Source organism: Sus scrofa, chromosome 9, assembly GCF_054392235.1.
Source record: "Sus scrofa isolate SSC_HxYL_T2T_F1_AM1 chromosome 9, Sscrofa_HxYL_maternal_Yorkshire_Landrace_v2.0, whole genome shotgun sequence".
Taxonomy (NCBI): Eukaryota; Metazoa; Chordata; class Mammalia; order Artiodactyla; family Suidae; genus Sus; species Sus scrofa.
This window is the reverse complement of record NC_139391.1, coordinates 8,962,677-9,063,845: the sequence shown is the minus strand read 5'-3', so window position 1 is coordinate 9,063,845 and position 101,169 is coordinate 8,962,677. Positions and strand designations below refer to the sequence as shown.

Below are 101,169 nucleotides of genomic sequence, written 5' to 3'. Positions count from 1 at the left end.
AAATGTACACCCCCCCCCACTTGCAGGGCCCCTTACCCAGTGACAGAGGAGTATGAAGGGGTCAGTCCTCCAGCCACCCTGCCCTGACCTGCGCAGCTCTGAGGAGTGATCTGTTCTATTGCTAGAGCTTCTCTGCAGGATGGAGCCAAAGTTCCCCTTGTGGGACTTGGCTTGATCTCACACTGGTTCTCCTGGTCCCGCTTCTGGACTTTCCTACTTCTGGATTGTCTTGGAAATAATTCCTAATACATCACGTTTACATGACGCTACTCTCAAGTTCTGCTTCTAGAAATTCCAACCTAAGCCAGCCACCATCGGTCAGGTTTCTGCATGTGCAGCCTAAACAGCATCCTAACAACATAACCCAGCAAGGCGAAGGTCTCATAGCAAGTTTGCTCAAACACAGCTTTCCTGTTTGCAAATGTTCCTCCTTTTTTTTTTTTTAAACACACCGATAAGCTGATGATTAAAAACTTAACATTCGGAGTTCCCCTCCTGGTGCAGTGGTTAACGAATCCGACTAGGAACCATGAGGTTGCGGGTTCGATCCTTGCCCTTGCTCAGTGGGTTAACGATCTGGCGTTGCTGTGAGCTGTGGTGTAGGTTGTAGATGCAGCTCGGATCCCGCATTGCTGTGGCTCTGGTGTAGGCCGGTGGCTACAGCTCCGATTAGACCCCTAGCCTGGGAAACTCCATACGCCGCGGGAGCGGCCCAAGAAATGGCAAAAAGACAAAAAAAATAATAATAAAAAATAAAAGTAAAAACTTAACATTGTAAAGTGCTATAGTCTCAACACAACAATGGCAGCTAATCACACCCATTTACTGAGCATCTCCCACGAACCTGGCACCTGGCTCAGGCTTTACCTTAGTGACCTCATTTAATCTTTATCAGAGCCTATAAAGTGGATACTATTTGTATCAGTTTCCTAGGCTGAGTAACAAACCACCATGAACCCAGCAGCTTAAAATACATTTATTACGGGCAGGGTGTTGGGCAAAATAGATGAAAAATAGGTGAGAGGGATCAAGAGATACAACCTTCCAGTTATAAATAAGTTGTAGCACACGCAATATAGTCAATAATACCCCATAATCTACAGCATACGCAATATAGTCAATAACACTGCAGTAATTTTGTATGGTGGCAGATGGTTACTGGACTTGTCATCGTGACCATTTTGTGATGTATTTGACTGTTGGATCACTATGGTGTACCCCGAAACTAACATAATACTGCACATCAATTATTCTTAAAAATACATTTATTATCTCACAGTTTATATAGGTCAGAAGCCTGAACACAGCTTAGGTGGGTTCTGTGCTCTGTGGTCTCATCAGAGACTCGACTGGGGAAAGGTTCACTACTAAGCACTCTCAAGGTACTGGCAAAACTCATGTCCTTGTGGCTGTAGGACTGAGGTCCCTGTGTTCCTGCTGGCTGTCAGCCAGGGGCGACTCAGTGCCAGGCCATCTTCCCCGGCCCGCCCACAACCAAACAACTTACTTCTCAAAAGTCAGGAAGAGCATCTCCGACTCCAGGGAGGGTCTGGCTCCTATCTTAGGATATTTTACGTAATGACATCAGGCCCAGGCAGGATAATCTTCCTTTTGACTCACCCAAAAATCAACTGATTTGGGACCTTTATCACATCGGCAAAATCCCTTCACCTCTGCCATTCTCCACTGGCCAGAAGCAAATCACAAGTTCTCTTCACAAAGAGAGGGATTATACAGGGTGCAAAAATCATAGGGGCCATCCTGGGGTTTGCTGCCACACTAATATTATCCAAATTGTATAGTTGGGGAAATTGGAGCAAAGAGGGCATTTTTTTTTTTTTTTAGGAATTGTACTAAAAAAAGTCATACTGCCCATCAGTGGAGGTGGAATGCGGTTTCAAATCCATGCACTCTACTTCAGAGCGTGCAGTCTCAACCATGACACAGCAGTGACGGCCCCAGGTACTTTCCCATTTCCTCATGTCACCGAGTCCCTTCAATAATCACAAGGAGGAAACAGAAGCTCAGAGAGGTTAAGAGACTTGCCCAAGGTCGCACAGTGGTAGAGTCATGGCAACAAACTAAGAGAATCAGACTCCCAAATCCAAGATCTAAAGCAGGGTAGATGAGCTGGTGATTTAATAGAGGACTAGAGGGTGCTGGGGCGGCGCAGGAACGGAGGAGGAAGGGAGGAATGTGGGAGGTGGCCCTTCCAAAGGGTTACAAAGAAAACGACAGAATGTGGCTCTTTGATCATGGGGGCGGTGGGAGAAGGAGGAGGAGGAAGTGCGTGTCCAGCGGAGACAAAGGCAAGGCAGCGGGAGAGCACAGGTGTTCAGGAGGGAGTGGGGATGGGGGTTGTTTCAGACCAAGATGAGGGCCTGTGAGAAAGGAGGCTGGAGATGGCCAAGACCCAGTTTAGAACATTAGGCTGAGGACTCAGAATTCTATCTTGAAGGCAGTTGGGAATCGCTGTTGGGATTCACAGAAGGGTACGAGCCGCCCCGGCAGCCATGCACAAACATGCCTCGAGGGGCTAATGGCAGGGTGTGGGAAAGGGGATTGTTTAGAGTTTTCTTGCCCCTAATAGCCCTTCCCACTAAAGGGCCCCTTTGGTTCTCCCGAAGCCCCAAAAGGGAGGGTGGATGCGTGAGGCTGTGCCCATTTTAGGGGCAAGAACATTGATGTCCTTTGACGGCCATGATGCTCTATGAGGGGAAGTGCGGCTCTGTGGGGGAGCCGAATGTCCCCCTTCAGTCACGGTGCTGGGGGAATGGGGAGCAAAATGCTTATTTTTTCCCCTAAAGACCATATGGCTCCCTCATCTTCTGCACACCCCACACTCAAGCACCAGAATCAACACAGCGATTGTGTGAAATGTGGATTTGGGGACCCAAGGCAATTGGAACTGATTCAGCGGGTGTGAGTAGGGCCAGGCTTTGGCATTTTATTGATTGACTGATTGATTGATTGCTTTTAGGGCCGCACCTGGGGCATATGGAGGCGAATGGGAGCTACAGCTGCCGGCCTACCCCACAGCCACAGCCACGCGGGATCTGAGCCGCATCTGCGACCTACACCACAGCTCATGGCAACTGCCGGATCCTTAACCCTCTGAGCCAGGCCAGGGATTGAACTTGCAACCTCATAGTTCCTAGTCGGAGTCGTTTCTGCTGCGCCACGACGGGAACTCCCGCTTTGGCAGTTTAAAGAAGCATCCCAGGTGGACTGGAAGGTCCGGGCTAACCCCTTAAGAAACCCTCAAGGGCTGAAGGGTCAAAACCCCAGGGAGTAGACCGCTGCCCACGACCGGCCTTCCCTCTCAAGGTGCCCTGCTCCCCATTCCTCTGGTGTCTGTCCCCGCGGGTACCAGACCTCCTTGCAAGCCGCGGCCTCCAGCCCCAACCCTCCAGGACCTCGTCTACAGCTCGGCAGACCCCGTCTGACCTAACGCCTCAGCTCAAACCCTTTGCACAAAGATAAAGGTCTGGATCCCCCGGCCCACCTGTGGGGGAGGGGACACACCAGCGACCCTGTTCCCTCGGCTCGGGCTCTTCCCCTGGGGAGCACCTCAACTTACCCCAGCCGCTGCCTCCTGGCCCCGGGGGTCGCCCTTGTCTTTCCCTGGGGACACCCTCCCAGCAGCCCGGGAAGGGCCGGCCGCCCAGGCGAAGGCTTTTATCACGGAGCAGCCTGGGGCTCCGAGCGCCGGGCCCCCGCCCCCGGGGCCTCCGCCGTCCAAGGCGAGATTCGAACTCGGGCCGGCGCCCGGGAAGGCTCCACTTCCCGCGGCGGCCGGCAGGGGTTCGCGGAGCCCGGGGCCGGCGGGGGGCGGGGACGCGGGAAGAACGGGGCTTTGATTCGCATCTCGCGGCGCAGACCCAGACACTAATTAAAACCGCCGGGGCCGCGGGGGCGGCGGGGCGGGCACAAAGCCGGCTTTGACCCGGCGGCGGCGGCGGCGCTGGCGGGCGCGGGGCCGCGCCGCACAGGGGCCGCTTGTGGGACGTGTTTGTTTTTGCTCGTAAAGCGCGGCCGCCGCCGAGCGCTGCCCTGGCGGCGAGGGGGGCCGGAGCCGGGAGAGGGCCCCTGAGGCCACGACCGCCCGCCCCCGCCCCCGCCCGGCCGGGCCCTTCCCGCTGCGGGCCTCAGTGTCCCCGTGGATGGCTTGGCGCGGATGGTACCCTCGTGGTGTCCCTAAGAATGAAGGCTCTGGGGCGCTTCCTGTACCCCAGGCCCTGAGCTTTGCCCACGTGGCTTTATTGCTTCCCTCTCGGAATGGCCCCATTTCACAGATAGAGCCCGGGGAGGTCGAGGGCCTGGCCCAGGGTCACAGAGTTCTAGAGCAAAGAGTCAGGCCTGGAATCCAAGACGGTGAACTCCAGGAGCTGCAGGAGGCTGCCTCCCCGCAGATGGAGAGCCAACAGGGAGTCACGAAAGGTGGGTTTCGGTGGGAAGAATGTTCCTGGTCAGAACCTGCCCCCTCCCTGCTAAGCTGCCTCTCAGAGTGAGCTCCCCAGCGTAGTGTGGTTTATCTGAGGTCCCTTCCAGGCCTGGCCTCAAGGATCCCCTGGCTGTGCATCAGTGCTGCTGCCCTGCAGGGGAGGCACCTTCCCACCTGGGTTGTACTGGGCGGCGGGGTGGGGTAGTGCGTGTGCCCGCAGGGGTGCGGGTCTGTACGGGTGGGTGGGGACCAGGGAAAGCTGGGCGCCTCCCGCCTTGGGAGCCCCTGTGTCTGGAAGGATCCCCTGGCCCCTCAGGAGGCAGCATCCCTGATGCTGAGGCTGGTGTCTGGCGTTTACACCAGGGCCTCCTGTGATGAGAGCTTGACCTGCCTGCCACTCCTCCTTCAACTGTCAGCCCTAAGCAGGGAGTACCTTCTCTGCACCCACCCCTTCTCCTTTGGTCATGTCCCACCCCCCTCCCTGGCTGGGGGAGCTCCCCGCGGGCCAGGCTCTCCCCTCCAACCACCGTGGTAATGAGGTGGACAAGGTCATTGCCTTCACTGCCTGATTAGGGGCCCTGAGGATGGGACCGAAGGGCGGGCCCACCTCTCTGATCCCCCCCTCCCCGTCCCCTCCCTTCATGAACTGACCCTGGGAAGACACGTGGATGGAGTGGCATTTTGTCTGGTGCCTTGGAATCAGAGCTCAGCCTGGGGCGGAAGAGGCTCAGGGAATTGCTGGCAGGGCACCAGCAGGGAGATACAGAGCCTGGTGGAGGCCTGAGTTCACCACCTGGGCAGGGGTGGGGGTGACAGACCGGGCACCTGAGTTTCCATCCAGTGACATGAGCCCTGATGGAGGGTCCTTTGGCGGGGGACCTGCCCCTCTGAGACTGGGCCTCTAAGAACCTGAGCTGGCCGCCTCTCCATCTCCTTCCTCCCACGTCCACCACCCACTGGCCCTTAATCTGCAGATGGTTGGCTGGGGTGGGGTGGGGCGGGGGAGCCCAGACCTGGCTGAGCCCAGGCACCTGTGAGCAGCGCACTGATGAGAAGAAGGAGGAGAGGGCTGGAGCCTGTCTCGAAGACTCTCTCCCTCCGGGAGCCCTGGGAGCCAGAACTTGGACAGAGACACCATTAACACAAAATTTGCAAACACGGCTTCTAAAAATAGCTCCAGTTGGCAAGGCCCACCTGGCACAGGCTGCACCTTTGCGGCTGCTGGCCCGCTCCCCTCAGTGCGCCGCCTCGGTCTGTCAGCAAGCGTGTCACTCTGCTCCCCACCCCCCGCACCCGTCCTGAGGGCGGCCACAGCCCTGGGTCCCACCCAAGGGAGCGATGAGGGGAAGGGAGGCGTGTGAGCTGGCAGAAGAGTCTTGCCTCTAAGGGGCTTGGAGGAGGCAGCGCTGCCCGCAGGGGGCTCCCGGAGTCGGGGTGGGGGTCAGGGAGGAGGGGTTGGGACCATGTGTACAGAGACCAAAGCAGTGTTTAAACTCCTGCAAAAGAAAACAGCCCAATCAGAGTAAAAAAAAAAAAATACCAAGATGAAAAAAGAACACATGGGGGCGGCAGGGCCGGGAGAGGGGGGGTCATGGATCCGAATGAGGGTCCTCGGGCCTTCAGAGCTGAGAAGCAGCCTGAGCTCTCCTCTTGTCCAGCCCCTTTGCTGAACAAATGAGGAAATTGAGGCCCACGTTGGAACGACTTGGCCCAGGTTCCCCCGCAAGCCGTGGCAGGACTGCGTCTGCTGGCCTGTTGCCCTTTCCAGCAGGCCCTTTGGCCTCCCTCCCCTTCTGTTGGCCGATGGCATGACCATCACTATTAATGAGTCTCAAGACACTCCTTTCCCATTGTTGGTTTCTTTAGAAAAGATTTATGGAGCACCTGTCGCGTGCCAGATGCTGGGGTCACGAAGGTGAGCTGGACGGGCAGCCCCCTGCTTCTGCTGAGTCCGTCACGGCCTAATGGCTGGGTCTGCTCAGGCGTGCACAGTGCTCTCCTGTGTTCAAGGTGTGTTCACGTGAACTCAGAAGACCGTACATATCATGTTTCCCAGGTGACAGGTAAGGAAACTGAGGCTCAGGATGGTTAATAACTTGTCCCGAGGCCATCCTGTACAGGTGGGACCGGCGTCTCCCCGTGTCGGCTCAGGAGACTTCGGGTTCTGTCTAAATCAGCAGGAACAGCCTGATTCCACTTGCTTCTGGAAGCCTCCTGTTCTGGGTGTCCCTGTTCTAGGGATGCTGGGACAAGCTGTGAGGGCACCGGGACGTCCCAGGGCCAGAAACACCAGATGGCCCTCAGTGCCTCTCTCCTGGTTGGACTCAGTGGCATCTCCTGGACACGTGGGTAGATCCCAGCCCTTGCAGAGTCATGGCAAAGCCTGGCCGCTGCCTACCAGCTAGCTTCTCCCCACTGTCCCTAAGCTGCCCATGAATCCATCAGATCAGGTGCAAACGCCCTTTCCTGGAATGAGCAGGTACAGCCAGAGCTGTAACTTCCTGCCTCTCACTCAGGCCCCCCTTAGGGTCCAAGCAGGAAGGGCTAATTAGTGGCGGTCAGCAATGAGAAGGCCTGACCGTGCTGGGCCCCTCTCCGCCCCTGGCCACTACCCCCTTGGGGCCTCTAGAGCCCCAGGCTCATCTGGGGTGGGGGGCTGCTTCCACTCCTTCTGCTTTTGATGCCACAGTGAATTCTGCTTTGCAGTGGGCTCATTCCAGGTGGGCCTGTCTGGGGCCTGCACATTCACACCCACAGAGGCACCTCATCACATCGACACCTCCCCACCTGCCGCCTGGAACTTTCCAGAACATCACAACACAACACTTGCCTTGAGTCCCCTGCTATCACACACCTGGTGGGCTGACAGGGCTCTGACTGTGAACCCAGGGAGTCAGTGGTTGTTGAACTCTGTTCACACTCAGAGATCCATGTGCAATAGAGCTGTGTCCCCTGCCTCAGTGAGCCTGCCACCTACATAGCCCCTGCTGGTGAAAATGGCCACTCTGGAAACAGAAATTGCTGATTTGAGTTGTATGCCTCTTCTAACCTAGCCACACTGCAGATGGGGGGGCGAGGGAACAGGGAGTTTCCATCGTGGCTCAGTGGTTAACGAACCTGACTAGCATCCATGAGGATGCAGGTTCAATCCCTGGCCTTGATCAGTGGGTTAAGGTTCCTGCGTTGCCATGATCTGTGGTGTAGGTCACAGATGCGGCTCAGATCTGGTATTGCTGTGGCTGTGGTGCAGGCTGGCAGTTACAGCTCCGATTAGACCCCCTAGCCTGGGAACCTCCATATGCTGCAGGTGCAGCCCTAAAAAGACAAAAAAACAAAACCATCTCTAGGCTGGACCTCAGAGAGCCTAGTGCTCTGTGAGGTGCCCTGGCCTGGGGACCCTGGCCCCGAGAGGTGCCCCAGCATCCGTGGAGGCAGAGCCATTCTGAAGGCACCGAGGGATGCTCATAGCCCGCTTATCCAACATTTTCTTCTGGTGAAACAGCTGCTCCACGCCCTTTGGAGGAAGCGTTTCTGGGCACGTTCTGCCGAGGGAAGGTCGGCGATCCATCCAGAAGTGGGGGGAGCATCAGCTCACAGATTCCCTGGGCCCTGAGGTCGAGTCTGGGAGGGGTCACCGGTGAGGCAATCAACCACCCATGGTCAGTAGCTCGGCCTGTGTGGATGCACCCTCTCAGGGTCTGGACTAGGCTGGCTAGGGTAGCGGCAGGGGAGCGTGGAGGAGGATGGAGCCGGCAGAGGTCTGCCTGGGTGTCCGAGTGTTGCCTGGCTCTAGCCCATGCGTTCCCCCTACCACCACCCCCACCCAGAAAAGGATTCCTAAGATGGCTTCAGGGAGCCTGTGCTCCTTGCCACCAAAATGCTTGTCTAGCTAACAGATTCTGTCTTTTAGGGGGTTTAAATGGGAGGCCCAGAGACCAGGCAGAAAAGAGAAGGAGGCCGGGTCGTGGGGCCAGAAGAGGCTAAGGAGGGAGCTGAGGCTCGGCCTTTGGAGGGCGCTGGAGATGCTCCCCGGCCAACAAAGCTGCAATGTAGATACCAACATCAAAAAGGCCATTCCTGGGAATTTCCTTGTCATGCAGGGGGTTAAAGATCCGGTGGTGTCACTGCAGTGGCTCGGGTGGCTGCTGTGGAGCAGGTTCGATCCCTGGCCCCAGGAACTTCCACAGGCCACAGGTGCAGCCAGAAAGAATTCCTGGGCTCCCTCACCATCCCCACAATAATCAGCGGGTCTCCGTTCCTTGCAACCTGTGCAACCCAGACTTACTGCTGGAGTCCTGCGAAAGCCTTCTGGCGAGGAGAAGCCCCAGCCATGGCATTAACTGCCAGTGGCCCAGATAAATCACTTCGCCTCTCCCAAGCTCAATTTTCCCATCTGGAAATGGGGGCGACCCATCCCAGTTTCTGCATATCCTCCCACAAGACACGATGTTGGCAGGGGGCAGGGGTTGTGCGAATACAATGAGATCACAAATTGGAAACCACACGGAGCCTCAGCCTCCAGTTACACGTGATTCATCTTTTATGAACTCACCCGTGTGAAAACACCACATGGCAAACCCTCGCCTACTTCCGCCCCTCAGGTTAGCAGATTCTTCAGTCGTTGGGTTAATGGGTACAGGAAAAAAACCCTGGATGCCTGGCACCATTGGGGTCTGAGGGGGCGCAAGAGAAAAAGACCCCAGGACAAGGAAAGACCCTCCCAGGGCTCACAGTCTGTCTGGAAGGTTGGGATTCACACAGAACAGAATCACCATCATTTTGGGGCAGCATCCATTCTCGGCCAGCTCTGCCAGGATGCGTTATACACGATGTTTCATGGACTAGACCAACCCCATCAGGAGGCTGGCATTTCCTCTGACTGCAGATCAGAGCATAGGATTCGGGGAGGCCCGTGGGGAGGTTGTCCTAACATCATATTGTTAGGGGCGGTGAAGCCAGGCTCTGCCCAGGAGGAGCTGCCTCTGAGGCTGTGGTCTGCAGTGTCCCTGGCCGCCTGTGGTTCTTGTTGAGAGGAGTCTGGATGCAGCAGGAGGCGCGTCCAGAGCAGCATCCTGAGTGATCGCCCCTGCAGAACGTGTGGCGTTCTCCCACTACCTCCCAGCGCCGTGTCTTCAGGTGTTCCCTCCTGGGACACCTGCTCAGATCCTGGCACATCTGACCCTCACCAGGAAGAATCACAGCTCCTGCGCATGCACGCAGCTGCTCCTCAGAAAGACAGAGGGCCCTGCGTTTGACAAGTTAGAACAAACGTCTCTTGCCTTGACCTCCATGGGGTCAAGCCCTCAGTGGGGCGTGCTTAGCAAGGTCTAAGGAATTGGGTGCAGCTCAGGATCTTGGTGGCAGCACCCAGGGTGAGCCCAGGATCTCTGGAGGCGTCACAAGGTGCCACTTAACCGTGGGCGAATGTGTGTGCCAGGCTCTTCGCTGGGCACTCGTGTTGCACCATCTTTTTATCTGCACATTAAATGCTATTGTTGTCCCTTCTTACAGATGAGGACATGAAGGCTCAGAGAAGTTTAGTGGCTTGTCCCAAGGTCACACAAGTAGTAAATGATGGGGCGAGGCCTGCATCCTGTGTCCTGACTCCCTAAGTCCAACAGGAGCCTTTTGGGTCAAGATCAAATTGACCTCAGAGCCATCAGGCAGACTGGTCTCCCCCCTCGCTGCACCCGAGCAGGCCTGCTCATCCCCAGCAACACCATCTGTGTCTCAGAAAACAAGAAAGAAAGGACACGTGAAGGTAAGAGGAGAGGCCAGGTCTCTCTGGGGCCGGTTTTTTTCTCCCCATCCCAACGCTGGTTCGGGCAGACAGTGGGAATCCGGTGACTGAACGCCACAAATTGTGTGTGTTTCCCTGGGCAAAGCACATCCTGAACTCCACTTCCTTTCGCCAGAGAGGCGGGGCTTTGGATGATCTGAGACCTCGCCCGCTCGGACCCTCTTCCCCAGGCCGACGGGACAGTGGCAGTGACCAACACACAACGCACTGGTGCTCTGGGAGCAGGCTTTGGGGGCAGGCCAGCCCCAGGGGCTGCTGCCCAGGGGAAGGGGCTCCAGGGCCCTGGAACAAGGGGCAACCGGAACCGGAGTCTGGTTCTCCTCCCTCCTCCGCTCTTCGGAGTGAGGCTGAGCAGATCAGTTCTCCCCTCTCAGCCTATTTCCTCAGCTGTAAAACGGGGGCCGAGGGGGTGCTGGGTGGTCTCCGAGTTTGCTTCTAGCTTCCAGTCCCGACAACCAAGGAGTTAGTCGGAATGGAGGAATTCCAGACCTCGGCTTTGCGGAGGGGCCTTAGAGATGGACTTTGCGGAGGGGCTTGGGGGTGGACTTTGGGAAGGGGCTTGGGCAGGAAGCAGAGCCGCTCTGTCCATGTGGGCAGGGGTGTGGCCTGGCTGAGCGTCCCAGCAGCCGAGGTGCCCGCGACGGGAGCTGGGATGGGACGACAAGGAGGGAAGCGGCTGATGGGAGAAGGCGGTGAGGCTGAGAGGGGAGGAGCCGGAGGGTCGAGACCCAGAAGGAGAAGAAGAGCACGGAGGTCAGACAGGTGGGGCGGGGGCGGGGCCTGGCAGAACCTCAGCTGCACACCTGGGGCAGGAACCACCAAGGGTGGCGTGACGTCACTGGTTACCAAGAGCCGGAAGTGCGGAGGCGGAGCCAGCCCAAAGCCACTTTTTATTTTCCACAAGAAAAAGAAAAAAAAAAAAGAAAAATGGAACCGCTGCCTGAGGAAGGGTTTCGGAAGTTTCTCCTGAACTCTTCCCGTACAAAACTGTAAAAGCACAGTGATGTCAACTAAGTAAAAGCAGTAAGTAAGCATAGAGAAAATGCTGGAAGGACCTCCTGGAGGGGAGGGAGGGAAGGAATACAGTGGGAAACAGGTGCCCCCGACTTCGATGATGTACCTAGGAGCTTATTTCTCAAGCCGGAGGCATGGGTGGATGTGGGCACGTGGAGGCTGACTATTTTTCTTACACTTTTTCTTGTGTGAAAATACAGCTTACAAAAAAACCCATAGGGAAATTTGCCAAAATCTTGTGTCGTTCTTTGAGCATATGCAATGATCTCGCTTGCTATTATCTTCTTTTTGCTTTTGGTATTTTCCACATGCTCTACATGGAGCAGATGTGGAAAAAATAAGGAAACCTTTTAAACAAAATAGATAAACGCCTCCTGCCATGATCCTAACTTTAATCTTCAGGGCAACGAAACAGAACTGTTTGAGCCCCCTCATCCTCGTGTTCTCCCCCTTGCAGATTCCCAGGCTCAATACACCACCAGCCCCCCCCCCCCCCGCGCCACGCTCCATCTCTCCAGAGTAAAGCTCCCCGTTCTCCTCGTTCCCCAAGCCCAGTAACCCTCTAAGTTGAAAAAGACATTCATCAGGTTTATCATAAGAAAGAGAGGCATTTGAAACTTAGCTCCAGGGCCTCGTGGTGGGTCACTGAACTACCTCTCAGTTCCCTGTCTGTAAAGTGACCCAAGACGTCCATGAAGATCAAAGGAGATGACCCACACAGAACATTCAGCACTGCCGAGCAGTACCGGGAACATCGGAAGTATTTAATTCATTGTCATCGTCATGTTCATTACCATCATCCCTGGGGACTGTCCCCCGCTTCCTCCTGGAAGCTTTCTTGACTCGAAGGCAAGATTGCAGTCTGAATGGGGCACCAAGCTAGCCCTCTCCTCCTCCTCCTGGTGACACATCTGGATTCTAATCTCAGCTCTATCATTAACACGGAGGGCGAGTGCCTTCTCTTCCTTGTGTCTGCGTTTCCTCTTAGGCTCGGACTTCCTGCTCTAAGAGGCTGTAACCGGGCTGACCCTGCAATTCATCCTTCAAACCAGAATCCTCCTGAGAGTGAAAGAGGGTGCTATCTGTAATTACCTGGGATGGCTGGGTAAGCCCGGAAAGTTCTGGGAACCCTGGGAAGTCTGGTCACTTCATTCTCAATTGCCCACCAAGTGTGGTAGGCAGAATAATGTCTTTCCCCACCACCACCACCAAATTGGCCACTTCCTAATCCCTGGAACCTGGGGATATGTTGGATCGCATGGCAAAGAGAACCAAAGTTGCGGATCAGCTGCTTGAGATGGGAGGTTATCCTGAGTGATCTGGGTGAGCCCAGCGTGATCCTGAGAACCTGATGCACTGAAGAGGGAAACCGAGAGGGAGTGTCAGGGCGATGCAGTGTGAGAAAGACTGGACCAGCCTTTGCTGGCTTTGAAGATGGAGGAGGGCCATGAGCCACGAAATAATGGGGCACCTCAAGCGGCTGGAAAAGGTAAGAACATAGATTCTTCCCCTCGAGCTTTCAGAAAGGAATCCAGAGCGGCCCATGTCTTGATTGTAGCCAGTGAGACCTGCTTTGAAGTTCTGACCTCCAGGACTATAAGATAAAAGAATACGTGTTATCAGGAGTTCCCTTCCTGGCTCAGCCGGTAAGGAACCTGACTAGGATCCAAGAAGATGTGGGTTCCATCCCTGGCCTTGCTCGGTGAGTTAAGGATCTGGCGTTGCTGTGAGCTGTGGTGTGAGTCACAGACATGGCTGGCATCCCACGTGGCTGTGGCTGTGGTGCAGGCCAGTGGCTATAGCTCCCATTCGACCCCTAGCCTGGGAACCTCCATGTGCCGCAGGTGTGGCCCTAAAAAGCAAAAAAAAAAAAAAAAAAAGGGTTGTTTTAAGCCACTAAGTTTGTGGTGATCTGTTACAGCAGCAATAGGAAACTAATTCACCTAGTGTGGCTCAAAGAATCTCGTTGGCTGGTGGCTCCAAAGTACTGTCCTAGGAGTGTGAGAACTAGTCTGAACTCCGCAAGAGCTGAATTCCTGTCCCTGCTCTGATGCTAACTCATTCTGGGATCCTGAACAGCTCAGTTAATTCCTCTTTGGCCTCCGTTTTGTTTTGTTTTGTTTTGTTTTGTTTTGTTTTTGGCTTTTTTAGGGCCACACCCTTGGGCGTATGGAGGTTCCCAGGCTCAGGGTCAAATCAGAGCCGTAGCTGCCAGCCTAAACCACAGCCACAACAACGCCAGATCCCAGCCGAGTCTGCGACCTACACCACAGCTCCCAGCAACACCGGATCCTTAACCCACTGAGCGAGGCCAGGGATCAAACCTGTGTCCTCATGGATGCTCGTCTGATTCGCTTCCGCTGAGCCACGTTGGGAACTCCTGGCCTCCGTTTTCTCTCAGTAAAATGGGGGGTAATTCTCCTGCCTCACCTCTCTTTGGGGGGGCTGGGGAGGTGGGATTGTACTCGGCTCTGTGCTGGGGGCTCAGCTCTGTGCTGGGGGCCGGGGCATCCAGATGAACCAGACCTAATCCCAGCCCCATCCCTGCTCTTGAGAAGCTCCCATTCTGGACTGGGGACCAGACAGACATGTAAGCAGGTAATTCAAAGTGATGAACACAAACACAGGTTGTTAGACGCGCAGAGAGAACAGGTGTAGACCCCGCTGCTGGGAGGATGGTCAGGGAAGGCTTCCCGGGAAAGGTGACACCAGAGCTGGGCCTTAAATGATGAGTAGGAGTTAAAAAGAGACAGGAGGACGGGGAAGAAGGAGAAAAGAACAATCCAGACAGAGGAAACGGCAGAAGCAAGATCTCAGAAGTGTGAGTCAGCCCTTCATGGACGATAGAGGTGCAAGCAGCCCGTTGCCTTGGAAAGACTCAGTGCAAATGGGATGCCACGAGGATTAAGTGGGATGATGGGTGAAGGCATGACGTGAGCACGAGGGTGCATTCCGGGTCTGTATGTCCCCCAGACCAGCACTGGGTCAGGAGATGGTCTGTAACATACAATTCCTCTTGACCTGGCTTGAAGCGAGCCCTCTGGTTGTCTCATCTCGCATTTCCCCCAGACATGTGCCAAAGGCCTGGCAGCTTCCCCGGCCTGCTGGGGTGGGGGTGGGGGGAACGGGGCCGTGCGAAATCACAGCCACTGCAGAGAGGCCGGCGTGACCTTAGGAGCTGGGTTTCATCATTCTGAAATCATGCTCCTGGCCTTAGCCGGAGCCAGAGAGGTGGGGAGGCGAGGGTGGGAAAGCAGAGTGGGTGGCAGCAGGTTTGGGCAAGGTGCCAGGGCTGGAGGAGAAAGCAGCTGGGACGGGGGATGGGTGGGGTGAGACTCCAGCTTGGGTGCCAGCCGTCATGCTGTGTGACCTCAGGCCAGGTCCTTGCCCATTCTGGGTCTCTCTAGTGCCTTTCCCAAGGCCAGTTCCCACTGGAGCCTCCTCACAGAGGGTGAGAACCTCGGGCTTTGCTGGTCCGTCCTGTGGATGTGGCTCTTTGTGGGTGAGCAGGAGCCCAATCCAGGCCCGTCAGCCAGCCTGTAGGGCAGGGCTCCTCCTCGAGGCTGTTCCGAAGCACCCACAGGTGCAGGAGAGTCATGGCCCTGTGAACCCACATGAAGCTAACTGGCTTCCGTCGGGTCAGACCTGTGGCAATATCCCTAAGCTTTGGGGAACCTAGCTCACACTGCCCACGTGGCCTGCCCGTTTGCATGCTGCATGGTTGGTTAGTTCTTTTAAGCACTAGTTCCTGGGTGAGGCTGGGTGGATTCGTTTACTAGGGCTCCATCATGAAATACCACAGACTGGGTGGCTTAAACAACAGAAATTCATTTCTGGAGGCTTGAAGTCCAAGGTCAAGGTGTTAGCAGGGCTTGTTGCTTCTGGGACCTCTCTCCTTGACTTGCAGGTGGCTGTCTTCTTGGGTCTACATGTAGTCTTTCTGCTGTGTCTGTCTGTGTCCTAATCTCCTCTTATAAAAGCACCAGGCCGACTGGATTACAGCCCACCTCAACGAACTCATTTAAGCCAATTACTTCTTTAAAAGCCCTGTCTGCAGAAAGAGTCACATCCTGAGGTTGTGGGGGTTAGGACTTCAACTTGTGGACTTGGGGTGGGGGACACGTTTTCGCCCATAAGGCTGGGCTTTTCCAATCTTTTCTGATCACCAGTAGGGCTTTCCGAAATACAGATGCCTGGGGCCCTCCCCAGAGCGTCTGAGTGTAAGCTGCTTGTCACCGCTGCAGCCCTCCTGCCTAGAGCTGTGGCCAGGACCTGGGATGCACTTAATAAATATATGGGGAACAAAGGGGTGCTTAGTAAACTTAAGATGAGGCCCACATGTGCGTCACGTGGAAAGTTCCATGGTTGATTCTGATTCCTCTTGGGGTGAAATCCCCTGATATGCCTGGGCTTCATCCTTTCTGTTGCCAGATGGGAAGCCTAAGGCTCAGTAAGGAAAAGATATACCAGGCCTGCCATTCCACAAAGGAGGGGGCTCCTTGGACCTGCCTGGTACGTCTCCGGGAGGCCCTGGCACCTGAAGGAAAAGCAGTGGGCTTGGTACCCTCAGAATCCTCAACCCCAGTCCCCCTTCCCCTGGCCTTCGCCTTAGAAGCCAGAGGGCTTTTCTAGAATGCATGGTTGACCACATCTCCCTGCTGCTCAAAACTCTTCGGTGGCTTCCCCACCATTAACAGCGTCAAGTCCAAACATTAAGCTGCTACGATATTGTGATTTAGCACAAAATGTATATTTGGTCTTCATCTCTGTTTCTGGCACAGAGCTCCTAAAATCCATGGAGTTTTCTTAGCGAAGAGAACCGTAAAGGTGTCTTTTGTTATTTATCACAAGCCCCTTTCACCACAAGCGAGTGGTTGCCAGGGGAACCAATGCCGGATTAGAGGGTTGGAACTTCCAGTTCCACTACCTCCCACCCCTGACCTCTGACTCCAGGGAGGGGGGAGGGGCTGGATTGATTCTGTCTCAGTTGTGCCTATGTAATAAAGCTTGCGTGAAAATCCCTGAATGACGGGGTTAGTGAACACGTCCCCACACTGGGTGGGGGCAGTGAGGGGCTAAGGGGCTGGGGGATGGGAAAGTGGGGTTGGGGGTGGACACCCCAGTTTCATGGGGACAGAGGCTTCTGCACCAGGACCCTTCCAGACTTTGCTCTTTGTACCTCTTTATCTGGCCGTTGTTTTCTTTTGTTTTGTTTTTGGTCTTTTGGGGGCCGCACCCACGGCATCTGGAAGTTCCCAGGGGTTCCCTAGGGGTTGAATCAGAGCTGCTGGCCTACCCCACAGCCACAGCAATGCTGGATCCTTAACCCACTGAGTGAGGCCAGGAACTGAACCTGCATCCTCATGGATGCTAGTTGGGTTCTTAACCTGCTGAGCCACCACAGGAACTCCCTGGCTATTCATTTTTATTCTTCCTAACATGCCTCCTAATAAACTGGTAAACAGAAGTAAATGTTTCTGGGTTCTGCGACCCCACCCCCCCGCAAATGAAGGGAACCTGAGGAGGAGGCAGTAGGGGAGCCACCAATTGCCCGCTGATGAGTCTACAGCACAGGTGGGGTGGTGGGCGCGGCTGAGTCTTAACCTGCGGGATCTGATTGCTGGGGGAAGGTGTCAGAATTGCCTTAATTGCTTGGTGAGGTTGGAAACCCTCTGCGGCCCTGCCTTCAGCAGTCTTCCCAGCGGCCTCTGCCGACTCCTCAGCCTCACCCCTGCTCAGCCTGGGGTTTAAGGTGCCCCCTGAGCCACTCCGAGCGGGCTTCCGGGTGCCTCTCTGCACCCTGCACCCTGTCTGCCCGGGCAGCGTCTCCTTAAGCTGGAGGCCTTCCCTGACCTGCCGGGCAGGGGGCGGAGGGCCAGCCCCCGAGCCCTAGCGTCCCCTCCCCGATGCCTCCTCGCTCGTGTGCTGACCGCACGGGCGGCAGGTGCCCGTGCCGACATCTCAGCCAGACTGGACGCACCCGAGGGCCAGCCGAGCTGGTAAGTCGTGTCTGGGCCCTGGGGTGCGTGGCGCCGGGTCTGAGTCCTCAGCGGGGTTGCGGGCGGTGAGAAGGCATGAAGGGGGAGCGGAGGCTCCGGGACGCCGGCTCCGGGAGGGCAGAGAGGCTGCAAGGCGGGCCTCCGCGGAGGAGCTGGGTCTCAAAAGCCGACGTGCTTCTGCGCCTGCGCATACCCATCAAGGGCCGACGTGGACCTGGGGTCGCAGCTCCCCGCCCCCTGATCTCCTGCTCCCAGCGCCCTGCCCGGGGGCCCCAAGGGCAGAGCAGAGGCTTAGCCTCTGGTGGAGGCCTCAGGCCGGTCGGGCTGGCTAGGAAGGTCAGGGGGTGAGAGCCGTGGCCTTGAGAAGAGCCTGGAAAATGGCAGTAATGGCGGAGGTGGGCACTGGGGGGCCGAATTCAGACTTCTGCTCCCCGCACCGTCGTGCGGCCTCAGCAGCTCCCCTGATCAGACTTTTCAGTAGGTTCTGGCCTCTCTGGGCCGCAGGTCCTTGAACTGAAAATGGGGCGAGTGAGCTGGACCAGATGGCCGCTCAGGTCCTCCCTCGCCCTGGCCCTGAAGCTCTGTGAGGAGTGTGGCTGTTGGAGAGGCCTGTCTCCAGGCTGGCACACAAACTGCTGGGGCTCACATCTAGCCAGGCACCAGGGGAGACGTGTCTCTGGGCCTGGAAAGAACTGGAGAAAGCTTCCCCAAGCCTCCTGCGCTGGACCCTGTCCTGCAGTGCTGGCAGGCCCGAGGCGGCCCTCGGCTCTAATGAGGCCGGCCACCTGGAGAGCCGCAGAAACTCGGCTTGGCCTATTTTGAGGTGAAGCCATGGTCACTTCTCTGCCTCCCCCTGAGGTGTCACTCCTCAACGTGGCCTGAGGGCTGGGCAGCACCCTTCACAGGCCACCTGGGACTCAGAGGAGTGCATCTGGCCAGGCAGGGCCTGAAGGAAGCTCCAAGCCACAGGGGCCCAGGGACCAGGTCTCTGGCCATGTGGACAACCTCCGTTGGCCCCCACTCCCTGGGTCCCACCCGGCCAGGACAGGGCCTGGCTGTCCTGGGCCCGTGCCTGCAGCCATTCCCTGAGCCGTGATTTCAGGTTCAATTGGTGAAGACAGGCCTCTTGGGACGAGCCAGTTGGCGCCTCTCTGTTATTTGCCTCTCAAAGTTGGAAGAACGATGCTGTGCACCTGGCAGTACTCGCTGCTGCTGGTTTTTCTTTCTTTCTTTCTTTTTAAGGAACAGAAAGTAACCCCTGTGCTCACTGCAACCAAATCCATTTTATGAGCCTTCTGCATGTCCCACTGCAATAATAACAATCCCTTACGTTTGGTGAATCTTTTACAGTTTACAAAACACTTTCTTATGCTTTCTCCTTTTTTTTAGTCCCGGTAACAGTTTGGGGAGGGAGGGAGAGCTGGCGTGCCTGTCCCCGGTTCCAGGTGAGGAAACTGAGCCTCCGACGAGTAGGCTCAGCTGCCCGAGGTCATGGAGCAAGATGAAGCTCAAGCCTAGACCCGAGGCCCTCAGACCCAAGATCCCGCTTGGTTCCCCTTCACGCACTCCCCTCCTGTCACCTGAATACCCAGGGTCTCAGCCTCTTCCCAGACCAAGAAAGGGCAGAGGGCTCAGGCGCAACGACCCTCCCCACCCCCTGAGTTCTTTTTACTTCTGAACTTGTCCCCTTAACGATCACCTCTGAGCCAAGGACTCCTAAGTCTGTGCTTCCCTCTGAGACCTGAGATCTCAGCCCCTCCAAGGGTCTTTAATGTTCCCACCTGCCCCTCGCTCACCCAGCTTCGGAAACTCCACGTTTCCTTCGTTGCTTTCTCTTTCACCTTCTAAATCCAACTGGCTGGGTCCTGGGCACTTAATTTCTTCATCCCAGCAAGTACTGATTGTGGGCTATACTCTTTCAGTCTGTTCGGCATCCGTTACCTCATATGCAGTCTTGTGTGTCCGGCTTCTTTTGCTTTGTGTAATTTTTAAATTGCAAGTATAGTAGTATAGCTAATTTACAATGTTGTGTTTCTGATATACAGCAAAGTGATTCAGTTATACATATATATATATACATATTCTTTTTCAGATTCTCTTATCGGGTATTACAAGATAACTGAGCATAGTTCCCTGTGTTATACTAGCTCCTTGCTGGTTATGTTTTTACATAGCATTGTGTATGTTTATCCCAAACTCCTAATTTATCTCTCTCTGCCCCTTTGCCCCTGGGTAACCACAGGTCTGTTTTCTATGTCTGAGGTTCTGTTTCTGTCTTGTATTTAAGTTTATTTGTATTTTTTTAAGATTCCATATATAAGCCATATCATAGGACATTTGTCTTTGGCTTACTTAGTATGATAATCCTAGGTCCATCCATTTTCCTGCGAATAGCATTATTTCATTATTTATGGCTGAGTAGTATTTCATTATATACATACACACACATACACATATACATCTTTATACATTCATCTCTCAGTGGACATTTAGGTTGCTTCCATGTATTGGCTATTGTAAGTGGTACTGGGGTACATTATCTTATTGAATTATAGTTTTCTCCAGATATATGCCTATGAGTGGGATTGCTGGATCATAATGATAACTCTGTTTTTAGGTTTTTAAAAAATTTTGTATGGAAATACTGTTGATTTACAATGTTGTAATAGTTTTAGGTGTACTGTATATATATATGTGTATCTTTTTTTTTAACCTTCTCTTCCGTTATAGGTTATCTCAAGGCATTGAGTATAATTCCTTGTGCTATGCAGTAGGTCTTTGTGGGTTCTGTATTTTACATATAATAACGTATATATTTCAATTCCAAATTCCTAATTTATCCCCTCCCTTTACCCTTTGTTTTCTACATCCGTGCGTCTGTTTCTGTTTTGTAAATAAGTTCATTTATGTCATTTTTTTCCAGATTCCACATATAAGTGATATCATATGATCACACCCCTTGTATTCTCTTCCTCTGTCCATGGACATTAGGCTGCTTCCACGTCTTGGCTCTTGTAAATAGTGTTGCTCTGAACACTGGGGTGCATGTATCTTTTCAAATTAAGAATTTTGGTCTTTTCTGGTTATACGCCGAGGAGTGGGATTGCTGGATCATATAGCAGTTCTCCTTTTAGCTTCTTGAGGAACCTCCTTATTGTTCTCCATAGTGGCCGCACCATTTGCTTCATGTAGTATTTTTAAAGTTCATGCCTGTTTGCAGCATGTATCAATACGTCATCCCCTGTTATGGCTGAATCATATTTCATTGTGTGGATGCGCCACATTTTATTTATCTCTTTTTCAGTCAGCGGACAATTGGGTTGTTTCTACTTATTGGCCATTAGGAATAACACCGTCATGAACATTTATGCACACGTTTCTGGGGGACATAGGCTCTATTTCTTCTGGGTATATACCTAGGAGTCGAACTTCTGGGTCACATGCAACCATCTGTTTAACTTTTACAGATGGTTTTCCAAAACGGTTGCACCATTCGGACACTCAGCAGGGTGTGAGGGTTCCAGTGGATCCACGTCTTCAGCAACACCTGTTGCTGTCTTTTTTATGACAGCCGTTCCAGTGGGTGTAAAGCGGTGTCTCATTGTAATTCTGATTTGCATTTCTCTCATGACTGATGATGCTAAGCCTTTTTTCATGTATTTGTCAGCCATTTTGTATATTCTTTGAAGAAATTCTACTCAGATTTTTTTGCCCGTTTTTCAGTTGGATTATCTGTCTTTTTATTGTTGGGTTGTAATTGTTCTTTATATATTCTGGATGCAGGTGTCTCATCAGATAAATAATTTGCAAATATTTTCTCCCATTCTGTGAGTGGTCTTTTCATTTTTGAAAGTGTCCTTTGAAGTCCAATTCAACTATCTTTTACCATTTCTGCTTTGGTGTTTTCAGAAGGCTAATCTAGGAGTTCCCATTGTGGCTCAGTGGCTTAAGAGATACTAGCCTGAACCTAGTATCCATGAGGTTGCAGGTTCGATCCCTGGCCTCTCTCAGTGGGTTAAGGATCTGGTGTTGCCATGAGCTGTGGTGTAGGTCACAGACATGCTCAGATCTGGCGTGGCTGTGGCTGTGGTGCAGGCCGGCAGCTGCAGCTCTGATTCGACCCCTGGCCTGGGAACCTCCACATGCCTTGTTTTCATCTAAAGTTTTATAGTTTGAGCTCTCATATTTAGATCTCTGATCCATTATGAGTTAAATGTTTTTATTAAAAAGTTTTAAGTTGTAAGATATTCATAACATAAAACTTACTATCTTAACTATAGTAAAGTACACACTGCTGTAGTGTTACATAATTCGTATTGTCATACAGCTAATCTTCGGAACTTCTCATCTTGGGAAACTGGAACTCTAATACTCATTTAAGAGCTCCCCATTTCCCCCTTCCTCCAGCCCCTATTCAGTAAGTTTTTATGTATAACGTAAGAAAGGGACCCAACTTTCTTTCTTTTTTATTGATGTACAGTTGATTTACAATGATGTGTTAGTTTCAGGTTGACAGCAGTGATTCAGACATACATTCATGTGTGGGTGTGTGTGTACCGCCGCAGATAAATGCCTAAGAGTGGGACTGCAGAATCATACATTAGCTCTATTTGTGGTTTTTGAAGGAACCTCCATACTGTTCTCCATAGTAGCTGACTTACATTCCCACCAACAGCCTAAGAGGATTCCTTTTTATCCACACCCCCCCAGCATTTCTTATTTGTAGACTCTGATGATGGCCATTCTGCCTCCTGTGTGGTGACACTTCATTGTACTTTTGATTTGCTTTTCTCTAATAATTAGTGATGCTGAGCATCTTTTCATGTGCTTTTGGCCATCTGTATGTCTTCTTTGGAGAAGTATCCATTCAGATCTTGGCCCATTTTTTGATTGGGTTTTTGTTTTTGTTTTTTTTTTTTTAAATCCTTTGTTGGTCGAATTATTTGCAATATTTTCTCCCATTCTGCATGTTGTCTTTTCATTTTATGGTTTCCTTTGATGTGCACAAGCTTTTAAGTTTAATTAGGTCCCATTTGTTTATTTTTGGTTTTATTTCCATTACTCTCGGAGACAGATCCAAAAAGATACTGCTGCAATTTATGTCCAAGCGTGTTCTGCCTATGTTTTCCTCTAAGAGTTTTAGAGCATGCAGTCTCACACTTAGGTCTTAAAGCCGTTTTGAGTTTATTTTTTGTGTTAGAGAATGTTCTAATTTCATTCTTTTACATGTAAGTGTCCAGTTTTCTCAGCACCACTTACTGAAAAGGCCATCTTTTCTCCATTGTATAGTCTTACCTCCTTTGTCATAGATTAACTGACCATAGGTTTATTTCCAGGCTTTCTATCCAGTTCCATTGATTTATACGTCTGTTTTTGTGCCAGCACTGTACTGTTTTGATGACAGTAGCTTTGTAGTATAGTCTGAAGCCAGCCCGATTCCTCGAGCTCCATTTTTCTTTCTCAAGATTACATTCACTATTTGGGGTCTTTTGTGTTTTCACACAAATTTAATTTTTTTTTTGTTCTAGTTCTGTGAAAATATGCTATTGGTAATTTGATAGCGATTGCATGGAATCTGTAGATTGCCTTGGGTAGTATGGTCATTTTAGCAACATTGATTCTTCCAATCCAAGAATACAGTGTATCTTTCCATCTCTTTGTGTCATCTTCAGTTTCTCTCACCAGCATCTTATAGTTTTTGGAGTACAGGTCCTTTGCTTCCTTTAGGAAGGAACACTTCCAGAGTTCTCTTGTAGCACAGTGGGTTAAGGATCCAGAATTGTCATTGCAGCAGCTTGGGTCACTGCTGTGGCATGGGTTCAGTCCCTGGCCTGGGAAGTTCCATATGCTGCAGGCATGGCAGAAAAAAAAAAGGGGGGGGGGAATACTTCCAAACCTTGTTCTATGAATCCACAATCACTCTGATGCCAAAACCAGACAAATTACCACATGCACATAAAAGAAACTTACAGGCCAATATCACTGATGAACATCAACATGAAAATCTTTCACAAATACTAGCAAGCCAAATCCAACAATACATTAAAAGAATGAAAAAATGAAAGAATCATATGCTATAATGAAGTAGGATTTATCCCAGGGATGCAAGGATTTTTCCATAGTCACAAATCAGTGTGATACACACTAAAAATTGAAGAATAAAAGCCATATGATCATAGAAAATCTTAAAGATGCTATCAGAAAACTACTAAAGCTCATCACTGAATCTGGTAAAGCTTCAAGATACAAAATTAATACACAGAATCTGTTGCTTTTTTTCTTTTTTTTTATAGCCATACCTGTGGCATATGGAAGTTCCCAGGCTAAGGGTCAAGTCCAAGCTGCAGCTGGGGCCTACACCATAGCCACAACAACACAGGATCTGAGCTGCATCTGCAACCTATTCTGGATCCTTAACCCACTGAGCAAGGCCAGGAACTGAACCTGCATCCTTACAGAGACAACATCGGGTTCTTAAACCACTGAGCCACAATGGGAACTGCTGAAATTGGTTGCATTTCTATACGCTAACAAATGAAAGATCAGAAAGAGAAATTAAGGAAACAATCTCATTTACCATCATGTCAAAAAGAGTAAAATACCTAGGAATAAACCTAGCTAAGGAGGCAAACAACCTGAATTCCAGCTTTATTTCTTTACATGTGGATATCCAATTGTTCCAGCACCATTTGTTAAAAAGATTATTATTTTCCCGTGAAGTTTCCTGTCACCCTTGTCAAACATCAGTTGACCATAAATATAAGGATTCACTTCTAGACTACCAATTCTGTTCCATTGATCTATGTATCTATCCTTATGCCACTATCAGACTGTCTTGATTATTATGTCTTTGTAGTAAGTCTTGAAATCAAGATATATAAGACCTCCAGCTGTCCTCTTCCTTTTTGAGACTGCTTTGACAATTCACGGTCCTTTATGCATCTATATGAATTTCTGAATTAGCTTGTCAATTTCTGCAAAAGAAAAAAATGCCATCTGGAATTTGGGTAGAGATTGAATTGAATCTGTAGATCAATGTAGAGAGCATTCCTGTCATTAAGTTTTTTGATTCATGAACATGAGATGTCTTTCCACTTATTTACGTCTTCCTCAGTTTCTTTCAACAGTGTTTTGTTGGTTTCAGAATATAAGTTTTGTGGCTGTGGTGTAGGCTGGCAGCTATAGCTCTGGCTATGGTGTAGGCTAAGTCCTCTAGCCTGGGAACTTCCATATGCCATGGGTGTGCCAACCACTGCCCCCCAAAAAAGAAGAATATGAGTTTTGCACTTCTTCTGTTAAATTTATTTCTGAGTATTTCTGTTCTTTTTGATACTATTCTAACTGGAAATGTTTTCTAACTTCATATTTTTTTTAGATTGTTCACTGCTAATTTATAGAAATATAATTGACCTTGTATATGGATCTTGTATCCTGAAATCTTGTTGAAATAAGTCCAGGAGTTCCCGCAGTGGCACGGCAGAAACGAATCCGACTAGGAACCATGAGGTTGCAGGTTCAATGCCTGGCCTTGCTCAGTGGGTTAAGGATCTGGCGTTGTGGTGAGCTGTGGTGTAGGTTGCAGATGTGGCTCGGATCTGGCGTTGCCGTGGCTCTGGCCTAGGCTGGCAGCAATAGCTCCTGTTAGACCCCTAGCCTGGGAATCTCCATATGGTGCAGGTGAGGCCCTAAAAAAAAGACAAAAAGACCAAAAAAAAAAAAAAAAGTATTAAATCCAATAGCTTTTAAGTGGATTCCTTAGGATTTTCTACCTAGAAGATCATGTCATCTGAATACAAAGAAACTTTTACTTCTTCCTTTCTAATATGGGTCCCTTTTATTGTTGTGGGTTTTTTGTTTTGTTTTGTTTTGTTTTTGCCAAATTGCTTGGCTAGAACTTCCAGTACAATGTAAAATAGAAATGGTAAGAGCGGACATCCTTGTCTCGTTCTGAATCATGTGGAAAGCTTTCCGATTTTTACCACTAGACATGATGAGCGCCTTGGGTTTTCAGCAGTGCCCTTTATCAGACCGAGGACGTTCCCTTCTGTTATTTTTGTGTGTTTTTTGAGTCATGAAACTGTTAGCTTTTGTCAGATGCTTTATCTGACTCTATTGAGATGATCAAGTAGTTTTTATACTTTATTCTGTCGAATGGATGTGTTGCATTAACTGGTTTTCAGATGTTATGCCAATCTTACATTCCTAGGATAGATATCACTTGGTTATGGTGCAGAATCCTTTTTATATGTTGCTGCACTCAGTTTGGTAGTATTTTGTTGAGGATTTTTGCATTTATACTTGTAAGAGATAATAGTCTTTCGTTTTCTTGTGATGTCTGGTTTCTGCTGTTAGAGTAACAATGATCTCATGGAATGAGTTGAGAAGTATCTCCTCTTCTAATTTTTGGAAGAGTTTGGAAAAATTGGTATGAATTCTTTTTTTAAATATTTGGTAGAGTTCATTCCTTTCTGTTGCTGAGTTGTATTCTATTATATGAATACAGCATAATTTGTTTATCCATTCACCTGTTGATAGATATTTGGGTTCTTTCCAGTTTGGGAATAAAGCTGCTATGAACATTAGTGTACAAATCTTTATATAGACATATGTTTTCATTTTCTTGGGTAAATATTTACAGGTGGAATTGCTGAGTCATTTGGTAGGTGCATGTCAACTTTATGAGAAAGTTCCAGACTGCTTTTAGTAATTGCATCACTACACTCTCACTCCCACCAGCAATGTATTTTTGCTTACTCTACATCCTCACCATGTTAGGTGTTGCCAGTCTTTTTCTTTTTCTTTTGAGGCTGCCCTGTGGCAAATGGAGTCCCCAGGCCAGGGATCAGATCCAAGCCACAGTTGTGACCTAAGCCACGCTGCGGCAGTGCTGGATCCTGAAACCCACTGTGCCAGGCCAGGGATTGAACCTGCGTCCCAGCACTCCCCAGATGCCACTGATCTATTGTGCCAGAGTGGGAACGCCTGCCAGTCTTTTTAATTTTAGCCATTCTAGTAGACATTTTGTGGTATCTCAGTGTTTTCATTTATATTTTTCAATGATTAATGATATTAAACACATGATTATGTGTTAACTGGCCATTTGTTTATCTTCCTTTTTTCAGAGTCTGTTCATATCTTTTGTTCCCTTTAAAAAAAACTGGATTTTAATTGGGTCTTTTTACTCTTGAGCTGTATATATTCTGAGTAGAATTTGTTTATATATTCTGAATATAAGTCCTTTGTCAACATAAAGATGGATAGATGGATAGACAGATAAGATAGATGGATGGATGGATACATAGATGGTGGGTGGATAGGTGGGTGGATAGGTGGGTGGATGGATGGATGGGTGGATGGATGGATAGTGACCATTTACTCCGTCTATGGCTTTCCTACCTCATTTTCTTACTGATGTCCTTTGATGAGTAGAAGCTTTAAACTTTAACTTTTGATGAACTATTGTATTGACTTCTCCTTTATGGTTACTTCTTTCTGGGTCTTGTCTAAGAAATCTTTGCCTACTCTTAAGATCATTAAAATAGTTTTCTTTTTTAAAAAAATGATTTTCTATGTTGTCTTCTAGAAGACATTTTTTTTTTTTTTGTAGCCAGTTGTTTCAGCACTGTTTGTTGAACAGACTTTTCTTTCTACATTGAATTGCTTTTGCTCTTTGGATGAAAATCGATTAACCACTCGCTATTTCTGGACTAAGTATTCTATCTTAATGATCTATTTTTTCCATCTTTATACCAATATCACACTGTCTTGATTACTGTGGTATTTCTATAAGCTTAGAGATCAGGAAATGTAAATTCATCTGTGTCCTATTTCAAGACTGCTTTCTTTCTTTTCTTTCTTTTTTGTCTTTTTAGGGCTGCACTGGCAGCATATGGAAGTTCCCAGGCTAGGGGTCAAAGCAGAGCTGCAGCTGCTGGCCTATACCACAGCCACAGCCACTTGGGATCTGAGCCATGTTTGCGACCCATTCCACAGATCATGGCAATGCTGGATCCTTAACCCACTGATTGAGGCCGGGGATCGAACCCACAACATTGTGGATATAGTTGGATTCATTTCTGCTGCCCCACAACAGGAACTCCAAGATTGCTTCATTTTCCATCTTTTATATTTCCATATAATTTTTTCCCAGTTTTATTGAGAAATAATTGACACATATCACTGTATAAGCTTAAAGTGTATGGCATGATGGTTTGACTTACATATATTGTGAAATGATTACATTTCATTAACATCTATCATCTCATATAGACACAATAAAAAGAAAAGAAGTATTTTTTAAATGTATAAATCTTATGAGATGAAACTTAATATCTCCACCTCTCCTTCTTCATTCGCTTCTGCAAGTTTTATCATACCTTTAATAATATCGGTTAGTTTTTGCATCATTATAACAATGCAAATATTGTTCACTGTAGAACCTATTAGAAAACTGTAATTACATGTTCTTTTTGTTATTTGAAGTGTAATTGACCTACAACACTATGTAACTTCCAGATATATATCATATGATTTGATATTTCTATACTTTACAAAATGATCACCATAAGTCCAGTTGCCATCTGTCACCATAATAAGTTATTTTCATATTATTGGCTATATTCCCCAAGCTGTACATTTAATCCTTGGGACTCATTTATTTTGTAACTGGAAGTTGTACCTCTTAATCTCCATTGCCTATTTTATTCATCTCCCCTCTGGCAACCACCTGTTTGTTCTCTGTATTGATGAGTCTGTTTCTGTCTTGTTACATATGTTGACTTGTTTTGTTTAGATTCCATATATAAGTGAAATCATACAGTATTTTTCTCTGTCTGACTTAATTCACTTAGTGTCATACCCTCTAGGTCCCTCCGTGTTGTCACAAATAGCAAGATTTCATTCTTTTTTTTTTTTTTTTTTTTTTTTTTTTTTTTTTTTTTTTTTTTTTAGGGCCGCACCTGCAGCGTGTGGAAGTTCCTGGGCTAGGGGTTGAATTGGAGCTGCAACTGCCAGCCACTCCACAGCCAGACAATGGTGGGGATCCAAGGTGCACTTGTGATCTACGTCACAGCTTGTAGCAACGCCAGATCCTTAACCCACTGAGTGAGGCCAGGGTTCAAACCTGTATCATCATAGATACTATGTTGGATTCTTAACCTGCTGAGCCACAGCAGGAGCTCCAAGATTCTGTTCTTTTTCATGGCTGAGTAATATTCCATTGTGTGTGTATACACATACATACACACCCCACATGCTTATTCATTCATCTATCAATGGACACTTAGATTGCTTCCATATCTTGGCTCTTGTAAATAATGCTGCAATGAACATTGGTATGCCTGTACCTTTTTCAGTTAGTATTTTTATCTTCTTTGGAAAAATATCCAGAAGTGGATTTGCTGTATTGTATGGTAGTTCTGATTTTAATTTTTTAAAGGAATGTCCATGCTGTTTTCCATATTGGCTGCACCAATTTACATTCCTACCAACAGTGCAAAAGTGTTCCCTTTTCTCCACATCCTCGTCATCACTTGTTATCAGTTATCTTTTTGATGATAGCCATTCTGACAGGTGTGAGGTGGTACCTCACTTCTCTGATGATTAGTGATATTGAGCATCTTTTCATGTGGCTGGCCATCTGTATGTCATCTTTGGAAAAATGTCTATTCCATTCCTCTGCCCTTTTTTTTTTTTTTTTTTTTTTTTTGTCTTTTTGCTATTTCTTTGGGCCGCTCCCGCGGCATATGGAGGTTCCCAGGCTAGGGGTCGAATCGGAGCTGTAGCCACTGGCCTACGCCAGAGCCACAGCAACGCAGGATCCGAGCCGAGTCTGCAACCTACACCAAAGCTCACGGCAACGCCGGATCATTAACCCACTGAGCAGGGGCAGGGACCGAACCTGCAACCTCATGGTTCCTAGTTGGATTCGTTAACCACTGCACCTCGACGGGAACTCCCCTCTGCCCATTTTTAATTTGAGTTGTTTATGTTGAGTTGTATGAGTTCTTTGTATATTTTGAATATTAACACCTTATCAGATTTATTACTTGCAAATATCTTCTCTCATTCAGTAGGCTGCCTTTTTCTTTTATTAAGTGTCCTTTGCTGTGCAAAAGATTTTTAGTTTGATATATTCTCATTTGTTTTTAATGGGTAATTTAAATTCTTTACTTCTGTCCTATTTCAACGCTGTTTTATTTTATTTTTTATTTTTGTCTTTTTAGGGCCACACTCGTGGCATAGGAGATTCCCAGGCTAAGGTCCAATTGGAGCTATAGCTGCTGGCTTACACCACAGCCACAGCAATGACAGATCCAAATCTGTGACCTACACCACAGCTCACAGCAACACCAGATCTTTAACCCACTGAGCAAGGCTGATCAAACCTGCATCCTCATGGATACCTGTCAGGTTTGTTAGATGCTGAGCCATAACGGGAACTCCAAGACTGTTTTCCTTTAGATCTTTTATATTTCCATATAAATTTTAGAACCAACTTGCCAATTTCTTAAAAAAGGACTGCTAGAAATTTAGTATTGTCTTGAACCTATTGGTCAATTTAGGGAGAACTGACAAGTTAGCAATATTGTATTCTTCCAAGCCATGAATATGTTATCTCTCTGTTAATTTTGAATTTGTTTGTCGTATTTATTTTTTTTATGTATTTATTTATTATCTTTTTGGGGCTGCATCCATGGCATATGGAAGTTCCCAGGCTAGGGGTCCAATCAGAGCTACAGCTGCTGGCCTGTACCACAGCTGCAGCAATGTTGGATCCTTAACTGCCTAAGCAAGGCCAGGGATCAAACCCATGTCCTCATGGATACTAGTCAGGTTCGTTTCTGCTGAGCCATGATGGGAACTCCTATTTATGGTTTTTAATGTAGAGATCTTGCACATATTTAACATTTACTTCTAAATATTTTATGTTTTCTATGCTATTATAAATGGTATTTAACTTTTTAAGATTTTCTAATTTCTTATTGCTAGTATATATAAATATAATTGATTCATGTATCTTGTCACTTTACTAAATTCACTTATTAGCTCCAGTAGTTTTGTGAGTTTTCTAATTTGTTTAGATTTTTTAAGTTTCTGTATCTACATGTTCTTTGAGACTAAAGACAATTTTATTTCTTCCTTTTTGAAGGCATACTTTCCTTTTGTATGCCTCTTATTTATTTTTTCTTGTCTTATTGCATTGGCTAGGACACCTCCAGTGATAATATTGAATGAATTGATAATGGCAGATATCACTGCCTTATTCCTAAACTTTTTTTTTTTTTTTTTGTCTTTGTAGGGCCACACCTATGGCATATGGAAATTCCCAGGGTAGGGGTCAAATCAGAGCTGCAGCTACTGGCCTACACCTCAGCCACAGCAATGCCAGATCCAAGCCACATTGTTACCTACACCACAACTCATGGCAATGAGCACCAGATCCTTAACCCAATGAGCAGGACCAGGGATCAAACACATATCCTCATGGATACTAGTCAGCTTTGTTACCACAACTGGAACTCTTTTATTCCTAAACTTAATGGGAAAGTGTTAAATGTTTCACTAATTATCACAATAAACCATAGAATTCACACATTCTTCTTTATAGATTGAGAATGTTTTGTTCTGTTTCTAGGTTTTGGAAAGTTTTTAATTTTTTTTATCAAGAATAGGTGGTGAATTTTGTAAAAATACATGTTTATCTTCCATGTGCATTTGAAAAGAATAAGTATTCTGCAGTTATTGAGTATAGTGTTCTGTAAATGTCAATCAGGCCAAATTGATTGATAAGGTTTTTCAAATCTTATATATTATTATATTAATTGTGTTTTTGCCCCTGAATATGAGTCACACTTTCCCATTTCTTTGCATATCTCATACTTTGTGTTTGTTAGATAACATATTCTAACAATTCTGAAAGTTGTTCTTTTTTTGCCTGGGGTGTTTTTTCTTTTGCATGTTTAGTAACTTTCCTGGAGTAAATCTGTGGACCTGTAGTGTGCAGTCACTGATATATTTCTTGGGTTTTGTTTTCTTTCTTTAATTCTTGTCCTTATTTATTTTTCTTTTTACAGCCACATCTGTGGCATATAGAAGTTCCTAGGCCAAGGGTTGAATCAGGGGTGCAGCTGGGGCCGATGACACAGCCACAGCAACACAGGATCTGAGCTGTGTCTGCAACCTACACCACAGCTTATGGCAACACCAGATCCTTAACCACTGAGCCAGGCCAGGGATCAAACCCGCATCTTCACAGAGACAACATCAGGTCCTTAACCCGCCAATCCATGACTCTATCTTGTCTTTATTTTCAAGCCTTGCTAGCTTCTGTGTCAGCTTTGCTAAGGAGTCATCCAATGATTGGTTAGAGGTTATATTCAAACACCTTGAGCCCCCAAGATTTTCATTTTCTTCAATGGCTGTATGATGAATCTAATGTGTGGGTGAGAGAGTACATTCAAAATCCTGGCGGTTTACATGTCTGCCCTAGTTTTACTTTCTGTTGGGCCCTCTCATGTCTCCTCTACTTGTTTACATGGTCTCAGGTTCTACTAGGAATATGTGGATAACCAGGGCACTGTCTCGTCTCTCCTGAACATATGCTTTGCCAGAGCTATTTAGGAGCTTGCCAAGGCCCACTATAGCTGGCTCATTCCCATTACATCTCTGATAAATTTCTGGTCCCTTGCTTGTCCCAACCAACACCTCAACCTCAGGCTACCTGAATTATTGGCCTGCGCTTTTCTTTCCCTACTAAGATTGCTGCTGTTTCTTTCAATGCCCCAGGCATAGGGTTTTTTTCAAGCTCTGCTCCAAATCAAGTGAACCCTTTCCTTAAACAAAGCTGCAGTTTTTCATGGCCTCCCTCTTCCTGTAGGACAGTTATGACAATGACGGAGCTGGGGGCGGGATGGTATGAGGGGATAGCATTAGAAGCAGCTGCAGGCTAAGATGTCACAGACTCCTTACGGTTCTTACCAAAGATTCAATCATTTTTCCTGAATCAGTGCTCCTCAACTTCTTGTAAGCCTTTGATGCTTTTGACAATTTTGTCCAGTTTTAATGTTTTCGTTTTTTTTGATTTTTTTAAAGAGGATTTTCTGAGCTTCTTTGCCATTCTAGAAGGCCTTTCCTCACAATTCTATATCCTTCCAAACTGTGGATTTATCTACTTCTTTTTTCAGTTCTGTTAGTTTTTAATTCATGTGTGAATAAGCCTGCCCTAAATATCCACGTACAAGTTTTTATGTGGACATAATATTTTCCTGTGTTGACAATAGTTTTTAATTCATTTGGATAAATATCAAAGAGCACAATTGTTAGCTCATATGGTAAGATTATTTAGTTTTGTAAGAAACTACCAGACTGTCTTCCAAAGTGGCTGTACCATTTCACATTTCTACCAGCAATGAATGAGAATTCCTATTGCTCCACGTCATTGCCAGCACTTGGTGTTGTCAGTATTTTGGATTTTGGCCTTTCTAACAGGTGTGTGGTTCTGTATCATAGTTGTTTTAACTTGTAATTCTCTAATGACATATGATGTGGAGCATCTTTTAATATGTTTATTTGCCATGCCTATATCGTCTTTGGTGAGGTATCTGTTTAATAAATCTTTCACCCATTTTTTAAAATCGGGTTCATTTTCCTTTTTTTTTTTTTAAGGGCCATACCTGAGGCACATGGAGGTTCCCAGGCTAGGGGTCAAATTGGAGCTACAGCTGCCAGCCTACACCAGAGCCACAGCAACACAGGATCCGAGCCACATCTGTGACCCACACCACAGCTCATGGCAATGCTGGATCCTTAATCCACTGAGCAAGGCCAGGGATGGAACCCACAACCTCATGGTTCCTAGTCGGATTCTTTTCTGCTACTCCACGACGGGAACTCCCATTTTCCTATTTTTGCATTTTTAAGTGTTCTCTGTATATTTTGGATAGCAATCTTGTATCAGACATACCTACTGCAAATGTTTTCTCCAAGTCTATGACTTGTTTTCTCATTCTCTTAAAAGGGTGTTTCACAGAGCAGAAATTTTGTTTGTTTTCCTTTTTAGGGCTGCACCCATGGCATGTGGAGGTTCTCAGGCTAGGAGTCGAATAGGAGCTGTAGCTACTGGCCTACGCCACAGCCACAGCAATGCTAGATCCAAGCCACGTCTGTGACCTACACCACAGCTCACAGCAATGCTGGATCCTTCACCCACTGAGCAAGGCCAGGGATTGAACCCGCATCTCCATGGATGCCAGTTAGATTCATTTCCGACAAGACCCGATGGGAACTCCTCCATGTAAACTTTAAAATCAGTTTGTCCACATCCGTAAAATAACTTGCTGGGATTTTGAGTGGAGTCGCATTGAGTCTAAAGGTCAAGCAGTGACATTTTAAAAAAAAAATTACATTTTCAGTTCCAGCATTTCTATCTCTTTTTAAACAAATCTCAGTTCTCTGTTGGGATTTCTTATTTTCCCTCATTGGGTTTAAACTTTTCCCTAATACCTTGATCATTTTTACAACTGTTTTAAGATCCTTGTCCGCTTATTGCAACATTAATGTCATTTATGGATCTGTTTCTCTTACATTATTTTTCTTCTGGTTATGAGTCATTTTCCTGCTTCTTTGCAGGTCTGCTAATATTTTATTTTATGATGGACACTATGGATGCTACGTTGTTGGGTGTCTGGATTTTTTTTTTCCTAAAATAAGAACAAGAATTTTATTTAAAGGTACTCAAATGTCTCAAGTTTTAATCAGATCATCCTCTATGCACACATTTATTTGCTACGGAAAATTAAAACAGCACATCAAAAATTTTTCTAACAATTCAATAGCTGCTCTAGTGATGTTCTAGCCAAACTACCAACATTTTCTTTAGATTCTTTCCACACAAGTTGATTTGCTTCACATTCTTTTTTCTTTTTGGTCTTTTTAGGGCCAGCACTTGGAAGTTCCCAGGCAGGGGGTTGAATTGGAGCTGCAGCTGCTGGCCTATGCCCCAGACACAGCAACACCCAATCTGAGCCTCATCTGCAGCCTACATGGAAGCTCACGGCAATGCCAGAAACTTTAACCCACTGAGCAAGGCCAGAGATCGAACCCTGGACCTCATGGATACTAGTCAGGTTCATCATCACTGAGCCATGATGAGAACTCCTGTTTCAAATTCTTGATACTGGGTTTCATGTCTGGACTCGAGGCTTCCAAAACAGGCAAAACCTGAGACCAGTTAGTGCTTCTTTGTGTCAAACCAAAGTGGAACTAAAGTACAGTCAAGTCCCTCAAATGCAAACTATATAGATTCCTCATAAGTTTCCTGTATTTAATAGGTAGAAAAAGAGATACAGGAAAAAAGGTATCACAGAACTTATAGGTTATCAAAATATTGGTTCACAATCTTTCCCAAGCCACTACATAATCATCCTACAATTACTAGTGAGAAAAAAATAGTAAAGAATAAGGTGATGCCTCAGCCTACTCGGTGTCAGAATTACTGTCATCATCATCGTCATAATTACTATAATTATCCCCAGCAGTATCTCTATTATTCAGGCGATAAGTACAGGTGTATTTAAGTCTTTCCATTCTTGATTTTGTCAGAGGTTGGTTTGCCGAACCGTGTATCGAATCAGCCATTCCACCCTTGGTCCGCGAGCACTCAGCATCGTCCTCACCCCTTCCTTCCTACAGATGACATCTTCCCCAAGTCGCCCTCTAGTTGCTTGCGATGGATATTCTGGTTGAATGGATGGCAATTTTGTGCTCAGGTCGAGAGTCAAGTGACTGGTTCTTTCTGAACACGTCGGAGTCAGACTGAAAGGCGGGTCTCTGTCCAGTTGGTCGAGGTGGATGTTCTGGTTGAATGGCTGCCACCCGTGTACTAGGGTTGAGCGTCAAGTCACTCAGGTTCTGCATGAACACATCAGAGACGGGTTGAGAGGCAGCTGGCATTTCCTGGGAATTTTCCTCAACGAACACTTGAGGACAAGCCTGAGTCCGGGTTGGATTAAGGTCTGATGGCTCCATTGGGAGTCTAGCCACAGTCAGAAGCTCCTCCTTGTCTTTGGGTTCCCCTGGAAGCTGATCCTTTAGACTCTCAAATTGCTACAAAGTAGCCTTGAAGAAACTTGGTGACAAGAAAGAGGGAGAAAAATCCAATCTGCCCCTGCTGTGGTGAGAGAAAAGTCCAACCTCGGGTGTCTGGATTTGGTTGTCTTCCTTAATGGGGTGTCGGGGTTTGCTCTGGCAGATAATTTACGTGGATAAGCCTAATCATTTTGAAGTGTTAGAGCTTTGCTAGGGTGCCTCTCGGGTGGCCTTTACTCTAGGGCCAGACGGGCCCTAACCTTAAGGCGTGGCCTTTCTGAGAGGTCTGCTGGATGTGTGGAGTACTCAGTGGCCCTGGTGTACTCTGACTAGTTGGAACTCAGCCACATCCTAGTGCCCTGCGTGCAGTGGTAGTTGTCGAGCTCTCCAATAGTTGTTCCCTGCCAGGCCTCATGGAGTGTCTTCCCTGCATGGGAGGGGACACTACGCATAGTTCTGGAGCTCCTATTCTGTGTAGCTCGTCTCCCTGCACATTTCAGCTCCCTCAGTCCCCCTGAACGTCCATGTCTGTCTCTTCTTCTTAGCAAATGTTCTCTTTGGCAACCCCTTCCTTGCACCGGGGTCTAGAAAATGCCTCCAAATTGGGTGATAATGAGGTAAGCATGTTTTCTTTCTATTGGGGATAATATTCCCACTCTGCCTGTTGTCCTCTGTCTGAAAACACGTGTTTCATATGCTGTATCCAGTTTTATACTTGTTTGTGGTCAGGAGGCTAAGTCAGTGCCAGTTACTCTGCATGGCCAGAAGTGGAAATCTGTCATTTTTAAACTGTGTGATCTTGGGCAAGTCAACCTACCTTTCTTAGCCTGATTTTTTCTTTCTTTCTTTCTTTCTTTTTTTAAGTTTTAAAAGGCATGTTTATCGAAGCAAAATTAAATTCAATAAAACTCACTCTGGGAGTTCCTGTTGTGGCGCAGTGGTTAACGAATCTGACTGGGAACCATGTGGTTGCGGGTTCTGTCCCTGCGCTTGCTCAGTGGGTTAATGATCCGGCATTACCGTGAGCTGTGGTATAGGTTGCAGATGCGACCAGATCCCACGTTGCTGTGGCTCTGGCATAGGCCGGTGGCTACAGCTCCGAATAGATCCCTAGCCTGGGAACCTCCATATGCCACGGGAGAGGCCCAAGAAATAGCAAAAAAAAAACCTAAAAAACAAAAAAACAAAACAAAGCAACAAAAAAAAAACCTCACTCTGAAACTTGACAAATGCAATAATGACAGTGTAGAAGAGTTCTGTGTGCACACACCCCTCCAGCGTATGCAGCAAACTCCTCCTGATCCTTGGGGATCTGTTGATCTGTTTTCTGTCAAAGAGGTCAAAGTTAATCACTGCCCCCATGAAAAGGATAAAGAAAGCAGAAACCTCTGCTCTGTATATATCTCATGTTCAAATACACCGTATCTCCTTGAAAAGCTTCTTTCAAGTACCAACCCTGAATTTTGTCAGCATCTTAAACTGGACCAAGCCAAGTCAAGCACCACGGCCAAAAAGCTTTCTTAGCCTGATTTTGACATAAGAAAATTGGGACTGATAATAATAGCTAAATCGAAATGTTGTCAAGATGAAAAGAAGTAATGTAAATGACTTCGGTTCCTGGAGCATTTGCAGAAGCTTCACAATGATGGTTGCTTGGCATGGTGGTTGTGTGACCGCATGTTAAAATCTCTATTGGGCAGATGTGAGAGGAAAGGCTGACTGGTCCATCCAATCAGATGAAGAATCTTATCTGAAACCACAAGCTCTCCCATCCCACAGAGCAAAAATTCAGCACTGTCAGCCCAGCCTATGGGCTTCGAGTTGTCCTGAGCAGCTAGTGACATGTGCCTAAAGAATGGTGCTCTTGGAGCCACGGATCAGGTGAAGGCCATTGTGCTTAACAAGAAGTCAAAGTGAGGACACGAGCACGGCAGAAGCAGTGGGATACAGGAGAAAGAATACCCAGGCTTTGGAGCCAACAGGCCTGAGTTTCCATCCTAGATGTGCTATTTGACTTTAGGTAAGCCACATACTCTCATTTATACAATCGGGGATAATATGTATTTTGCAAGGTTGTTCCGAAAATGAGAGATACTCTATGTAAGTCCTCTAGCATCTAGCTGGCATGTAATAACCATCTCTGTCATCTGGTTCTATCACTTCCTTGCTTGATAACTTTCCATAGTTTCTTATTTCCTTGGAAGAAAAAAACTCCCAGATTCCTCAATATAAGCCCCCCACCCCACCCCCGCCGCCCCATGAGCCGAGCTCCTTTTACCTCTTCAGCCTTGACTCTTGCCGCCGAGCTTCCTTGACTTTGCTTTGGCTACACTGAGCTATTTTCGCCATCTCTGCAGGCTTTTACCTCTGTACGGAACCTTATTTCGATCCTCCGCTTGTCTTACCAACTGAGAGAGCATCATTTCATTCATTCATTCCTTTGTTTATTCACTCATCAAACGTTTATGCAGGTCCCATCACATAGCAGGTACCATGATACAGCAGTGGACAAAGGGTACACAATCCCTGTCCTCAGTGGAATTTGCCACCAAGTCTTACTACATCCCCCATGTCTGAACACGGGGCCCCTTCTAATTTTATGGTGTCCTGTATGTCTCCGTCATAGACCTCTCCTTAAATATTGTAATTACTTCCTGCCGATGGTTAACTCTCACTAGATGGTAAACTCCGTGGGGCCCGGAGCATGTCCTCTTCATCTTCGCTTGATTCCCACTGCCTAGCATATTAAATATTTGTTGAATTAACAGCAAATTACTGAAAGGTCAGCTGGGCTCTGAAACCTACACAGAGCACGGACTCCGGGCAAGACACTGTGGGAGCTAAAGGCCCATCGCACCAGCCAAGTGACCACCAAGATCTCAGGCTCTGGGCCCGAGACCGCACTCGCTGGACAAGCCCATCGTGCGGCCCCTCGGTCTGCTGGCACGGATGACCCCGCTGCTTTCCGCACGGATGCAGCCTCTGCGGGAGTGTTCTTCCTTCCAGGACTTTTAACGCCCCCAGTCCACAGAGTTCTATCAGCCTCATAGGCCATCGGCTTGCGTCTCCAGGAACCACAGCAAGTCCTGAGCAGCCCCCATGTCATGTACCTCGGACTTCCTCTGGGGCCGTGGGGAGTTTCTTGCCCCCTTTGGACACGATAGTTTCATATTCTTTGCTCAGTTAAAGTTGTCAGAGTCTTGTTGTCTTTCCCGAGTCTCAGTGAATAAACTAAGTGTGGCTGGCAGCTGAGTTTTCAGTTAGATTGGTCTCCGTTACTAGAAGCGGTGAGAAAAGCCATTTTCATGTATGGATGAACAGCAAAACTGGGACAACTTTGGAAGAGGCGACCTGGCAATATGTGTCTTAAAAAATGTTTATCGGTTAACACAGCAATTCTCTTCCTAGGAATTGATCCTAAGGATAGTTTAAAATACATCACAAGAAGTTCCCATCGTGGCTTAGTGGTTAACGAATCCAACTAGGAACCATGAGGTTGTGGGTTTGATCCCTGGCCTCGCTTAGTGGGTTAAGGGTCCAGTGTTGCTGTGAGCTGTGGTGTAGGTCACAGACGTGTTTCGGATCCCATGTTACTGTGGCTGTGGTGTAGGCCAGTGGCTACAGCTCCAATTGGACCCCTGGCCTGGGAACCTCCATATGCCGAGGGTGCAGCCCTATAAAGACAAAAGACAAAAAAAAACAAACACAGATTTGGGTGCAATCACCCTAAATGCAAGCATAATGCTCCGGAGAAGTTTGTCTCAATGAGACTTGCGTAAAAGTTGCTTACGAGACATTCAGCTTTCAGATAAGAGTTATTCTTATAAGGTATTTAGGTCCAAATTTTAGCCATCTGGAGGATTTTAGAGGAAGAATAAGCTCTGAGCTCTCTAATGTGGTGGAGTATTAAGAGGAGTGGACTGAAATTTCAAAGACCAGGCTCCACCGCTGACGGCATGGTGTTCTGGGTAAGGCCGCTGACCTCCCAGGGCCCTTTCCTCATCTACGAAATGGGATGCTCTCTGCCTGTGTATCTCGGACAGGTGTGTAAGGAGGGACCCAGCTTTCCCTTCGGCCTGTTCAAGGGTGTGCTCTGTAGTGACAGTGACTGTTTTTGTGGTTTCCTTTTGCCTTTAGAATGACAAGATACCTACCACAGCCACAAGGCTCCCGACAGTCTAGCTCAGCCTACATCTCTGGCCTCATCATGGGCACCACCTTCCTGACGGTCACTGGGCTCCAGACACACTGCCCCACCCCCACACCCCCCTGCCACCCCCAGGCCCTTCACCTGTGCTCTTCCCTCCACCTGAAATCCTTGCCCCTGTGTCTGGCCGGCTCCCACTTACTGCAAAGTTTTGAGCCTAAATGCCACTCTTCACTGGGACATCCTCTTGGACGATGCCCAACACGGAGGTGCCCCATCCCACGCTCCCAGAGTGCCCCTACAGAGCCTGCGCCAGGCTTGCCACCGTGGCCGGTCAGTGCTCGTCTATGCCACACTTCATTGGGTTGCTGCTCCCTTCCCCGCTCCCTGAGGGCAGGTTCTGGTTCTGACTTCTTCATGACTGTGTGTTTTCGGGGCTTGGCAGGGTGCCCAGCCCAGAGACACAAGGTCAAGTTCTTAAATGAATGAATTTTTACCATCTTAGAGTGTCGGGGATAGAGCTCTGTTGGCTTCCTTTTACAGCTGACAAAATAAAGGCCCAGCGAAGAGAAATGACTTTACCCAGATCATATGGCTGATGAGGGGAGGAGGCAGTTTGAGATTCACTCATTCATTCACTCGGTCTTTCCTAAGAGCCTACTATGGTCCAGGCCCTGTCCTAGGTGCTGGAGGTGGAAGCACAGCCCAAGCAGGCCCTGTGGCCTAGGACTTACTGCACTGCAGTGGAGGAGACGAGCAGATAAACAGGAGCACGTAGCGCCGTCTCAGATGTTACATCTGTGAAGAAAGATGTGCCCTGAGGACAAAAATCACATCACCAGCAAAGACTCAAACCCATGTTTTCTGCTTCCAAGTGCGGGCTCTTTCCACTACACCACGCCGCCTGCCCTAAGTAAACAAACAAAACCATAATTTATGAGGCTCCCTCAGCTGCCTGTGTGTGTGCTTGCTGGGGTGAAACCCTCATGCTGTCCATGAAAAAGGGCCAACATCAGCAGGAGCAGCAGCTGACTGGCTTGCCTGCTCAAGCAGGTGTCGCAGCGTTCGCCAGCCTGGCCTCTCCTGCCTTGAAACTTCACATCTGGCGCCTGCAGAGAGAGGGAGTGTGTTTAATAAGGCAGCTATTGACCAAGTGGACTGAGGCTGGAGTTGGCTTGTCTCTGGGAATGATGCAAACCACAAGAGGACCGTACTCAAGAGGCAGACAGAGAAAACAGATGGGCTCAAACTGCAGGCGTGACTCTTGCCCGAGCGGCCCCTCCGTCGCTGGGGGAGGCAGCCGAGGCCTCTTCGCTGCCGAAGATCTGTTTATTTTTTCACTTATAAAGGCGCCCTCTGATGTCTGTACTTGGAGGAGACTGTGCACTCAGACTGCTAGCTTTCCTTTAAATGGTTTCAAGTAGAAATGTGCTTGACCTAAGAGGACAGGACGTGTGCAGAACGACACGGCAGCCCCTGGGCGGGAGGGGTGCTGGTGGGTCGGGGGGTCATGGGGTGACAGGTGCGTGGAGGCACAGGCCGCCCGTAGAAACCTCCTCTTCTCACTTTGTCAGAGCATCCGTTCTGATTGGTGGTCCAGTGTGCTGCCTGTGCCACAACGCAGACACTCTCGCAAAGGTCAGTTGAAATAAATGAAGGACAAAGCTTCATTTTCCTCACGTGGGGAAGAGTAAGGCCCGCAGCACTGCCTGGAAAATAACCATGGTTATCACTTGCTGACTGAAACCACTAAGCTGGACGCCCTGTGACCTTTCACCCTCACACTCACCCTGCTGTCGATTTTATCATCATCTTACAGAGGAGCAAACTAAGGCTCAGGGGACGTTCAGTGACTTTCTGGAAGTCACACTGGTAGGAAACAGGCTCTGAACTCTGGTGTGTCCGACTCTAAAATCCAAGTACTCTCTACAAAACCAAGAAGTAACAACCACTTGCTCCACAGCACAAAGCGACCCTCTCTAGCTGCTGGGAAGCCACCAACCTCATGTTGTGAGCTTTGCATAATTCTAAGTAAAGTGGGGCAGGGGCTTCATGCAGAAGCTTCAGGATAGCTGGTCCCTTATTTTATTTTTTTTGGTCTTTTCTAGGCCTGCCCCCATGGCATATGGAGGTTCCCAGGCTAGGGGTCCAATGGGAGCTGTAGCTGCCGGCCTACACCACAGCCACAGCAACGCAGGATCCAAGTTGAGTCTTCAACCTACACTGCAGCTCACTGCAACGTCGGATCCTTAACCCACTGAGCAAGGCCAGGGATCGAACCCGCAACCTCATGCTTCCCAGTCGGATTCATTAACCACTGAGCCATAACAGGAACTCCTGGTCTCTTCTTTCAGAGCTGAGCTCAGGAGTTTGCAGCAAAAACCTCCCTGCGAGGGTAGAAGCCTGTCACTGCACAAGTCCACGCGGAACGGCTGCTCAGTGAGCGCCCGATGTGAACCCCGGCTGCGACATGCAGGACTGCTTACTGCACTCCACCCCATTGGCACAGAACTTGAATGAGGAGTGGCCAGGATGCTCAGTCTGCCCCTCAAGCCCCAGCTCTACCATGTGCTAGCTGGGTAGCCTCTCCTCATTTCCTAATTCACAAAATTGGGCTGTCTACACTTCACAAACTGGTTAGGAGTAAATAATAAAGCATATGGGAGCACCTGGCGTGGGACAGGTGTACAATAAACGTGACCTGAACTTAGACATGCTTTTCTGTTACTCACAGATGAATTCAGTTGACCAGTCTGGGGCTATGGGTCATTCTGGCCCAAAGAATTCCAGGCAGATGCAGTCAGTTCCAGGTCTACATCAGAGTGTGTACTCGTGCGTCAGAGAACGGCCTCCACGGGTCCTTAGTGGAACCGCGGAACCAATTCCATCTCCATGGTTTAACGAGGACCATGGCTCAGGCCAGAGCCAGAGGATTTCCAAGCATGAGATGACCCAGCGAAAGGCTCTTCATTCCACGTTTGAAGTTGCTCTCAGTTCCCTCCTGTCCTGAACTTCCAAGGGGATCAAAGGAATCATTTGCCCAAAATGGAACTAAATCCAGCTTTGTATTTTTTTCCTCTGCTCGTTCTATCTGAAGATGCAGGTCCAATTTGGCTTTTATTTATGACCTATTTCATACTGGCGATTTTCTCTTCAGGTTACAAAGGGAAATTTCTCTAATGTACAGATCTGAGATGTTAAAATTCTTCGCTGGCTTCCTATTGCCTGTAGTGTGAAGTCTAAACTACTTAGCAGGAGTTCCCGCCGTGGCTCAGTGGTTTGAACTCAATTAGTATCCCTGAGGACGCGGGTTCAGTCTCTGGCCTCAATCAGTGAGTTAAGGATCTGGTGTTGCCACGAACTGTGGTGTAGATTGCAGGCGTGGTTTGGATTTGGCATTGCTGTGGTGTAGATCAGGTGTTGCTGTGGCTGTGGAGTAGGCCAGCACCTACAGCTCTGATTCGACCCCTAGCCCGGGAATCTCCATATGCCGAGAGTGCGGCCCTAAAAAGACAAAAATAAACTACTTAGAGACCTCTGTGATCTGGCGCCTACCTACTTAGTGGTCTCCTAGCCCCCTATCCCATCTCGCATTAAACCACTTAGAACCCCCTGAACACCCTGTGTTCTCTCACGTGTTATACCTCTTGTGTCCTATGCCCTTTGCCTGGGTCCCTTCCCTTGCCCAGTGGGCAAACCTGTTTTCAGGTTAAGCACTGCATCCTCTGCGACGCGTGAATCCCGATGGCGGGCACAGACAAGCCTTCCCTGGGCCACACCGCCTGGGCACACGCATCCTTCACGCGGGGCAGGAAGACCGGCAGGGTGGAGAGAATAGGGTTTCAAGTCAGAAAGCCTCGCGCTTAAGCTCTGGCCCTCCCCCCAGGCAGCTGCAACACCCGCCACAGGGAAGCCCGGTCTCGCCGGCTCACGGACAGTCCGCTGATGGGGTTTTCTTCACGTGAAGGTAGATGCAGGGGCTTGAAGCCAGAAGATTCAGTGACCCGAAGCACTGGCAGGATCCCCGCTCTCTGGGATGGACCGTGTTCTAAAGATGAACTCATTTCGCTCCTTTAGTCCCGGCCCCCCCGTGCGCTCGCACACCCATTGGTCAAGGAATCAGCTTCCTGCACAGGCGTGCTAATCTCAACCAGATTATTTTGGTTGTTCCTTTTTCATTATAAATGCATTATTAAAAATAAACCCATCTCACCTTTGCCACTTGGCAAAACATTTAAACTCTGGGCCTCGCTATCACCCCTGTAAATGGAACGTGTTCTGAGGATGAGAGAACACGTGTCTGGCATATGCTCTGACCCACAGTAAGCGCTCATGTTACTTTACCATGATGGCACGTGTAAATTCTCTGTCTCTCCCACCACCAGACAGTACATTTCTCGGGGGCAAGAAATTCACCTTTGTATTCATCCGGCACCACAGCAATGGGCCAGAGTGAGCTTCGGACCAAAGTCCTGGAGCTGCACAAACACGCACACGCTTCGCCTTTCCCCCGGCGCACGGTCCAGGACGGCAAGGAACCTGTCATGGGCTTTGGTCTGTCACAGCAGCCGCCGTGGTCACCGGGCAGACTGGCAAGCATGCATTCGAGGCGCCTCCCTGAGGAGACCAACACCTCTTTCTTCTCCTTGGGCTTGCTCTGTACTGGAAAAGTCACGCGACATGGTGTCTAAAAGCTTGATTCCAGTCCCGGCCCACTCCCTTACTGTCAATGTGAGCCATACTCGCTAAACAACCTGGTTTTTTTCCGCCAAACAGGGGAGACGGAAACCTGGAGGACTATCACAGGGATGACGAAGATCAGGCGAAGCGCCACGTAAAGCGGACTCTAAGCGGGACAAGGGCGACGCACGGAAGCAGGCTTGACGGTTTACAGGAAGATGGAATACAAAGCAGTACCGTGATGATGCTGTGTTTATATAATCGCCACATTTCTTTTAGGAAAACTTAGTTTTGAGATTCCCTTGGCCTAAACCGGTGCCATCGGTGGCGAACAAGTGTCCTGGGGCCCTTTTCCTACCTGTGAACTCACAGCATGACTTAAATAGGGCAAAAAATGCCAAATTTCTTCTTGATTTTCTTGCAAAGCTTAAGTCAAAGGCAAGACCAAGAACTGGACACTCTTTTCCAAGGAAAAACAGTCAGTATCTTGATTTAAATTAAAAGCAACTCAGTGGTTTACTTAGAGACCTATGCTCTATTCAGAAGAGTTTCCTGATGATCCAAAATTAATCATAAAACTTTTATTCTAGCCTCTCTTTAAATTCTTCTTAACATTTATTAGCCTACTTGTCTAACTTTGTAATTTAGTAAGCGTGGTATATTGAGCATAATTGAATCTCTGTTTGTAGACTCAAGACCACTTGGCAGGGAGGCTGTAGAGAGGGCTCGTGCAGCAGGTGGGTGGTTGAGTTAGATAAACACCAAGACTGCCTTCCAGTTTGACAACCTGGGATCCAAACAACCTCGCTGTGTCTTCCCTTGTAAAAAGGAACATGAATCATCACTGCCAAGAGCAGTAGAGCAAGGCGGTGAAGACTGCAGGCCCCGGACGAAGCCAAGGCGTCAAGACTAATATCCCGGGAGTTCCCTGGTAGCTCAGTGGGTTAAGGATCCGGCATTGTCACTACTGTGACGTGGTTTCGATCCCTGGCCAGGGAACTTCCGTATGCCACAGGCATGGCCAATACACACACACTGGCTCTGTCACTTGCTAACTCCATGACCTTACGGTTCCTTTACTTCTCTGCTTCAGTCACCTCATGTGTAAAATGGGAATAAAGGTACCTATCTCTTAGGGTTGCTGGAAGGGTTAAGAGTTAATATATCTGAGAGGAGGGGCAAGACGGAGATATGGGATTAAGAGCAACAGACAACTATGTATAAAATAAGCTACTCGGATATATTGTAAAATACAGGGAATACAGCCAATATTTTATAACTATGAATGGAACATAACCTTTAAAAATTGTGAATTACTGGAGTTCCCTGTGATGCCGAGGGTTAAGGATTTGGCACTGTCACTGCAGCGGCTCAGGTCACTGCTGTGCCAGGGGTTTGATCCCTGGCCCAGGAAATTGCCACGTGCCACGGGCATGGCCAAAAAAACCTGTGAATTACTATGTTGTACACCTAATACTATACATGGACTACACTTCAATGTTTTTTAAAAAGTTAATACATTTAACATCCTTGGAACAGGGCCTGGCACATAGTAGGTGTGCCAAAATGTGAGTTATCCTGCTTTGTGTTAGCCTAATGTGTGTCAGAACCCTAGAGACTGACTGCCTATGCAGAATTTCATGAAAGTCTTCAAGCAACCCTTTAAGGTAGATGATTTAGCTCATTCTAAAGATGAGGGACTTATCTGAGGTCAGTGCCTTAAACAGGGCTGGCATCCAGAGCCCTCTGCCTCCCAACTCGTGTGCACCCTGCTTCTCTGGTATGCCAGACTGTTGAGTGTATACAAAACTGAGTTGAACTGGTGCTGATCCAATATACGTAGGTCCTATAAGCTGCCTTTTGGAATAATCCTGCTTGCTAGCCTGTCAATATTCTCACTTTTAAGGTAGGACAGAAATAACTCCATTAAGGATCCACTTTATGATGGTTTACTTACGCCACAATTGTGTAAATGGTGACGTCCGAATAGCTAGATAAAAAAAATCCACTCACATGGTGAACTTTTCTCAGCCTGTTTCTTGTCTTAAATCCTTTGTTATTCTTTACACAGGACTATAAATCTTTGCCCATTATGATTATCCTGGCCCTCTTCTCATTAAGTCCCTCGTCTACCACTCATCTAAGCATCGTCTCCTTGCTACACACGCTGTACAGAGCCCACGTCCTGCCATTCCAAAATGCTGACCTCTGAGCTCTTGCAAGCCGGGACTAAACAGTGCTGGCATTCACTGCCTGACGCTTCGGGTTTGAAAGCCCCAAAGCAGATGCTAAACAATGTGGTTTTTCCATTCTTCATACTTATTCCCAAGGAAAGACATAAGAACCTTGAGAAAGCAAGCCTAAGAGCCCGAAAGAGAGAAAAAAGGCCCAGCCATGAAGAACTTTGAGTGTTAAGGGAGGGGGGGCAGGGGGAGAAGCCAAAGTGAAGCCTCAAGAAACAAGGCATCTGGCAAAAGCAAATGAGAAGAAAGGAAGGGGTCGGGGGAGCCAGAGACGCTTCAGAGTTTGCAGTGGGAGGGGAGCAAAGGTGGGTTTGGATCAGAAGCCTTCCCAAGTTTCTCGGGCTCAAGTGTCTGGGTGGTAGTCTGTGGGTGGCCCGGGCTGAACATAAAAAAAACTGGACTCAGATACAAGTGCTGAGAAGTGTCATGCAGCAGGGAGCGGCGAGAGTCAACCCGAAAGGCAGTCATTTGGGTACAGCGTGCCCTTCAGAGAGGGCATGGTGACAGCCCGGGCTAATTTACAGAGCTGCCAGGGCAATAACTCAGAAAGCAACACTGCCTTCTCCCCACACAGCGAGGCCGCCTCAGCAGGCCTCACGGTGGTCAAGGGCTGCCTTACAGCATCCCGGAACCAGGGGAAGGAGACACGTTTACCAAAACGAGTCCTGACACAGAGTGCGTCTCTGGCAAATGCATTATTCTTCACCCACTCTCCTCGGCTCCTGGAGCAACTGTTTCGCTTCCTTATATGGCCCTTCTCTCCAGCTCTCTCCTGTATCATAACCAACGCCTTCTGGGAGAAACAAAGATAGAAAAGGAAGAGATCCGGTCCACTCATTCCCCTCAGTTTTGTTGTGTTTTGTTTCCCCAGGGAAATGAGCAGAGGCTCACGTCTTTTGAGAATGTCAGAAAAGAACTACCCCAGCTTTTGAAAGCACTTTTTAAAAACTGAAGTCATTTCTGTTAGAGAAAGAGCTGTGGTGACGGGGGCAGACAGGGCCAATGCTGCAACCGCCTGCCCTGACGGCCCGGACGGAGCAGTCGTATTTTAAGCAGGACATTTTTCTTTGATTCCCTGAGAACTTGAATTTGAACACTCCCAGAACTAGGAGACGGTGTGCGAGCAGGGGTAGAAACCCTCCTCCCACGGCTCACGACATCAAAGACCATGCCAGCTGCCAGGCATACATGAAAATCAACTTCTCACGTTACCCGCTTCTTCTGAGTCTCCCATGGGCCTTCACAGTCTTCGAATAAAAGCCCAACTCCGTAGGAGGACCCCAAAAGCCACGTCCTTCTGCCTGGAAAGCCCTTTCCATTCCTCTTTGGTAAAATCCTGCTCGTCCTTCACCAAACGGCTCGGCTTCCTCTCCTCCCGGGAGACGTCCTCCGTCCACCGGCCCGGGGCTCGAGGGGACGCTGCGCTGGGCCGGCGGGGCTCCGTGCGAGGCTCCACCTCATCCCGCTGGCTCGTCTCTCCCACGAGAGAGCCCCCGAGGTCGAGTGGCCAATCCTGGGATTCCGAGATGTCTTCTAGTGCTCCGGTCAGGAGTCCGACGTGGAGTAGATACCCGGCAAATGTTTTAACGAATAGTAAACAGCGAGCCACACTCCTCACGTTCTTACAGCAGGAAAATATACTCTCTACACCCTTTCAAAAAACAGGACAGCCCTCTTCCCTCCTTGACCACATTTATGGTCCGAAGGATGATTCTGTAAGAGACGAACATCGGCGTCCCATCCTTGCTAGCACTTCAGGACGCTGGTGGCTGATGACGGCATTTGTGGCATCAAGAAGAAAGCCATTTGTAAGCGCACCTGCTTGTGCTGAATTTATTCTGTACATACATCACTTCACTTTTGACAACCCATGGTAACTTGTTTGAGTTGTTTTGGCTTGTTTGCTTTTTGTCTTTTTAGGACCACACCCACGGTACACAGAGGCTCCCAGGCTAGGGGTCAAATTGGAGCTATAGCTGCCGGCCTACAGCACAGCCACAGCACCTCGGGGTCTGAGCCGCGTCTGTGACCTACACCACAGCTCACAGCAACACTGGATTCTTAACTCACTGAGCGAGGCCAGGAATCAAACCTGCGTCCTCGTGGATACTGGTTGGGTTCGTTACCCACTGAGTCACGACGGGAACTCCCTGCGCTCTGTTTTGATAAAGAACCTGAGGCTTAGAGCCATGCCCAAGGTCACAGAGCCAGCAAGTGGCGAAGCCAGACTAACACAATGTGCAAGAACAGGACCAGACTTTCTTATAAAGGAACTAAAACCAAGATTTCCCACAGGGCTGAAAAAATGATGAAGACAGCAAATAACTTGTCCATCTCAGACTAAAGGTATGCAGTTTTAACAACATAAACTGAAAACCAACCTTGTTCCTGTTCAGAGTTTGAATAACTGCATCCACCGTTGCCATCCTGTCCAATAACAGACCTCACCTCATCAGACATTCCGTTTGAAGCAGGTTTGGAATTTCTCAAATTTATTTAACTCACATGATAACATGGTAGAGGGTTTTTTTTGTTTTTTGAGGGTTTTTTTTTTTTTTTTTTTGCTTTTTTTACAAAAAGAAAAAAACCAGCTAGCACTTGCTAAGCCCTGCAGACGTCTCAGAGTGTAGGCAGCACACTGGGCACAGTAGTCACAGGATTTGCAGTATCCTTTCAAAGATAAAACTCCACCGGCACCAGTTTTCCAATTCAACATGTGATTTTATTAAAGATCCCAGCATAATTTTTTAAAAAGACTGAATTGTTGCTTTTTTCTTTAACTTTCCATTTCTACTTAGAAAAATGACTAGAGGCGATGACAAAAATAGCCATTTAAAAGGATTCTTCCCCAGCAGCTTTTTGTAAAGGTTTAAGACCTGCCTTTCCACGCTTCTCTCCACCCTTTTACATTTTAAAAAGGAAGGGGTTTGGAACGTGTCAGCCTTCACGCAGCCTGCTGCGCAAAGCCTCTGCCTTCTCTAGTTGCAGACGCGATGCCGGGACTCATCTCTCAAACCTCTGGTTTTAATCAAGGCCATGGGGTGCTGGCTGGAGAGCCCTGGGTGACAGTTGCAAAAGCAGCTCCTGCTAATCCAAGGTCATTCACAGTCCTAACCTAAACAGTAGACGCCGAATGCATCATTGACGACACACAGCAGGCCGAGCGGAAGGAACAAGGAGCGAGTCAGACATCCCTCGTCTGTCCGCTGGGCGTCAGGCCAGCCGCCGAGCCTGCCTTCCCCTCCCCAGAGCTCACTGTGCAAGATCACGGTCACGCCACCTCCGGCCCCTGAGCTCGCTGTCAGCCATAAAGGAAGGCGCTTCCAAGTTATCACTGGAATAAAGGATTTTCCATAAGGAACCAATGAAAATGTTTACCTCTACCAACGACTCAGTCTCTCCTTGTCTTCTTGGGGAGCCTTGGGGCGGTGGGGGGGAGGGGGGAATTAAAAAGACGGAGGAGCCACATCTGGAGATGATACGCTTTATCTCTTCCTCATTTCCTTCCGGGACTAGATTGTTTCTGAACATTCAGGGTCCTTGGGAAGGAGAACCACTGCTCAATTATTGTTGTACAGGGTGTGGGAGCAGAGGCGGCTCTGGTTAGTCTTCATTTCATCAGTCAGGTTTCCCCTCTGGTAGCGAGAGTGGGAAGGGGAGGGGGAGGAGACCGAAACCAGAGCAGTGTCCACACACCCTGTGTCGGCAACACGAGGCCTCGGATACCATCCGTGCTGACTTGGAGTCATTTCCGGTGGAGCTGAACACGTCATTCCACTTCTGTCTGTGCTCCGCCCGAGGCTGTTCCCTAACCGCGACTCGCCAGTGAAGGCCTAGAGAGCGAGCAATTTGTGCCCGGGCTAGAACACGAGCAACGTGCGGGGCTGTGGCCAGGTGTCCGCGCGCTTTACAAAGGAGGACAAGAGGAGCACAAGGGAGATTTCTGCTGCAGCCTTTAGTCCAACCAAGATTTAAAAGACTTACAGAAAATGCTTCACGCAGAACTACGGCGGTGGGGAAGGGAAGGGTGGGAGGCAGTGGTGAACACATCAGTAAAATTCAGGCATAAAAGAATACCCACCCAAGGCCACAGAACACAAAGAACCAAGAGGATCACTTCCTGAGCCAGGAACAGATGGATCGGGCCATAGGGTGGGTAGGGCACAGTGGATCAGCCACTAAATGGCTTCAGTGATCATTCTGAAACCTGTTCCAATTTATTTTTGGAGGGAATCCTCCAGGACAGGTCAAAGGTTGTGCTCAAAAAAGGTCATCAGAAGATAACAGCTTTTAAAATATCCTTTTGCCTCTTGCTTCCAGGCGATTTCCTTTTGGTTGAAAACCAGAAACCACAGAAACCTTACAGGATTCTGTAAGGAAGAACAGACCTTACAGGAAGAACAGTCTTTTGACAGAGGCGAGGTGAGGCGCTGGATGAACTTACACAGTAAGTGAGAGTCCGTATGTCTTGGTCTTGGCCCTGGGCCACTCCACGTCTCTGCCCTAACAGAGACGGCAGCTCACTTCCTCTGGAAGAAGCCGGTGATGGACACTTGTCTATTGGCTTTGCCCAGAGCCGCTGTCCCTTTCTTTGGGCCCCTTCGTTCCTCTTTGGGCTCCTTTTTCACGGCCATGGCGGGCGGCCTGGGCACAGAGGAAGTCTTCGCCTGGAGCTCTTCCTCACTATCGGTGCAGGATTCACTCTCGTAGACTTTTTCAGTCACTGGGAGGACAAGGCAGAAACGTGCTGTGAGTGGGCTGAGCCACTGAAAGCGCGGCTCTCTCGGGAGAGTGATACTGGCTCACCGCCCCCCACCAGTGACCGAGGGAGGTGTGCTCACCGGCCACTGCGGCTTCGTCCGCCAGGACATCAGTCCCGCCTCAGGCAGGCGGTCTCTGGCGGGGCCGCTCCCTGGTTGCTATGCCCCAGGCCTTCAAAGAGGCCTGATCATGCGACTGCCCGCACCCTGCACTGGGCCTGGTCACGCGCGCACATGCGCACTCGCTTCCTGAGCTCTGCAGCAGCAGCAGCAGCAGCAGCCCCATCGCAAACACCCGATTCTGCCTCCCTGCTTTGACTGGCTCACTCAGCCTCACCTCCCTGACCCGCCTGCCCTTCCTGTCACTGCTTTTCCTGGTCTAAACCCTCTGCTCTGCCTGCGTCCCCAGCCTGTCCCGGCACACTCACCGCCACGGGCCCCTCCCTGATGTCACCCACTCTCTGCACGTCCTAAGGTCAGAGAATTGGAGATTCCTCAACTGTTCAGTTCTTGGTTCTCAGTGACCCAGGATTTACTAGTGGGCTACATCATGAAGATAAGGGTCTCAAGCCAACCCAATCAGATGACAAACTTGGTAGTTTTCAGAAAGAACAGTGATAAACATGAGCAACGATGTTACTAATGCTTTTACTCCCTAATCAGTCAAAGGCATATTCTGCCTTTTCTCCTACCAATTAAAATGCACTGAACCCTCGTCCACTGGAAACTTAAAAAATTATACCAGGAAGGAAACACTATAAGGAAGCCCCAAAGGGGAGAACACGGGCACAGACAATGGCTTCCAGCAGCGATGTCACAACCGCTGAGGGGCTCTGGGCTCTCGGGCACTGCTGCAGCGCCCACGCCAACCACATCATCTGAATCCTTCTGCAGCCTTCCTGGTTGCAGCCAATGAAGGAAAAAAAGGAAAGGAAAACACCTTTTCTTAGCAGAGTAATGTGATATGCGTCCTAAGTGCTCAAATGAATAAAGGGAAAAGTATGTTTTCCCATGAACAAACAATGATGGTTTTAAGCTCTCAATTATTGATCACTTCTGTCTAATAAAATACATGCATCTAACTGTTCCAGAGGCACAGGCATTGGAATTAAACACCTCTGTGCTCTAATCCTAGTCTGTCACTTACATAATCTCCAGTCTTAATGTGCATCAGGATTACTTGAGGGCTTGTGAGGCCACACATTGCTGGGCTTTATTTCCAGAGTTTTGGATTCAGTAGGTCTGGGGGACCCCCGAATCTGCTTTCTAACATGTTCCCAGGTGATGCTGATGTGCTGCTGGTCTGGGGGCCACCGCCTGAGAAGCCCTCTTCTTTCCTCCCTGGTGAAATGCTGACACGCCGCCCCACGGAACATACAAACCCACCAGTAAGGCCTGGCAAGCACGCTTCACTGCTCTTCTCCCCCTCACGGTGGGCCATGCTGGAAGCCAACTGGGCATAGCCAGTGGATGATTCCTTCACTTTATCCACCTAATCCTATTAAGGTTGCATAATTAACAGCCCCTCCTTAAGAGTTCCTAGGATTTGTCATGACTTTCAAGAGCCTAGAGTTTACTTTGGCTGACTCATGCCAACTTAGAGGCTAAAAAAACACTAATAAGCTTTACATGCCTATTTAGCGTTCTTGAAGCCTTAAGGCCCAGAGACCAGAGATATTATAATCTCCCATGAGCTTATGAGAAACACAGAATCTTGGGAGTTCCCACTGTGACTCAGTGGGTTACGAATCCAACTAGTATTCATGAGGATAGGATGGGGGTTTGACCCCTGGCCTCACTCAGTGGGTTAAAGGATCTGGCACTGCTGCGAGCTGTGGTCCAGGTGGAAGATGCAGCTTGGACCTGGCATGGCTGTGGCTATATGGCCAGCAGGTGCAGCTCTGATTCGACCTCTAGCCTGGGAAATTCCATATGCTGCGGGTGTGGCCCTAAAAAGGAAAAAAAAGAAACACAGAATCTCAGGTCCTGCACCAGGCTGACTGAATCAGAGTTTGAATTGTGGCAAGATCTTCAAGTAATGTGTATGCTTAGCAAAGTTTGAGAAATGCTTCTCTAAGATACGTAGGGAACTTCCACGACATACCTTATTAGTTCAACAATCATGATCCCAGACCACCATCCCCAACCTGACGCAGCTTCAATCAATATGTAACAGGATTATTGGAACAAAATCATGAGCTGTTATTTACTCATTATCTCAAAAAAGGAAAGTCTAGAGAGCCATCTACAGATAAACCAATAACTGACTAAGCTATATTCTCTATTCAAAGGGCAGCATGTCTATAGTATTAAATGCCAGCATCAACTGTCTCATTAGTTCATTACTAACCACTGGCTGTCTCATTGCCAATTTTGTACAGCGCATTGCTTGAGGGAGTTAAAAATCAGGCAAGGCAGCACCAAAAGAATTTCTTAAGCAGAACCCTTGGTATATGCCATAAGAGGCACAAGGAGCATTTCTGCAGTCAGAGCTGTACTACTTCAAACTACGGAACAAAGAAGATTTAAACTTAAAAATATAGGTCCTTTATTTTAGCTGAACAACATGCCATACTTTCCTGGGATGCCAGAAAAAAAAAAAAAAAAAAAGGCCCAGTTTGTGTGGGTAAAAGAATTCTTTTCCATTCAGCTCTTTTGCTCTTAGAAATCCACCCTGTCCAGAGGTTCACCTCAAGCTTATCTCACGGGCCCAACTCCCCAGCTTCTGCAGCAAACCCAGAGCACAATATGGGACGATCAGCTTTTTAAAGCCACAGACCAACTCTGTTCCAGGACGGGACAAACCCCCTGTGCTGGCACATTTGGAACAGTCCGAGCAGAGAGAGGAAAGCAGAACTCCTTTGTTGGTTACAGGAGCCAAGATTCATTAAATTGAGCTTGGACTAAAAACCTTAAAAAAAATGTGCTATGTGAGCACAGTTCTCATTGTTGCCTCCAAGGCTCTTAACAGTCCTGTCTGGAGACAGAAGCACAAAAAAAGCTCACATCTCATACCTGGCCAGCCCTGGAGTACTGTGTTTTGAACAAAGCAACAAGTAATTAGTCACAAATTCCCAATGAACTATCATAATGATGCTTCTGTCCTCTTAAATTTAAAAGAATAAAAAATAAAAAATTCAACAGTAAATACATAAATTACCACCAAGAGTCAAACCAAGAGGCTTGAAATTCACTAGTAGAAGACTGAAAGCAAAAAACAAAAAAAAGACCAAAGTCCAAAATTTATAAGCTCACAAGAAAGGTGGCACTGAAAAAGAATCCTCCCGTGTAAGGGATTTTATTCCCCAACCCACTGGCTACACTTAGAATGGCAGAGGCCCTTCCAGAGGAGCGGGACGTGGGGAGCAGGACAGGGCTCAAGACTGAGAAGACCGCTTCACTAGTTTCAACAACCACGCTGCTTAGGAAAGACTGGTTCTTCAGTCAGTCCGTCTTTTAAGACAAAAATCTGAACCAGAAAAGGAAAATCAAGAAGCGGAAAAAATATTTCTCTAGGGGAGCCAAGGTGTGGCAGGTGCCGCAGGAAAGGAGAAATGACAATTACAGATGACCTCACTAACAAGAGGCTGAAGAGCCTACAAACCACGACTCTTTGCAAACATGAAAGGCAGTATCGGGATCCAAAGGTCCGATCAGGCCTCAAGTGCTAAACCCCAAAAGCTCAGCAGACATGGGTCCGTTGGGGAAAGGGCAGAGCAAGCTAACGTGGCTGAAGAACCAACCAGCACCTCAAAGCCTGAATTCTCATTCCCCTCGAGGCCTCTGTAGGAAGCAGGTGCTTTTACCTAACAGGGCTTACAAGTAGGAAACATAAAGAGGTGAGCTGGAAGGCATACCCTCTAGAGAACAAATGGGGCGAAACACCAGGAAGACTCCTGCTAGGCTTTTCAGGGTCCAGTCATCTGCAGGAGGTTCCTTTCACTGTTCAAGTGGATGAAACATTCCAAAAACCCCCAACTGTTTCTCAAATCTTTGACAACAACATTCAAAACTGGCATTGTGGATTCCATCTTGCAAGTTTTTTAGATACATGACCTCATCTGAATCTTCACAACAACCCCACATCAGGCCAAGTGGATTCCACAGGTCAAGAAACTCCCCACCAGAGGTTATGCGCCTTTTATCCAAGACCTCACGGCTTGTTTTCACAGCACCTGACCCAGACAGGAGCCCACGTGTTCTGACTTCAGCTGTAGTGTTCTCTGCCCTCCAGTACACAACGTGCGGCCACAGGCAGGCGGCACAGCCCCTCCCGGCAGAGTCAGGAGCTGAAGCTGGAGGCTCCTGCTCTCTAAGGGATTAGGTGCTCTCCATGCAATAACACTCTCTCTGGATTTGGAGCCAACGATTTTTCTTACCTATGCAGCCTTCCTCATCCACAAAGGTTTTCGATTTTAGCGTGCGTTTTCGTTTTCTTTTGTTTTCTCCACTTGAGCTCTAAAGATCACAGGAAGATCAGAAGATAAAACATTAAATCCACCATGAAGGTACAGAGAAAATCACAATCACCCTCGCATACTCCATGATGATAAAAAGTTAAGCAAGGAGCTCTACAAATTCGCTTTTGGGGACCAGTCTGACCACAGACAAATTATGCTCACTGATAACGTCACTATTTATGAGAAGAAAAGCAGCACGTTAACAAAGAACTGGGTTCATTCAGTCAACAGACTTCTGCTGAGTAGCAGAGGCACCATGGTCAAAAAGACCAAGAGGACAAGGGCCTTAGTGGAAGAAAGAGACAAGGCAAACAGCCCTGCAGTCCACTCTGGTGAGGGAGGTCACAGCAGGCCACAGCAGGTGCGGACGTGCGCAGGGAAGGCCCCACGTCTCCACGGCATCCGCCCTTGCTGCGGAAACCTGCTAGTCCAGCCTCCCCACTGCAGCACTGCAACTGTCTAATTTATTCTCAGAGAGGTATTACTCCTACCAATTTCCTTTTCTTTCCCCTGGTCTTTCACTCTATCTTCTCTTCAGCTGAGGAAATTAGTGCAAAATTTAAATGACGGTCTTAACACAATGAACTAAGGTTAACTAATAGCCATAAAGAAAACAAAAACAAAACCAAAAACACAACCCGCCCATCTTCTCAATCCTTCATTGCCTACACTAACAGATGCAGCCGAGATCCAGCTAAAGATCACGGAAACCTGTATTTCCCCATTTGCAGCCCTTTTCTAGAAGAGCAACAAACACGTATAAACAGTCGTTGGCTCTACTCTCTTAAACACACACGGCTTCAAGACTTCACTTTGCACAATGACCGACAGAAGCTGGGCAGCACAACTGCACTGAGGCTAGAGGTCATGAAAAACAAGAGCTCCCAGGATTGACCTTGGCGACATTCCTGAGATGAGGCCCTATGGGCTGAACTCCTACTTCAGGCAGGAGGAAGGGAATGCCCTCCTGCACTACCTGCAGGAGAGCAGGATGAGACAGAAGCCAGCTACTGGCATCTGTCAAGTGTCTGCAGCTAACTAACGCAGCAGTGTGGTTTTATCCTTGGGCGTAAAAGACACATGGCAAGGCAACCATCCCAGTACAGTCGTACCTTGACAGGAGGAGGCTCTGGCTCAGGCTTTGGCACTGGTTCCGGAGGTGGAGAAGCAGGAGGCGGTGGGGATGGTGACTCAGCTTCATAAGCCCCAGGAGAGTCTGGTACAACTGAAATAAGGAAACCAGCTCAGATAAGAGAACGATGGCAGTATCCGTCTGGTACAAGGCCTGCTCACATGGCCCTCTAAGCTTCCATGTCCAGCAAAGGGTATTTTGTGAGCAGTAATTCATGACAACCAAGGACTCTGCAGTTATATATTTAAAATATAATTTTAGGAGTTCCCGTCATGGTGCAGTGGTTAATGAATCCGACTAGGAACCATGAGGTTGCGGGTTCAGTCCCTGCCCTTGCTCAGTGGGTTACCGATCCGGCGTTGCCGTGAGCTGTGGTGTAGGTCGCAGACGCGGCTCGGATCCCGCGTTGCTGTGGCTCTGGCATAGGCTGGCGGCTACAGCTCCGATTAGACCCCTAGCCTGGGAACCTCCATATGCTGCGGGAGCGGCCCAAGAAATGGCAAAAAGAAAAATAAATAAATAAATATAATTTTATTAATTTTCATACAAAGAAAATCAAGAATTATGAAAGCTGGAATGTACCTTAGAGATCATCCTAGCTAAGCTTCTAATTTTATAGATAATTTGAGGCATGAAGTTGTTTTATAAATATCCCCTTGTCATCTACCATGTGGCATGCATTTCACTTTATCCTCACAACAAACCTAAGAGACAAACATTGTTCATACATTAGAGTTGAATAAAAAGAGGTTCTGAGGTTAATTAATTCATCAGAGTCACAGACCTTGCAAGTGAGGTGGGAGGTTTGCAACCCCAGTCGGTCTGATTCTACAGCCTGACAATTCCTACCCTACCACTACATGCTGCCTCACTGTTCAGGGCCAGAAGCTTTCTCTGAAGATCAACTAAGGGGAGATAATCCTCAGATTAAACCAAATGTAAGTACCTTTCAGCAGAAGAGCAAATTCATCATAAATATATTTTCAGCTACACCTACCTAGCCATCATTCCTTATGCTTATGTCACTAAAAACATACAGAGGGTGAATGCTTGGCTTGATGATAAAGACTAAGGCAGACAGACAGACATGGATTCTAACACATAGAATATGGGCAAACTTAGAAAATTCTCTTTTGAACTTCACGAGTGTAAAACAGAAATAAAGTAACAGTGATTTTGTCACTGTGAGCTGAGGATTATTTGCAACCACCTGAGATGTTTGTTAGACTGAAATTTTCCAGCTGATATTAAGAGCATAAATCATGGGCGGTGGGGGAACTGCCTTTGCAACAATGGTCACAATTATAGCTCTAACGACTAGGACTTGCTTAATAGGATTTTTGTTTGGGAACTTACTTCTAGTGATTGCCTCAATGATACGGCTGGTTTTGCTACACTGAGCTCATAAGCAGGAAAGAATATTTTCAGCAGAGAAATATCACAATGGAGGTTGTACCACCTGAAATAATGGAGGTTGTACCACCTGAAAACAGAGTGCCATCAGAGGGATCCCACTATTTCTGAATAGGTCCAGAAACAGTGGTCTTAGTATAAGGTCCAGGAAAGGGGCAGATCCTCAGCTGACCTATTGCTTAATCACGACAAAGAAACTGCTGGTCAAGGGACTGGGTAGCTGCTTAGCCTCACCTGCTCCCTGAATCTCCTGGCTGTGTTCAAATGCTTAGCACAAGTCTTGGATCTGAAAGTCTCCCAACTCATTAGGTCAGTGTTAAAAATTATGACAGTGGAGGATTCAAGGCCAAATGACCTAAAGAGGTGAGGCAGAACAAGAGCCAGAAAGAAACAATAAATTACACACTTCAAGTACGAAATGGGCCCCCAAACTCTGTAAGCTCTAGGAAATAGAAACACAAAAGGAAGTGGTCCAGCTATTAACCAGCTCCGGGAGGCTAGAACACGACGGGCACTCAAGCGAGCAAAAGTCAAGTCAAACCACAGAACTAAGCACCCATTTTTCTGAAGGTGTAGCTATTAAGAAGGCTGTGCCACAATGTGTTACAGTGGCAGGAGGAACGTTTATGCCGTGAGGACGCCAAAGAAAAGGAATTTTGAGTACTCCCAGTAATAAATTTATGAGTTCTCATTCTATTTCCAGTTCTGTAACCACTTGACTTAACCAAAGAAAACACATCATCCCAGCGGCACCTCGAAGTCCCTCTCACTGCCCTGCAGGACACAGTTTACCTGCGTTCCCCTGTTAGACTCTAGGCCCCACACAGGCAGAGGCACCGCCATTTCCCTCGCATTAAATACACGGGGACAACGGTTTCCTTTTTCAAGTAAAGGAGAGGAACCATTTTCTGAACTAAACTTGGGGTGAGGGGCTTCCAGGTTAAAGAAGATTCAGCATATCCCTCCCTCTCTCTTCCATACACCCTCAAAGAGAAACATGATAAAACCAAGACATGCTGTAACCCCTTCATAGTGGGGAAGAGAACATCATAGGAGCCAAAAGCATTTAGTGAATAAGAAATTCCAGCAAATCCTGGAACAAGGCAGGCAGAAGGGAGAAAGCTGACAAGAGAAGCATCAGTCAACTAGTGGAGTCAGGCGAGCTTACTACATATTATAAAACTTGTATTTTACCTGACTTTTGAAATTGTGTATATGTATTATTTTGTATATTAAAAAAATAAAATATTTTGAGAAAGGAAAGATAGAGAAAACTACTAGAATTTTCTGGGCTTTATAAACACCAATCATTCATTTTCCTAATAGCCCTACAAAACCATCACTATTTCTGTTTCATATGACTGAAAGTTCAAAGAGATTTTTTAAAAACTTGCCCATATTCATTGCTAGAATCCATGTCTGTCTGCCTTAGTCTTTATTATCAAGCCAAGCCCTGTCTCTCAATATGTTTTTCACAGCATAAGCATAAGGAATGATGGGTACATTGGTGTATTTTAAATATATCTTTCACAGGTTTGCAGCTCTTCAGATGGAAGGTATTCAAGCAGTAAAACATCACTTACACCAGGAAAGCAACCTTTGCTGGGACAGAATAAGAACTGCGGTAAAACTAATTGCAGGGATCCAGTAATGTAACCACTGTTTATCAGCATTTTCTGGAAGAGATGGGTAATTAGAATTCCTGGAAATCATTCACAGCTTCCTAGGAAATTTTTTAAACTACTTATCTTAACCTTTAAAAGGGGGGGTGGGGTAGGGATTATTTGCTTAACATTCTCTATAGGTAATTTAAAAGGACTGAAAATAGCAGCAAAGATTGACACACACCAATTAAAACGACTTCCTCCCAGCAGTGTGGACACTACTCAACTACTGTCCTTTCTTGCTGCGTCTGAGCCTTCCTTGCTTTATAAAGAGAGCATGGAGAACCACTAAAGGTGCTCACGGCTCTGCCAGCAAGAAGGTTAAGGAACAGCCCCTTGGGTAGAGAGTTAAGGTTGTGAAGTTGCGGGGGATTTTCTGAGAGAAGGTGCTTTCGGGTGTATTTACAACCATTGAACGCTTACTAAATTTCAGCAGGAAAAGTGGGGCGAATAATAAGAAAACTGACTCTATGTTAAGCACTGTCGTGGCACTTTTTTTTTTTTTTTGGTCTTCTTTTCTAGGGCCGCTCCCGTGGCATATGGAGGTTCCCAGGCTAGGGGCTGAATCGGAGCTGTGGCCGCTGGCCTACGCCAGAGCCACAGCAATGCGGGATCCGAGCCGCGTCTGCCACCTACACCACAGCTCAGGGCAACGCTGGATCCTTAACCCACTGAGCAAGGCCAGGGATCGAACCCGCAACCTCATGGTTCCTAGTCGGATTCGTTAACCACTGTGCCACGACGGGAACTCCTGTCTGACACAGCGTCTTACTTGGTGTTCATCAAAGGCCTCCAGTTTGTGTGGAGATGAGGAAACAAGGAGCTGAAGAGGGTAAGCAATCGGCCTCAAGTCACACAGTCAGTGGTGGAGGTAAGATTTAAACCCAGGTCTGTCTGACTCCAAAGTCTCTGCCATTGCCTCCACTCCTGCTGCTCCTCTACTAACTTCCAGCCGAAGACAGCATATTAACGTAATAGCATATATTTAGTGTAACAGAAATAAAACAATAATGGGTTAGAGACTGTCTCACAGCCAGTGGTATTTTACTTTAAACTTTCATACAAAGAAATTTAGGAATAAAACAGTAAAGGCTTATAAATTCAGTCAGGCGTCAAAAACTATCTTCGCCCAAGAAAAACCCGAGAGCCTCTGCTCTGTATCGTCGGGTCTCAGAGGCTGCTACGTCTTCTACGCCCCTTCTCCCTCCAAACTAAATAACTGCACTCGTATTTCAAATCACTAACAGGTATTATTTTTGTGAGCTATGTCAGAAGTATATAATTTGTCTTCAATCAACCACAGTAACTCCTTGCCTTAAAGCTGACTCCACTAATACCGGAGAATCTAGTTTATGTTTTCAATGTACATTAGGCTGACAGCTTCAAAGACTTCTCTAGAATCTTCCTCCAGTTCTTCTCTTGGTTGGAATTAGGGAAGACTTCCAATTAGCTCACATTCCTAAGTTACTTTCTGAGTTTTTTCCCATGTACCTGCATGGAGTTGCCTCTACCCACCTCAACTCTCAACTGGACAGAATGTTCCTTGATGGTTCTTGTTTCATCCACACACGTGGGAAGCCTCCTTTCTATAGTCTTGCTTAAAACATTTTAATAAGCGACATGGAATGAGTATACAGCAACTGCCCCACTGGGATGCTCTCAATACCTTATCCATTCCAGTCACTGAAAACCCTAAATCCAGAGTCAAACATGTTCCATGTCCTTGTCCAATTGCTTAGGTCTGGTCACTTCCTTTGCATTACTGTCATCTGTGTATACAATTTGGTTTCCCACTCTCTTGGCTAGTACCCCTCCTTTTGGAGAGACTCTGTTATCATTTTCAGTGCTTCTCACAGTTGTTTCTGGTAAGAGGAGAGTCTAACAATTTTAACTTTGTCCTTCGACACGATAGCAAGCTCCTTGCTGTGCATTCTTTTAACTCTTTTCACATCAGCTTGTTTGTCTACCTTTTTTGTGATGCTGAATCCTTTTGGACGAGAGGTCCCCCGTCATTACCTAAAATGTTTTACACTCATCATGCCATGAATTCAGGGAGCATTAATCATAGCAGTTCAAGCTTTTCACCACTGGTGGTCAAAGCAGGTGTCTTACGGTCAAAGTCATCTGACCTATCAGTCCAAACCAGGTATGTTTCTCTCCGGCCGCCTCCTTTTTCTATACACTTTCATCTACATGATTTGGGAAGAATACTTGATACTGGCTCTGAGAATAACTGATATTCTTTTACAGGCACATTAATTTCTCAGGCAAGAATCTTGCCCTTGTTCTTTATTGTTTGCTAACCTTATGACACTGTCTACAGCTAAAACCCGAAGAGTCCCTGGTGTCATTCCTTTCAACGACGACAAGGCAGATTCCACATCTTAGCAAGGTTTTCCTTATGTGGTACCAAACACCACGAATACCTTTAATGCCTACAAGTTCACCCATTTTATGAGATTCACATGAAGGCAGCCAAAGGAACAGCTCCACCATTTTATTTTTTATAAAGAAAATGTCATGGATAATAAATACAATAATGATAATAATCCTTATTCTCTTTCTCTTTGTGTTTGTTATTTTGGCAAATTACCAGAAAGTCATGGTTCTTGTCAAAAAGCTAAAGTAGATTTTCAACAGAAATAGGTACTATATGTCTCTCGGTGCCAGGATTACTGCTGTCTCTGACCCACAATAAGTAACTTTTTAGCTCCTTGATCTAAAACCTTCATAATAGCAATCGACCCTTGGGTGGACTGAATGCTTGTGTTCCTTCAAAATTCATATGCTGAAGCCCTAATCCTCAACAATGATCATATTAGGAAGGGGACCTTTGAGAGAGAACCAAGTTGCGAGCACAGAGCCCTCATGAACGGGATTAGAGACACAGGAGGGGCCATTTGTGTCCCTGCCATGGAGGAGACAAGAAGGTGTCCCTCTGCAATGGGGAAGAGGGCTCTCACGGGGAACTGAATCCGAGGACACTTGCTTTTTTTAGGGCTGCACCTGTGGCATGTGGAGGGTCCCAGGCTAGGGGTCCAATCGGAGCTACAGCTGCCGGCCTACACCACAGCCACAGCCACATGGGATCCCAGCCACGTCTGCAACCTACACCACAGCTCCTGGCAGCACCGGACAGATCCTTAACCCACTGAGCGAGGCCAGGTATGGAACCCGAGCCCCCAAGGATACTAGTTGGGTTCATTAGCCACTGAGGCATGAAGGGAACTCCATCAGCTGGCACCTAGATTTTGAACTTGTCAGCCTTCAGAACTGTGAAGGATACATTTCTGTTGTTCAAGCCTCCCAGTCTACGGTATTTTTGTTACAGCAGCCCAAACTGACTGAGACAATCCCGCTAACCAAACAGTCACAGCAGTCCTCACCTTCATCCTCACTGCTATCAGACTCAGGAAGTTTGATTCTTCTCCTCTTTTTCTTCATGTTTTCAGTTTCTTTTATCTCATCATCAGATAACGCCACTTGTTTCCTCCTGTTGCCATTCAGGAATAATTTAAACATGTTAACACAAAATAAAAATAAAAGTATTCATATGTTACTATGGGCCTTGCTTCATAACCCATGATCTTAATTCCAGAGGGTAGACAATGAGAGTCATAAGAGACCCATCAGGATTCTTTTTAAGGATACTCTGCTGACTGACCACAACTAGATCACTTGATGGGGTAACCAGAAAAAAAACCTTTCTCTAGCTCTCTAAAGACCACTGTAAGCTACTTACCAGGTTATTGAGAATTTTTCCAAATTTCTTATTTCCCCTACTGGCCTTTCAATCATTCAACAAGCATTAAACAAACAGCTTCTACCTACGCACAAGGCTTTCTGCTAAATGCTTAGATGGAAAGATCAAGAAAATACCACTGCTATAAATAAACTCTTGCAGGAAAAACATAAATACCACTAACTATAAAATACAATGTGATCAATTTTACTGAATAAAATGTTAAGGGACGTGAGTCTTTAAAACTTCAAGAGCTAAATATAATTTTATCTGGAGTTCCCACCGTGGCTCAGTAGTTAACGAATCGGACTAGCAACCATGAGGACGCAGGTTTGATCCCACCTCGCTCAGTGGGTTAAGGATCCAATGTTGCCTTGAGCTGTGGTATAGGTCACAGACGTGGCTCAGATCCTGCATTGCTGTAGCTGTGGCGTAGGCCAGCAGCTCCAGCTCCAAATTGACCCCTAGCCTGGGAACTTCCATATGCCACGACTGTGGCCCTAAAAAAAAAAGAAAAAAAAATATATATAATTTTATCAAATAGAAAAGAGACACCTATATTTTAGAGAAAGTACACTATAAGCAAAGGCAGACAAAAGACCTTAAGGTGATTCTAATGACATAATAAAAAACCTACATCCATCCTGACATTATTTATTATTTCTCCGTTTCTGGATACTCCACCACACTACTCATTCAATCAACAAATAATTTAAACAAGGGGCCTACTGTGTGTTATAGACACAAATTTGTACAAGACATAGTTTTTGCTTTCAATTACCTTCTTTCTTTTTTTTTCCTTTTTTTTTTGTCTGTCTTTTGAGGGCCGCGCTGGCAGCATGTGGAAGTTCCCAGGCTAGGGGTCTAATCAGAGCTGCAGCTGCCGGCCTACACCACAGCCACACAATGCGGGATCAGAGCCACGACTGCGACCTACAGCACAGCTCACAGCAATGCCAGATCCTTAACCTGCTGAGCAAAGCCAGGGATCGAACCCGCAACCTCATGGTTCCTAGTTGGCTTTGTTTCCGCTGCGCCATGATGGGAACTCCAAATTACCTTATTTCTTTTTTTTTTTTTTTTGGTCTTTTTGTCTTTTTGTTGTTGTTGTTGTTGCTATTTCTTGGGCCGCTCCCGCGGCATATGGAGGTTCCCAGGCTAGGGGCTGAATCGGAGCTGTAGCCACTGGCCTACGCCAGAGCCACAGCAACGCGGGATCCGAGCCGCGTCTGCAACCTACACCACAGCTCACGGCAACGCCGGATCGTTAACCCACTGAGCAAGGCCAGGGACCGAACCCGCAATCTCATGGTTCTTAGTCGGATTCGTTAACCACTGCGCCACGACGGGAACTCCACCTTATTTCTTATGTAACTAAATACCAACTTAATTTTCTACTTTAAGTTAGAAAAAGAACAAATTAAACCCAAAATAAGTAGAAGGAAATAAAGAGCAGAAATCAATGAAATAGAAAATTTTAAAAGCTGAAAATTATTTTTGAGAATAGATTAAGAAAATTAGTAAGACTTTTACTAGACTGATTTAAAAAAAGAAAAATATCAACATTAGGAATGAAAGAACTAAGAAATGTGGTGATACCTATAGATTCCACAGATACTCAAAGAATAAGACTATATATCCTGAACAATTTTATGCAAATAAACTCAGCAATTTCAATGAAATATATACATTCCTGTAAAAACACATTCAAAATTGACCTAAAAAGATAAGAACATTTGAATAGCTCTATTTAAAGAAATCAAATTCCTAATAAAAATTTTCCTGCAGAGAAAACTCCAAGCCTGAATTCACTGGTGAATTTTATCAAACTCCTAAGAAACAATACATGTCTCACACAAACTCTCTTGGAAAACAAAGGAGGAGGATGCTCCCCTCAACTAATTGGACGAAACAGCACAACTTTGCTACTGAAATCTGACAAAGACATTGCCCAAAGAAAACAACGGATTAGAGACCCTGAAAATAGAAATGCAGGAGTTCCCCTGCTGCCCTGCAGGTAAAGGATCTGGATGTCACTGCAGAGGCTCAGGTCGCTGCTGCGGTGCAGGTTCAATCCCTGGGCCAGGAACTTCACATGCCGGGGGTGTGCCCCCTCCCCCAATAAAACACATAAAAAAAAGTTTAAATGTAGATGCAAAACATCCTTAATATAATGTTACCAAATCAAATCTAGCGATATATAAAAAGGATCATGACCAAGAATGCAAGGCTGGTTTAACATCTGAAAACCAATCAGTATAATTCGCATTAACAAAAACACCATATAACCATCTCAAAAATGAAGAAGTATCTTTCAAAATTCAACATCCATTCACAAACTATCTCAGCCAACTAGGAATAGAAAAGAACTTCCTGGAGTTCCCGTTGTGGCACAGTGGTTAACGAATCCAACTAGGAACCATGAGGTTGCGGGTTCGATCTCTGGCCTCTCTCAGTGGGTTAAGGATCTGGTGTTGCTGTGAACTGTGGGTAGGTTGCAGCCATGGCTCGGATCTGGTGTTACTGTGGCTGTGCCATAGGCCAGCAGCTACAGCTCGGATTGGACCCCTGGCCTGGGAACCTCCATATGGTTGCTGCCCTAAAAAAAGACAAAAAAAAAAAAAAAAAAAGAAAAGAACTTCCTGCATCTGGTAAAAAGCATCTATTAAAAACATACATACAGGAGTTCCCGTCATGGCGCAGTGGTTAACGAATCCGACTAGGAACCATGAGGTTGCGGGTTCGGTCCCTGCCCTTGCTCAGTGGGTTGACGATCCGGCGTTGCCGTGAGCTGTGGTGTAGGTTGCAGATGCGGCTCGGATCCCGAGTTGCTGTGGCTCTGGTGTAGGCCGGTGGCTACAGCTCTGATTGGACCCCCAGCTTGGGAGCCTCCATATGCCGTGGGAACGGCTCAAGAAATAGCAAAAAAAAAAAAAAAAAAAAAAGACAAAAATAAATAAATAAATAAATAAAAACACACATACAGTTAACATCCTACTTAGTGGTAAAATACTGAATGCATTCCTGGCAGTAAAAGTCAACCAGGAGTGTGGCACCCAGGGCCGGAGACCTTTTAATCCATCCACATCACACGTTCCTAGGGGGCCCGGCCCACTGGACAGAGCTTTGCCCCTCTGAAACTTTTTGTTGATGTTTTCTAACAGAGTAGCCCCAACCCCGCCACAAAAGTCAAGTGTTTCTGGGCCTATCAGTGCTGACACTGTCCTTTAGAATTTCTTTCAACAGACTAATCCCTACCAACTATGAGGTAGTGTCTCAAATTCCTGGATTCATTTTTAACAGCTTGTGTGCTTTTTATTTTCTTTTCTAATTACACTTTACCCCTTGAAAAATAAACTTATTGATATAAAAAGCAAACAAAGAACTTTTTCTCTTAAATTTCACTGGAAACAGTAACCCCTCACTTGGCAATCTAAGGTGAAAAACAGAGACATAGAATCCGGCACACTTAGGCCATGTCCACAAATACAAAAATGAAGTCAAGGAGAAAAGGCAATCAATTTAGATCAATGGGGCCCAGAAAACTGGCTTTGGGCTCTGAATCATCTCAACTGGCTGACTCCAGTTCTGTTTCACTAGATAAGCGATGGAGCTTCTCTCCTCATTTTGGTTCTGCAGCTGTGCTCCTAAGGCATTAGGTAGGATTTCGTGCTCAACTGAAAATTGCTGCTTGTCAATAAGCCCAAGCAGACCTTCTCACCCCCAGCAGAGACACTCTTCCCCACAAGCAACAAAATTTTCCTACCTTTTTTTTTCTTTCTGCTGCATCTTAACAGGCTCTGCTTTTTTGCTAGCTTTCTTCAGGCCCGCAGGGGCTGCCAGCTTTGGTTCAGTGTCAGACAGTGGAGGTTGCTCTACTTTTTTTTCTTCTTTCACTGCTTGTTCGGAATCCAAATTGACTTTAAGTTTATCTATAAATGAAGTATAGCAGACGATATACAACCCATCGTGCAATACTAATCTATCATTTCTTTGGCAGTTTACTAAGTGCCAGGTAATATATTGGGAACAGGGGCTAAAGGGATAAAAAACAGTCCGTGTCCTAACAGGAGCTCACGACCTAGTCAGAGAACATTGCTCCTTTCCAACTAGTACTCTAGCTGTAACTGTTTTCATTTCTGCCTCCTGCTAATCCCTCATTATATCACAGCCCCCAGGCCGAATGATAGAAAAGCAAGGCTTAGGGAAAATGAGTACAACTTCGTGAGGTACCAATATTCTCATGTGTTAGATGAAGAGATTAAAAAATGCTTCCCAAGAGTATGCAGCTTATGAATTATGACAACAGAAAAGCACTTCCCTTTTACACTGGAAAAAAAAAAGAAGGAACACACCTTTTTAAGCAAAGAAAGACAACAGATGACGACTTTTTAATTTTGTCACCAATGCTGTGATTTTTTTAAAAAATAAAGCGTTACAGCTTTTATTACTGAGATATAATTCATATATCATCATTTACCCCTTTAAAGTGTAGTATCCAGTGGTTTTTAATTGCAACAACACCACTATACAATTTTAGAACCTTTTTTGTTTCCACACCCATGACATATGGAAGTTACTGGGCCAAGGATAGAATCTGAGCTACAACTGTGACTTACAGCACAGCTGCAGCAATGCTGGATCCTTAACCCATAGTGCCACAGTGGGAACTCCTAATTTTAGAACATTTTATCACCCCCAAAGAAACCCTGTACCCATTAGCAGTCACTCCCCAACCATCCTTTCACAACCAGTATACTTTCTGTCCCTACAAATTTGCCTAGTCTGCACATTTTGTATAAATGGAATCATACAACATGCGGCCTTTAGTGTTTGGCCTTTTTCTTTTTGCATTAATTTCAAGGTTCATCCATGTTGCAGCAGGTATCAGTACTTCATTCCTTTTTATGGCTGAATAATATTCCACCATATGGATATATCACATATTTATCCATTGATCTGATGGTGGACCTTTCTGGTTAGTATGAAGAATGCTGCTATGAACATCTGTGTACAAGTTTTTCTATGGATATACAGCTTTAATTCATCTGAGTAGATACCTAGGAGTGGAAGTGCTGGGTGGCTATGTTTAATTTTAAGTACTGCCGCACTGTTTTTCAAAGTGAGCACATCATTTTACATTCCTCACAGCAATGTATGAGGGTTCAATTCTCCAGATCCTTGCCAAAACTTGCTATTGTCTGCCATTAAGTTTTAAATGGTTCAAATCCCCACAATCAATACTCTTTATCCAACTCTCAAGCTTCATTTTCATTGTGTTGATCTTGTCATGCATCAAATACAATAAAAACATTCGTAATTTTACTCTAAACATTTATCCTTGAAAAAAAAATCTGTTAAATCAGCTTTGTAAGCCATTCTTTTAATTAGATGAATATTTCATTCCTTTATTTTAATCCAAGTTTCCCTCTCCCTCTATTACATGCTATCATAACTTCCTGATACTCTGTTTAGCTATCACAATCATTAACTATTTTTTTCTCTGTATTTGTCTATCTATTCCAGTAGAATATAAGGACCATGAGGGTATTTTCTCCATTGTATCACTAGTACACAATGGTGTCAAGCACATAGTAGGTGCTCAATAAATATTTGCTAATTAAACACATGAATAAATATATACTTCTGTTTGGCTTTTACAGTTTGAAAATAGTCATGTCATATATTTTAGAAATGACAGTAATTCTGAAATTTACTAATTTTTTTTTTTTTTGGCTTTTTTTTTTTAGGGCCACACCCACGGCATCTGGAAGTTCCCATGCTATGGGTTGAATCAGAGCTACAGCTGCTGGCCTACACCGCAGCCGCAGCAACGCCAAGATCCGAGCCATGTCTGCAAGCTACACCATAGCTCACGGCAATGCCAGCTCCTTAACCCACTTAGTGAGTGAGGCCAGGGATCGAAATCCTCATTGATCCTAGTTGGGCTCGTTAACTGCTGAGCCATGAAGAGAACTCCAGAAATTCACTGACTTTTAAGATCACAAAAACATTAAAAACAAAAAACCCAAGAAATAAACCTGTGGGCCTCAAAGTTGCCCAGAAAGCACACAATCTGACTGGGTACAGTGGACTAGTACCACCCATGCAGGCTAGTGACATTAGCATGATATTGAAATTTTCACGGTAGGGAGCCCTCCTTATACACTGGGCCTGCAATAACACAACTGTGCTTCCTAATAACCTGAAAATAGCACATTTTCAGTATTTTTTTCAGAACATAAATATGTTTTCTGATGGCTTTTATGGCAAATAAAAAAGCTATCACTCCAACCTGTCCCATAACTACCATTTTGACCATCACTGAAAAGCATACTTGTGATTAATATTACTTGCATAGGCATGTAACAAAATGCTTCCCACAAAATCCTTGTAAAACACAATGCTCCAAGAAGTGTGCCATCCTGCAACTCCTGGGTTTTTCCCGGTATTCTGGCCACATTCCCTCAGGCCATGTGTACTTAATATAAGAAGTATGAAAATACATAATTAACACTAAATCAACTATAACAAAAAATTAAAGAAAAAGAAAAAAGGGAGTTCCCGTTGTGGCACAGTGGTTAATGAATCCGACTAGGAACCATGAGGTTGCAGGTTCGATCCCTGGCCTTGCCCAGTGGGTTCAGGATTTGGCATTGCTGTGGCTGTGGTTTAGGCTGGCAGCTGTAGCTCTGATTCCACCCATAGACTGGGAACCTCATATGCCATGGGTGCGCCCCCTCCCAAAGACAATACGTGAGTATTGGTTCTTTCTATATGAAACAATTCCTGTTTTTTTTTTCTTTTTTTGTCTTTTCAGGGCTATACCCAAGGCATATGGAGTTTCCCAGGCCAGGGGTCTAATGGGAGCTGTAGCCGCCAGCCTACACCACAGCCACAGCAACGCCAGATCCAAGCCTCATCTGCGACCTACACCACAGCTCACGGCAACGCCGGATCCTTAACCCACTGAGTGAGGCCAGGGATTGAACTGGAAACCTCATGGTTCCTAGTCAGATTCGTTTCCACTGCACCACGACGGGAACTCCCTATTTTTTTTTTTTTTAAATAAGAGATTTGCTCTCTCAAAAGTTAATATTTTTAAGTGGCCATTACTACCTGGGCCTTTCTCATTTACACTGAGGTCTCATTCATTATTGTAAGAAATCTACAAAAATAACTCAAGTCAAAAAATTTGTTTTTGCAGCCTCTTGGGAAACAAGGCTAACGATGGTTATTACACCAGGCAAACTGACTCCAGCATTTAAGATACTATTCTCAATACTAGACTGCTTAACCAAGCAGCCTCCCTTTTAATTACCCATTTTCAAGAACTCTATGAAACAAATATTTCTCTTTTCAAGGCAGGAAGTAAAAAATAGGAATAAGTAAACTACCCTCCAAGAAATCTCAAGTGAACCCAGCTCATCCATAAAATCTGTTGTTCTCCAGTTGGTTATGCTCATCTATATACACACACACACACACACACAGGTCTGCAGGCTATAAATCTGTTAGGATGCAGGAATGCCTCACGGTAGTAGGTAAATGGGTGGGTAAAAACTGGACAAAGTGTTTTCACTTCAGGTATAATGTGATTATATTAACATTTATACATTGGTCAAAAGAAGGTAAAAACACGCTTACTCATAGCAGCTTTTCCAAAGAAATTGCTTATCGTATTCCCCTTCCCTGATGCCTTGTTGCCTACTGAAGATGCCTAGAAGGAGAGAAAAGAAAACAAGTGCGATTTTTTTTTCCCCTGGTATTCAGGCTGTTCTTCAAGTAGCAATCAAAAAAAATCTCTTCAAGGAGTTCCCTGGTGGCCTAGTTGTTAAGGATCCAGCGCTGTCACTGCTGCAGCGCAGGCCACTGCTATATAAGTGTGGTTTCAATCCCTGGAAATTTACACATGCCACAGGTGTGGCACCAAAAAAAAAAAAAATCCCGTCACTAGCAGAGCGCATTGCCATGAGCATACGGTCTCTAGTGTCATGCCAAAACGGGTAGGCACCACATATAAGGACAAAACCAAACCAGAGAGTATTGGGTGTTAATTTCCAAAGCTTAGTTTCTCCTTGTTCTTTTAAAACTATCATCCATGAATGTATCTAAACCTTTCTTGAATATATTTAAAAACTACATGGAATATTACTCAGCCATAAAAAAAGACAAATGCCATTTGCAGCAACATGGATGGATCTAGACTCGCAATACAAAGTGAAGTAAGCCGGAAAGAAAAAGACAAATACCATAAAATATCACTTATTTGTGGAATATAAAATGTGCAACAGCTGATCCTATTTAAAATAACAAACAAACAAAAAACAGAAACAGATCATGGCCAAGAAGAGCAGACCTGCTCTGCCGGGTTGGGTGGGGGATGGGATGGATGGGCATTTTAGCGGTTTTCCGTTTTGTCTTTTTTGTCTTTTTAGGGCTGCACCCGCAGCATATGGAGGTTCCCAGGCTAGGGGCTGAATTGGAGCTGTAGGAGTTCTGGTGGTGGCTCAGCACAAACCAATCTGACTAGCATCCATGAGGACAGAGGTTCGAACCCCATCCTTAATCAGTGGGTTAAGGCTCTGGCGTTGCCGTGAGCTGTGGTGTAAGTCAGACAAGGAAGGCTGGGATCCCACGTTGCTGTGGCTGTGGTGTAGGCCAGCAGCTACAGCTCCAATGTGACCCTTAGTCTGGGAAATTCCATGTGCCACAGGTACGGCTCAAAAGAGAGAGAGAAAAAAAAAATTGGAGCTGTAGCTGCCGGCCTACACCACAGCCACAGCAACACAGGATCCAAGCTGCGTCTGCCACTTACACCACAGCTCATGGCAATGCCAGGTCCTTAACCCATTGAACAAGGCCAGGGATCAAACCTAAGTCCTCATGGATACTAGTCGGATTCGTTAACCACTGAGCCACGACGGGAACTCCTTTGGGGTTCTTTGGATGCAAACTGTTATATCTGAAATGGATAGGCAATGGGATCCTATTGTACAGCACTGGGAAATTTGTGTGACTGGGTCACTTTCTTCTAAAACAACTTGATAAAATACTGTAAATCAACTATCCTTTAATAAATAAATACACGATTCCTGGGGGAAAAAGAAACCTACTTACTTTGACAGAATTAAAACAGATCAGAGGCAGTATGGTACACAATGGGGAAAACCCTCCAAAACGCTACATCTGCCATCACAGTGAGTAGAGCCGAATGCTGGTTCCACCACTTCATAGCAACATGACATCCAGGCAAGTTACTTATCAAGCCTAGGATTCAGTTTCACTACATACCATGCAGATGATGGTAACATCTCACTCACACAACAGATAAGAGGCTTTAAACAAAGACCAAACTACTGACACTAGGTAGGGGTTCTATAGATGTCATTGTTTTCTCTCTACCTCTCCTCTCCTTTCCCAAAGTGTTAGCTTTAAAATGACAGTGATGGAGTTCCCACCGTGGCACAGCGGAAATGAATCTGACTAGTATCCATAAGGATGCAGGTTCGATCCCTGGCCTCGCTCAGTGGATTAAGTGCTGCCATGAGCTGTGGTGTGGGTCGCAGATGAGGCTTAGATCTGGCGTTGCTGTGGCTGTGGCATAGGCCAGCGGCCACAGCTCCAATTCCACCCCTAGCCTGGGAACCGCCATATATGCCATAGGTGTGGATCTTGAAAGACAAAATAAAATAAAATAAAATGACAATGATGGCAATAGTACTAATTACAATAATCACGCTTTTCTAGATTTCTTAAAAATAGTATCTTAAGACTTTGCTTAAGTCAATGCTCAATGCACTTACGTTAGTTCAGATGACTGAACAAGAAAAAACTAAGGAAAGTGAATGAAGGAAAAAAACCAAAAAAAATTTCATAAAATAGAATGGAAACGTTAAATACACCAGGAAGGAAGGCATATATAACAAAGCCTAGAATATAAGATGTTTCCAAATGACACACTGCTAATATACAATTCTTTGTGGTTTATAATTTCTGAGGTGTCATGGGTTTCACAAAAATCTTGTGATGTGCACAGGACAGGCCTGACATTTTACAGGAGAATCTGTGGCTTGACGAGAAGCATCAAAAAAATAAAACAGAAAACAAAAAAAAACTATTTCAGGTAGACTAGGGGATTTAAACTAAAGTAGACAAAATAAAACTAAATAGCAGAATGTGAATGGATTAGCAATGAGATCCTGCTGTGTAGAACTGGGGACTATGTCTGGTCACTTATGATGGAGCAGGAGAATGTAAGAAAAAAGAGTGTACACATGTATGTGCAACTGAGTCACCATGCTGTACAGTGGAAAACTGACAGAACACTGTAAACCAGGTATAATAGAAAAAAATAAAAATCATTATTAAAAAAAAAAAAAGAATCTTATGTACCTACATTCTACCATTGGAGTTACTAAATACTCTTCAGTTGCCCACTCTGAGCTATAAAAGCCTGTGCTTAACGAGTACTTACATCCGTTACCTCTTTAGCCTCTGCTTTGGTTTCCTTGTTGGCATCTTGGGTTTTAGAAGCAGCTTTAGAAGCAAACATGCCCATAATCCCTTTGGGCTGCTGGGGACTCTGTTTGGGGATAGTGGGGCCATGACCATTGGTGGTCAACTCATTACTGGCCTGTGTCTCAGGTGACACTGGAAGATCTGACTGCTCAAATTTTTCAGAAGATGAGGATTCAGCAGGAGCTCTCGGGACTGCGGCTGCACACTGGATGGCACTGAACCTGAGGACAGAAATGTTAAACTAATTAATGCCAACATCAAACTTATTTTCAAACTCTTGCTTCTTCCACACAGTGCTTTCTAACCCTAATACTATAAAATGAGGACGTTTTAAAACTAGAGTGGATTTTAGAAATTATTTTGTGCAACAAGTACTGAAGAGAAGTGAAGTGTGTCCTAGGTCACACGTCTCATTAGTAACAGAACCAAGACTGGAAGCAGGTGTCTTCTACCATACCACATGGGTATTCTTGCTGTTTTGAAAAACGTATCTTACTTCCAAATAGCAAGAACACACCCAATAATAATAAGAGAGAAGTCGCTTCACTATCCTTAGTAAATCAAATGGTTATCGCTTGTTTTTAAAGGCCTTCACCTTATAGGGCTAGATACATTATAAATACTGACTGAATCAAAATTAAGAGCTTCGAATATTAACAAACTTCCAGCGACTATCCTGGCCAGAATGGATGGTGCTTTAAAGCAGGAAGAAGCTGGGAACACTGCCGCTGGCTCCTACAGCCTGGGGTCCTTTACAGTCATCTGTTCATCATTTACAATCATCTTAAACAAGAGCAGCAGACAAGCACGCCCTCAGCCCGGTGAAAACTTTGAACGACTTCCACGACCAATGGACGGGAACACTCATCTCTTCTCTCATCACCGGAGACCTGCCTGTTTAACCAAATCCCTACGGAACTGTTCTGCGCAGCGAGTGGGTAACGGAGGCGGCCTTCTTAGGCAGTGGTACTTCAAGTTTCCCAACTTGGAGGAGACGTCTCCCTCCTTTAGGGTATCATCTCAGCTGGGGGTGGGAGGTGGAGGTGAAGAAACTATACACGGTGACAGCAACTATCTTAAGTATCAACCAGGCACAACTTCAAGATTAACCGTTAGAATAACTGGCCTAGGGAAAAAAACACAAAACTCGGATAACATCACTTAATTTCTGAAGGAACTTAAGGCTGAAGAGCCCCACGCTGGTCAACAGCTCCAGAAACCTCGCACTGATGTATTACAGTTCGCCGAGAAAACCCCACATCAACACAAATATTTTGTGCATCAGAGTTGAGAACAGACGGAAATCATTGCCTTTCACCTACCACTCTCCTCTCTGGCTTTGCAGTGCATCCATGGACAAGGAAAAAGAGCAATGTTTTATTTCACTGTCAACATCTCGAGTTGGCCCCAAGACAACTCTTTCTCCATTTGGTCTACATTCCACACCTTAGGGTCAGGACCAGGAATTGGCAATAGAGGAAGAGACCAAGTTAGGCTGGGAACATGTCCGAAGAGAGAAGAATCTGCTCAATCCTAAAATTTCAACTTTCTTCTAAAATTTCAACTTTCTTCCTGTCACAGCACTTCTTAAAACACATGAAACAATGAGTCAGATCTCAGTTGGCCCATAATTCTCAGGACCAAACACACACTTCTTTATTGGAGATAAATTCTTCACATTTCTACCAAGGATATTTTTAAGTATTTAAGTTTCATTAAAGTGCTTCTTACTATCACGTTTTACTTGCCATGTTTGTTTTAGGGGTCCCTACGCAAATTTCATTTTGGACTTTTTTTGGGGGGGGGGGTCTTTTTAGGGGCACACCCGTGGCATCTGGATGTTCCCAGGCTAGGGGCTGAATCAGAGCTACAGCCACTGGCCTACACCACAGCCACAGCAACCCAGGATCTGAGCCGCATCTGCGACCTACACCACAGCTCACAGCAATGCTGGATCCTTTAACCCACTGAGCGAGGCCAGGGATCAAACCCGCAACCTCGTGGATACTAGTCAGGTTTATTAGCACTGAAACACAATGGGAACTCCTCATTTTGGACTTCTGAGTCACTTTTGTTTGCTTACTTACTAGACACGACAGAACTGATTTTTAGAGCTTGATATGCCACAACTAGATTTTAATAGATTACTTTTGGGAATTCCCATCGTGGCGCAGCAGAAACAAATCTGACTAGGAACCATGAGGCTGCAGGTTTGATCCCTGGCCTCACTCAGTAGGTTAAGGATCTGGCATTGCCGTGAGCTGTGGTGTAGGTCGCAGATGTGGCTCAGATCTGGCGTTGCTATGGCTCTGGTGTAGGCTGGCAGCTGTAGCTCCGATTAGACCCCTAGCCTGGAAACCTCCATATGCCTTGGGTGTGGCCCTAAAAAGACAAGACAAAAAAAAAAAAAAAAGGATTACTTTTGAAATCTAATAATATAATTCACATAAACACATTAGTGTTAATGTTTTCTTACAATCGTTCCCTATAAGACAGCAGACATAAATTACTCTTTAGCTGTACACTTATTTATTCAATAAATATTTGGATGCCTAGTACACTCAAGGTTTTGAGCTGAAGAAAAAAGAAATGATGTCTAGGAGTTCCCGTTGTGGCGCAGTGGTTAACAAATCTGACTAGGAACCATGAGGTTGCGGGTTTGATCCCTGGCCTTGCTCAGTGGGTTAACGATCCGGCGTTGCCGTGAGCTGTAGTGTAGATTGCAAACGCGGCTCGGATCCCGAGTTGCTGTGGCTCTGGCGTAGGCCGGTGGCTACAGCTCCGATTAGACCCCTAGCCTGGGAACCTCCATATGCTGTGGGAGCAGCTCAAGAAAAGGCAAAAAGCCAAAAAAGGAAGGAAGGAAAGAAAAGGAAATGATGTCTAGCAATAATTCATTCAACAATTATTTACTGAATGGTTATCATTTGCCAGGCACCATTTTGGGTATACGGTGGTTAACAAAATAGACATGATCCCTATTCTCCTGGAATATAAAGAAATTATTTTTGGCAATTCTATTATCTATTTCTCCTCAAGGACCCACCTTTATGAGTTATCCTACCCTGCCCAATGTCTTCAACTATTTCTTCTTTTTATAGATCTTTCTTAAAGATTCAAGTTCGAGACATTCTCAGCTTTAAAAATGTATGTATCCTCCCTCGGTCTCAGCTCCTCTATAGCCAGCTACCTCCATTTTACCATCAGATTTCCTGGAAAACTGTCCCTAGTTGCTTCTCATTTCCTTATATCCCCATTTGCTCAGTGGATCAGAATCTGGTCACCCCACTGAAAATGCTCTTACCGAGGCCAGCACTTTCCCGCTCCTATTTTACTTAGCTTCTCAGCAAGGTCGGATACTGTTGACCAGTCCTTCCTTCCTGAGACTCTGTCCTTAGTTTTTAGAACTCCACATACCCTCATGATTCTCCTCTTAACTTTGGCTGCTCCCTCCCAGGCCCCTCTTTCTATGCCCATCCCTTAGAAAGCAGCTTTCACTGGAAGAGTGCTTACCGTATGCCAAGCTTTACATGTATTCATTCATTTAATCCTCTACAACCCTGAGGCTGATATCTCTGTTAGCTTCATTTTACTGAAGAGAAAATGGAAGCAGAGAGGCTAAATAACTTGCCCCGGTTACACAGCTAGTAACTGCCTGGAGATTACTTCCTGCCCTTCTTTCATTCCATGCATTCTCTCTGCAAGACTGTCTCTACTGCTATAAGCCAATTCATTGCCTGTTTTCTTTGATTCCAAAACCTCTATCTCTACTGCAGATTTCTCTCCTGAGCTCTGGACTCGCCTACCTACTTGGACTCTCCACAGGGTACGCAGACTCGACATGTCCAAACCCAGTTCATCGTGTTCCCCTCTCTCCCAAAGCCCACTCTCCCTCGTGCAGACGCCTTCCTCGTGATGGCAGCATCACTCACCCAGCAACTCCAGCCAGAAACACGGCCGTCGTCCTCTGAACCATGGACACGGCCCCCCGCCCCCACTGTACTCTCTCCTGGTCCCTACCGGCTAGTGCCCCACCCAGGTTTTGATGGGGTGACTCTTTAACCTCTGTACCTCTCCATTCCCAGCACCACTACTGTACTTCAGACAGCTGCCAGCTCCATCCTGAATCACTGCAACGCTTCTCCTTTCTGACGGCCCTGCCTTCAGATTACCTCCTTCAGGGCCATTGTCACCATCATAGCCAGCGTGATCTTCCTATAATGCAATTCTGATCATCCCCTTCAAAACCTTCAGTGGCTCCCCTGTGCCCCTGGAATAGAGTCTCAGCTGCTTCTCCCGGCAGTCGCAGCCTAGACTCTAACTCCTTGCATCACCACTTGCTGCCTCGCACTCTAAGTTCCAGCCACAGGAAACTACCGCGGTTCTGCACAAGCGCCATGTCTTCTCTCAGCCACTTGCCTCTGACTGGCTACCCTTCCCAGGCCGTCAGGCCTCAACTTAGATGCCGTGCCTTTCAGGAAGCCGTCTCTGTCTTGCCGCCTCGCTCCGCCCCAACCAGAAAGGGGGTGTGAGTGCCCCCCAGATCCTCCCACACTGCTCTCCCCGTAGCACTGTTCGCTGCACTATAACTGCCTCCCACGGGACCATCGGTTCCGTGCGCAGGAGCCAGGCGGTAGAGCTCCGCGGTGGAGCATCTGACTGCATGAGCAGGTGCTGGGCCGTATTCACTCTACACTATGTGGCACATCACGTGCACTCATCGGATCTCTGCTGAATTAATTCAAATTATCTTGCTTAGTGCCTGTCAAAGTGGTAGGGGTTCATATACGTCTGGGGATCTGGCCTGAATCCACCAGACAACCTCACAAAGTAGGCATTATTTTATCAAATTTAAAGATGAAGAAAGCAAAGCTTAAAGGAGTTTAGGTAACTTACCCAAAGCCACTGAGCCATTAATAAGCAACAAAATCACAACTTAAGCCCGTGACCATCAATTTCCAAAACCCACACGCATGAAGCACATCTCCCTGTACTATGCAGGACACAGAAGATAAACGAGACCTGATCGTGGCTGTGGAAGATCAACCGATTAGGGATGGAAGGCAGAGGGATATCAAAAGAGGAACAGTTTTTTGAAGGACGACACTTAACTGGTTCTGACAGGATGGTTAGGATTCAGACAAGCAGACATTGGGGTAAAGGAGTAACAACGGGGCACAACAAACAGCATTTCTGGCGGCAGTGACTGGGTAAATACATGAGAAGGAGATTTATGGAGAGTCCACTGGGGTTTTCAATATGGGTTATGGCCGCTATTTTTCACCTTATGATGTACTAATAAAACCAGGCATGTGTCTTACTGCAAGATAAATGGGGTTTTACTAGACTTGGCGTTCACTCTGAAGAGGCAGCCACTGTGTAAACATCTTACAAAATCAATTCGTAAAGAAGCCCACAAGGAACATTCAGGAGCTCACTTGCTGCAGTTCTGCAAGTTGCTTTTAAGGATGTCATAGTCGGTATTGAACAGAGGCCCACTGTCCTTTAGCATGGCTTTCTGGATGCTGTACACATGTACGCTGGCAGTCACAGCTAGCTTGGACTTCACTGCTACAAGTCAACAGGAAAAGCAGTCTGTTAATACACAAACTTCATAGCATGTGGGGACTCGAACAAGTAACCCTTCTGCATTAAAACCATTTACAATCTGTGGTGGTCCAAAAAGCTCTGAAAGGCCAAACAGTCATATGTGCAGTATAATAGCAGCTCTTCTGTCGGTGACAAGGACATTATGAAAGGGACGTGGTGGTGAGTCAGTTCTCAGTACTGTACCTGTGACAGGATCAATCATCCAGTGGACACTCAATAAATCCTAATGAATAACTGGTGATGCCATGAAGTTAATTTGTAAGAAAACAACTCCACTGGTAGGCATACACAAAACACGACAGTGGTTTGATCCTGAGACATAATTCAAGATCATGTGAGCCCTGTTATGAAATTCCTTTGAATTGGGTATTAAAATAGAACAGCAATGTTAATAGTCTCAGTATGCTAGATAAATTTAATTTAAAAGTTATACTAAGTCCTTCTGACTTTAGAAAAACATTCTTTAATTTTCTTCCTAAAAAAAAAAGTGATGGAACACAACACAATATTTAGAGACCACTGTCTTTTTACAGTTGATGAGGTGTTCCATATGGTATTCATAATAGTGTTTTATTTATTTATTTATTTTTATTTTTATTTGTCCTTTTGCCTTTCCTAGGGCCGCTCCCACGGCATATGGAGGTTCCCAGGCTAGGGGTCGAATCGGAGCTGTAGCCACCAGGCTACGCCAGAGCCACAGCAACTCGGGATCTGAGCCGTGTCTGCGACCTACACCACAGCTCACGGCAATGCCGAACCCTTAACCCACTGAGCAAGGCCAGGGATCGAACCCGAAACCTCATGGTTCCTAGTCGGATTCGTTAACCACTGAGCCACGACAGGAACTCCCATAATAGTGTTTTAGACATCTGTCATGAGTTTTTGAAATTGCATGATAAAAGTGCTTTGTAAGAGTTCCCTTGAGGCTCAGTGGGTTAAGGATCAGGTGGTGACACTATAGTGGTGCAAGTTCAATCCCTGGCCTAAGAACTTCCGCATGCTGTGAGTGGGGCCAAAAAAAAAAAAAAAAAAAAAAAAAGCCTTATAAATGTCACCAGCTATTGGCTCTACAAATGGGAAGTTAGTGTAGTATCATATTTTAACACATTTCAGAAATTACTAATAAAAAGAATACATGGCTCTTCAATAAAATAGCCAAATACATGAGATGTTAGAAGCAGTTTTTTTAAAAATTGTACCTACACTGATGCCATAAGAGGAAAAACTTGCTAAGTTGCTAAAATACTTACCTTCCAATTTATCTTCTCTCACTACTGCAACCTTGTGGCACTACAAGGAAACAACACTTCATTAGCATTTAAAATGTTAAAACTTTTAAAGTTTTCTTGCCAATAATTTAATTGCACTTGAATGTGAAATTAGAAACATTAGATACTCCTTAAAATATACATTACAGTTTAATAAAGTCAGACTCATTTTTAACTAGCTTCCTTTAAACTTCTTGATCAGCTTAAGGAGAGGCAAAGAGTATAGATGTTAATACCAAAACCAAAACCAAAAACAAAGATAAAAGCCTGCCCCCAAATTTAAAACAAACACACAAACAAAAAAAAACCCCACAAAAAAACAGCATCTCAAACTAGTGTGAGGAAAAGAGGACCGTAGTAAGTCATGAGAATTACTGTATATAATCATATGGAACCAGATATTAAAAATTGGATCTTTCCCTCACACCATAAAAAAAATAAATTCTAAATGGATCAGAGCTCTCAATGTAAAGAATGAAACATATATGCACAAGAAGAATCATGGCTTGGAGTTCCCACTATGGTGCAATGGGACAGCCATTATCTCAGGAGCACTGGAACGCAGGTTCAATCCCCAGGCCCGGGGCAGCAGGTTAAGGAGTCAGCATTGCTGAAGCTGTGGTGGAGGTTGCAGCTGTGGCTCAGATCTGATGATCCCTGGCCCGAAAACTCCATATGCCAAGGGGCAGCCAAAAAAAAAAGGAAGAAGAAGATGGGTGAATTCTCCTGTAAAGTAATATAACTTGAGAATGAGAAAAAATTTCTTGACTATAATTCAAAATCCAGAAGTAACTGAAATAATCATAAAAACTAACAAACCCAATTAGACCAGTGGGTTAAGGATCCAGTGTTGCCTCGGCTGTGGCGTAGGTCGGAAGCTGCAGCTCCAATTCGACCCCTAGCCTGGGAACTTCTACATGTCGAGGGTGCAGTCTTAAAAAGAAAAAAAAAAAAAAAAAGACAAATGGTAAAGTGGGAAAAATATCTGCAACTTACATCACAAAGGATTACTATATAGCTTCAAAAATAGAGAAAACAAAGACTAACAATCCTTTAGAAAATAGACAAGAAGTGTGAAGACACAGTTCAGAAAAGAGAAACGCTGAGGACCCTGAAGCAGCTCTACAGGTGCTGTGTAGGAACAGGGGCTCTCATACTTGGCCAGTAAGAATGAAACACGGAGAGGCATCCTACAATGCCCAACAAAGTCCACACACATCCTACTTCTAGGAACGTAACCTTAAACACACTGGGAAAAATATATAAAACACACACACACTGAGTTATTCACTGCAGCATTACATGTAATAGCCAAAGACTGTAAATAACTCACATAACTATCAATAAGGGACTGCTGAATAAGGTTCATCTATCAACACAAGATCAGGTAGCTATATAACAAAGAATGAGAAATATTTCTAGAACTGCCACAGAGTGATGCTCATGACCCACTGTAAGAAATCTTAAACTTTTTAATAATCACATTATCAGTAAATTATTTTTTTTTTGCTTTTCTAAGTCTCATATATTTGGCAAAAGCAAATACTTATTTATGCTAATGTGGGAAAAACCAAAGTTCACAACATAAGAAAAAAGAACAAAATAAAATAAGTTTTCTAAAAAATATAATTGTAAATGTGAACTGGGAATATTAATTTGACTTCATAATGCATTTTCTCTTAAAAAGGAAAAAAACAAGCATTCTTTAAAATGTCATATTCTCATATTCTCTAAATAAAAATTAGAGTTAATGTAGTTTCCACCGTGGCTCAGGGGAAATAGATCCGACTAGTATCCATGAGGACGTAGGTTTGATCCCTGGCCTCTCTTAGTACGTTAAGAATCCAGCGTTGCCATGAGCTGCAGACGCAGCTCGGATCCCACGTTGCTGTGGCTGTGGTGTAGGCCAGCAGCTACAGCTCTGATTCAACCCCTAGCCTGGGAACCTTCATATGCCATGGGTTCGGCCCTAAAAACACAAGAAAAATAAAAATAAAATAAAAAGCATTGGGAACTAATCACTCAAACCTCTGTAACTTCGTAATGGAGCTCTAAAAACATTATTTGGTATCCTCAGGAGAAAATATGGTAGCCCCGACAGTTCACCGTGACTAATGCTGCCTAAGGGAATATTAGAAATGCACAAAAACAATGCAGTGGAAACGCCAGAGCTAAAACAACATAGACCAGACTAGAGCTCCGGTTCAGTGGTTCCTGGTAAGGGGGACCAGGAGTAAGTTCAGCATCCATATACGCAGAGCCTGGCTGGGAACAAGCCTTTTGAACTTTTTAGCATCAAAGAAAAAGGGCAGTTCCTATCATAGTGCTGCAGAAATGAATCTGACTATGAACCATGAGGTTGTGGGTTCAATCCCTGGCCTCGTTCAGTGGGTTAAGGATCTGGTGTTGGCCTGAGCTGTGGGGTAGGTCACAGACGCAGCTTGGATCCTGTGTTGCAATGACAAGCAGCTGTAGCTCCGATTTGACCTCTGGCCTGAGAACTTCCATATGCTGCAGGTGCAGTCCTTAAGCAAAAAAAAAAAAAAAAAAAAAAAGAGAGAGGTAAAAAGGGAAAATATATGGCTAGTTGATGAGAGAAAGTTCTTCTTTATAAACACATTCCAGCCAATAAATTCAAAAGGAATGACAGAATTAGAATATCATTTTTGTAACTCTTAGTGAATTAATGATGTCAACTGATAAAAATCAATTTCAGTTAAAATCATTAGATAAAAAGCTTATGGAGAGAGTTACCCCTGTGGCTCAGCGAGTTCAGAACCCAAAATAGTGTCCGTGAGGATGCAAGTTTGATCTCTGGCCTTGCTCAGCAGATTAAGGATCTGGCATTGCCATAAGCTGTGACATAGGTCACAGATGTGGCTCAGATCTGGTGTGGCTATGGCTGTGGTGTAGGCCGGCAGCTGCAGCTCCCATTCAACCCCTAGCCTGGGAACCTCCATATGCTGCAGACGCGGCCATAAAAAGAGGAAGAAGAAAAAAAAGCTAATGGGGAACTTCATAAAGAATGTATCGGGCTAATATTACAAAAAGAATCAACCAAATATTTACTTAAGATTTTCAAATAAGGAGTTCCCGTCGTGGTGCTGTGGTTAACGAATCCGACTAGGAACCATGAGGCTGCGGGTTCGATCCCTGGCCTTGCTCAGTGGGTTAAAGGATCTGGCGTTGCCGTGAGCTGTAGAGTAGGTGACAGACGCGGCTCGGATCCTGTGTTGCTGTGGCTCTGGTGTAGGCCGGTGGCTACAGCTCCGATTAGACCCCTAGCCTGGGAACCTCCATATGCTGCGGGAGCGGCCCAAGAAATGGCAAAAAGACAAAAGAAAAAAAGATTTTCAAATAATTTTCTGGAAGACTCTCCAGGACAAGATTAGAAGGATCCTTTTAGTTTCTTTGTATTATTAACCATTTTTAACAATAATAATGATCACTGGAAAAATACAAATTATTTATATGTTTAAATGTCTGTAAAAGCCTTTGTGTCTTTTCTCCTTCTAGAAACACTTAAATACTTAAAAAAGAAACAAGAAAAAATAGGAATAACATGACGCTATGCTTAATAATCTACCTTTTCTTGGGTTTGTGCTCTTTAAGGAAAAAAGCATGGATAAGCTCCCATATTTGGTCAGTAATTCTACAAGGTTCCACAGTACAAGGCTATAAAATTCTCACAACTACCTCGACCATAGCTACTCTTAGTGTATTTCATATTTTAGGATTCCATTTAAGATTTAATTTTATAAAGTATTCTGTTGCTTTAAAAAAGGTGGAGGGGCGAGTAGACAGAATTTAAATGCCCTCTCAAACGTAGAAGGCTTTGCATAAGCAAAGCCATAGCATAGAAGTTTTATTTTGGTTTTTTTTTTAATTACTCAATGAATTTATTACATTTGCAGTTGTACAATGATCATCACAACCCAATTTTATAGGATTTCCATCCCACAACCCCAGCGTGGGTTTTTGTTGTTGTTTTTTTTTTTTTATTTATTGTTTTCATGGCAGCACCCGCAGCATATGGAGGCTTCCAGATCAGGGAATGAATCCGAGCTACAGCTGCGACTTACACCACAGCTGCAGCAATACTAGATCCTTTTAACCCACCCCAGCAAGGAGCAAGGGATTAAACCTGCGCCTCCGCAGAGACCCTGACCACTGCAATTGGTAGATTCTTAACCCACTGAGCCACAGTGGGAATTCCTGAAGTTCTGAAATGCCTATGGGTTACACATCATTTTGAAAGATGGTCTCGGAGTTCCCACCGTGGCTCAATGGTTAATGAACCCGACTAGTATCCATGAGGATGAGGGTTCCATCCCTGGCCTTGCTCGGTGGGTTAAGGATCCAGTATTGCTGTGAGCTGTGGTGTAGGTAGCCGATACGGCTCGGATCCTGCATTGCTGTGGCTGTGGTATAGGCTGGCAGCGACAGCTCCGATTGGACCCCCATAGCTTGGGAACCTCCAAATGCTGCAGGTTCAGCCCTAAAAAGACCAAAAAAGAAAAAAGATGGTTTCAAAAAAATTTGCACTGAGAAGTTCCCATCGTGGCTCAGTGGTAACAAACCCAACTAGTATCCATGAGGATGAGGATTTTTTTTTTTGTCTTTTTCCATTTCTAGGGCCGCTCCCACGGCATATGGAGGTTCCCAGGCTAGGGGTGTAATTGGAACTGTAGCCCTCGGTCTATGCCAGAGCCACAGCAACGCGGGATCCGAGCTGCGTCTGCAACCTACACCACAGCTCACGGCAACGCCGGATCCTTAACCCACTGAGCAAGGCCAGGCATCGAACCCGCAACCTCGTGGTTCCTAGTCGGATTCATTAACCACTGAGCCACGACAGGAACTCCGAGGATGAGGATTTGATTCCTGGCCTTGCTCAGTGGGTTATGGATCTGGCACTGCTGTGAGCTATAGTGTAGGTCACAGTCGCAGCTTGGATCCTGTGTTGCTGGGCTGTGGTTTAGGCCTGCAGCTACAGCTCCAATTTGACCCCTAGCCTGCAAACTTCCATGTGCCACAAATGCAGCCCTGAAAAGCAAAAAAAAAAAAAAAAAAAAGAGTAGGGGGGCACTGAGAAACACAACTTGAATGTAATTTTAGGGGTTCAGAATCCCCTGAACCCTGAAGACCATCCAAGGATCTGCAATGTTTAAGAACCTGTTATATGGGTTAGAATAAAAACCTACAACTTTATCCAACATACACATTTTTCTTTCGGATTCTCAAGGACCCAGTGCCAGAGAGAATAAAAACTACTGTTTTAAAGATACACAATGAGGAGTTCCTGGCAGCTCAATGATTTAAGGATCTGGCATTATCACTGCTATGGCTGGGGTCGCTGATGTGGTGCAAATTTGACTGCTGGCCTGAGAACTTTAGCATGCCAGGGGCGTGGCCAAAAATAAAAAATAAAGGTACACAGTGATCCCAGGTAAATAATTGCCTATGACTAAATAGAAGGCTTTGACTAAACTCAAGAAAGAGACAGAAGGGAGCTAGTCAACCCTGGAAACAAAAGGAAAGCAGACATTCAGACGCAAAAGCCACACAGGGAGGATTCTGGTTAGGCTTATTTCTGAGAGCAAATGCATCAGGTCTGCTTAATCTTGTTTCAAATACATAAAGACATCTGATTCCATCTACAGTTGCGAATATCCTGATTAACATCCGGCTTGCCAAACAGCTTACCGACAAGGACAGAATACGCAGATCATGGAATATAAGCATCTGGTACCCCTACCGATTTTGCTTTTCCTTGTAAATTACTCAACTGCCAATTCCAGCTTTAAATCTCACAGGCTTGGGACTCTACTGATAGAAGACTAACCTAGCCATTATTTTGCTAAATCTGGCTTCTGAACCTCTGGCCTTAGGGTCAAGTACAAAGGGAAGAGGAAACCGTGTGTAAGTGGCTCTGTGAGGGGGATCCTTACTAAAGTCCTTCCTTGGGTGGAGGTTGTGTGGGAGCAAAAGACGACGCTACAGGCAAGAGGTGTGGGGAGTGAGAACAGAGGAGGAATGCCTCAGTTTGGGTGGGGGGAAGCAAGAAAGAAGAGTCACCAAAGTTCCCAAGAATCCATCAGGTGCAGAAGGAATGGTGTTTTCTCAGCAGAGTTTCTGGATGAGAGCTCATATTAAAACCAAGTTCACTTAGGGAGTTCCTGTCGTGGCGCAATGGTTAACGAATCCGACTAGGAACCATGAGGTTGCGGGTTCAATCCCTGGCCTTGCTCAGTGGGTTAAGGATCCCACGTTGCCGTGAGCTGTGGTGTAGGTCGCAGACGAGGCTCGGATCCTGTGTTGCTGTGGCTCTGGCGTAGGCCGGCCGCTACAGCTCCGACTGGACCCCTAGACTGGGAACCTCCATAAGCTGCGGGAGCGGCCCAAGACAATGGCAAAAAAGACAAAAAAATAAAATAAAATAAAATTATACTTTCTGAACATCTGAGTCTGTGGCATGACATTTGAATGGGCTGGAAATTCACCAGCACTGTCCCCAATATATGTTCAAAAGGAAGAAAGGAATAACAGGAGCAGTTTCCAAAATGTCTTGCTGCCTTGGAAAACTGCACAGTAATAATAACACAGTCTCTGCCTCACAGCCAAGATGCTCCCCAAACTTCTCAGTTTCGGGTTTAGCCTAAACATCCAAAATAATCATTATCTTCAATTAGCTTTCGAAAAGTTTCCTCATACTGAATCTTGTTTTCGCCCTATGTTATGTTACATAACACTATTTACACTTCGAAGACACTGAAACCCACCATAAGTTTCTGAGAACTTACGGAATGTCCATTCTGAATGAGACTGCCGGACACTAAATAGGTAACATGCAGCTGGGCTCCCGAATTTTCCTTCCGCTTCCTTTCAACATAGTCATACAGCATCCTGTGACAAACAAAAGGCCAAGTCATTAATGAAAAGTTTACCTCATCAACTGTTAATTCATGAGTTACAAGTTAGATGTATGAAGTCTGACTGTGCATCAAAAATTTTACAGAATATTTTTGCTCTGTCCACAGACACAGAGTTGATTTTTTTTTTTTTAAGAGTTGAAAAAAGATGAATGTAACACAGGCGTTGGTGTCAATTTGCACCAAGCTGGCACAGTCACCAAGTAACCAATGAAAGGAAATCTAATAGGAGGTCAAGAGGAGCTAAGCCTGCGTTAAAAGAGGCAAAGGCATACAACGGATAGAATAATGAATCAAGAGCAAGTTCAGTCACGACCTAGCCACGGGATCCTAGATAAATTAGTTTCTCCAGGCCTCTTTATACCCTGAGTGTAAGTCAGGAGGGCTGTACTAGATCATAGCTCTCTTAACCTGAGATTCCTGTGCCATCCATAACCCTCCACCCCTCAAAACCATAAGCAAAATCTTTGTGTTTTTTGTGGGGGAAAAAGGGGGGAGGGTGGAGATGATTCAAGGTTTCCATAGATTCACAAAAGGATTGCTCCAAAACATTAAGAACCACTGTGTAGACCATCACAAAGTAGCTGGCTCTAAAATCCCAATCTCTTTTTTCTTTGTTGCCACCCTGCGGCATATGGAGTTCCCAGGCCAGGGATCAGATCCGAGGGGTAGCTGGGACCTAAGCCACAGTCGTGGCAACGCTGGATCCTTAGCCCACTGTGCCAGGCCGGGGATCGAATCTGCATCCCGGTGCTCCCAAGACACCATGGATCCTGCTGACCACCATGGGAACTCCGAGAAATTCCAATCACATGATCAGATTCAATGCTGTTTCAGAACTGCAAATTTTAGTTTACACTGCCTAGTATTCATTAACCTGAGATTACCAAACAGTCAATATAGAAATTCATTTTTTTTTTTTTTTAATGGCTGCACTGGTATTTGGAAGTTCCTGGACCAGGGATTGAACCGAGTGGCAGCTACAACCCACGCCACAGCTGTGGCAGTGCTTATCCACCTAGTATCATCAGAAGCTGACTCCCCTCAATAACTTACAATTTGACAGAAACATCAACAAAAGAGACGTATCATTTTGCGTCTTTTATTTCAGGAAACATTTGGTGAGCCTCTATAACATGTCATACTTCTGCCAAGGATGGCTAGAAACAAAAACCCCTAGGCCGCTGACTACTCTCTTAGCTTCTCCGACCCAACGCCTCGCTGAGTCTCCTGCTACCCTGCTCCGTTTCCTGCTTAGACTTGGCTACCTCCTCCCCTTCTGTCCTGCTGGGGTTCTCTCTTCAGCTGTCTTTTCACTCTCTAGAGTGAGCCATGATCTGGGTTTGCCTAGTTCGGAGGGGTGTCCTGAGACATGGACTCCAGCACCAAGACAAACCGTCCTGGGCACACCAGGATGACCGGTCACCTGACTGCCTATTCTCCCTGAGCCCTTTCATTCATCCTCGTGGCTTCATTTAATCCCAACAACAACATCTGCTCAAACCACTCAAGCCAGAAATCTGGGAGTCATTATCCTTCACTTCTCCTTAGCCACCGAGTTGCCAAATTTTGTCAGTTCTCCCTCCCAAGTAATTCTTGACTCCATGCCCTCCAAATTTCTTGACTGGACATTTTCAATTCCAAGTGTCAATTCCTTCCTCTCACCCTTTTCCCATTCATTATCCACAAGGCTGCCAAGGTAAAGGTTTAAAAATGCAAACCAAGTCATGCCGTCAATAAAACTTTACTGAGCAGCTACTTCGTGCTCTATGCCTTGGGGACAGACCAGTGGACAAAGCAGTCAAAGTTTCTATCCATTCAGAATTTGCACTGTAGAAAAGAGAAAAACAATAAACCAACAAGTAAATATGTCAGATAGTAGTAAGTCTACGGGGGCAAAAGATTAGAACAGAGAATGCCTGAGAAGTTTTGCTATTTTATACAAAATGATTATATAAAATGAAGCCTCAAGAACAGAGCCCTGCAGGAAATGACAGAGCCACCAATGTGCAGTCTTGGGGAAGAATGCTCCATGTGGAAAGAAGAGCAAACGCAAGGGTTCTGAGGCGAGAGTGTAAGCCCGGCCTCAGGACCAGACGGGAGGTGAGTGTGCTGAGCGAGGAAGGCAGGGAGAAGACAGCCAAGGGCCAGACACGCGGGCTCTGCGGCCTGAGAGAGGACATTAGGCAAGAAGGTCTTAGAAGGTCGAGAGCAGAACTAACAGGATCTTATCTCTTAGGAGGATTCCTGACTGGTGTGCGGAGAATACACTGTCGAGGGGCAGGGAAGGAAGCAGGAGGCCAATTAGAAGGCTACTGCAGAAATCCGGCCTAGAGAGCATGGCGGCTCAGACCAGGGTGGTAGCAATGGAGCTAGTAATTAATGGATGGATTCTGGGTATCTCTCAAAGGGAGAGATAACAGGACATGCTGATGGACTGACTGTGGGCTATGAGAGAAAGAAAGGTCAAGGGCGACTGGACTGGAGTTTTCTTCTGGCGCAGCAGGTTAAGGAATAGCATTGTCACTGCAGCGGCTTGGCTTGATGCTTTGGCATGGGTTTGACCCCTGGCCTGGGAACTTCCACACACAGTGGGCATGGCCAAAAAGGGGAAAAAGGGGCATTCCCATCGTGGCTCGGCAGTTAACAAACCTGACTAGTATCCATGAGGACACGGGTTCAATCCCTGGCCTTGCTCAGTGTGCTAAGGATCAGGTGTTGCCAGGAGCTATGGTGTAGGTCGCAGATGCCGCGTGGATCCTGCGTTGCTGTAGCTGTGGTGTGGGCCAGCAGCTGTAGCTCCGATTCAACTCCTAGACTGGGAACCTACATATGCTGCAGGTGTGGCCCTAAAAAGACCAAAAAAAAAAAAAAGACGACTGAACTAAGCAACTCAAAGAACAAAGCTGTCATTCACCGAGATGGAGGAAAGTAGGGGAAAGAGAGAAGGAGGTGATGGGGGGGTTAGGAGTTAAGTTTTGGGGCATGTTAAATCTGAGGCCTATTAGTCTTTCAGTGCTGTTGAAAAGGTAGTTGGTTACTCTGATCTGAAGTGTCATTCCCTGTTCAAAGTTTTCACTAGCGCCCCATGCCCTAGGGAGGAAATCCAACTCGCTAGCAGCAACACGGCGGCCTGTGCTCGGGTCCCCTTCTCTCTCACCCTTCTCCCACATTCACACTACTTTCCACCTTAAGAAACATTCTACAGTTCCCCTGGATGCTTTGGATGCCCCCCCTTCTGCCTAGAATGCTCTTCTCAGACCTCTTCCCCCTGACGCCTCATCAGGACAGCAGCCCAGTCATTACGTCCTATGCGAAGGCTTCCCTAATAGCACCAGGCCAACAGGGCGCCCCTGCCTTCTAAGTTCTAATGGAACCTATCCCATACCTGTTACTGTAGCACTTGCTGCATTGTATTTCTAATTACTTAGTTTATATATCTGCCATCCTCACTAGATTATAAACATCTTGAGGAAAAATGTGTCCTACTGAGCTTTTTTTTTTTGGTGAATCCTTTATCTCGCTCCCCTTTGTATTTCCTTCCATGCAGCACTTATGTCAGCAAAGATGAGGTACACAGACTCACGAACACTTTGGTTTATTTACGTTAGGACGACAGGAAAGGCAGAAGACATGATAGCAGGGACCACGCCCAAGATGCTTTCAGCTTGCTGGCTACGTGCATTGTCTTTTATCAACAACTCATAGTCTTGGTTGCATCACTGCAGTCATTGTCCTCTGTGCACTTATCTCCCCAAATCAACCTCAGTTCTCTTTTATATTAACACATTCAAAACTGCACAAACTCTTTAAAAAAAAATTCTGCTTGTTTTGAATCTCTAAGATATGGTCACCTAGCTTGATTATGCCAAACATCTTAGTAATGGGCCAAATACTCCTAAATGTGAATGACAATACATACGACGTCTTACAAGATGCATTTCCTACACACGTGATGAACTATATTCTCTCATCTTCTCATTTTAATTCATTAATCCTCCCTCCTGATGAGTTCCACCCACAATCCTCCCTAGGATGAATGGTGTAGTCTATATTGCCTTTCCTAACCTAATTCCTTCACATTTTTATTTTATTTTATTTTTGCTTTTTAGGGCCACACCCAAGGCATATGGAGGTTCCTGAGCTAGGGGTTGAATCAGAGTTGTAGCTGCCGGCCTACAACACAATCATGCGGGATCCTTAACCCAGTAAGCGAGGGCAGGGATCGAACCCTCAACCTCATGATTACTAGTCAGAGTCGTTTCCACTGAGCCACAACGGCAACTCCCCACAGCATTCTTACAACCTGAAATTATCCTGTTTAAATCAATAATGGGAGGGACCTTGTCTGCCAGGTTTGCTGTTTTATAAGAGCCTAAAATAGTGCTAAAAATATAGTAAAAACTGAAAAAACTTGGTTTTTTTTTTTTTTTTTTTTTTTTGCTTTTTTTTTAGGGCCACACCTTCAGCATATTGAAGTTCCCAAGGGTTGAATCAGAGCTGCAGCTGCCAGCCTATTCCATAGCCACAGCAACTGTGGGATCTGAGCCACGTCTGCGACCTATACCACAGCTCACAGCAGTGCCGGAATCCCAACCCACTAAGCGAGGCCAGGGATCAAACCCGCATCCTCATGGATTCTAGTTGGATTCGTTTCCGCTGTGCCACAAAGGGAACTCCCTGAAAAAACATCTCTTACTGAATCCAAGCAAACAGTAAAAACCATGCCCAGTAATTGCCCGCAGTGTCAATGGTGATACTTTTTTTTTCATTGAAGGCCAAGTAAATTTATTCAGTGCTAATATCCTTTCAACTATTTTCGTATCCATTATAACATTTGATTATCAAAACAATCCTGTTACATCAAGACATTTTTAACCATGTCCAATTTACCATTACTTAAAAAGCTCCGTTTAGAGCTTTTCATGTACTGCCTCATAAATTTTTACTCACCTCAAGTTGAAAAACATCGACATTTCCTTCTAGAAGTATTACAGTATTAGCTTTTACATTTAGATATATATATTCATCTCAAATTAATTGTTGCTCAGTGTTGGGGAAGTTGAGACTTTTTTTTCCCATACATTTATCAATTGTTCCAGTAGACATCTTTTGAAAAAAATTAATTTTCCTGGGAGTTCCCATTGTGGCTCAGTGGTTAATGAACCTGACTAGGAACCATGAGGTTGCAGATTCGATCCCTGGCCTTGCTCAGTGGGTTAAGGATCCAATGTTGTTGTGAGCTGTGGTGTAGGTCGCAGACGCGGCTTGGATCCTGCACGGCTGTGGCTGTGGTGTAGGCCAGCAGCTATAGCTCCGATTTGACCCCTAGCCTGGGAACCTCCATATGCCGCGGGTATGGCCCTAAAAAGACAAAAAAAAAAAAAAAGAAGTCTGACTACCTGAAGACGTCTTGATCTTGGGAAGCCCAGGCCATAGACACAGACCACTCACAACGACGGGTCAACAGCCCTTGCTGACGTCCCAGCTGATGGGCAGCATCAACTGCCGGATGCGTACATACAGTTGCCTACAAATGACTGGACTCCAGCACTGAGGCACCAGACATCATGGAACAGAGAGAACCATTCTCACCGTGCCTTGCCCAAATTCCAAACCAAAAGGATCTATGAACATAACATGGTCTTTCAAGCCACTAAATTTGGAGGCACTCTGTTACACAGCAATAGTAACTGGAACAGGGATGAACCTGAAAACATGTCCCCCCGCCTTCATGGAGTTTATATTCTCGTGGGAGGAGGACATATAACAAGAAAATGTCAGCTAGGAATAAGAATTATGAGACGCTGGAACAAGTAGACATCCACATGCAAGAGAAGGAAATTGGGCCCTTTCCTTACACCATATACAAAATGATTCCTGGGAAAACATAAGCAGAACATTCTCTGACAAAGACTGCAGCAATACCTTTTTGGATCTGTCTCCTAGAGTAACAGAAATAAAAAACAAACAAATGGGACCTAATTAAAAGCCTTTGGACAGTAAAGGAAACCATAAACAAAACAACAAGATAGCCTGCAGAGAAAATATTTGCAAATGATGTGCCCAGCAAAGGATTAATCTGCAAAACATACAAATAGCTCAGATAGCTCTACATCAAAAAACAAATAAGCCAACTGAAAAATGGACAGAAGATCTAAACAGACATTTCTCCGAAGATACACAGATGGCCAAAAACCACATTAAAGAAAAGATGCTCAACACCACTAATGACTAAAGAAATGAAAATCAAAATCACAGTGAAGTCTCACCTCACACCAGTCAGAACGGCCTTCATCGAAAAGTCTACAAATAACACATGCTGGAGAGTGTGGAGAAAGGCAGCCCTCCAACACTGTTGATGGGAATGTAAACTGGTGCTAGCACTATGGCGAACCGTATGGAGAGTCCTTAAAAAACCAAACACAGAGGCCTTCTCATCGTGGCGCAGCAGAAATGAATCCAACTAGTATCCATGAGGATGTGGGTTCCATCCCTGGCCTCGCTCAGTGGGTTAAGGATCCAGCGTTGCCGTGAGCTGTGGTGTAGGTTGCAGACTCGGCTGGGATCCGGTATTGCTGTGGCTGTGGTGTAGGCTGGCAGCTACAGCTCTGATTCGACCCCTAGCCTGGGAACCTCCATATGCCCCAAGTGTGGCTCTAGAAAATACAAAAAAAAAAAAAAAAAAAAGACAAAAATAAATAAATAAATAAAAATCAGCTTGAACCAACACCTAATCTGAAAACTATAGTGCATTCTTGGTGTTTTGGCTTTTTTTTTTTTTTTTTTTGTCTTTTCTAGGGCTGCACCCGTGGCATATGGAGGTTCCCAGGCTAGGGGTCGAATCGGAGCTGTAGCTGCTGGCCTACACCACAGCCACAGCAATGCCGGATCCTTAATCCACTGAGCGAGGCCAGGGATCTAACCCGCAACCTCATGGTTCCTAGTCGGATTTGTTAACCACAGAACCACGACAGGAACTCCTATAGCGCATTCTTAGTGTGAGGACTGAAGCATTTTTTGTACATATAAGGGTATGTGGAAACCTTAAATGAAGTGGTAATTATTGATATAAAAACTCACAGAGATAAATCTTCATGATTTACTTGGGTTAGGCAAGTCTTCTTAGATACTACATAAAAAGCACCAGCAACAAAACAGAAAAAAACGGGACTCTAACAATAAGAACTTTTGCACTTCAAAAGGTACCATCGCGAAAGCTCAAAGAGGGAGTTCCTGCTGTGGTTCAAACCTGACTAGTATCCATGAGGATGTGTGTTTGATCGCCGGCCCCAGCTCAGTGGGTTAAGGATCCGACGTTGCTGTGGCTGTGGTGTAGGCCAGCAGCTATAGCTCTGATTGGACCCCTAGCCTGGGAATTTCCACATGCCACGGGTGTGAACCTAAAAAAAGAAAAAAAACCTGCAAGACAACCCACAGAATGGGAGAAAATTTTCGCAAATCATTATCTGATCAGGGTCTTCTATCAAGAATATTTAAAGAACTCTTACAATTCAATAATAAAAAGACAGGGAGTTCCCGTCGTGGCGCAGTGGTTAACGAATCCGACTAGGAACCATGAGGTTGCGGGTTCGGTCCCTAGACCTTGCTCAGTGGGTTAACAATCCGGCGTTGCCGTGAGCTGTGGTGTAGGTTGCAGACGCGGCTCGGATCCCGAGTTGCTGTGGCTCTGGCGTAGGCCGGTGGCTACAGCTCCGATTCGACCCCTAGCCTGGGAACCTCTATATGCCACGGGAGTGGCCCAAGAAATAGCAAAAAGACAAAAAATAATAATAATAATAATAAAAAGACAAAAAAACCCAATAAAAAAATGGGAAAAGAACCTGTAAAGATAATTCTCCAAAGAAAACATGCAAATGGCTTACAAGCCATGAAAAGAAGATCAGTATCTTCGGCTATCACAGAAATGCAAATCGAAACCACAGTAACGCCAGAGTTCCTGTGTAGTTGGGTGGGTTAGAGATCCTGGGTTGTCACTGCTGTGGTTCCACAGGCTGCGGGTGTGGCCAAAAAACGAAACAAAAACAACCCAGAATGATACCACTTCAGACCCACTAAGATGGCTAATATTTTAAAAGACAAGATAATAGAAAAGAGCTGACAAGAATGTTGAGATAGCTCTTAGAACCCTCGTACCTTGCTGCTGGGATTGTAAAATAGTACAGCCACTTTGGAAAACAGCTCATCAGCTCCTCAAAATATTACATATGACCCAGAAGTTCCAATCTTAGGTGGATACTAGGAGAACTGAAGGCACATGGCCACCCAAAAACTTATACACAAATGTTCATAACACCCAGATGTGGAAATAACCCAAATGTCCACCACTTGGTGAATGGGTAAACAAAATGCTGTATACCCGTATATCATGGATTGAACTGTATTCCTTGCAAAATTTTACGCTGAAGACCCAACCACCAATACCTCGGAGTGTGACCTTATTTGGAAATAGAGCCTCTGCAGATGTCACTAGTTAAGATGAGGTCACACTAGAGTAGGGTGGGCTCCTGACCTACTATGATTGGTATCCTTATAAGATGGCCACGTGAAGATATAGACAACAGAGAGAATGCCATGTGACCACGAGGCAGATATTGGAGTTATGCAGCTACAAGCCAAGGAATGCCAAAGACTGCCAGCAAACCACCAGAAGCTGGAAAGAAGCAAGGAAGGATGTGTGTTCTACAGGTTTCGGAGGGAGCACGGCCCTGCCAAACCTTAATTTTGGACTTCCAGCCTCCAGAAGTGAGACAATGAATGCGTTTCTTTTTTCTTTTTTTTTTTCTTTAGGGCCGAAACCGCAGCATACAGAAACGCCAAGTCTAGGGGGTCGAATCGGAGCCGTAGCCACTGGCCTATGCCACAGCCACACGGGATCTGAGTTGCATCTGTGACCTACACCACAGATCACGGCAACATCAGATCCTTAACCCACTGAGTGAGGCCAGGGATCAAACCCACGTCCTCATGGATACTCGTCAAGTTCATTTCCGCTGAGCCACCACAGGGACTCCCAAATTTCTGTTGTTTTAAGCCACCCGGTTTGTAGTATTCTGTTATGGCAGCCCTAGAAAACTAATTTATAAATGTATAAACTAATTTAATATTCCATATAATGGAACATCAGTGAACCATAAAAAGGACTGAAGTACTGATACATGCATAACATGGCCAAACCTTGAAGACAGTATGCTAAGAAACCAGACGCACGGATTCCATAGCAAATGATTCCATTTACGTGACCTCTCCAGGACAGGCAAATCTATAGACAAAGACGGTATCAGTTGTTGCCTAACGCTGGAGAAGATGGGCAGGAATGATGAGAGACTGCTAATGGACACAGGGCTTCTTTTGATGGTGATGAAAACATTCTGAAATTAATTGCAGTGGTGGCTGTACAACACTACAAATATATTAAAAATCACTGATGGAGTTCCCGTTGTGGTGCAGTGGTTAACAAATCCGACTAGAACCATGAGGTTTCGGGTTGGATCCCTGGCCCTGCTCAGTGGATTAAGGATCCAGCGTTGCCGTGAGCTGTGGTGTAGGTCGCAGACAAAGCTTGGATCCTGCGCTGCTGCGGCTCTGGCATAGGCTGGCAGCTACAGCTCCGATTCGACCCCCAGCCTGGGAACCTCCATATGCCGCGGGAGTGGCCCAAGAAATGGCAAAAAGACCAAAAAAGATAAAAATCACTGAATCACTTTCAATGGGTGAATTATATCTCAAACTGTTTTTCAAAAAGGGATTATCAAAAATTAACAGGGTAACATGACAGAGAATTAAGGAGGGGGAGAGGTACCTGAAATAGAGCATTAGGGAAGAGTTGTTCTACGAAGGAATATGTGAAATTTGACCTGAATCTGAACGATGAACCCGCTGGGAGAAGAGCATTCCAGGGAGAGGGAATGGTACAGGTGTCCTTGGGTGATAATGGGCCTGGCATATCGGAGGCACCAAAAGGCAAGGAGGCTTGAGGATAAGCGAGGTGGAGAGTGGTATGGATGGAGGTGGCAAACAGGCAGGTGCTAGAGGGCATAGTAATTCCATAAAAAGTACGGGAAATAAGGGCAGCTACAGTAAAAGTGCAGGCAACTGTATTTCAACTCCAGTCTTCAACATGCACCTTTAACCTCAACAGGCTTACACAGTAAGAGTTACATCAGTGCATAGTCAAACACCCACACCACAACCAACAATTACTCTTACGGGTGTCCATTCCCAAAGTTACCCGAACTTTTCCGGTTTGGGCCAGGACTGGCCTTAGCAAAGGCAATCTCAAAAATCAGTCCAAACCCATCCCCTGGGCCAGGTCTTGAATGCATAAACATCCCAGCCAAAACTGGCTTCCAAGATCTGTCAAACGGCAATCCAAATCAAGCCCAATCAACCCATTCCAGAGAACAAAGATTGTTTAAGACTCACAGAATGTTCCTATGACTCAAGGAAGAGGGAAAGATCAGACCACATTCAGGAATAAAGCAAACAAAATGAGTATATTAACTCAATATATGTACTATTAGCCTGTTCACCAATTGCTACCCACCAGACACAGACAATATCTGCACACGTGCAGGTGAAGAATTTCGAAGTTAATTCAAAAGCTTGCCTTTTCCACTCCGGCCTGAGGTTGCACGACAAGTGTCAGCAAGGAAAGGAGATGTGGCCAAATTCTCGACGGGAAATGCTCCACGTCATCCTAAACCCGTCCTTTTCAGTTTCCCTGAAATAGTTCTCCCGTCTCACACTGTCATAAAGCCTGCGTTCAACACTGGTTGACCTCACTATCAACATTAAAGTGTCTCAGGAACACCCAGACAGGCCTGAGGAGCATGCACGTGTGAAAACGTTACAAAGATGTTTGGGACAACAGCCATATAAATCTGAGATGTAAATAAAATCAGCTAGTCCATTTAATGAACTTGAAGTAACAAAGTGATGTGAAGCAGAAGACAAGGCTACAAATAAATCCAGTAAACTATCACCACACATTTGTATACAAGTCCACCCACCTCCTAAATAATAGACAAAACAGTATTCTTTCTCATTTCCCCAGAGGGCCGGGGGGGGGGGGGGGGGGGTTTAACATAGAGACTTCCTGTAACGCTAACAACACAGCAAAAGAAAAAAAAATTTCCAATCTGATTAAAATCAGTAATAAACTGTACTTACTGGAGTTCCCGTCGTGGCGCAGTGGTTAACGAATCTGACTAGGAACCATGAGGTTGCAGGTTCGATCCCTGGCCTTGCTCAGTGGGTTAAGGATCCGGCGTTGCCATGAGCTGTGGTGTAGGTCACAGACGTGGCTCGGATCCTGAGTTGCTGTGGCTCTGGCGTAGGCCGGTGGCTACAGATCTGATTAGACCCCTAGCCTGGGAACCTCCATATGCTGCGGGAGCAGCCCTAAAAGACAAAAAGACCGAAAATAAATAAATAAATAAATTGTACTTACTGTTTGGCCTGATTAACATGAACTCCTAGTGTATAGCTCAGCCATTTGTATGTCACCTGCAAGAAGAAGAAATTTTTAAAATGTTTTATGACTCCAGAGTGAGGGTCAGTCCCAAGGGCTCCTCAAGATTCTTACTCTCAGATGATAATGCATTATAAATTACATTAGATGCCACCCCAGTTTTGCCAAGAGCTGTCCGTCTGGGCAGGGAGAATCACGGTATTTATCTTGCAGATACTAAGAAGTTTGTATCGCAGATCAATTCATGCAAAAGAGTCTAAAAAGAAAGCCTGAATATACATAGGAAAAGCTCTTACTTTCCTCACACTCCTTGTTTTACTAAGCCCCCCCCCCCACGTTCTGCCTTTTTTGGGGCCACCACCAGAAACTATCTTCAAACTCAACCGGAAGCCAGGTTACTCTGGACTGTATGACTCCAACTTCTGAGGAAAGGTGCAGCCATACAAACATTAGAGCGCCCACAGGTGGTGCCCGGTCAGGTAATGAGTGAAGTGGTTGAATAGTGTATCAGGGGTGAGATTGGGAACAACTGGCATCAAGCTTTGATCCCCCTGCCATCCCTCCTTGACCTCTCCTGTCATTTGCCACTTCCTCCCAACCTGTCGAGTTTCCAACAATCAGAAAACTTACAAAGGTTAGGCAAAAGCGGTGTGATGTGGAGGAAATCACTAGCAAGAGACAAATCTAGGCTGGAAAACTGATTATCCCTTACTAACCGCAAGCAAAGACATTATCTGGTCCCTCTGCTTCAACTGCCTTTTGTAGGGATACTTCCACCGACTTCTAGCGGGTCGCTGTAAAGATTAAACGCAGTCATGTGTATCCACAGCTCACAGCAAGCCCTCAATCTTCCCGATTTGCGAAACGCACTCACATTCATCGTCTCACTTGAATCTTGACTCTAACCCTGCGAGGCAGGTCAAACCTCTATCAACACCAAACTTCCGGGAAGAGGAAAACAACGGACGGTCGGAGGGTTTGCACAACTTATCACTTAACCCGGCTAAGACACAAATTTCCTCAAGGGTAACTTTGGGACTTCAAACTTGTCAGACAGGTGTAGAGAGGCCTGAGAAACGCTATCAATGAACGCTCCTCCCTCCGCGCCCGACCCCCGCGGCGCGTGGTCGGGGCGCAGAGCCCAGCACGCCCACCCCAGGGACGCGGGTTCGCGCGACAAGCAGAGCTCCTCCCCGGCGAGGCCTCGCTCGCTCTGGGGCACTAGGCACGGGGACGAGACCCCCTCGGCCAGTCCCCACCCGGCCACACGCACAGGGCTCAAGGCCCCCGCCGGCCTCACCGGGCCCAGGACCCCAGTCGCGCGCCCGCATCCCCCAGCCCGAAGTCCTCACGATTTTGTTCTGGTCCGTGACGAACTCGTCTATATTTTCCAGATAAAACTGGTCCGCCATGGTGCCGCCGTGCCGGGCCCCGCCGCCTCGGAGCTCCCCCGCGCCGCCACAACCGCGGCTCCCGCCGGCGGGAAACGTCTCTTTAGCCCCCCACGTCCCGGGTCGTTTCCCACGGCAACGGAAGCGACGCGCTACGGCGGCCGCCGAGGGTCAAACGAGGCTCGGCGACGGCGCTGGCTGAAGTAGGCGGGGCTAATAGGAGCGAACGGAAGTGAGGAGCCGGGGTGCGGGCGTGCCCTGCAGGCGCTGTCTGTAGAACCTTGGTTTCTACTCTCAGCTCTGCCGCTCGGTGAGCAACTCAGGGCAAAATAGCTCACCTGTAGGAGCCGCAGTCTTTCCACTTGTAA

At 46.2% G+C, this 101,169-nt stretch overlaps 1 protein-coding gene and 1 long non-coding RNA gene across 8 annotated transcripts; both read right to left on the bottom strand.

Annotated features, from left to right (window-relative positions):
- Window positions 1–37,766: 37,766 nt before the first annotated feature.
- On the bottom strand, window positions 37,767–44,501 carry LOC146399722 (uncharacterized). The gene is made up of 2 exons (XR_014814717.1): window positions 42,224–44,501; window positions 37,767–41,200 (listed from the first exon to the last, which is right to left on the bottom strand). It is a non-coding gene; the product is annotated as an uncharacterized LOC146399722 (long non-coding RNA).
- A 4,613-nt stretch (window positions 44,502–49,114) lies between these two features.
- POLD3 (DNA polymerase delta 3, accessory subunit) lies at window positions 49,115–100,903 on the bottom strand. 7 transcript variants are annotated; one of them, XM_084974422.1, is made up of 13 exons: window positions 100,763–100,903; window positions 100,127–100,204; window positions 99,390–99,445; window positions 87,788–87,890; window positions 80,967–81,006; window positions 79,545–79,677; window positions 74,063–74,327; window positions 71,233–71,305; window positions 67,352–67,517; window positions 63,230–63,336; window positions 56,747–56,859; window positions 55,554–55,632; window positions 49,115–51,137 (listed from the first exon to the last, which is right to left on the bottom strand). In XM_084974422.1, the coding sequence occupies exons 1-13, from the start codon at window positions 100,820–100,822 to the stop codon at window positions 50,935–50,937; spliced, it is 1,476 nt and encodes a 491-aa protein (XP_084830548.1). In that variant the 5' UTR covers window positions 100,823–100,903; the 3' UTR covers window positions 49,115–50,934. The 7 variants fall into 7 exon arrangements, 6 of the variants coding, with proteins under 6 accessions (XP_084830548.1, XP_084830549.1, XP_084830550.1 ...); XM_084974423.1 differs by having other exon boundaries at window positions 74,072–74,327; XM_084974424.1 differs by lacking the exon at window positions 100,763–100,903 and adding an exon at window positions 100,285–100,562.
- Between the last annotated feature and the right edge of the window lie 266 nt (window positions 100,904–101,169).

Bases quoted from the DNA above. Each gene is read 5' to 3' on its own strand.
- POLD3 (XM_084974422.1), bottom strand. From the start codon at position 100,822: ATGGCGGACCAGTTTTATCTGGAAAATATAGACGAGTTCGTCACGGAC. The intron at 99,446-100,126 runs GTTAGTAAGGGA...TTCTTCTTGCAG, and splicing joins AGATAATGTCTTTGCTTGCG to GTGACATACAAATGGCTGAG. The intron at 81,007-87,787 runs GTAAGTTCTCAG...GTTTCCTTGTAG, and splicing joins TCATTCAGAATGGACATTCC to TGCCACAAGGTTGCAGTAGT.